This window comes from Anguilla rostrata, chromosome 3 (assembly GCF_018555375.3).
Source record: "Anguilla rostrata isolate EN2019 chromosome 3, ASM1855537v3, whole genome shotgun sequence".
Taxonomy (NCBI): domain Eukaryota; kingdom Metazoa; phylum Chordata; class Actinopteri; order Anguilliformes; family Anguillidae; genus Anguilla; species Anguilla rostrata.
Window position 1 is genome coordinate 31,773,951 of NC_057935.1, and position 144,179 is coordinate 31,918,129.

General features: G+C 40.3%; 1 protein-coding gene and 1 long non-coding RNA gene across 6 annotated transcripts; one reads left to right on the forward strand and one right to left on the reverse strand.

Moving 5' to 3' along the window:
• Nucleotides 1-10,045: 10,045 nt before the first annotated feature.
• Nucleotides 10,046-19,175, reverse strand: LOC135250636 (uncharacterized). The gene is made up of 3 exons (XR_010328968.1): nt 18,956-19,175; nt 18,733-18,808; nt 10,046-11,706 (listed from the first exon to the last, which is right to left on the reverse strand). It is a non-coding gene; the product is annotated as an uncharacterized LOC135250636 (long non-coding RNA).
• A 15,736-nt stretch (nt 19,176-34,911) lies between these two features.
• Nucleotides 34,912-80,898, forward strand: gorasp2 (golgi reassembly stacking protein 2). Of its 5 annotated transcripts, none has more exons than XM_064327156.1 (10): nt 34,913-35,247; nt 36,329-36,409; nt 41,145-41,348; nt 57,847-57,933; nt 77,621-77,751; nt 77,839-77,971; nt 78,469-78,592; nt 78,741-78,827; nt 78,951-79,073; nt 79,518-80,898. In XM_064327156.1, exons 1-10 carry the CDS (start codon nt 35,185-35,187, stop codon nt 79,820-79,822), a joined length of 1,338 nt encoding a protein of 445 aa, XP_064183226.1. In that variant the 5' UTR covers nt 34,913-35,184; the 3' UTR covers nt 79,823-80,898. The 5 variants fall into 5 exon arrangements, with proteins under 5 accessions (XP_064183228.1, XP_064183226.1, XP_064183229.1 ...); XM_064327153.1 differs by having other exon boundaries at nt 34,915-35,247; nt 79,512-80,898; XM_064327157.1 differs by lacking the exon at nt 34,913-35,247 and adding an exon at nt 36,003-36,021 and having other exon boundaries at nt 79,512-80,898.
• Nucleotides 80,899-144,179: the final 63,281 nt, after the last annotated feature.

Sequence of the window (144,179 nt, forward strand, 5' to 3'; positions counted from 1 at the left end):
AGATAATTTATGCTGGATTTTTATTACCATTACTGTAAATTACTGTAGCCTAGATCAAAACCTCCATGTAGTCTACTGTTGTAAGACAATCTACAATTTAGAAAGTATCTGGTAGCACTGCTTTGGAATACAGCTTCTTTAATTTTGGTGAGGCAAGATAGCCTATATTGTTTGTAGTACAGCAACTTGGCATCATTTTGATATCAACACTTTTAATGGCAGGCATAGATTTTGCCCGTTTCAATGAATGAGTTAGACAGTGCTTTGTATGTGTGAGTAACTTGACATTTTTGTATGTTGAAATGAAGATAATTTCTTTTTGCAAAGTATTTGAGAAAGTGAGAACAGTAATGCATATAAATGTCAAATATGCACACAGCATAGGCAGAGGCAGAGCGAGATTTTGGGGCGGACAAGTTGAGGACATGATTTGTGAACAGTGGAGCGGACCTGGGTGTAAAAACGCAAAGTAACCCTTTAAGAAATGGTTGCGGATTATGGGTATCTGTGTGAATTTGTACATTCTGACGAACGTGTACCGTTTAGCACTTTTGCTTTGCTATACATGTAAAACAATGGTTGTGTTGTGACAAAGTGGTGTAAGTAAAAAAGAGGCTTGCACCATCTCGAAAAGCAAAAGCAACAGAAATGACCCGTGTATGGGCATGTAGGTGACATGATCACAGACTATAATGCAAAGACAAGATGAGTTTCTTTATTGAACTGTATAAAATAGACAGTAATGACTCATTTAAATAATTGTTGAAGTAACATGTGAAATTGCATTGGAAAACTGTTGTATAAATGTACTTCTCTCACATTCAGTACTAGTAGTTATAATTATGAATGAGTCATGTTTTTAAATGTAATGTTTTAATGGGGTGTTAGACAATTAATACGTAGAAATTGTTTGTATGTGGGTAGATAGAGAACACGGTGAGGTAACAAATGTAGGAATGGGGCGTTTGCTGATAAGAAGGTTTTCTACAGTCGCCTTGAAGAAATATAGTTAGTAGAAACGCCAGAGTGGTCAGCCGGTGTAATTTTTAAAAAAAAATCAATACATTTACTGTCATGAAATGCATATGGCTGGCCATGAGTGACTTTTGGAAACATATGCATTGAAGATTCTGATATTTTGGTAAGTGCAAAATCAATAGTTCAAAAGCAAGACAATTACTTGTTAGCAAATAAGTGTAAGAAAATGTTAGTTTAAGATGAACAGATCTGCCTGAGGGCAAGGCGGGATTCGATCGTCCAACCTTGCACTTCCCAGTCAATAACATTGACAGTATGCCACCGTGCATGCAAAGGGGTGAATTTCTTGGTCAAATGTGTCCATGGTTTTAAAGAAGACAGGTCAGTAAGCACAGCTGAGCTCCAGTTATATCCATATGGCCTGGCGATATTGTAGACTGTTAACTGAACATGTAGATGGTATGTCATAATGCAGTCTATATGTTCGGTGAACGGCGGGCGGGTGGTGCAAAAGCAATGGTTGTGAAGTAACAGACAATTACTAGTGAGCAAATAAGCACGTGTAAGAAATTTGCTTCAGGTGGGATTTGGCCCTTTGACTCAACGATCCATAAACCGCAACATTACCACTGAGCCAAACTGACTAGCTGAAGAGATTGGCAATTTTCTTGGGGAAAAAGATGTCAATTTTGCATGTGTATGTGACATTTTGATTGGCTGCTGTAGGTGAAGGATTGGCTGGTGTACATAAAATTCTTTACGTATTCTTTGGGCAAGGAGCATTTCTGGCAGGAAAAAGGAGAAAAATGCAAAATTTATTGTGGGGACATGTGAAGTTGTTGAAATGGGGTCAGAATATACCGAAATTAATGTTTTTAAGGGCTGATAGTCTGTGGCTGTTGTGGTTATTTCGGTGGGGATCCCTGAAAAGTGCCAAACTCTCTGTGCAGTATAGGTATTGGGCATGCTCCCCAAAGGTGTAACTTAGCTGGATGGCATACCTGCCATCCCAATCTGTCCTCGTTTTAACATTCACTACAGAGTTCCAAACTACCTCCAAACAACATCAGAGCGGTTCATCAAATTTCATGAAATGGGTTTCTATGGCCGAGAAACCATACACAAGCCTAAGATCACCATGTGCAATGGCCAAGCGTTGGCTGGAGGGGTGTTAAGCACACCACCATTGAACTCTGGAGCAGTGGAAATGTGTTCTCTGGAGTGATGCATAACACTTCACTATCTGGCCCAGGTATGTATTTTTGTTACATGCACTGTCCCATACTGAGAACACATTCTCTTTTATGAGCTTTGACTATTGCAGGTGAGATCTCTAATTCATTCATTGCCTGTGGATTTTTGGAAAACAATAAATGTTCCCAGGTTGTATGCCACTAAATGCTTTACGAGATATCACCATGTGTACTTAATCGAAAATAAATTGCATGCATGGATTACTGCATGTTCAGAAACTTTGCAGCTATTACTGGCAAAATTACAACTTCCCTTGCAACCTTCCCATTTCTGTTCCACCAGACACCCTTTAATATTTAAGATCAAAGCTACAGATGACATTGGGGGGTTTAACAACCTATTTCCATATAGTGGAGGCATGGAACGTGCATTGTAAACCATGCATGAGGTGTTGACCTCCCACTGTGTTATAGCGTCAAACTGCGCCAGCTTGGAGCCCGGATAATTGCTCTACATTCCTAAAGACAGCTAGCGAGCACTCTCATTTTTAGCTGCAACCACAGCTCTATAGCTCTGTCTGTCGGTTAGTCGGTCGGTCCACAAAAAGTGTCCCACCCCGTAGTGGTCACAGTTTTCGCCCCAGGAGTCTGAAATTTGGCATGGACGTTGGTCATGACTGAAGATAGAGCTGAGTAACTTTCAAGGCCGATTGACCAAGAGGGGATGTGGCGATGGGTGTGGCCTATCACAAAAAAGCACATAAATCCTGAATGGATTCACAGATCTGCACAAGATTTTCTGGAAAGGTTGGTCATGAGCCAGAGAAGAGGTCATGTGTTTGTGTGAGGGTGTATGAGGGGGCGTGGCGATGGGCATGGCCTATCACAAAAAGGCGCATAACTCCTGAATGGATATACAGATTTGCACAAGAGTTTGTGGAAAGGTTAGTCATGAACCAAAGAAGAGGTCACGTGTTCATGTGAGGGTGTGTGTGTGGATGCATGCATACTAGGGGTGTGCAGAGACGTCATTATCTGTATCTGTTCAACCAACAAAACTCTGTATCTGTATTCGGATACAAGACAGGAAGTTGGCGGGGTTTATACAGGAAGTCAAGTTAAATCCCTCCCCCCTTTAACTGGGGGGGGGACATTGAACAATCAGAAACTGAATATATAAATGGAAAGATTCTGTTTTGCATTGGAAATAGAAACTATTTACAGTAAAGATATATAGAAAAATGAATATCATTGGAATATAAGAAGGGAATAATCTTAAATTCCAATGATGCTGCGTTTGCATTTCTTAATGTGGTAGGGAAACGTGAATGCCCACTTTACAACAGTAATTACATAACAGTACATGAACTTTTTCGCCTGTTTTATTTTATTCTCCTACTGAACTAAGTTTGGATAGACTGCAAACCATCTGATGTCAACTGTTAGCCTACCATGAAATCTGGACTGGATTTCGTGTTCATTTGATAGCCAAGACCTAAGGCTGATACATACAGCATGTTACATCTTAAACGGATGAATATTAACTGAAATACAAAGCGTTTCGTAAAATATTTTGACTGGATTTTTTTTTAATGGAGGAAATTAACACATACAGCTGAAACCTACAGGTTCTAAGCTTCATTTTGATGTATAGGTTGCGGGGGTTTGAAAGAAATCCAGCTGCCACACCAGGCTTTTGTCTCGCTAGCTCCCGCAGTGGCTCAAAGTTTGTTGGTGTGTGTGCCGGAGTTCCAGATACAGCTAGCAGCCGTGCGTAACATCCCTCTGTCCGTCTCTCTCTCGTTAGAGAGAGAGAGAAAGACCAACAAACTTTGAGCCACTGCGCTGCAAAACGTTTAAATCTTTCCATTTATATATTTCTTCAGTTTCTGATTGTTCAATGTACCCCCAGTTAAGGGGTGGGGGAATTTAACTTGACTTCCGGTGTAAACCACACCCACTTCCCGTCTTCTATCCAAATACAGATAGAGATAATGACGTCTCTGCACACCCCTAGTGCTGGTGCACCTAAATGAAAGTTAGGTGCACCAGTGCAACCAATGTAAAAAGTTAGTCTGGAGCCCTGCCATGGCAGGGCAGCATGCCCCATACTTATACAACACCAAGAATTTGGCACTTGTCAGGGCCCTTGGCCATTAAAAGCATTCATTTCTGTACGTTGAAACCGCATCATAACTAGAGCCCGACCGGTATCTGTTTGGCCGATATATCGGCCATTATTCGACTTTTTTGACGCCATTGGGATCAGCAGTTATGCAGCCGATGTCCCCCGAATTTTTAAATAAGTATAATAAACAAAACATTGATTATTTATCTGCACTTGTCTGTTCAAACGGTATAATTGCTATTTACTAGAATTATCCAGTAGAGGGAGCTCTAATACAAGTGTGAACTGCAGCAGCTGACGCGCTACTTCTGTAATAAGATGTGTTACCCGTGCCTCATCCAATATTCTCCACTGCAAGACTTGTCTGCACAGATTTGACTGCCGCAATAAAGGTATGTATATTTAGTAAAAGTTTAAAATTAAATGCGTTCATACAACCACTATGTTTATCAATCCTCATTATCAAGCGAGCGAGCTAGCTAACATTGGTTCACTTTAGCAAGCTAGCTGGCTAGCAAGCCTTTATGAAGTGGCAGTGAGCGCACAAGCAGCATAGGATCTACATTTCCAGAGGACATCCCTGTATTCTCAAATAAATAACCAGCCAAAATAAAATGGTGATTGAATGAATCACACATTTGTTTTTTTATCTGAGATAATGATATTAGCTACTATATGATGCTGTGTCAATAGCCAACGTGTTATTGCAAGCGAGTGTGTCATCTAGTCACGCTTCATCGTAGCAAGCTAACCAGACAGTAAAAACGCCGATAAAACACTTCTAACATGGATCATTTTAAGCCATGTTTATCTAGCTTTGTCGTGATAACGAGAGAAGGATTGCTGTTGGAGAAGTGAATCAACCAACACTTAGCGCGGGTAACCTGCACGAAAGCGCATTGTAGTTTTCTTCACCACCAAATTCTTATGGACAAGCCTCACGTTATGTATTTCATCCAGTCAATTTAGTTTCATCTAACGTTAAAGTTGATTCACTCATTAGCCTCGCTAGATAAAGTCTTACTCTTTGAGATCATGTAGTAGGAATAAAATAAGAAAATAATTCATTTACTGAGAATAGATACTAAGAAATAATAAATTAATAATAATAATATTCATAAAAATACATGTTTGAAACTGGAAAATGTATTTTTTATAGATGGCTGGAAAAGAAATTTTTAAGTCACACCACTTGAATATGGTGTTTATATATATATTTAATTAACTTTAATATCATCATTTACATTTTTTTATCTATCAAAAAGTTCTTTGTGTGTTTATTTTTATTTGTTTGCTTATAAGTTAAATGTTCTAAAACATAGAAACTTTGATAAAATATAAGTTTTTCAAATTGATTTGAAAATGTTGCACTTTGACAAAATATTGGTCAAAACATCGGTAATCGGTGAGCTAGGACTCCCCAAAATCTGGATCGGCATCAGACCCAAAAATCTGGCATCGGTCGGACTCTAATCATAACAGACAGAATTCACAAGAAACTTCACGCGTCCACACAATAATGCCCCAAACTTAGGGGATTTCGCGTTTTTTCCATCTTCTTCCTGCTGATTACATCATCAGAAATGCTCAGGCCCAGGAAGACTACATCTCCTCATTGGACATTCAGGTACATCAGCCAATAAAAATACTGGATACACACTCAAAATGGACATGTATAGAAGCGCAAATGCAAAAAAAAAATTAAAAAAAAACCTTAGCCTTCTTCACTAGTAGCTCACTGGGTAGTGTATTTGCCTATGGGACATATGCAGGAGTGACAGGCTCGGGTTCAAATCAGATAGGAGTGTGTGCATGCCCAAAGTCAGTCCCTGGACAATTGTTTGAGCTGAGGAACAGACTCATTTGTAAATTGTATATATACTTCCATATCCTTTCACTGAGCTCACCAATATTGATAGTGAGCACCATAATTCATTGGACAGTGACACTTATTTTGGTTCTGTACTCTAGCACTAAGTTTGAAAGGATACAATGACAATGAGGTTGAAGTGCAGACTGTCAGCTTTAATTTGAGGGTATTTTCATACATATCGGATGAACTGTTTAGAAATTATAGAACCTTTTGTACATAGTCCCCCCAAACCCCATTTCCGGGCATCAAAAAATATTGGACAGTTTAACAATGTAGAATGAAGTAATCATTTTTAATATTTGGTCGCATATCCTTTGCATGCAATGAAGTCTGCGACGCATAGACATCACCAGACGCTGGGTATTTTCCCTGGTGATGCTCTGCCAGGCCTGTACTGCAGCCATCTTCGGTTCCTGCTTGTTTCAGGGACTTTTTGCCTAGTCTCCTCTTCAGCATGTAAAATGCATGTTCAATTGGATTCAGATCCAGTGCCGTCAAAAACCACTTCGTTGCTCTAGCAGTATGTTTTGAGTCATTGTCTTGTTGCATGATGAAGTGCCGTCCAGTGAGTTTGGAGGCATTTGGTTTCATCTGAGCACATAAAATATTTCTGTAGACTTCAGAATTCATTGGTCTACTTCTGTTTGCAGTCACAACATCGATGAAGTTCCACTGGCAGCCATACAGGCCCAAGCCATAACACCCCCTCCACCATGTTTCACGGATGAGGTGGTACGCTTTGGATCATGGGCATTTCCATTTTCTCTCCACACTTTCCTCTTGCCATCACTCAGGTACAAGTTAATGTTCGTCTCATCTGTCCACAAGACTTTGTTCCAGAACTCTTGGAGCTCTTTTAGGTGCTTTTTAGCAAACAGTAATCTCACCTAGGGTTGCAAAATTCCAGGAATATTCAAGGATGGAAACTTTCCATGGGAATTAATGGGAACTAACGGGAATAAAATGGAAATATAGCCCTATTTGCTCAGGCTGCATTTACCGTGTCATATGCAGATAGAAACCAACCTTTTACCATATCAAAAGCAGACATAATTGCAAACATTCCCTATGGCCCCCATCCAAAAAAAAAAAAAAAAAAAAAAAAACTTAGACTTAACACAAAAAAAAAACCCCTCCAAAAACAGTCTTCCGAGTGTTGTTTTAGAATTCTATTTACATATAGTTGAAGCACAAGTTTTTAGAAAAAGTCAAGGAATGACAGACATGTGGAATAAACATTAACAAAATACATCCCATTTTACTGCGCATGGGGTAAGTTGACCCCAGTTGTTCTAGTGATAAGCAGTTTTCCGTGAGTAATGCCAGGTGACGTTGGCAGCACACTACATGACCAAAGACGGGAAGTATTGAAGAGAGAGGCTAACTGCTTGTCCAAAATTACCAATACTTACATGGACATAGCTAAGCCATATGTTTGCTGATAGACCTAGCTGACATCATTTTCTGGAGTAAAACAGAAGCGAATAGAACAGTATCACTGATACTGTCTGTCTCCATCTACTGAACATAGATGAGATTTCATCATTGCTATGTAAGTATTACTGCTCAAAATAGTTCGATTATATACGTTATTTTTGAAACTGAGTATCCTTAAATAGGTTAGTGGTGTTATATAATGTGGATATTTCACACTATAATGTAAGCGTTAGATGGTAGTGTAATAGATTTTGTGAACATGTAACAGTGATGACGTGAGAGTTGGAACATTGCCAAAACATGGTGGACAGTTAAATTGTTTTCATGTCATCCCATCCCCATACGAGAGTACAGAGTATAGAAATACACACAAGTTAATTACACATTTAGGGAGTGTACCGCATTGTGACAATTTTTTTGCATTATTTTTTAAATCTGATAGCAATGTTTCATCTTAAACCTTCATAAGGGGCTCATGTATATGCTTAATAATGGACAAAAAGCATTTAATTCAATTTTTGAGAGATTTTGGATATGTTTCTGGACCCCTAGATATTTTAGACCACTGTACTGACTGAAAGCTTGTAATTCCCACTTGAAAATGATGCAACAGTGATTTTCTAGAGTCAAAACAGTTGATTTGTACTGAAATATGTGATTATGTTGTGATTTACAGCATTGCATAATTTAGACATTTTGGATAGATCTGGAGACGCTGGGAACACTGCTTAGTTTTTGCTTCATACATCTATAGTAGTTCTACATATCCACCCTTAGATTTTATGAACTTGTGATCAAGACGTTTTCGATCTAGTTTAACCTGCTGTATATATGCAATCTCTCAGTATTTCATTGCAAACTTGCAAATTCAGTGCAAATTCATTTTTGATTTTTTGTCAAAACAATTGCATGTGGCACTTTATTTCTTCCAACATTATGAATATAAACTAATCTGCGTTAGTATTGTAAATTGTACAAATGTCTTGCTTCATTTAAGCCATTTTTCAAGTCTCTGTGGTGTTGACATCTGGAGTTATAAAGCTTTAAATAGGGTACCCACTAAATGGGCAAGGATTGGCAAGATTTGGCTTGTGCGCTAAGGGGTTAAACTGTATAAAAAAATAAAAATATAAATAAACAATTTATGAATTAATGGACAGCTTCCTTTCTTGAATGAAATCACTCAGTGTATAACCAACCAATCACTTAACCTCTTAAGGCACAAGCCAAATTTTGCCAATCCTTGCCCATTTAGGGGGTACCCTATTTAAAGCTTTATAACTCCAGACGTGAACACCACAGAGATCAGAACAGAACAGAGAGTTCTATTCGCTTCTGTTTTGCTCCAGAAAACGATGTCAGCTAGGTCTATCAGCAAACATATGGCTTAGCTATGTTCAGAAGTCCTCAATAATAATAGTATTTTCCAAGAAATTACGAAATATCCTTGAACACGTTTCGTTAGGTGCATCGTATTTGTCTGCTAACAGGGTGAATGCGTAAGTGAATTTGATGCTAAGAATATTTTCTGTTACGCTGACCTATAAAACGCTATTCGAAAAGCAGAATTAGACATGTTATACATCGTTAGAAAGCTTATACTCTCGCCTACTGAATAAATGAATTGTCAATCAAGTCAGACTGTGCTAAAAAGGACGACGACGCCGTAAACAGCAGGTGTGGTGTTACGCACAGCTATTTTGGAAGATACCCAGGCGTCACAGATGCGCCTATATTTCCCAAACGGATTGTCCAAGACCACGCAGTCTCAAAAGGGACATCTCTACACGTAAAACCAACAGTAAGCTTTTATATTTATTCAATATTTAGTCCCAGATATTGACTGTAGAATGACATGGTATCATTTTTAAAAACTTTTTCTCGTTATTCAGTCGGGTTTATCTTGTTGCTATGACGGAATACGATTTTTTAGTGGTGAAAGAATATTTTTATTAATGCCAGGATAGACAATATTGTCCATTATGTCAAGGGTGGGGGGTGTTTTTTAGATGAGACTGCAGGGAGGGGGTGCGTGTTAAATGAACGACCGGAGCGACAATGGTGGGGCTGCGAAACTCCGTTTTCGGCATAGTTGTAATGTATCGTCTACTAATGAAACTGAAACAACGCGTTTGTTTTCATCTCACACGTTGGTTGCAGTAGCACCGAATGTTTGACTTTAGTAATCTAGGCACGCGGGCGTGCCCACCACTAGGGGCTGTGCGCTAAGAGGTTAAGTAGACCGTAGTTAGTGGTTGCTTAGTTTTAAATGTATCTAGATCTAAATTATCCTATATTGACGGTTGGCCTAGAGTTAACCTACCCAACTAGTTTAACTCACACGCTGTTTTTTTTTCATGAGTTAAACCCTTTTTTGTGTATTAGCAAAACACATTTTAACCTCAATGTATATACATCAAAAGATCTTCATTGGTGTATGTATCAAAATACCTTTTAAAAGAAATAGTATCAATTCCCCAAATATCAATATCAATCAACAGAGCAATAAAAGTAACTTCAACCAATGAAACAGTGATTCCCTTTTTTTCAGTCCAATGAAGGGAATGAAAATATACAGTCTATTACATGTGTCCTTCAGTGTTCTGGCAATGATCAGTCCTACCAGGATTTCAGATGAAAGCAACAGTTCAGATCTTTCAGAATCGTCCCATCAATTAGCTTGGCTCGCCACAACTGCTAAACTCTACCACCACTGTAGTAGCGCAGAGAAGCAGCAGAAGAAATCCACTTTCCTCCAAAGATGTCGAATCTAACACAAACAGGGAGAAAGGAAATAGGCCTGAATAGGCCAAAAAGAGGATTACATATTCACTCTCTATGCATTTACATATAGTTGTGATCATAAACTGCTCCAATTACACATTTGTGATTCATTTCTTTGTGTCTCATTACTCTTCATTAAATCAACCATACACATGGCTAAATACTTTTTTATAAACATCACCGTATTAATTAGTTGCTCTGACCCATAATTTACTTTCCCATTTATTTTTATTGCTAGCGCACTTGCCAAATACACACAGGCGGAGCGCCAAATTACAACGCACTGGTTCAACACGTCATGTTCAGAAATGTCCAAGAACCCTTAAACGCGAATTGGCGTTTTCTTTGAAGTTACAATCTCAAAGATTTCCGTTTCGTTCTCTTTGGCGGTACCAAAGGCGAAAAGCAGTAATTGTAAGTGTGTTTTTGGACCTCACTTCCCAGAGATCCAACCGGATCCAACCAGTTTCGCCTGTGTGACGTCAGTCAGTTGGCACCTGGGCCACGCCAACTATCCCTACTAACAAAATGTGGTTGTGGCGACGTACTATGAACATCATCTATTGGTCTCATAATGTCCGCGTTACGTCTCAATTTACGTAGTATTACCGTAAAAACGTAAGACCAGCACGACGTCGCAAAACAACGTTGTGGATACGTAACAGTTACGTCCTTACAACTTTACGTTTGACAATGTAATAGAATTACCTTACCCCGAAGTTGTGATTACGTCGCCAGGCAGTCATCCGTCATAACGTTAATAGATTTACGTTGCTGACACGTTGTTTAAACTTCTTTATTACGTTATTTACCTTTCCACAACGTTGCGGATTGGTCACTTACTAAACCCTGACCATACATTTTGATCTCCATTCTATCCTACCAATGAAATGCCATTGCTTCTGTAATTCATATCTTCAAAATTTAAGTGCAGCAATAAAAAATGTACACAAAGCCCAAATAGAATAAAGCCTTTATTGTCATTGTATAGAATACCATTGAGATCAGGTTCAAGTTACATTTCTAGGTAGGCAATATGTGCAAGCATAATTATGGTACAGAAGATGAGACAAACTAGATACAAAAACAAAAAGGGTGAAGGGTTTCAGGACAGTAATAACCATAGACCAATGATTTCAACATTAATAGTGTTGAGTATTTTTGTCTTTTTCAAGCGGTGAACTACATTTAAGTTAGGATCACCTTGGATCAACTTGGAATACAGTCACTCTTGTCTCAGGCATGTCTTGAGTGGGGAAGGCTGGACCTTGGGTTCTTCACTGGGGCAACAGTCAACAGGCCATGTGTGGGAGCTGAAAGGACCAAGTAAGAAAAATACATTGAGTAACACACGCAGCAGGCTAAAATCGTAATTGTGTTTTGACAATGACAAACAGTCAATGAGCAAAGAGCTGTTTCCATATAGGGTAAATGTCCCTACTAAGCCCACCAAGTCCGCTTTTCAGACATTTTTAATGTATACTGCCCCAATTTAAGTGAGAACATTTTAGTTAAAATGAAAGTCTAATCTCTCATTTGAAGTGCCAATAATTCATTTATACCAATTTCTAATGTTTTTGTTTGTCAAAATATGTCAAGTCTGGCATGGGCTTAATGGGAACCTAACGTACCCTTTAAGCCCATGGGTGTTCCAAATAAGCCCACTTCATGATTTGTTGATAAATAAATATACATTTAAAAAATCTTAATACAAACTTCTATTCAAATCTGTAATCTCTTAGCTCTCAATAGCTATTTTCATTTTGTCTCCACTCCTATCCTATGGCCTGCAAATGGCATTTGAAATAGGCATGACCAGCCTTTTTGCTGTATTGTCAACACAGAAAAAGCTAAACTTACACTTCTTTGGAATGTAGCCAAAAAAACTATTTACGAACAAAATCAAAACTATAGTGGAAATTGCTCTTCAATACTTCATCTTTCAATACGTGTTGTCATTTTGTCTGTTTATCTATCCTATCATGTGCTGTTGGCATTTGAAATTGGCCAAAATTTCTGGTCCAGCCAGCTGGTTGAAAGTGCAGGTGTTATGAAAATTTCTGAAGACCGACTGACTGAACGAAAAACAATTTCAGGTTCAATACTAATGTTCTAAGGATAGTAAATGAGTCAATTTCAGGATTTACAATTGAACAATAACTTTTCAAATGTTAATCACATTTAGGATAGTTTGAAAACATAGTAAAAACACATTTTAGAACCATTCAGTTCAGTAACATTAAAACACAGTTCGTTATGAGACAGTCATAACATCTTGAAGCTCATGTATCATTAGCCTATAACTTAAACAAAATAAACAAGAAAGATGTCAACATTTCTGCAATTTCTACTTTCTCCTAGACTAAATGTAGGCCTATGCTCTTTGAGGTGATTGTATCGTTTTAGTAAGGCTATCATTTGCTCCATGCGCCATCTTAGTAGTGTAACATAACATAGGTTATAGGGTGGTCTAAGCTTTCTTTTATTTGTTTGTTTCAATCTGTTGCCCACGTTGTGGTTGTCTTTGTCTTACGCTAACAAGTCATTCGTGGCTTTCATCTTGTTTTTGTAGATTTTCAATGACCTCATGATTGCGCAAATAGAATGGTCCAGGTCCCTACAGCCCTGCTTTGCAGAGGATGAACTTGCGTTTCTATCATGCATGGGCATGAACTGTATTTCTTTCGTGCTTTAGTCATCTTAAACTAAAACTCATCTGAAAAGTAAAGATTAAAAAATTATTGCTAATGTTAAGATAGAACACAGGCCTATCCAGAATGAATTGACCTATGCAATATCACTGATATTTAAATGTGGGTATTAATTATCTGAATTATGGAGCTGATTCATCAGGTGAGGTCAAAATTAGGGAGGAAAATGGTTCAAAGGTGAAAAGGGAGAAAATCTCCACAGTAAAGTGGGCTTAATGGGAACAGATGGGCTTAAAGGGAACATCAGTGAATTTATGGTTAAAAGACTATTTTATTCTACTCGCATGACATTAAAAAAACAACTATATGAAATAAATCTATATATGGTGCACTAACATAATATGAAAAGTATAAATTGATCATGCAGAGAAGTAATTAGCTATACTCATTTACATCCACCTCAGTCAGTGTGATTCTTTTGCTAGAGTCCCCTTTAAGCCCACCAGGTAAAAATGTTAATTAAAAAAATAAATAAAGATAAACATACACATTTATTGTCTATTTAACAATATAATAATATAAACTGCATACAAAAATATAAACTATACACAGGGTTCATACACTTTTTCACCAATGATTTTCAATGACTTTTCCATGACTTCTCCACAACCTTTAACTGAATTTCCATGACCAAAACAAATGACTTTATCTCAGCGGGACGATTTAAAATTATTTATTGTAACACTAAGTAAAATTAGGTCTGCATCTGAAACATATGGTGCCTCTCTAAAACAAATAAACACCAGACAGACACACTTAGATACATTCTTTCATTTTTTAATTCGAATAGTTTAACATTTTCGTCAATGTCTCAAACAGGGCTCGAAATTGCGACCATTTTGGTCGCATATGCTCCCAAAATTTAATCTGTGCGACTTCGAAATATAATTGGGAGCATTTGTGCGAGTGCAAATAATTGTTCTGGTGCAAACTTTTTTTTTTCTTTTTTCAGTCGAACGTCTCTTTCTCTGTACATTCGCTAGTTAGTACACTCAGTATGTGCCTTGTGAGCTGACGGTGACCCTTCTAATCAATCGTGAGCTTGACATTCTTACCTTTAATGCTGATTTTAAATTGGTTAATATTAGCCTTCAATCACTCCCTTTTGCAGCACTCCACTGTCACGCGACACAGAGAGCTAATGCGTTTACTTGTTACCTGAAGACAAAAGTTTATGTTCAATTTATTAGCGTTATCGAAAGCTGAAAAGTTGAAGCGAACGATTACGGCATTTTTATTTTTTTTGAAACATTAACGTAGCGTTTTGTGTAGCGACCCGGTTGAAACAGCTAATTTCTCTGATGCAGTTTACTGGCGGTTGATTTAATTAGCGGTATTAATGTGACGAGAAGCGCTTTGTCGTTTGAATGCATAACACGCAATTCCTTGAAGAGTCGACACATTTTAGGCGTGACCGTTTAACTGTTACTTGTAAACCGTACTGTTATTGTCGTTTTTTATCAATAAAAAATCTATTGCATATATTGTTGGTGCTCCTTACATTTTGGTGGGTGCTCCTAACTTTTAGTAAAAAAAGTTAATTTCGAGCCCTGATATATAATTGAAGCTGCACTTCCCTGGCATATTGTTGGCACAGTAGGGCCTACGTTTACTAACTGCTACATTAGCAGAAGCGTGCCTGTTGGGCGTGCCTGTAAACAGACTGAGCCAGACCGAATTAACTTCTCACACCACCAAAATACCGCGAAGGTTACGTGCCAATTTACGTTTTATTACTATACATACTATTTTTATGATTGGATTAATTAGTAATTATATTTTATGCAACTTTAGCTATATTTCCATTACTTTTCCAAAACTTTTTAAAAAATATTATTTTCCATAACTTTTCCAGGGCCTGGAAATTGCATTTTAAATTTCAATAACTTTTCCAGGTTTTTCATGACCGTACGAACCCTGTATACATGCTTATCATGCTTTATTGTCATTGCAATGAACCGTACTATGTAGCTACTGTATTAGTGCAGCATGTGGTCTGTTTGCTAGCGTGCTAAAAGTCATATTTTGATTTCAAAAGAAACAATATTTCTTATTCAGGTAATATTCTAACATATGCCTCATTCAAACCACTAATCACTTAAATTTCAATAACAAATGAGTACTTATCAAAAACAGGAGTCTGTTTATTTAATTTTTTAATGCCACGATTACACCAGGTATAGAGAAATAATGCTAGAGGATTTTGACGAAAAAAAGTTGAGTTTTTGTATTTCTAATGGAAATAATGTTTAGCTAAATGCTTTCAAAAGAGCGCAAAAATAGCTTTCAAAAGAGGCGCCAACAATGCTAGCTTGAAAAGGCTTGCTAGCTCCAGTTTGTCAAACACCAAAAACCAAATGAAGACCACAACTATTTTATATCATATTTATGATGCATATTTTAACCAACATGTTAATATCTCATTAGGACGTGGACAATGTGAATTACAGCTTTCAAAAGAGCGCCACATACGTTAGCTTTCAAAAGAGGCGCTGGCAACAACGCTACCTTAAAAGGACAAACAAAGGTGCTTTACGGACAGCCGTTTATACATGTCGAATTAGCTCAATTGTTAGCTAACTAAACAGGCCATCGCCGAGATAAGCTAGGTAATGTTAGCTGGTCTTACATTACATTTGCACTGGGCTATTAGCGTTAAATACTCAAAGTAGCAAACATGTTATCTAACAGAACACTAACTCAAATTAGCCCCAAACAGACGCCATTCCACCTACTAACTTAAAGCATTAGCAACATTAAGCTAGAACTGCAAACATGCATGTTGAAAGTAGGACTCCATCATTACATTGCAAATACTACTAACTGAAAATGTCTCCAATGCATTCAGTTCTTTTTGTTAGTTTTTACGGCAGTTGGCATCCAGTATTGTTGCATTAATACATTCAGTTAAAAATATAAAAGCGTAATGAAACGCTTACCTGCTCTTGAACCCCGCCAGATTTTCCCACGGAGAATTTGAAATCACAACGACCTTCTTCTAAGACCACGTCACAGCAACATGCGCGTGTGATTGGATATACCGTCTTCTTGTTTTACAGCGGGTGGTACACAGCTTATTGGTGAATTACCGCCACCTTCTGCTCCGGAGTGTGTATCAGACAATAGATTTACACTCAAAAATCCCTTCACCCCAAGCTATATTTTATCCTCCATGCTTTACACCGAGTCCTACTATATAAAATCCCTATCCATGTCAGCCACCCTAGAACCCTATACCTGCTTATCCATCATATCCTATATTTAAAAATAAATAAAAATTTAGTTTTCTCCGGCTTGACATCTTTACACAGAAATCAGACTCGGCTCTGCTCCACCTATACCCCAGGTTAATGCTCTGTGTAAAGACGGCTTTATTCCGATCATTATAATATATTGATGAACTTGATGGCAATGTAAATAACGGTAACGCCAATTCAGATCAATGATTCGCAACGAGACGAAACTGTTTTAGAATGTTGCAGAGAAAATTGCAGCGGTGTGAACTGGTTAGTTGCAGAGCGTCTGAAACCGTTGCCTGGTCTCAAAAGACCCACCTTGTCAAATCGGCAAGTGCAGTTAGAACGTTTACATTCAGACGTCTTGGAATTTTGCAAGTTGCATACAGTCTCGTTACGAATCATTGATCTGAACTGACCTTTAGTTAGCTACATTGCAACGTTGCAACAAGCATTCGAGAGACGTTTTGCGAGGTCAGTACCAGTCGGTAGCGTTAGCTAGCGTTTTTTCTAATTGTTAGCTGACATTAGATTGTGTTAATTAGTGTGGTTGCCTTAGGGCAACTACACTATTATTATTGCACATATTATTATTCTTTTTATTATTCTATCTTTCCACCCATTTTTTGGACCGCTACTCCTCCCAGAGTTTTCACACCACATACACGTGCCATATGTCAAAATGACCGGCTTCTTTGGGAATCGTGTGCTATTACTTTGTGGAAAGTTTAGCTGCACGGTTTTTGAGAAATATTAATTTTTATGCCCAATTTTTCCCCATAGAGATGAATGGAGAAGGTGACGTCATTCATATGCGAACGGTGAAGTTACAGCATTGGTCGGCTTTGCACACGTGATGCGTTCAGCTCTACGGTCTCAGCAGCCAGGATAGGATATAGCTGATTGCGGAAGTGAAAGAACGATATTCAAAATGAAAAATTACAAATGAAAACGCTGTCAGCTAGGTATATCAACAAACATAGGGCTTAGGCATACCCAGAAGTCCTCAATAATAATAGTATTTCACGAGATATTACGCAAATTCGTTGACGACGTTTCGTCACATGCAGCGTCTTAGAATGCTAGTGCTAACAAACAGTCATGGCTTTAATGCGATAATGAGAGCACTTTCGGTTGACCTAAAAAAACGATATTAAAAAAACAAAAATAGACGTGCTGTTATACCTGGTTAGAAAGCTTATGCTCTCAGCTACTGAATAAACGAATTTCGAACAAGCCAGACTTTACTAAAAAGTACAACAACGCCGTCAACAGCACGTGTGCAGCAGCTTCAGGTCCGGTCTAACTCCAGAAATTTGGGTCGGCTAACACGTAGTAGGCTATCCTGTGTCTATGAGTTCGTATCTAAGGTAACAGATTAAACTCTGAATTGCAGCACAGTTAAATGTTTTTATTTGAATGGTAAAAATGAGCTGAACTTAACGTAAAACCATAAATCAATCACATTAATCTCCCTAGCCCTGTCTTGCTTTTTAAAATGGAGCGGTTGTGCAGTGCAGATATAACGTTTTTCCAAGACCCTCTGAAGTGGCCAGCTAGCTTTATGATTCGCCGTCACTCGTCACAGCATACCGTGAGTAAATCGCTTATCTCAAGTATTGATGAAGGGTTAATTTAGCTCTGAATGTGTGTGTTGCAAATGAACTCGTTGCCGTGATGTTATAGCATGTATAGCATACTCTGTATCTGCTTATACTACAGAAACTGTTCACTCCGTTGAGCACAAAGTTGACTGCGTTGGCGGCAACCACACATCACAATTTCTGCAGGAATTGTCTAGTTACATTAGCTATCTAGCTAACGCAACGTTACCTGAAATGAGAGATGGCTACTGTGCGCAACTTTGTCTAAACTAATGTTGCCTTTTTTGACATGGTCCGGTAGCTAGCGTTAGCTGTGCAAATAGCTAGGCTATGTAATTTAGTAACGTTACATTGTCATCAAATGTAATACGAAATATACATCAACAAATAATATGACCTCATGTTACACAAAAACGTTTTAGGGTTCCATAACCCCCCCCCCCCCCTTTTTTCTCTGTTATTGTAACGCTAGCAGACACCGGGGAAAAATCAGTACGCCGCTCACACACAAGTGAGTTGAAGAGCGAGCCTGTTGCGTTAGCTCCGTCTACCCTCTCTGGCGGACCAACCACTGATGGGTGATGGAAAACACGTCCCTAACTATGCGCCGCTTGTGATTTTTTTGTTTATGTCGCCACAGACTCCCAGATTTCCACAGACACGGAAATCTCTAAAAACGCTCAACCGCAACTAAATCGCTGAAACGATTGCTTTTAACTATTCAACAGTTCGCAAAGGTCGGATTCAACTAATTCACTCACAAGGATTTAGCAATAAAATTCACTCACCAGAAAAGTTCGCTCATAGGCAATACCATCCTAGCTTAAGGAAGAACACGGCTCACACACTCCAGATCTCCGTCCACTTTGTAGAGTCAGGTGACATAGAATAGAGTAGACAGCATTTTAAATATCTAAACTCACACAACAACCAAATCTTGTCGGGTTTCATGCGGCCAATAGGCTACTGTTAGCAACCATGGCGATCTAAAAGTAGAGTAAGTTGACTCACGTTTTTCCTCCGAATTCCACTGTGTAGAATAGCCGGGTTTAGATCGATATATCGCAAAACAGGAATTTCTCCACTTATACAACTTGTATTTTCGAAAACAAAGTAAAATAATAACTAAAATACTATGATTCATCGCATAATCTTCAGAGCAATCGCACACGCGACCGCCATCAACTTCGTTCGCAGCAGAAAAGAAAGCTCTAAACAAAAGAATGCTGGATATGCTGGATCACGCAGCAAATCAATACTCTGATTGGATGTTGAGGTATATGACCCCAATATCGCGAGAATATTACATGAGACTCACTGATTTCAGATCTATTCAGGTGACTCCAATGTCACCTGAAACTTCACACATATTTCAAAATGAGCACATTCACTTCCTTAAAATGTCGGAGACATTTCTATATTAAAATCTACGTTCTTTTTTTCCATTTATACCCTAGTTTTGTTCATGCTACAGTACACTATTTTGTTTGTAATCCACTCCTAAGTTATTTTCTTTATGGAAAATATTAATGCTGCAATAATTATTTATTGCTAATTCTTACTTTTCTACCGTCTCCTAGTTAAGGCCTAGTAACATGGGTTACAGTAGACTTTGACACATCTACACCTGCATCCAGGAGAGTGTTTTTGATCTGTTGGGCTGTTGTCAGGGTTTTCTTCACCATAGAGAGTATTCTCTGGTCATCCACTACAGTGGTCTTCCTGGGTCTACCGGTTCTTTTGACATAATTGAGTTCACCAGTTGTTTTTTTCTTGTTAATGATAAACCAAACTGTTGACTTGGGCATGCCCAGGGTTTTTTGCAATGTTCCTGATTGATTGATTTTCATTTCTGAGGCTTATGACAGCTAGCTTAATTTGCATTGACACTGCTGTCTTCCTCATGTTGTCACAGCCTAACAACAATCTCCAAAGGCAATTGCAAAGTCTAGAATCAAGATTAGACTTCAACAGCTCTCTTCTACATTCACTAACGACACAAATGAATACACCTGCCTAACGAAACGCATCTGTGAAGGCAATTCAACAAATACTTGTAGTACCTTAAAATGGGGGGACCATGTACAAAAGGTGCTGTCATTTTTAAATGGTTCATCCAATATGGATGAAAATACCCTCAAAAAGTGGAAAATCCTTGACTGGCTGAGTCAATCACCGGATCTGAATCCAATTGAACATGCATTTTACATGCTGAACAGGAGACTGTAGGAAAAACTCCCTGAAACAAGCAGGAACCGGAATTCTTGTCCGTCAGTGTTCTTGCGGACACCCTGTGGTGATCACACCTTTAGTGACAGTTAGGGATCCAAGGGAGCAAGTGCCTTCTGGATTGCAGAAATTATCCAGGTATCCTACCCTTCCGTACACTTCATATTTTATATTTATAAAAACAAAGTAAAATACACCCACACTTTAGACAGATGCTGTTGCAGCATTTTGACCTTGCTAACGAGACAAACTGAATCTATACTAAGAAGACCATACTAAGAAGACCACACTAACTTTTCAAGGACAGATAAACTTGGTGAAGTGGTGACTGCTGACAGGAAAGACACTGAGAGGTCAAAGATTGCCTGTTTCAACACAAAACTTTATCGACCTATGCATCTGAACGTGCTCTACAACTTTGCCACTGGGACCACCTATGTCCGTCATATTGTTTGCCCGCCATTTTGACTTTTTCGTTGGGGCGTGGAAATTTTCTCCGCTAAAATGTCTGAGGCTCAGCAACCATAAGTTGTAGACCAACCAAATTTGGTAGGTGGGTTCCTATGGCCCCCCACTACTCAGGCACTACAAATCACCTATGTCGACCAGATGGTGGCGCTACAACAAAGGGTCATGTTTAAAAGGTCATAACTCCCACACCGTAGGTCAGATCAACACAAAACTTCATCGACTGATGCATATGAATGTGCTCTACAACTTTACCATTGGGAGCACCTATGTCCGCCATATTGTTTGCCTGCCATTTGGACTTTTTTATTAGTTGGGGTGCAGAAGAGCTGGAGCTCCAAATCTAAGTGTTACGGCATCTAGTAAACTTCTTTACGGCAAGCGACATCCATGGCGACGCAAATAATCCGACACCGTAGGGTCTAGTTTTTATCAGTGAGGGGAGGGTCTGAATGTCGGGGAAGCAATGGAAGACAGTGCCAGCTAGAGTGCATGCTAGGCTACCAAAAGTTTGTTAGCAAAAGCTTTTTGAGAGGATGAATAATTACTTTTCTTGAGCCTGGATCCATTTGAAGACAGTATCGGGTGAGTTTGTTTAGTCTTTGAATCTGTCATTATGCTGAGAAATAGCTAAACCATTTTATTGGTAGGTTTTGAGTTTCTCTGCAAACGCGCGAAAACACGCTGGTATAATAAAACAATGACGGTAATACATATATATAGTCCGCTTCGTTCCGTTGCTACCCTAACATAACAGACTATCTTGTGTGTACAGCTGCAGTTTCTTGCTGCAATTACTAATATTGAATATAAACAAAAGACGCAATTTATGCTGTACTCTGCCAATGTCTAAATAAATAATACGGTACTCTGAGCGTAGGAAGCAGCTAACATGGATGGCGAGTTGATATTTCGTTTTTTGCTACTAAAAGTTTGTTAGTAAAAGCTTTGAGAGGATGAATCATTAGTTTTCTTTGGCATGGATCCATTTGAAGACAATATCGGGTGAGTTCGTTTAGTCTTTAAATCCATCATTATGCTGAGAGAAATCGTATTCTCAATTTAATCTCTAAATTGACTAAGCTTACGGTTGTAACCAGTTAGCTGTTTCGTAGGTGACTTAGTTAATGCACTCGTCTTAACTATTGCTTGTATTTTTGCATAGACTGCGTTGTTGCTGTTCTTGTTTGTGTTAGTGTTAATCAGTTTAACCTACAGGGTCCAAGTTGAACTATGCGGTTGTTCCCTGCACTTGGAACGGTACTTCTCTGTAGGGTTTTCGACACACTTGTTCCTGATTATGATGATATCATGGATAAGAGTGTCTGCCAAATGCCTGTAATGTAATGTAATATTCCGTAGCAACAAGATAAACCCGACATTACCCAATACAGCAGTGAAAACGCTGCTCACTGAAATGTTAATTCTCTGCTAAGCTGAGCAATGGATTGGAATATGTGTCTGACGCCTATTTTAGTTGCGACGTTTAAGTGCTGCAGCTCTACATACACGCCGAACCATCTAAATGCTGTTTTATAATTTTGCGTAGTCTGCATAGTTTCCGTTGTGTGTGGCACTCGCGAAGGGCCAAATCATTTGTGCGGCATATTGCACAGGTTGCGCAGGCCACGTGATTAGATTTTGTTACTGACCATTATAGTTCAAAAGACAACACCTTCATTCATATTTCCAAACCTACTAAATACTGCACCAATGACCACAAAAATGCTCAGCTAGATGTAACTTGTTGCAACGAAGACATTCACCTGACAAAAGTGCTTTTAGTCGCATATTTAATGTTTCCTATCGGTTTTGTGAATCAACTTTTATAACCTGTTAGTCAGAGCCGTATGCCAGTGACCTTATGTCAGCAACATTGCGCACAACCCCTACACAGACCCATTTTTACCTGTACTATGCAGAAGTATAAAACAGGCTTTAGTGTTATGATATAGTAAAGGCCTTTACGCCTAGCGGCTATGAGACATCCAGGGCGATGCAGTAGATATGTTGGGTGAAGGTATATGATCATGAGGACAAAACCATTTAAAAATCGCTCCATAGGGGGCGCACTTGTGCCAATGCTTGGACCCCTCCCAACGCCGCTTGCGGCTTTAATTATATATTAATATTACGATACTAGTAGTAATGTTACCTGCCATCATTTTCTTGTGTCCATTGGCTCTTAAATTAAGATTCTATTTTGCTGATTCCACAATATAATTTTGATTACATTCTCATTTTGATATTGCTACTAATAGCCGAATATCATTAAAATGTTATTCGCTGTAGTATTTCTGTCTTTGTATGATGATGGTGCTGATGATGACAATGTAATCACATATAAAAAATAAATATGCCAACATAAATTGAAAAATGAGAATAGCTATATTTAATTTGCTCTTACAATGTTTAGATACATTAAGATCAAGTGGCGATGAAGATGATAACATGTCATTTACAAAGGTGCAGATTGTAGGAATATAATACATATGCCTTATTTATCAAGATTTTATGTAAATGTTTGCATTTTGCCCATTTATTTATTATTTCTCAACTAACTCATAGTCCATTGCATTCAGTAAAAATTTGGCTGTGTGCTGTGATAAACCGACCATCACATCAGTGGCTACAGCTTTTTAGAATTAATTTAGTTCTCTTTTAATTGTAGGCTACTGCTCATCGCTTTTCTAGGGATACGAACTTTCACTTTTCAGTGGATTTGTCATATCTTAGCATGTATTTCATGATTTATAAAAAACAGTACCCGAGTTCAGGAGAGCATGACGAACAACATTACAGTACAGCAAATCGTATCAAAAGGTTGTCATTGCCCATATTGTACTTTTTCCTGTAAACAATGAAAACGACCCAATATTGCAGTAGGTGACAAGCTCTTATTTTAGTACTGCACATTGTTCATATACATATACATTTAAAGCACATCGCATGTTTCCATTTGAATAAAAAATAAAACTTACTCTTGATGAATTTTTTTACTTTCTCTCAGTAAGAGGCATTCAAGTCAAAGCAAACAGATAAATCAAGTGAATTATATTAGCTAGCTGTTCCAGTCTGCAATCGCTTTTCACAATGGTACATTTTGCTTGAGATCAGGGTCACGCTGGCTAAGAATAGCTATAAACCGTAGGGAGATCATTTACGGATTTAGAAAGCTTAGACTACAATTGAATCATCGATTTTCTTTAATTTAAACAACAGTAGCTAGAAAGTAGCTAGCTCCCATGACACAGAATGGCTGAATGCACACTTCTTGACTGTAGGATTTAAACCAATCAGAAGTTGTGACTAGCCTGTTAGCTAGATATAATTACTTGTAACAGTCGACTGCCACTGAATGTTTGTATCTTTCGGAAAAGTTAGCCATCTACAACTGTTCTACTGTCTAGCTAACTGGCTGTGGCTAGTAAGTAAGACAGCTCGATAGCTAGCTTGTGAAACCTAGTAGTTATTTAGTTAGCTAGCTAACCACAACTTCTCACTGCATTTCAGTACTGCTAGCTTTTTCATAAGTAGACAACATATCTAGCTAGCTAATGTAATGTACAGTCTTGCCGAATGCCTCTATAAAAGTATCAACTCACTTATTTATTACTTTTACTTGGTTAGAAACCATATCAGAAATGACCACAATGAGTCCTGTGGCTAGCCAGCAAAGCCACAGTCACAGTTCAGTGGCCACAGTTCGTCAGATGATTTGAAAGCTTTTTCGGAACACACCCCTGCTGGTTAATGTCATCTCATAAAAAACACGTTTTCAACGTACAAAAATGCCAAGTTACTAAAAAGTATTGATATCAAAATGACGCCAAGTTACGATACTACAAACAATATAGGCTATCTTGCCTCACCGAAATGACATAAGATGTATCTCAAAGCAATGCTACCCAATATTTCCTCAGTTCTTTCAAGTCACTTGGCCCTGTGTATAAGCATGCACTACATGAACAGGCCAAATATATGTGTGGATGGCTCTCTCACAGTCAAGATTGATTGAATAGGTGTGTGTATGTCCAATTTGTATTGGTATGTAGGCCTATGTATTTCGCTGCCCAGGCTTTCTGTTGCGTGAATGATAGTATGTTTCTTGGTACAAGTGTTCGTGAATGTGAATGTAAGATGCTGCCAGGGAAATGTCCCCATGCGGATAAAGAAGTTCTCTATGTATGTATGTACAATATGTGTTTTACATGCAGTATTTATTGTACGTAGCAAATATACAATAACTTGCACATGTACTCAAATTCAGTTCAGAAGCAAGTATAAACATGTTTTCTGGAGAAATGTGCTTCCTGTCGTTGCTCAGCAGCAGTTCTGTACATTAATGAATTTATACATTAATTTCAATGTACAATGTTCAATGTGTTCCATGAGGCAATTCGAAATATTTGTCTCTTTGATCTGACAGAAAGTTTGCATGACATTGTGAAATGGTACGATTAGAAAACACAGGGCCAAGTGACTTGAAAGAACTGAGGAAATATTGGGTAGCATTGCTTTGAGATACATCTTATGTCATTTCGGTGAGGCAAGATAGCCTATATTGTTTGTAGTATCGTAACTTGGCGTCATTTTGATATCAATACTTTTTAGTAACTTGGCATTTTTGTACGTTGAAAACGTGTTTTTTATGAGATATCAGTTCTTTTTGCAAAGCGTTTTATTATGAGAGTGAGAAATGCGACCCTGCAAGAAACGGTTGTGGATTATGGCTATCGTTGTGTGAATCTGTACAGTCTGATGAGCGTGTACCGTTCAGCAGTTTCAGTTTGCTATATATGTAAAACAGTGGCTGCGAGAGAGGATGCAGTGGCGTAAGCGTAAACGCATCAGAAACGCAGATGGAATATGGTATGTACTCACGGATTTGACGTCCATCCAACGAGCCTTGACTGACAAAGTAATCAACACGCCCGTAGAATTATAACTCCCTAGGTCGCAACTTGTGTAGCCTTCTGTCCTGCTCCGTTGTCTGTTATTTCGTGGAGATGCACTATTAGTGTTTGTAAGGTTTATCCTTCTGTACTGCTCCATTGTCTGTTATTTCGTGGAGATGCACTTTTAGTGTTTGTAAGGTTTATAAGGCATTTTGATAGGCTAATCTGCAGGTAGGAATCCTCTTCGCAGTTTTGCTAAACTAGAACCGGAAAACATGATAGTGGAGAATAGGAGCAGACGCATATGTCCCAGCAGGCTTTGCATATGAGAGAATAACAACATTGTGAGAGAAATTAAAATGAAATTACGAAATTCCGTAGTTGAAACAATATGTTTTTAGCAGAATGGGCATGTAGGTGAAGGTTGCCATGATCACGGAGTATAGTGCGAAGTAAATGGAGTGACCATGAGCGAGCTTATATTCCTTATCAAATGGTATATATAACAGTCGGTATTAAACGTTAGTTGTTCAGGTGGAGGGTAACATTGCGCACATTATTTGCCTGTAATGTAATGTAATCTATTGCACGAATGTGTTTTTCTCATGTTCAGTGCTAGTAGTTATACTTACGAGTGAATCATGATTTTAAATGTAATGTTTTAATGCGGAGTTGCAGAACGTACATACGTAGTAATTGTGTGTAGCCTATGTGGCTAGATAGAGAACAGGGCGAGGTAACATGAATGTAGAAACGTGGCGTTTGCTGATATTAAGGTTTTGTACGGTAGCCAAGTGAAGAAATATAGTTAGTAGAAATGGCACAGTGGTGAACCGGTGTAACTTTTAAATAAAAGGAATACATTTGCGTCATGAAATGCATATGGGTGGCCGTGAGTGAGTGAGGTTTACCAGTGTGTGACTTCGTTAGCTAATGCCATAGCTATGCAATGCGTGAAATATCATTAGCGAACCTGCCGGTGGTTTTAAAGAAGAACACAAGCCAGTAAGCACAGAAGAGCTTCCGTTGAATCCATATGGCTTAGCAATATTGTAGCCGGTCAAGAACTGAACGTACAGACGGTAAGTCATAATGCATATATCTTAGCAATATTGTAGCCGGTTAATAACTGAACGGTGAACGGCGGGTAGAAATGGTGCAAAAGCAATAATTAAGAAGTAGTAGACAATTATTAGTGAGGGTTGAAGTTAAAGAAACGGGTTCCAAACTGGGCTTGAACATAGGACCCAGTGTTCCCAAGTCTGTAACCTTACCCACTAGGCCACGGATGGATTAGCTGTTCAAACTGCGGAGTTGCAGAATGTACATAAGTAGTAATTGTTTGTAGCGTATGTGGCTAGATAGAGAACAGAGCGAGGTAACATGAATGTAGAAATAGAAACGTGGCGTTTGCTGATATGAAAGTTTTGTACGGTAGCCAAGTAAAGAAATATAGTTAATAGAAATGGCACAGTGGTGAACTGGTGTAACTTTTTAATGAAAGGAATACATTTGCCGTGACTTCGTTAGCTAATGCCATAGCTATGCAATGCGTGAAATATCATTAGCAAACCTGCCGGTGGTTTTAAAAAGAGACACGGCCATGTGGGCACAATAGAGCCCCGTTAATCCAGTAGGCTAGCAATATTTAGCCTTGTCAATAACTGAACGTGAGACGGCGGTAAAGGTGCATAAGCAATAATTGAAGTTGTAGGATTATTGTGAGGGGAACCCGTTTGAAAAGTGTTCAAAGCTCGGGCTGATAGTATGTAGTGGCATGCCCACTGCCAAGGCGATAGCTGTTTGAACGGGAAATGTTTCAGAATAAAAATGTATGGGTATTTTGCGTGTGTATGCGCGTTTTTGATTGGGTCGTGTAGGTGCAGATTTGGCTGGTGTCAGTGAAATGTCCAATGGGGAGACATGTTGTTAGTGGGATAGGCGGCAGGAAAAATAAGAATGAGAAGAAGAAGAAAGAGAAGAAGAAGAAGAAGAAGGAGAAAACGCAAAATCCCCTTAGTTTGGGGCTTTATTGTGTGGACATGTGAAGTTGTTTATGAAATTCTGTCTGTTGAAATGGGGTCAGAATGTACAGAATTTAATGTTTTTAAGGGCTGAGTGTCTGTGGCTGTTGTGGTTATTTCTGTGGGGAACCCTGAAAAGTGCCAAACTCTCGGTGCTGTATAGGTATGGGGGCATGCCCCCGCCAAGGCGTAACTTGGCGGGATGGCATACCTGCCATCCCAATCTAGCGGGGCTAATGAGTGAATCAACTTTAACGTTAGATGAAACTAAATTGACTGGATGAAATACGTAACGTGAGGCTTGTCCATAAGAATTCGGTGGTGAAGAAAACTACAATGCGCTTTCGTGCAGATTACCCGCGCTAAGTGTTGGTTGATTCACTTCTCCAACAGCAATCCTTCTCTCATGTTATCACGACAAAGCTAGATAACATGGCTTAAAGTGATCCACGTTTGAAGTGTTTTATCAGCGTTTTTACTGTCTGGTTAGCTTGCTACGATGACGCGTGGCTAGATGACACACTCGCTTGCAATAACGCGTTGGATATTGACACAGCATCATATAGTAGCTAATATCATTATCTCAGATAAAAAAAACAAATGTGTGATGCATTCAATCACCATTTTATTTTGGCTGCTTATTTATTTGAGAATACAGCGATGTCCTCTAGAAATGTAGATCCTACGCTGCTTATGTGCTCACTGCCACTTCATAAAGGCTTGCTAGCCAGCTAGCTTGCTAAAGTGAACCAAATATGTTAGCTAGCTCGCTGGCTTGAGAATGATGATGGATAAACATAGTGGTCGGATAAACGCATTTAATTAAAAACTTTCACTAAATATACATACCTTTATTGGGGCAATCGAATCTGTGCAGACAAGTCTTGCAGTGGAGAATATTGGATGAGGCACGAGTGACAAACGTCTTATCACAGAAGTAGCGCGTCAACTGCTGCAGTTCACACTTGTATTAGAGCTCCCTCTACTGGATAATTCTAGTAAATAGCAATTACAACGTTCCAACAGACAAGTACAGATAAATAATCAATGTTTTTTTGTTTGTTTATTATACTTATTTAAAAATTGGGACACATCGGCTGCATAACTGCTGATTCCGATGTTGTCAAAAAAAGTCAAATAATATATATCGGTCGGGCTCTAGGTTTGACATTATTTTGATGACTTACGGAAATAAGAATGATTTATTTTATATTTATTTAGATAGGGATTGATACATAAACATAGAGTAGCCTTGTTTAACAAATAGTCTGATGTCTGTAGGCAGTCATAACCTTTATAGCACAAGCTAATTTGTAATGTTTATTAGATCTACTGATCAATGAGCTTGTTAGTTTTTAAAATAGGGTGGATTCAGCAAATGTGGGTCATCAGCAGAAGTGGGACACTTAAGCTTTGCATTACTCTGTTATGTACAAATCAACAGCCAATAAAAAAAAAACATTCTTGAATTGTTGCTACAATAGTTACTGACATTCAACAATTGCAGAAAATTGGACTGACGTCTTTACAGTGGTCAGCTGTCAAACTAAGACTGATCATTGCGAGTGAACGGTAAATGGACTGGCACATGAAATGAATGATAGGTTAATAAAAACAAGTCAAAAACGTCCTCTTTTGATCTTCAATATGGTGGCTAAGACACTGGTCAAAATACAATTTTTTTTTTGTCGTATTGTCTTTAGTTTTTATGATTAAGGGGGGTTTTGCACTGTCCCACTTCTGATGAATCTGTTAGATAAAGTGAGACAATGTTTTTCAGGTAATGTGGGACATCGTTTTAATCAGTCCTGGCGTAATAAACCTACAATTTACCAGTTTTATACACTTGCAGACTAGTTTAAACCATACTGATGATTATTTGGTGTCTGTCAGTACTTCACATCTTACTGTTTGTCGACAGACTCTATAATATATAATAATCAGAATGAATGAATATCATCATGATGCGGATAGCGTAATGAGTAGAGACGCTTAGTATGTAATGACTAGTTCATGGGTTCAAGCCCTGCTCAGAGCATAATTTTTTTCAAAATAAGATAAGATACAATAAACCTTTATTGATCCCCGGAAGGAAATTCAGGTGTCATAGCAGCAACAGCAGTGAGAATGAAACACAGGAGAGGTACAGGTAAGAGTCAAGAACCAAACCAAGATAAAATAATAAAAATAAAGATAAAATAAAATACTGAGCTGCTGGCCCTAGATATCTGCACTGGATCTCTGAATGAGTGAACAACACTCTAAAAACTTGTATTAGCTAGAGACTGTATACTGTATAAATGTGATGACCACTAAATGTATGGTCACATTTTTGTGATATAGTAAATTAATTTACTTTTATTTCCTTGAATATTGTTGTGTTTGTGTAATACTTTCAAATGCATGCTATTCTAGTTTTCACCACAGGGAAGCTGTAGGTCTGAATGAGTGTCCCACATTACCTGAATACTTTGACTGAGTGAAAGAGGTGGACATTCCAGGGGTCAGAAAGTAAAAGTCCTGCCACATATTTCATCCACCCCTGAACTCAGCCATCTGATGTAGCCCTACCTCCTGGCTGAAAAATTGTGCTCATTAGCAAATCCAGGTGACTGGAACAAAATCCTGGGATGAACTTTTACTTTCTGAACCTGGATTGTCCACCTCTTGTGCCATGCTATATTTAAGGGTGTTAATTTTCTATACAAAAACACATTTCAATAAAATTTCCACACATAGATGTTAAGAAGACTTATTCATAGAAACATCACTGGTGCAAGTAAAAAAGTTTTTGATAGTCTCCTACTGAATCTACCAAAAAGTGTCCCACATTTGCTGAATCCACCCAATAGCCTATTGCTGGTTCTGCTATAGCATAGCTTAGTTGTGTTTTTAAAACAAAACCCATGGCCAAAAGTGTTTTTTACTGCTGTAGTCTACCTATTAGACAAAAGCTTACCAACATAAACGTTGGCGTAAAACATTCGTTTTAAAACTTGGCGCATATAATTCATCCTACATTACTTTAAAAAGGGAGGTGGGCTATACGTAAAAATAAGAATTACTAACAAATGGGTGGAGCTATGTTCATTAGTTATATTGCAGCTCTATTCTGTAGGCCTAGGCCTAATTTATATAAATATATGTTAGGCTCTTTGCGTTATTTAAAACAAAAGTTTGTGTCTTATAGCCTATTTTTTTGTTAACACCTGGAGACATAAACATAAAAGGGTTGCCAAAAATGCAGAATCCACTTTTCTTGAAACCGTTGTTCTTGTTCGTAGGCTATGGCGTTTTTTTGAGATAAGATTTCATTGTAGGCCTTATCTAAGTAGGGTAACATCTTGTTAAACAGTTTGTGACAGTATCGTAGCATATTTTGCAAAATTCCTCAAAGTGCTGAAATTAAAAAACACATTTTTGAAAAACCCGCCCTCAAAGCATCCCTCCCTTCATTGTCTCCCGTCATGTGGTCACATGACAAACCACAGCCTACACCACACCCCCCACCGAGCCTCCACGGGGACTGGATGATCTGACAGCTGCCAGTCGGCTCACAGACTCAGGACACAGAGCAGCTCCAGCTCGCACTTTTTGCTCTCTCGACAAACTACGGTCTTCTATCCGAAGAAGGCTTTCCACAGAGAAAATAACCTAAGTATTGCTTGTTTCTGTCTCTAAATGTCTTCTGTCATAGTTTTTAAAAAGAAAACTCTTTTCACACATAGCCTGATAACTTACAACTGTCACGCTTTGCATTTGCTTTACAGACAATATTAAGATGTAACTATTTTCTAATTTCACTTGTTTTACAATTTTACAATTTTAACATGCTAAATGCTAAAACTAATGCTCATACACACAATGCTGCCTCCTCATCTAACTAACAAACTAATCTACTTTACGAACTAACTACCAAACTTTTCTAACAATTTCCACTTGTTTTAAACATTTTTAACGCATGTAACCCTATTAATGCTTTTATTTGCCTGCTTGTGTATTTGGTGGCGGATAGTGTTTCAAAAGAATAAAAAGAATAAAATGTTTTAAGTTGCTTAAGCACTTTTACACAAAACTCCCCTTTTCAAACGTTTAAAAGGCACAAAGTTCTTCAACACTTTCCCTCACGGATTCTTTTACTTTCAAAAACAAACATTTCCATTAAAATAAAATATAAGCCAAATCAACGCATGTGCTATGCTAAAAACCAACAACCCTAAATAAAAACGAGTCCCCTGAAAATAAAAATAATATTAAACAATGACTGTAAAAAAAAATGTTGTGCCGTATCACCTGCGCAGGCGTCCTACTAAACGAAGCACCACCTGCGCATGTGTCCCACCAAACCTCCCTCAAAGGTTGTCCGTGAGTGAGTGAGTGCGTGAGTGACCACAATTTACATTACATTACATTACAGGCATTTGGCAGACGCTCTTATCCAGAGCGATGTACAACAAAGTGTATAACCATAACCAGGAACAAGTGTGTTGAAAACCCTAGAGGGAAGTACAGTTCCAAGGGCAGGGAGCGACCGCGTGGTTTAACTTGGACCCTGTAGGTTCATCCGATCAACACAAACAAAAGCAGCAACAAAGCAGTCTATGCAAATAATACAAGCAATAATTAAGTAGGCACGAGTGCAATAACTAAAATAAACTAAGATAAAAAGCTTACCTAGCTACAAACCTAAGCTTACATAGTGAATTAGAGACTACAGGGAGGTAGGGAGGGATGTGGAGAGGTGCAGCCTGAAGAGGTGAGTCTTTAGTCACCATGCATAGCCCATGGTGCCAGTTCCTGTGCACCGTGGGAAAAAAAGAAATATTAAATTACAAAATGAACAACTCTGCAAAAGGAACAGGTGCCGGGGGGTGGGTGCCGCCCCTGTTGGGCGGGCTTTGACTCAAGTAAATTCGTCAAAAAACCACAGGGGGCGGGAAAAGGGGCAGGGTTTCAATCCATCAAACTTTTTGACAGAATGTGAATGCCATATATATAGCCTACACTTTTAAGGGTTATAATGGTCTTCCTTTGTTAATTGTCTTTTTCTCACCATTATGATATGATATGATACTACTTCCTCAATATTGTCCAAATAATGCTTCAGAGGGTGTAGTACTACAGTCTGTTCCAACACTGATTTTATACAGACAGAGGGTTTGTAAGTAATCAGTAAAAGTTGTGACACCTGTATTTGCATCAACTTTCAAAGCTTAATTTACTTCCATTGCTGCAGAAAAGCTATAAGTTGTTAACCCATTACATGTTCCCTGAAAAAGGCCTTTTTTATAACTCTGAAATTTACATTATTTTTGTAATTTTTGGTAACCTAAACTTTTTTTTAACCTCTGGCAGCTTACCACTTACCTTTGTACCATTTCTGGTCATTCACTGGAATTGAACTGCTTAAATTTCAATAAAATTGGAAAAATGGGGATGTTCTAAAACTTTTGACCGATAGTGTATATATACTGCACATGATTGAACATAATTATATACAGATCCACGTGCCTGTGTGTAAGGGGGGCTTTGTATACTATATTGTGGTTACTGTCCCATCAGTCGCACACACAGACACAGAAACATACATGTACACAGACACACAGGCTTACACCCACACACAGAAGCAGAGAGAGGAGAGAGAAATGGACAAAGATAAAATATAAAGTAACCTAGTGAGAATTGTAGGCCTATAGGTATGTGGCATTTCAAATAATGAACCGGTTAAAAAATATTGTTTGGTTTCAACTCTATTTTATATAATATTTATTATACATTTTATATTTTATATATTATATTTATTCCGTTGAATATTCATGTTTTCTGGTTGAAAATTGTTACTATTGGTTGCTTCATTCTTTGTAACTATAACATTTTTACATTGTGCCAACCAATCCCAAAATCAGTGTGCCAGCCAACCCCACTCACATTGGAACTCTGTGATAATATGATGTTACCCAGCTAACATTACTCATCACAGGCTTTCAAATCATATATCATAATGTGTGAACAACATGACAGAATTGATTAGTCACTTAATTTTAGAAAACATTTGTGGACATTAAAATATATTTATGTATAGTTGAGACCTTAACCTTTTGTTTGCTACTAGTTAGAATATACTAACATAAATTATGCTAGAGAAATACTGCAATGAGTGAAAAGTGTGCCAACCAATCCCGGTGTCCCCTATTTCCTCAATAAATGATTGCCATTTGACACTGATGTGACACATAAAGTTTGAATGACCACAACCTCTTCAGATGGTAAGATTAAAAAACTCAGGGCGAAGTTAAATCATTTAGGAAACATTGGGTAGTAGCATGGTTCGAATACAGCTTGTTTAATTTGTGTGGGCTAAGGTAGCCAATATTGTTTGTTGTAACTTGGCCTAATTTTGATAGCAGGCCTAAATTTTTCAAGTTTGAATGAATGGCTGCGTCCGAATAGTCAAAAAAATTACGTCCTATGTCTTTTCCTAACCACGTTTCCTTGACCTCGATGGAAAATTTCATGAGGCTAAGGAAACATGTGAAGGAGAATTCAAAAGGACTTAGGAAAAGACAACCGCGGTGCAAAAAAAATCCGACTGCATTTATACTAGGCTACGTAATTATGTGACGGCGGATGTTATTGACGTGGGTCTGTCGTGGTAAAACTACAATGTTCCGAAGATGGTCTACTAAAAGCGCAGCTCATATACTTCGCCCCGTGCGTTCTTGCCTTGTTGTTTCATGCAGGCTATATAAACGTGGACAACCCGGTGAAAAATATTACTTCATTACCAAGGTTGGAATTGAAATTTTAAAAAAGGACTATGGGATACCAGTCACAAAAGTGAAACGAAATGGTTGTCACATTGACAATGGTTGCTCACGCTCACCCTCCTGTCCACTCATATTTCTCGACATGAATCCCAATTATGATTGTATGAAAATAATTGTTAAATGTATGCAAGTGTCAAACATGTTGAATTAAAAACATCATCTGGCTAAAAACGTCACATATCCCTTTTTCTTGAAAGACAGACTTCTCTGTTATGGCTAATATGCTGATTATGGTCTGATCGTTTGTTTTCATGAACGGCCGAATGGTGCTTCGCTTTAGATTTTGCTGCCGTAAGGAATTGTGGGACGGCATTATCTCCTTTCCTTTCGTAAAGGACGGTCCAGTGTGCCTACAGGAAGCATTGAAGCACATTTCCTTACGTTTACACTTACAAGCTCTATTTAGAGAATTCGAACAGCTCTTATCATGGCTGCCATTTAGATACTTCCGGGTCATTTCACTCAGTTAGGAACCTTCCTAAGCAAAGACTATTCGGACGCAGCTAGTGCTTTGTACGTGTGAATAACCTGCCATTTTTGTACGTTGAAAACGTGTTTTTCTTAATATTAAAATTAACCCATTCCAAAACTGGTCCACACGAATGTGCAGACCAGCGCACCCCACAGTCAAATGCGAAAATAGCAAAATCCCAGCATCCCTTTTCCTGGATCGGAGTGCCACGTAATAAGTCTGTTGCTCGCGGGCTAGTTTGTTGTGCTGCAGCTGTATCTTGCCGAGTTTCCGGAACTGGAGGATTCCACCCAAAGCACAAACATTCAAGAATCTGGGAGATATGGGGGGATCGCAGAGTGTAGAGATTCCTGGAGGAGGGTCCGAGGGTTACCACGTCCTCAGAGTATGCAGTTTTATTCGTGATACCATTGTCCAAAAAAAACTGCTATCAGCGCGACAAATGCTAGTGCTAAGTTTTCACGAGCCGCACTCTATAGCTTTAACTCTCCGAGCAAAGGACTTGGCAAGCCGAGGCCAGGGATCTCAGTGCGGCCTAGCTCATGTACAGAAGATGCTAATTATAGTCGTGGATAATCTTTTGTTTGCTTAACTGTATCAAAATACGTTGCTTTTCAGAAAATGTACATGTGCATTATCAAGAAAAAGTAGTGCGCTAACTAGCAAGCTGGTCGGCTAACGTGAAACGTGTTTTGGTAGCTAATTATTAACGTAGCATTAGCCTACATAGCAACTACACATGACAGGCTATTATTGCGTCTAATGTGAGGTTGGGATATTTTGCTAGCTGAAGCTTTTATGATGAACCTTCGTCAGATGTTAACGTTATCCTCGTGCTTAGCGAGTCAACGTTAAGGATTAAGTAAGAACAACTAACTTTAGTAGCGTATTTGCGAGCTGGCCAACAATTAATATGATTGATTTCATTGGCTTACTGTACCGATAACTGCGCTGTGGACACCCAGCTACTAGCTTGGGTGTCTGTTTTTAATTCGGTTAAATTACTCCTGCAGTTAAAATGAAATTGCTGACTACCTATTCATGACAGCATATAGTCAAGCTAGCTACATGATAGCTGATATGTATCAGCTGAGCTAGTTACTGTCTATGCACCCAGTGAATGAGGGTACCTGTGCAGATGGTCTCCTCTAACATTAAGGTAATGGGCTTCTCAGTGGGTGCGGTGATCAGTCTGAACTGTCGTCGATAATGGTCTATTTGTTTGTCTTAGAATATGAAGGGCACATTTTGTTAGCTAGCCGATACGAGCAGATTCCTAGACAGGCCACGTATAACTAACGGTGATAAATCTATTTGCTTTTTTATACAGTTGCTTGACTTAAACTTTAGGTGCCCTGCATACAGGTACCCTTAATGAAACCCATTAGGTGATGTAAGAATGAATGAGCATAGCTATCTGACAAAACCTGTTTTGCTGCTTCTGAAACGTGGTCACTGTATTGCAGGTGCAAGAGAATTCTCCAGGCCACCGTGCAGGATTGGAACCGTTCTTTGACTTTATTGTGTCCATAAATAATACTAGATTGGTAAGTGTTTGAATGTTGTGTATTCAACCTTTTTTGTCCTGTCGAGGAGGCTTGATAAAGGTAGTTGCCTTTCTGTGCTCTAAAACCACCTTTAGCAAATGCTGAGAAGATCACTACTGTGTTGGAAGCACATTGTAGTTTGGGCCATTGTAAGACCCATTCGGAGGGGTGGAAGTAACAAAAAATTATTAAAGAGCTGGATCAGTAAAATTGCAATTAAATAAAATGTTGAATCAAATAAAATGCAATGTAATTAAATATTGCATCAAATAAAATGCAATTAAATGAAAGGCATACTATGCAGGAGTTTTTATTAGAAAATATTATAAAATAACTATAACTAAGGCATATCTATGATGCACTGGCAATCTCAGTGTTTTCACACTTAAGCCAAATTCGTGCACCTTTCACCTGAATTTGTTATTCTAAAATGTGTTTGGGATGTTTCTGGGTGTGGCACTCTTTTCGGTGTGGGAGGGGTGGGCATGGCTACAGAGCCTGTGGTCTGGGATCAGATTCCAGCAAAGTGTTTGTTGCTAGTCAGCTGCTGCAGTGGCCGATGCTAAGAAGCCTAGATACAGAAAAGCGAAAATACAAGCCAAAAGGGCTAATTCAAAAACTGGAGTCAACCTTGGAGTTACTTTTCTTTGGTAAGCTGAAGGGGATGAAAAGCGATGTTGAGTTAGCCTGATTTCTGATGGATCTGTAAGTAACGTTACCTTTAGCTACTTGCCTTATGCAGCTAGATGCCCAAGGTTGAGTAGCTTTTGCATCATATCAAGATATCTTCCCCCCCCATGCGAAGTGCTGTTACTGTTTATAGTTTCAACTTAGCTGGCTCTGTAATTCACCTGCATTTATTTCAATAAGGAATTGATACAGCATGCATGCAATCTAGCTAACGTTGCGTGTAGCCAACTTCACTAACAAAGCTGATACAACTTTGAAACTTGAACTTTTTTTGTTCACTAGCAGTTTAATCAAATTGATGCACTGCAATTCCAATTGCCACCGCTTTTATGAGTTCACTGCTGCTTTCACTTCTGCGTTTATCAATTTAATGCTGCTTTTGACACCACTTTAATCAATTCAATGGCAGTTTCGCATTTTCACCAACTGTAAATTGAATTACCCCACCCACCTACGTAGCCCATGTCTGTGCACTCAACAATCAGTAGCTCTTGCTGGAATATCCAGCTGTGGGATCTTGTGGTCATCTGTTTCTAAGTGTCCGACTTTATTATGGAAAAGATGTCTGGTGTGTGATTTCAATGTGCCTGCCATTGAGCTCAAAGAGGCTTTACATTTTATCATCATCATATTGTTATTCTTATTAATAAAAAAGCAGCTAGTACATTTGCTGCATCGACAATGGCTACAGACTGATTGTTGTGCTGGCTGGCTGGCTAAGCACACAGCAGTTAGGTCGGATTCACACTAGATCAGCTCGCCGCAGGGTTGTGCAGCAAAAACGGCTGTCTTCCCATTCATTTGAATGGGGGTAGTGCGTTTAGGCTGCGGCAGTGGTTGACCGCATAGGGTGCCGAAAAAAAACACAGCAGCCTGCGGCAAGAAAGTTGAGTCAACTTTTGCCGGAACGCAACCCGACGTCACGCTGCAGTGGCCAATCACATAAGTTGTTTAAATTACCATGTAGCAGTCCACTGTTTACCGAGCAACTGTCAGATGAATTAATGACGCGACTCATTTCCTAAGATTTTATTTTATTATCGTCATCGTGATTTGCCAGTACCGGGTAATGGGACGAGTACCGAAACAATAATTAGGCTACTAGCTAAATATCAATTCCGAACGTCGGAATTAAGCTGTATAAAAGATTCGCTATTTAGCAGTTCTTGCATGTTAGTGTATTGTACCTAACACTATGGAGTTCATGGACCAAACGATGATACTCTCCCAGTTGTGTCCTCGCTTGGCTTCGACGTCTGTGTCTGGCTGGCAGTCTACACTGCAAAATAACGATAGCAAAAAAAAAATGGGACAAAAACGCAAGCCGAAGGAAGGTTCTTCCTTCGGTTTGCGTTTTTGTCCCATTTTTTTTGAGCTACCGGACAGGAAATGGAGGGGGGGGGAGTTAAAGTTCACAACACGTCGTCACACAAATGGGCCAGGTAGTGACACGCCCACACCACCACACAGCCCTGCGGCAATGTGCCGCATTGCCTGATTTGGTGTGAATCCGGCTTAAGCAGTCCTATTACGTGACCGCATTGCTACTGCAATTGACAGAGTTGCTATAGCCTATATCAGTTGCTGTCCCTTAATGGGGCTAAGCAGTTAAGGTACCCCGTTAGCTAACATTAGCGCTCAAGTGCAGAAGTAGCTGGAATCAGGGACTGTGTTTGGGGCAAAATCATCTGACAGCACAGCCCATATTTGGGCTATAGGTGGGCCAGCCCAGAAGTTTCCAGCATGGTTTAAGAGATGGGAGATTGTGATTGCGGGCTTCGGGGTAGTTGCTCTCCCATATTTCGAACGGAGTAAATTGATTGCCAAAAAGATTTGTCAAAAAGATTCACAAAAGGGTGTCGTGGTACAGCTGGCCCAGTATACTAATAAATGCAACAGTGACCAACTAGGAACTAAAATCACAAGCTAGCTGACATTTACAGCTACAAAAAATAGTTTACTGCTGTAGGCTTAGGCTACACACATGGTGCTATCGTGGTACCTTAACTGCTTACCTATGTGACATAAATTAACATACACCAACTCTGTCAATTGCTGTCACATGGGCATACGGAGCTACCTAACTGTTGTGTGCGCTTACCTAGATAATTTGACAATAATAATATTAACTAGAAGAGTGCACTCAGTAGAGTGCAGATCTCTGCCAGGCATGTTAGCTTTGCTGATGCAACAATAGAGGCTACACAATCAATACAAGCAGACAAATACAATATTACAAGTTTTTACCACATACCAGTGAAAATCCCAAAATTGCTGATTCAGTGAAATAATGGTAAAAGTGGTGACATGTTAGCTAATTTCATTGATATCAGCCACGATGTGTTAGACAGAGCTAACTTTGACGTTATAGTCTGGCACTTTCGTTTCAAATCTGGACAGGAACAATATGGACAGGAACAATTCTAAAAGACCAGCGATGTAAAATGTCAATTGCAACGTGAAAATGCCAAGAAAACAATTGCCACAGATTCAAATATTAACGTACCCCGTTAGTTGGCAGATTGTTTTGTTGGTATTTTCATGTTGAAATTGACATTATACATTGCTGGTCTTTCATTCCAAACGGAAGCAGTTGCTGATCACTTGCGGCCCCTACCGGCTGGTTGGAGAAGTGAGGAGTTAGCACTCAATGTATTTCAATAGACAATGATGGAAATTAATTCAAATAAAATACTTGTTGCCCGATTTGCAAAATATTCGAGAATTCAGGTCCTTGGCCTGCTGTTAGCATGCACAACAAGAATTAGGCTGATCGGCCCAGTAGTATGTGACATTAGCTGCGGACAGATGCACACGCACACACACACACACACGACCGCATAATCCCCTCCAGGCTCATGCCTGGCGGAGATAATAATGATAAGTAAATGTAAAGCCCGTTTGAGCTAAATGTCAGACACTGAAATCGCACACCAAATATCTTTTCCATAACGGACACTTAGCCATGTGCAAAAACAGGTCAGCACATGATCTTACTGCTGGATAGCAGTGTTGCCAACTCTCAAGAGACTATAAGCAACTTTGCCATCGAAAACAAACAACAAGCCCAAAAAAGCTTGGAGTAGAGCCATTGTAGATTGAAGTAGGGGGATTGTCGATTTTTCGATTGTGCACAGGGAAGGGGGGAGGTGGAATAGAAAAATTAATAAGCTAGCTAGTGTCCTTGAAAAAGCAAACTAAATCTGAAAAAACAGGTTACTCATTTGGTGAATACTTGGTGAAAATGTGGAACTGCCATCGATTTGATAGAAGCGGTGTCGAAAGCTATCAAACCGATGAATGTGGTAGTGAAAGCAGCAGTGAACTTGATAAAAGGAGTGGTGATTGGAATTGCAGTGCATCAAATTGATGAAACGGTTAGTGAATATATAAATGTAAGGCAATCAAATACAATGCAATTAAATTATTATATTTGATGCAATATTTAATTGAATTGTAATTTATTTGATGCAATATTTATTATGTGATTGCAATTTAATTAATTCAGCGTTTAATTAATTATTTTTCTTAATTATTAATCCCCCATAATCCTGGCCCTTGGAAGAGGTCCTGCATTCTCTGTTGCCTGATAAAATAGCCTCTGAAGCTATGTGCCTTACCTGTGTGAATTTCCTATGTCTGTTACAGACATTTTTCAGAATCTCTCTGTTACCAACAGCTAAAGAGGGCATGAGTCATTGTAGCTGAAATAGTTCAAATAAGTCATTATAATGCTGCCACATCTTGGAACTTCCCAGTTTGAGCCAAGATTTGTGTTAGATGAGAAATGTGAGGGCTGACTTGCTGGTTTGTCTGTTTTTTCAAATTTTATGAGTATTCACACATTCATCTGGAAACCAATCTCTCTGGCCCCGATGCATGTAAAATACATTGTAATTACCAGGAGGAGGAGTCTGGTCAAATTGTGTTTTTCCATTATTTCACAGTGATGGATGCCCATATCAGCTTCCCCCTTCCCTCTGTATGTTCCATTGCTGTAGGATACTTGCATTTCTAGTGGATAATATCTTCTTGTCTCCCTCAGAATAAAGATAATGATACTCTAAAAGACTTGTTGAAGGCTAATGTGGAGAAACCAGTGAAGATGCTGGTCTACAGCAGCAAGACCCTGGAGCTAAGAGAGACCACAGTCACACCCAGCAACCTATGGGGTGGGCAGGGCCTCCTGGGGGTCAGCATCCGCTTCTGCAGCTTTGAGGGAGCCAATGAGAATGTGTGGCATGTGCTGGTGAGTACAATGGCAACCTCACACAAGAGGGGAGCAATGCAGAGAGATATGTCAGCAGGTTACAAAGATGAGGATGCAGCTATGGTCTTTTTAGTTTTAGCTCTTTGGTCCGTTTACGTGCCTTTTTCAATGTCCCCTATGGGGCAAAATTAGCTGTAGCTTTAAAGATGTAAACTGTAATTGTGGAAAGTCTTGGTAAGTTTGAAATTCATAGAAATGTTGTGGGAGGGGGTTATGAATCACTTGCCTACCTCAGGACTTATAATAGCGAATAAGCATTCATGCATACACAAGTGTATAGTGCTGTGGAAAAAGTATTTTTCCACTTATTAAATTTTTTCAGATGTTTATACAAAATGTAATATTAGGCAATGGGGTACCTGAATAACACAAAACAAAAAAGTTATCAAACATCATCACCCATGTGAAAAAGTCATTGCGCCATTAAGCTTAACAAGTGGTTGTACCAGCTTCAGCAGCAATAACTGAAGCGAAACACTTCCTATAATTTGATATCAGTCTTTTGCATCGCTGTAGTTTAATCTTAGCCCACTCTTCTTTGCAGATCAGTAGGTTTGGTAGGTTTTTGAGCATTAACTACACATTTCAGGTCCTGTCACAGCATCTCTGTTGGGTTCAGTCAGGACTTTAGCTAGGCCACGCCAAAACTATTCAGCCATTTGTTTCTATTAAGCCATTCAGACGTGGTCTTTCTTTTGTGTTTTGGATCATTGTCTTCCTGCATAACCCAATTATGCTTCAGCTTCAGCTCATGGACAGATGACCAGACATTCTCCTTAAAGGGCAACTGTGGAGAAATTATGTAGCAATGGGTTTTTAACCTCTTAGCGCAAAGCCCGTAGTGGTCGGCATGCCGGCGTGCCGAGATTACTGAACTCAGACATTCAGTGCTACTGCAACCAAAGTACGAGTTAAAAACATAAACGCGTTGTTTCATTAGTAGACGATACACGACAACAATGCCGAATACGGAGTTTCGCAGTGCCACCATTGTTGCTCTGGTCGTTCATTTAACACGCACCCCCTCCCTGCAGTCTCATCAAGAAAACACCCCCCACCCTTGACATAATGGACAATATTGTCTATCTTGGCATTCATAAAAATATTCTTTCACCACTAAAAAATCATATTCCCTCATAGCAACAGGATAAACCCAACAATAGCCCTAAGATATGCCTATACAGCAGTGAAAACGCTGCTCACTGAATAACGAAATAAACGAGAAAGTTTTTAAAAATGATACCATGACATTCTACAGTCAATATCTGGGACTAAATATTGAATAAATATACAACCTTACAATTGGTTTTACGCATAGAGATGTCCCTTTTGAGACTGAGTGGTCATATATTGTCTTGGACAATCCGTTTGGTAAATATGCGCGCATGTGTGATTCGTGGGTACCTTCCAAATTAGCTGTGCTTAATACCACACCTGTTGTTTACGGCGTCGTCGCCCTTTTTAGTACAGTCTGGCTTGATTGACAATTCATTTATTCAGTAGGTGAGTATAAGCTTTCTAACGATGTATAACGTGTCTAATTCTGCTTTTGGAATAGCGTTTTATAGGTCAGCGTTCTTAGCATCGCATTCACTTACGCATTATCTCTGTGGTAGCTGCACCTAACGAAACGTGGTCAAGGATTTTTTTTCTAATTTCTTGGAAAATACTATTATTATTGAGGACTTCTGGACAAGTCATATGTTTTCTGATAGACCTAGCTGACATCGTTTCCTGGAGCAAAACAGAAAGGAATAGAACAGTATCATTGGTACTGTCTCTGTCCCCATCTAATGAACATAGATGAGATTTCATCATTGCTATGTAAGTATTAGCTACTGCTCAAAATACTTCTGTTATATACGTTATTTTTGAAATTGAGTGTCTTTAAATAGGTTAGTGGTGTTATATAATGTGGATATTTCACACTGTAATGTAAGCGTTGGATGGTAGTGTAATAGTTTTTGTGAAGCAAAATGACGTGAGAGTTGGAACATTGCCAAAACGTGGTGAACGGTTGAAAATCCCATCCCCATACAAGAAAACATACGAGAGTACAGAGTATAGAAATACATACAAGAGTTAATTATTACACATTTAGGTACTGTGCCGCATTGTGTGACAATATTTTTGCATTATTTTTAAATTCTGATAGCAATGTTAAATATAGTGATAGAATCTTAAACCTTCATAAGGGGCTCATTTATATGCTTTATAATGGACAAAAAACATTTTATTTAATTTTGGAGAGATTTTGGGTATGTTTCTGGACACCTCAATATTTTAGACCACTGTACGGACTGAACTTGTAATTCCGACTTGAAAATGATGCAACAGTGATTTTATTGAGTCAAAACAGTTGATTTGTCGTGAAATACGTGAATATGTTGTGATTCACAGCAATGCATAATTTAGACATTTTGGGTAGATTTGGAGACGCTGGGTACACTGCTTAGTTTTTGCTTCATACATCCATAGTAGTTCTACATATCCACCCTTAGATTTTATGAACTTGTGGTCGAGAAGTTTTTGATCCAGCACATATAGTTTAACCTGCTGTATATATGCAATCTGTCAGTATTTAATTACAAACTAAAAATTCTTTTTTGATTTTTTGTCTAGACAATTGCATTTGTGGCACTTTATTTCTTCCAAAATTTTGAATATAAACTAATCTGCGTTAGTATTGTAAATTGTACAAATGTCTTACGTCATTTAAGCCATTTTTCAAGTCTCTGTGATGTTCACATCTGGAGTTATTACATTACATTACATTACAGGCATTTGGCAGACGCTCTTATCCAGAGCGACGTACAACAAAGTGTATAACCATAACCAGGAACAAGTATGACGAAACCCCTAGAGAGAAGTACCGGTCCAAGTACAGGGAACAACCGCATAGTTCAACTTGGACCCTGGTGGTTAAACTGATTAACACTAACAACGAGAACGGCAACAACGCAATCTATGGAAAAATAAAAATAAATAAAAATACAAGTAGTCGTTAAGACTGGCGCATCAACTAAGTCACCTATTAAACAGCTGCCTAGTTACACCCCTAAGTTTAGTCATTTACAGGGGGGGGAAGGGAGGGATGGGGAGAGGTGCAGCCTGAAGAGGTGGGTCTTCAGTCGTCGTTTGAAATGGGTCACAGTCTCAGCTGTTCTGACCTCCACAGGGAGGTCATTCCACCATCGTGGGGCCAGAACAGACAGGAGACGTGTTCTGGAAGTGCAGGTGCGAAGAGGGGGAGGTGCTAGGCGTCCTGAGGTAGCAGAACGGAGGGATCTGGTTGGCATGTAGGGTTTGAAAATCTTGTGAAGGTATGCTGGGGCTGATCCCTTGACTGCCTGGTTATAAGTTATAAAGCTTTAAATAGGGTACCCCCTAAATGGGCAAGGATTGGCAAGATTTGGTTAAGGGGTTAAAGTAAAAAAACAAAATACATTTAGAATTACATCTGTGCTTACTTTTGTAACGTGATCGGCCACGCCCACCTAAAATCTGGGGAAATCGAACGGGATGTAACATAGGGGAGTCGTAACAGAGCAAGCAATATTAACAGGAAGATGAATCCCAATCTCGACATCGCGGAGACTTGATGAGATATAAAATCCTCTTGCCAATACTTGTGATGAGCCACAGTCGTTTAATTTTGAGCCTGCAAGGTGCCCAAGGGACCAGGAATAGGCAAGAAACAAAAAAAAAAAAACAATGGGGCACGCCAATAGATGAAGTCGTGGTATGAGGAGAACCTGTTGCAAACTGCACACTCGTGAGAGCTACTGTATTATGACAAAGTTTTTGCTGCTTAACATTGCTTGCTAAGTTAGCCAGTAGCTAAAACGAGCAGTTATCAGGTAGAGGCTGTGTCTGAAAGCAACATCCCAGTTAAGTAATTGTACTGGAGCTCTAATACAATAATACAAAATAAAGCATGTTTATTTAAATAAATTACAGAAACTGTGCAGACTAGCAGAAGTATAAAACAGCCTCAACGGTCTTATATTAGTTGCTCTATAGCAGACTGTCCTGATGATAGCTAACGAGCATGCCCACACATTTACCAGTTGATTGGTTGTAGCCAGCTAGCTAAATAATATCACAAACTGGAGGGCAACTGACAGGTGAATTCAATAAAAATGAACAGGACTTTATTTTTTTTACTCCGATCGGACATTATTGTCTGGTGGGGACAACATCTGTGCAAATAGTCTAATTGGAAAACCAGGGTTAGTTGGCCTAGTGTCATGTCTATGGTACCTTAGCGAACTTTAGCTATCTCTCCTACTAGTTAACTTGGGATGTTGCTTGCTGAACATAAGCTTTTTGACACTGACTCTGGTTAGCTCTGTCTTGAATTATTCTGGCTTACTGGATATGTTGGCACAAGCTAATCGCTTTCTCAAGAACTATGAAGGTCAGGAACAAAATCTAATTACACTGCATGCACAACTTGTGCAGCACAAGCATATACATCAGACCGGCAATACGTCATCCAGAGTAGACTCTCATCACCACCCCCCTTTTGGGGAAAAACAACACCGCATCCTGCGTAGACGGCACCAGCGTAAACAGGAAGTTGAAACATGTCTCCAATCTTCTACTTTAAACGAACCGGTTTAAATTAACGCTATGCCGAAGAGTTGATTTGTAACCAACAATAAATCCAAAACTGCTGATCTCCGATTTGTTCCCCTGCCATGTCCTAAAAAAAGATCCTGATAGAAGGGCTTTATGGCTCCAAGCTATACGAAGGGAAGACAATGGGAAGCTTGTCCTAGCTAACTTAGCTAACTCTGTGTCTGATTAACAATTATGTGCTATGGCCAGATAAATACTATCCCTGTGTTTAGATTACTGAAAGCCCATTGCTATGTTAGGCTAACACATTAATGCTAACTTTGATGTATCGTGATTTCAGGATTCCAAAGTAAAAGAAATGACATCATTTCATCCTGATTACTTGCCCTCCGTTTCCCCCCACTGAAGACAGACCCTTTCTGTTTCAAGAAAACTCAGCCGTTTTCACAGTGCCAGAAAGCGAGCATCGCATGTAGTGCCAACAACCAAAAAGAGTACGAAACTCCGCAAGAAATCCAATGGGGATGGAGGAATCTCCGTTTGTGAGCCACAGAATATATTGCAAGGGCAGGACAGTGGCAGTGAGCCTGTGTACGCTGAGCGCTCATCCGCTTTGCAGAATCAAGGTAGCTAATTGTATAAAAATTCATAGCCTCCTGTAACCTACATTATATAAAGAATGGGTTATAGTGGGGCCTGGGTTCTTTGTAGGCTACTAACAGTTACTAGTTGGGTGCTCAGGCTAGACCGACCAGGCTAACATACAGGCTATAGCTAGGCCCAGTTGTCAGAGTGCAGTGCTATGTCTAGCTAGCATACTATTTGTAGAACAGGACTGAAAAGTAAAATATTTCACTGGTAATTTGCTCACGTGGAGACTCAATAAGGTAAAAATAGATGTCCGGGTAGGACACCTCTGGCTATTGAGTGGGGTTATTGCACCAGCTTGATGCTGGGAGACTGAAGGGACATGACTGAAGATGGATCGAATTAATCTTTTCGATGTATCTTGCGGGTTCTATGGCAGGCAGAGTGGACATATATTTACTTGACATAGTGTCTTTGGGTCATTTATAAACTAATTTAATTCTGGTGGTTTTCTATTGGTTTTGTTTTGTACTGCTATTTTACATTAAAGTCTATGGCGAGTGTCATTTGTTTTCCCCCAAACGGGGCTGGGACGTGTTTACAAGGCAAAGTTCCCAGATGTGCCGGTCTGATGTATGATCAGCCTGTTCGCGAGTGCTGCACACAACGCAAATAGAGACTCATGCAACAGTCAAAGTTTATGAAAGAGAGATGGTGCCCTCAGTATGAGACAGTTAATGTAACAAAAATATATATCCCTCCAGGACTGTTTTTAAACCACAGACTGGCAGATGTTCTGTGTTGCAGCTGATGGGGACATTGATGAATACACGGACTCTGTCCCAGCCTACATCTCCAAGGGCATTGATGATGTCATCCCGAAAGTCAATGTTAGGACCTTCCCCAATCAGAAGCCCTGGGTTAAAGGTGATGTCCGTGCTAAGCTCAGAGCACGGTCCTCTGCCCATAGCTCTGGGGACCTGGAGGCCTTGAGGAAGTCCAGATATGACCTACGGAAAGCCATCAGAGATGCCAAAAGAGCCTACAGGGATAAGTTGTCTAATGACCACAGTTCCGACCCTAGACGCATGTGGTGTGGATTGCGTTCCATCACAGACTACAAAGGGAGAAATAGCATGTGATGCCCAGCCCGCCACCTCTCTTCCGGACGAGCTCAACACCTTCTACGCACGGTTTGAGGCGAGCAACACCATCCCTACTGTAAGGCTATATGAGGACCAGGACGACTGCACTCTGTCCCTATCTAAGGCTGACGTGAGGAGAGCTTTTAAATGAGTAAACCCTCGGAAGTCACCAGGGCCAGATGGCATTCCAGGCCGTGTCCTCAGAGCGTGCGCCGACCAGCTAGCGGAGGTATTCATCTCTATATTCAACCTCTCCCTGAATCAGTCTGCAGTCCCCACCTGCTTCAAACTGACCATCGTTGTTCCTGTACCAAAAAAACCTGCCATCTCCTGCTGGAATGACTACCGCCCTGTAGCACTGACCTCCATCATCATGAAGTGCTTTGAGCGGCTAGTCAGAACCCACATCTGCTTCTTTCTTCCTGACACCTTGGACCCCCTTCAACCTTCAATTCTCATACCGCCCCAACAGATCTACGGAGGACGCCATCGCCCTGACAGTGCACACCGCCCTCTCCCACCTGGATAAGGGAGACACATACGTGAGGATGCTGTTTATAGACTACAGCTCAGCATTCAACACAATTGTGCCTGCTAAGCTCGTTCCCAAGCTCAGGAACCTGGGTCTTAACACCTCCCTCTGCAACTGGATCCTGGACTTCCTAACGGGCAGACCCCAGGTGGTGAGAATGGGTAACCTCACCTCTTCTGCACTGACCCTGAGCACCGGAGCCCCTCAGGGCTGCGTACTCAGTCCCCTCCTGTACGCCCTGTTCACGCATGACTGTGTGGCCACACGCAGCTCCAACGCCATCTTTAAGTCTGCAGATGACACCACCATCCTGGGTCTCATCTCCAACAATGATGAGACCGCCTACAGAGAGGAGGTCAGCGTCTTGGCAACATGGTGCCAGGACAATAACCTCTCTCTCAACGTCTGCAAGACTAAGGAGATTATCGTGGACTTCAGGAAGCGACGGGGGGGGGGGGGGGTCACGCCCCCATTCACATCGACGGAGCTGAAATGGAGAGAGTCTCCTGATTCAAGTTCCTCGGTGTGGTCATAAATGATGACCTCACCTGGTCCAGGCAATCAGACGCAGCAGTGAAAACTGCCCAAAATCTGGGCACGGACGACCAGACTCACAAACAGTTTTTTTCCCCCAAGCCATCAGGCTTTTCAGCCAGCAACATTAATCTCAGGGATCACATTGATCACACAACCTCCTATGTATGCTCCTTCACTTCCTATGTACGTTCAGTGTACATTATCACAAACTTATGCACACATTCAACAGCACTCCTGCACTTTACATGTTTAATATTTAAATATTTAATACTCCTATTCTCAATGTCCATATCCCCCATCTGTACAGGCTGGTACTGCTGCTAATGTTTAATATTATGTATATTTTTGATATTTTTTGTGATATCTTTTGCTGTCTTGCTTCTACGTAGTTGCTGCCTGCCATGTCATAAGAATTTCTTTGCTCAGAATGACCTTGTGTTATACTGTGCACTTGACCAATAAAGCACTTTGACTTTTGACTTTGAGCTAGCTTACCACACAGATGAGTTACCTCACTTACAAGGTCTTGACTTCTGGCTGGCTAACGGTAGTTATGATGCCTGATTGATCAATCGGTTTAGCTAGCTACCCAAGTTAACAGCAAACTAAACATTATTCACGAAACATTACTCCTTTATTGAGTAGATATTTAGCTAGTTGCAATAACTAGCCGTATACATTTCACGTTTCCTTCGAGCTGAATTTGTGTTGGCTCTGTCAGTAATTTTCCCACCGGCGCTTGTGACAGAGGCTGCTGATGTCCATAGAACTGAGCGAACAGATGGGACCGCACAAGGTATCAGTCTTTCTTCGAAATATCATCCTGAACTCCATCATATCCCCAGAAATATAATCCTCCTTCCTAAAATGCCCACCACAGACTACCACATTTTTTGTGACAGATGCTGCTGTGAAAATTCCCGCACAAAATGCATGCACTCACAGAAATAGGTACTTTTTTCCAGCGAAGGGGGGAGGGGGGATGGTGAACTCCATGCCCTGACAACAGGCTAGAGTTTGCACTACCTGCACTTACACTGTCGTTCACTATTCTAGCTAGCTGTGAAACAAATCTATTTACTAACAAGTGGCCTACCTGCGCTCTGGTGGGTTCAGGCAAGGAATGGACTCCCCTTTGTTACGTCACTGGCCGATTTTCACATTTTATAATGGCGTAGCTTAGAATGGCTACTTTTTACTGCATTTCGGCCCATGTGGCCTGTAGTTTATTTATTTAAAAAAAACTTTTTTTTTCAAACCATCCCCTCCATGAGCCCAGAATTGTAAATCCTTTAAAAGATTTAACCTGCATCTTGCCCTTTAAGTATTTTCTGGTACAGAGCAGACTTCATGCTTCCTTCAGTAGTGGCAAGTCATCCAGGTCCCTAGGTAGCCAAGCATCCCCATGCCATTACCCTGCCACCACTATGTTTGCCTGTTGGTATGCTGTTCCCTGAAATGCTGTATTTGCTATACCCCGGACATAGTGGGACCTGTGTTGTCCAAGAAATTCCACTTTTTACCTCATCTGTCCATAGAACATTATCCCAAAAGGCTTGAGGATCATCCAGGTGAGAAAGGGCATTGATGTTTCTCTTGGTTAGCAGTGTTTTCTGCCTTGCTCTGCTCCCAAGAATCCCATTTTTGCCCAGGCTTTTCTTATTGTGGAGACATGAACATTGACCTTAGCTAAGGCTAGAGAGGCCTACAGTTTTTTGGATGTTCTCCTGGGATCATTTGTGACTTTCTGGATGAGTTGTCACTGCACCCTTAGAGAACTTTTGGCAGGACAGCCACTCCTGGGGAAAATACACCATTTGAGATAATTGCGCTCTCTGGTTTTGTGGAGTCCCAGAGCTTTAGAAATGGCTTTGTAACCCTTTTCAGACCAAAATATTCCAACTTTTTTTTTGGATTGTGGTATTGTGTGCTTGTAGACATTTTGTGATGACACAAGGTTCAGTATGAGTGAACCATTTGGTGTGACAAATATGCAATAATAGAGGAAATCAGGAAGGAAATCATGGCACTCTACTCTTTAGGTCACCACATTTTATGATTTAACAGAAAAATAATAAGGGGTCTCAAATGTCTTGGAAAACCTGCAATTTTTATGCTGTTTTCCAGTCATGGAAAATTAGAAAACTGTCAAAATGTCCTGGAAAATAATTAGGCTAGTTGTCCTGGAAAGTATTTTGAGTGTCCAAAAATTGCTTAAGTTTTTCTCCCCAAGGGAGGTAACACATCCAACCTACGGACGGGTGACAAATTTAGGGAAAAACCTAAATAAAATGTCTTTGTAAGGTGTTGGGCCACCACGAGCTGCCAGAACAGCTTCAGTGTGCATTGGCATAGATTCTACAATGGAACTCTGGAACTCTGCTGGAGGAATGGAACACCATTCTTCCTAAAGATATTCCCATATTTTATTTTTTGATGATGGTGGTGGAGAGCGCTGTCTAACATGTCAGTCCAACATTTCCCATAGATGTTCCATTGAGTAGAGGTCTGGTGACTGCGAAGGCCATAGCATATGATTCACATCATTTTCTTGTTTTTACCTAGTTGGACGTATGACATCTTCAAGTACTGTTACAGATTAAGTTACTAAGATTATTAAGAGTTTTCCATTATGTGCATACCTTATGTACATACTGTATATTTACTCCTTAGCAGAAACTTTAATCCAGAGCGATGTACAGTATATGAATGGAGATATTTTTCAGTATCTGTAGTGCTCTACCTAATATCTATGCTCTACCAACAGAGCTGGTGGACTAGAACAATGATGATTTTGATGTAATGATGTAGTAACCATGTGACCTGGAGTTATGAGTTGAAAATTAGATTCATATCCTTAGGAGATCATTGCAGTACACACACTACACTCTATAATATACACTCATAATATACAATTCAGGATTGTATGCTAATACCGGCATAGTTTGTGGACAAGCTCTGCTGAAAGTGTTATACAAGATATGTGGTCCCAAAGAGGACACATGGCAGGGCTCCAGACTAACTTTTTATGCTGGTTGCAGTGGTGCGCCTAACTTTTTCATTTAGGTGCACCAGCACATAATTTAGGTGCACCCGAAATTTTTCACCGCGCCTTTTGGCGCCGCAATAATACATTTTAAGCGTTACCTTTTTTGTCTGTTCCCATACACATTGGTAATTTCTTAACACATTACGTAAAAGATTGTAAACAGGAATAAAGGTGCAGATAAATGTTTTTTCTTTATTTGAATCACAGCACAAACAAGAAATCGCAATAACCTCAATTGTTTAAAAAAACAAAAAAAAACTTAAAAATTGCTGATGTTTGAAGTGCTTCACAAACTCAAATAAATAAATCAAACTCAAATAACTCAAACAAAAGTGTGCGCTGCTCCCGGAGGAGTACAGGGCGCGGTTTCACACATGCACACTAGTGATGCGCGGATCGGCTCTGACGTCATCCGAATCGCATCATCCACCCGCCACCCACCGGAACTAATTATTTTCTCCAATTTAGAGACCCGCACCCCTGCGACAGAGTATTAGGGCTACATTGAGGGGCCATTTCGAGAATAAGGTCGTAATATTACGAGAATAAAGTCGTAATTGATAAAAAAAAGTCATAATAGTACGAGAATAAAGTCGTAATTTTACGAGAGGAAATCATAATATTACGTGAATAAAATCGTAAAATTTTGAGGAAAAAAACAATTTTTAGGAAAATATATTACCCGCAACCAACAAAACGGGCGAGAGGACAGTCTAATGGCAGCCTGATCCTGCAATTTCCTCCAAGTCCGTGTGGTTCTTTTTTCGGAATAAAAAAAGTTTCTTGCACAATCTTTTAAAAGTCCTGTTACTTATGATAATGTGGTGCTGATGTGCTAAAAGATTAAGTATCTCGTTATTTGTGAAACCTATACTAAAGTATAACTTCACAAGATGCTCCACGTTCCTCGTTTTAACACAGGCGGCAGGCTGCTCTTCTGATATTTCCCCACGTAGCCTAAAATTATGACTTTATTCTCGTAATATTATTCCTTTTATTCTCGTAATATTACAACCTTATTCTCGAAATCTTAGATTTTTTTTCCCCTCAATGTGGCCCTAATACCTGATCACACTTTACCATTATTTCTCATTATTTCGCAGCTGTTGCATATGACATACCCAGCACTTGACTCGTCATGGTTAAGTATTTCACTAAATCGCTCCCACACAGAACTTTTCTGCCCTTCCTTTTTTTAAATTTTTTTTTTAAATTCTCCTTTTTTAATTTTCTCTCAGATCTTTTTTGCCTTCATTGCCGCTTAAGACAAATGGACGCCGCTATTGGTGCAATGAGAGTCTAGTCTGCTAATTCGTGCCTGATGAAAAATGGACCTTAAAATATGTTCACATTTTAGAGAATGTAATTAATATTTTCCTCATTCATTATGTATTATTTCACCCACCCACAACCCATCCGCTTTTAATCAAAATGTAAATTTTTATGACTCGGCCTGCCCGATCAGCGGATTAACCGCGGTGCCCGCTGATATAACTGCGATCTGCGCATCACTAATACACACATTCCTTATTTTTTTCCCCCACCCGCATTCATCGAAGAAGAATATCACAGTCAGAGCCAATCAGAGGCAGAGTAGGGGCGGGTCTTCGCAGAATGCGGGTGGGAAAAAAATAACGCTACACACATACACACAGAGACAGACCTGCTAAATGTCAGGCGCACCGGTGTGACCAATGAAAATGTTTAGTCGCACTTCACAGATTTTTGGTTGCATGTGTGACCAAAATGGTCGCACTCTGGAGCCTTGCATGGGCATATTGGAAATGAAGCATGCATTATAAAACTGCGGTAACTGTAAGTGTATTGCCTGTTGCTTTAATATCCAAAATTGCTAATACGCTGTACAAGGCATTACTCTTAAGAGTTTGAATCTTAAGCGATCTGCCCAACGGTGAGTACATGTTGTTTGAAGTACATTAGACATATACAAGGCTGTAGCAGTTGTCAAAGATGTGTGCTGATACACCTTCATGGAGAGCAGGCTGATGTTAGTGTTAGGGCCGATCAATTTCATTTCCTGTCTTTTGAGACTTTCTGCAAATGCTAACAGTTCTCCTAAGATGTGGTTTTTTGTGATTAATACATTATAAACATACATGCATATGATTAAAGGCATACTATGCAGGGTTTTTACCATGAGAACATTATAAAATAACCATGGTAAAGCATGGTATGATGCACTGGCAATCTCGGTCTATTCGCACTTTAGCGGAATCCGTACACCTTTATCTCTGTGTTTATTATGATATTCTAAAATGGGGTTGGGATCTTTCTGGTCATGACACTTATGTGTGGGGAGGGGTGGGTGTAGCTACAGAGCCTTTGGTTTGGGATCAATTTTTAGTGGAAGCAACAATGATAAAGCAAGGCTCATTGAAGAACTAGAATTAACCTTGCAATTGCTTTTCCTTGGTGGCGTCAGCTGGAGTGTGAAGCTAGCGACGACAATGACTTTTGCAAGGGTCTGACATTTTCAAAATAAAAGTCCCAATGATTCAACCCCCATTATGTTCAACATAATGGAATTAATTGAGTTATATGTTCAACATAATTGAATGAAGCTATAGTCGAATCTGTCTTCTTGCTGTCTGTCATAACCCCTGTTGTTAGTTTGTGTTTACATTTGTCTGTGTGTGTGTGTTTCGTCTATCCGGTTTGCCATCTAATTGGCCGTTTCCATCTCTGGTTACTTGGCTTGATAAAGCCGCCATTTTCCACTTACCAGTGCAGACTGGCTCTTCAAATTCATGCTTGGTGTTTTGTGAATAGCGATTGCTTTGTTTGACTGTATTTGACCCTATTTTTTAAAAATTCTGATTCCCCTTTTCTGGTTTGTTTGCTGATGACCACTGACTCGTTCCCTTTGACTCCAATTCCTGCCTTAACCCTTCTAGTTTGTTTTCCCTGTGATTTTGTGTTTCTGACCTTTCACTCTCATATTTGTTTCCGATTCTTGCCTAAACCTCTGCCTAAATCTGCTTTGTTTGCTGATTGGATTTCGTGTTTGACCTTTCGCTCTTTCTCGACCTCGACTCTCGTTTTTCCCTCTGCTTGCCGTATAGTGCTCCGGTTAGTGTGTTCCCAGCTAACTACAAATCCTTCCATTGGGACAGAACTTTATTTTGCATTGTTATTTTTGAAGGTACTCTGGGTGGAGTTTTAACTCTGCGTTGGGGGTTGCTATTCAGACATTTGGTTTCAGACTAGCTGTCTGTAAGTTCAGCATTCAAAGCCACCCTGTGCCCAGTACCCTTCGTAGACTAGCCAGTTTTCAGTTAGATTTGGATAGGCAGATAGAGACCAGAGTTAATCATCGGTTTGCTGTACTTTTCCCTTACCCATTCCCCACTCATTTCCCTTATCATTCATCCTGTCATCCTGACACTGCAAGGCTAAAAAAATCCTGCATAATATGCCTTCAAGGAGTTTCATAAAAAAAGCGTTGACAAATTTCACTGAAACAAAAAGGAAAATATCATTGCATTAGTAGTTCAAATGAATTTGGTTGCTGTTTCTGAACTCATCATTCTATTCAGATTGTTGATTAATTCAATTTGAGAATATTTGTAGTATAAACATTACAAATTAGACCTTGCTTTAAAGTTGAATACCTCCTTTTGAAACTTTGCCTTGTGATAAACCCTGGGATAATTTTCTTTGTTCTCTTAATTACTCTGCAGCTTGCCTCTTAAAAGTAGATGATGAAAGGGATGGATCTCTGGCTGAACAGTGGATTTCGGATGTTAGCTATTGAGCAGATAGTGCCAACTGTTTTTGCACTCATTATACCACTTAGAGTTTTGCCCAGAGCAAATTCAAATCAGGAAATAAGTACAGCAATAGCCTTGAGTAGTGTGCTAGTTATTAACCTCTTAAGGCACAAGCCAAATTTTGCCAATCCTTGCCCATTTAGGGGGTACCCTATTTAAAGCTTTATAACTCCAGACGTGAACACCACAGAGACTTGAAAAATGGCTTAAATGAAGCAAGACATTTGTACAATTTACAATACTAACACAGATTAGTTTATATTCATAATTTTGGAAGAAATAAAGTGCCACAAATGCAATTGTTTTGACAAAAAATCCAAAATAAATTTGCACTTTTTAAGTTCGCAATGAAATACTGCGAGATTGAATATATGCAGGAGGTTAAACTATACATGTGCTAGGTCAAAAACTTCTTGACCACAAGTTCATAAAATCTAAGGGTGGATATGTAGAACTACTATAGATGTACGAAGCAAAAACTAAGCAGTGTACCCAGCATCTCCAAATCTATCCAAAATGTCTAAATTATGCATTGCTGTAAATCATAACATATCCATGTATTTCACTACAAATCAACTGTTTTGACTCAAGAAAATCACTGTTGCATAATTTTCAAATGGGAATTACAAGCTTTCAGTCAGTACAGTGGTCTAAAATAGCTAGGTGTCCAGAAACATATCCAAAATCTCTCCAAAATTGAAAAAAATGTTTTTTGTCCATTATAAAGCATATAAATGAGCCCCTTATGAGGGTTTAAGATGAAAGATTGCTATCAGATTAAAAAAATAATGCAAAAACATTGTCACACAATGCGGTACAGTACCTAAATGTGTAATAATTAACTCGTGTCTATTTCTATACTCTGTACTCTCGTATGTTTTATTGTATGGGGATGAGACAACATGAAAACAATTTTCACCCGTCCACCATGGTTTGGCAATGTTCCAGCTATGACGTCATCACTGTTGCATGCTTCACAAAAACTATTACACTTCCGTCTAACGCTTACATTACAGTGTGAAATATTTACATTATATAACACCACTAACCTATTTAAAAATACTCAATTTCAAAAAGAACGTATATAACCGAAATATTTTGAACGATAATACTTACATAGCAATGGTGAAATCTCCTCTATGTTCAGTAGATAGAGACAGAGAGACAGTATCAATTATATTGTTCTATTCGCTTCTGTTTTGCTCCAGAAAACGATGTCAGCTAGGTCTATCAGCAAACATATGGCTTAGCTATGTTCAGAAGTCCTCAATAATAATAGTATTTTCCAAGAAATTACGAAATATCCTTGAACATGTTTCGTTAGGTGCATCGTATTTGTCTGCTAACAGAGTGTGATTGCGTAAGTGAATGCTATGCTAAGAATATTTTCTGTTACGCTGACCTATAAAACGCTATTCCGAAAGCAGAATTAGACATGTTATACATCGTTAGAAAGCTTATACTCTCGCCTACCGAATAAATGAATTGTAAATCTAGTCAGACTGTACTAAAAAGGGCGACGACGCCGTAAACAACAGGTGTGGTGTTACGCACAGCTATTTTGGAAGATACCCAGGCGTCACAGATGCGCCTATATTTCCCAAACGGATTGTCCAAGGCAATATATGACCACGCAGTCTCAAAAGGGACATCTCTACACGTAAAACCAACAGTAAGGTTTGATATTTATTCAATATTTAGTCCCAGATATTGACTGTAGAATGACATGGTATCATTTTTAAAAACTTTTTCTCGTTTATTTCGTTATTCAGTGAGCAGCGTTTTCACTGCTGTATAGGCATATCTTAGGGCTATTGTCGGGTTTATCTTGTTGCTATGACGGAATACGATTTTTTAGTGGTGAAAGAATATTTTTATGAATGCCAAGATAGACAATATTGTCCATTATGTCAAGGGTGGGGGGTGTTTTTTAGATGAGACTGCAGGGAGGGGGTGTGTGTTAAATGAATGACGGGAGCGACAATGGTGGGGCTGCGAAACTCCGTTTTCGGCATAGTTGTCATGTATCGTCTACTAATGAAACGGAAACAACGCGTTTCTGTTTTCATCTCACACTTTGGTTGCAGTAGCACCGAATGTTTGAGTTTAGTAATTTAGGCACGCGGGCGTGCCCACCACTAGGGGCTGTGCGCTAAGAGGTTAAAGCCCACAGCCTTTTGTCATAAACACATCTGTAAATAAATATGAGCACTGTACATAAGTGTAAATATGATCTGTCTTTTCACCCTAGGAAGTGGAGCCTAATTCTCCTGCTGCACTGGCTGGAATGAGACCACACACAGACTACATCATTGGAGCAGATACAGTCATGAATGAGGTGAAATAATACATTTGTGCTTTCATACAGAAGTTATGTTCAAGTGTTATCCACTTGACATTTCTAAAATTGGGTTATAAATGAAATGGCCTCTGGTAAAGAATAGCGAGAAATATTGCCAAATTAATGAAGAATTACCATTGCCATATTATAAACTCTTTCGATAGAAATTTTATTAAGTGACTTAAATTGCTAAATATTAAAGCAAAAAATATTCAGAATTGCTGTACTCATTTACTCCTATAAGATCTGTAACACCTTTAAAACTAACCATCCTTTGTCAACTTTTGAAGCATTAATCATTTTAAAATTATACATTGTCTAAATACCGGAGACATACATGATGACTGGAAGCAAGTGTATAATAATTGTAATAAATCTTTATTTATATAGCACTTATCCAATCAGAAGTTAAAGTGCTCCACAACCTTAGTTGCTACTGCCATCTAGCGAAGATTACACTTTTCATCCTCTAAATCAGTAATGTGGGAGACACATTTCCCTGGCTTTTACATTTGACACAAAACTACCGAACGTCGGAAAATTCTAATACTCTTTTTTTAAAGTACCGATAAAGTGCTAAAGTTTCGGAATACCGTGCAACACTACATCAGACACATATTCCAATCCATTGCTCAGCTTAGCAGAGAGTGCACATTTCAGAGTGCCCAGAGACAGATAGAATAATAACACATAAATATACATTTCAAATAATAAATACGACATTCAGAAAAAACGAAACAAAAGACAAAATCTCAACGCACGACCTGCGTGCTGCGCGCAGAGTAGCCTACCGTATTATTTATTTAGACATTGGAAAATAAGAAAATTTTTGGTTACGATGACCTATGAAACGCTATTCCAAAAGCAAAATCAGACATGTTATAGCTACATCGTTAGAAAGCTTTTACTCTCACCTGCTGTATAAATTAATTGTCAATCAAGCTAAATTTTACTAAAAAGGGCGACAATGCCGTAAGCAACAGGTGTGGTATTATGCACAGCTATTTTTGAAGGTAGCCTACCCAGGTATCACATATGCGCGTATATTTCACAAACGGATTGTCCAAGACAATATATGACCATTCAGGCTCAAAAGGGACATCTCTACATGTAAAACCAGTGGTAAGATTGTATATTTATTCAATGTTTAGTCCCAGATATTGACTGTAGAATGACATGGTATAATTTTTTTTAAACTTTGTCTCATTTATTTCGTTATTCAGGTCGGTTTTTACAAAACTTTGCAAAATGGTAGAGGGTTCTGCCGTTCACCCTGCGATGGACTGGTGTCTTGTTCAGGGGTCGTTCTGGTTGCTCGTCGGCCTGGTGCCCCATTCGTGCTTGGCCCCTTCATTGCTGCTCGCAGCTATATTTATTATTATTATTCCACTCATTTTTTGGACCGCTACTCCTCCCAGAGTTTTCGCATCACATACATGTGCAATATGTCAAATCGAGCGGCTTGATCGGGAATGGTTTGCTATTACTTTGTGGAAAGTTTGGGTGGACGGTTTTTGAGAAATATGACGTTTTTTGGGAAATTTTTCCCATAGAGAATGAATGGCGGAATGTTCAGCCTTGTGATGTCACAATGCTGTCTTCTCACCCTTCTGATGTCACAATGGTCTGTCTTCTAGCAGCAGTGATCAGGTCTCTCTCTGGCTTTGGACTTTCGGCATTCATCTCTATGGGGCATAATTGCCCACAAATTGTGGGATACCTCATTGGACTTGGTAGAGAGTCCTTTGTCCATTGGTGTAGAATAACCTCGCCCCTTTTCCTGATTGGCTGATGTTTGATATTTCATAACTTTTGAACCGTTTGTCATAGAGAATTAGGGGTAACTTCATTGGACTCAGTAAAGACCTAGCAACCGTCTAGAACTCCATCGCAACACCCTAGCAACCACCTGGAACACCATAGCAAATGCCTAGTACCCCGTAGCAACAACCTAGCTACACCCTAGCAACTGCCTAGACCTCCTTAGCAATTACCTAGCAACACCCTAGACACCACCCAAAACACCCTAGCAACTGCCTAGAATAATATACCTACTACTTAGCACGGTTCACTCTGTTCAACACAGTCAACTTTGCAACTACCAAGAGCACCCTAGCAACCGACTAGAATGCCATAACAACCACCTAGTAACACCCTAGCAACTGCCTAGAACTCTATAGCAACCACCTAGAACTCCATAGCAACCATCTAGCAACACCCTAGCAACCACCTAAAACTCCATAACAACCACCTAGAACATGCTAGCAACTGCCTAGAATTCCATACCAACCACTTAGCAAAGCCCTAGCAACCGCGTAGAACTCCATAGCAACCACCTAGCAACACCCTAGCAACCGCCTAAAACTCCATAGAAATCATCTAGCAACACCCTAGCAACTGCCTAGAACTCCATAGCAACCATCTAGCAACGACCTTGAACACCCTACCAACTGCCTAGACCTCCATAGCAATTACCTAGCAATACCCTAGACACCACCCAAAACACCCTAGCAACTGCCTAGAATAATATACCTACTACTTAGCACGGTTCACTCTGTTCAACACAAAGTCAACTTTGCAACCGCCTATAACTCCATAGCAACCACCTAGTAACACCCTAGCAACGCCTATAACTCCATAGCAACCACCTAGCAACACCCTAGCTACCACCTAGAACACCATAGCAACCACCTAGCAACACCCTAGCAACCACCTGGAACACCATAGCAACTGCCTAGTACCCCGTAGCAACAACCTAGCTACACCCTGGCAACCAACCACAACTCTATAGCAACCACCTAGCAATGCCCTAGCAACCACCTGGAACTCCATAGCAACCACCTAAAACTCCATAACAACCACCTAGAACATGCTAGCAACTGCCTAGTATTCCATACCAACCACTTCATCTATTTCCTTCTTAATTTGGTTCATTTCTTGTTTAATTTTAGAATCCATTTTGTTCTTATGAAGATCTTGTAATTCTTTCAGTTTTGACTGTAGCTTATTCAATTTTTCTAGCCTTAGCCTTTTAATAAGTGTGGTCTTTGCTATAATATTCCCCCTCCTCCTCACTGCCTTGAGTGCATCCCAAAGTATTGATGGATTCACCTCTCCCGTATCATTCAGCTCCAGATATGTTTTAATTTCCTCTTTTAAAGTTTCTTTTAATTTGGTGTTATTCAGTATGCTTAAATTTTACATTACATTACATTACATTCATTTGGCAGATGCTTTTATCCAAAGCGACGTACAGAAGTGCATTTTCATGATCGTAGACAACTGCTGAACACGGGTTCAGTAAGGTACAATTACTTATTTTGTACAGCTATTTCTAGCCGAGAACAACGAACACTATCCTGGTCTAACATCTGCAAAGCCAACTAGGCAGAAGAATAAGCTACAGTATTAGGACAAATACAATTTACCAAGAAGTGCAGGGATGGGGCAACATGTAACAAGTGACAGGAAAAAAGGTTTTTTTTTATTTTTTATTTTTTTATATTTATACAGCGTGTTGGTGGTTAGTCTAGGTATAGTCTGAAGAGATGAGTCTTCAGGCCACGGCGGAAGATGGATAGTGAGGGGGAGGTTCGGAGAGGGACGGGGAGTTTGTTCCACCACTGGGGAGCTAGGGTGGAGAAGCTCTGTGATCCCTTTGGGCGGGTGGGAGGGGTTACAAGACGCCCTGCTGCCGCAGAGCGGAGTGGTCGAGCAGGCACATAGAATTGAGTCATGTCCTGCAAGTAGATGGGGGCTGTCCTGTTGGCGGCAGTGTAGGCAAGGGTCAGGGCTTTGAATCGGATCCTGGCAGCGACCGGTAGCCAGTGAAGTGAACGCAGCAGAGGAGTGACGTGGGAGAATTTGGGGAGGTTGTAGATGAGTCCGGCAGCGGCATTCTGAATCATCAGTAGTGGCTGTATGGCACAAGCTGGCAGGTTTGCAAGGAGAGAGTTGCAGTAATCAAGGCGAGAGGTCACCGTAACCTGGACGAGCAGCTGGGTGGAGTGCGTCGTCAGGTATGGTCGAATCCTCCTGATGTTGTATAGGAGGAATCTGCAGGACCGTGATGTTGCCTTGATGTGCTCCTTGAGGTCCAGTTAGTCATCCAGGACCACCCCCAAGCTCTTGGCAGAGTGAGAGGCAGTCACTGTGGTGCCATCAACCGTGATTGAGAGTTCACGAAGCAAGGAGGTCTTGTACGGGAAGAAGAGCAGCTCAGTTTTGTTGAGGTTGAGCTTCAGATGGTGGCTAGCCATCCAGGTGGAGATGTCAGCCAGGCAGGAAGAGATCTTATCATTGACCTGTGTGGCCGAGGGGGGGAAAGAAAAGAAGAGTTGTGTGTCATCTGCATAACAATGATAGGAAAAGCCATGTGAATTAATGACTGAACCAAGAGATCTGGTGTATAAGGAGAACAGCAGAGGACCCAGTACAGATCCCTGCGGCACTCCCGTAACAAGTAGATGAGAAGCAGAGGCAGACCCCTTCCAGGTGACCTGGTAGGTCCTATCTGCAAGATAGGAAGCGAACCAAGACAGGGCAGTCCCAGCAATTCCCATCCCAGCCAAGGTGGAGAGGAGTATTTTGTGGTTGACCGTGTCAAAAGCTGCAGACAGGTCAAGAAGGATCAGGACAGAGGAAAGGCGTGAGGCTCTTGCAGTGGCAAGTGCCTCCGTCACAGCTAGGAGTGCAGTCTCTGTTGAGTGCCCGGATCGGAAGCCAGACTGGTGAGGGTCTAGCAGGTTGTTTTGATGGAGAAAAGAGGTTAATTGTTTAAGAACTGCTCGTTCAAGGGTTTTGGACAGAAAGGGTAGAAGGGATACGGGTCGATAATTTGTTACATCGGAGGGGTCTAAGGTGGGTTTTTTGAGTAATGGGGTAACACGAGCCATCTTAAAGACAGAGGGAACATGACCAGAGGAGAGAGAGGAATTAACAAGGAAGACAGATAGGGAAGGAGCTCGCTGGAGATGGATTGGAGAACTTTAGATGGGATGGGGTCAAGTGGACAGGTGGTTGCGCGATGAGAGGTGATGAGTTGTAATACATCGGAGTCCTCCAGCATTTCAAAGGAGGTCAGTGTGGCTGTGGGTTTGTCCTGGGGGGTTGGGGGGCTCACTGGATGGGCGAAGGAGTTCCGGATTGTAGCCACCTTTCCTTCAAAGGCAAAGGAGGTTGAAGTCTCCCAGTAGAATAGCAGGAGTGCCATCCTCAGGGAGGGAGCTCAGGAGAGTGTCCAGCTCATCCAGAAATGAGCCGAGTGGACCTGGAGGGCGGTACAGAACAATAATGTGAAATTTTGAGGGATGAGTTATAGTAATCGCATAAAATTCAAAGGAGGAGGAAGTAGGGTTAGGACTGGGGAGGACACAGAACTTCCAGGACAAGGAAATGAGTAAACCGGTACCCCCGCCTCGGCCAGAGGCCCTGGGGGTGTGCGAGAAGGAGTATCCCGCAGACAGTGCAGCTGGGGTGGCGGTGTTATCGGGAGTGATCCAGGTTTCCGTGAGAGCCAGGAAGTCAAGAGACTTCGTCTTGGCAAAGGCAGAATGAAGCTTTCTGGACAGCTGACTGGCAGTTCCATAATCCACCTGTGACAGTGAATTCCTGAGGTGTGGATAAGGGTGGGTAGATCAAGTTAGTTAAATTACGCCTGCGGTGAACAGACCATTTGGGGCGAGGCAGCGCGCACAAGGGAATGGGGTTTAAAAACATGATAAACTGACGACGAGGCTGCCTATGGCAGCCTCCGCTGGAGCTATAAATACCGGGTGACAATTACGTGCTTGCATTAGCTTCATTAGGGCAGATAAGCACCAGGTGAAGCTACTCGAAATTAGCTCAACAATACGGGGCAATTAAACACCAACCCCCACACACAGTTTCACTAACGCCTTTAACTAACTAACAACAGCAAGTCAACTACAGATATTCTCAGCTAACGCACAACTAAGCTTGCTGACTAGCAACAGTTAAGACAAGTTTTTAAAAAAGATTACCTAAATTACACACAACTATGTTCTCTAACTAGCAACAGCAGAAACAAATCAAGTTAAGATACGCTTATCTGAATCGCGGGGGACGGCAGAAGCGACGACACAATCAGATGCACAAATTTAACCTCCACACTGTTAATTTTGATTTTCTATTCAAGTTGAGGGTGAGAGATGGGGCTATGATCTGACATATCTATAGTTCCTATTCCACAATCTATAATTCTGTATCTCTCCTTTTTAAATATTAAAAAGTAGTCTATTCTAGAACATACTGCATGTGGTGCTGAGAAGTGCGTATAATCTCTATTGGATGGATATAAATCTCTCCACAGATCTATCACTCCCATTTCTTGCATGGCCATGTTAATTTTCTTAGCTCTTGAATTTGTCTTGGTGTTACCTGGCCTTGATGAGTCCAGGTTTGGATTTAGCCAAACATTCATATCACCTCCACAAATTAGTATTCCCTGTGTTTCAGTAGCCACTATATCAAAGATGTGTTTATAAACATTCCAGTCACTTCCTGGTGGAACATACAAATTCAGTAAGCTAACTAATGTGCCTTCTATATTACCTCATCATTATGTACCTCCCCTCCTTGTCTTTTATTTCTGATAGGTGTTCATATGCCAGATTATTTGAGATTAAAATTGCAACTCCTCTCCTATGACCAGATCGATAAGATGATGAGTAGACATATTTAAACCCATTTATTTTCAATTTAGCATGTTCTGATTCCTGCGTCCCTGCAGAAAGGCTAAGCTTTGATAGTATCTTGATTCTCTTGATTGGATTAAGTATCCCATTGACATTAAAGGAAATTATTTTAACCTGGTGATTGTTTTTCCCACCCATTTAATTTGTATGTCAGATTCTAACCTGAAAAGCACCCCCTCAGTTATTGCAATTAGGAACATGAACATGTTAAGTGTACGTTGGTAACAATAAAAAAAAAGTAAAAATGGCTTCCAAAAACAAAGTCTGTGAGGGAGTCCGGCAGTGGTTGGAGCAGCAAAAGAGTGGCAGGAGACCAAAACTTCTGTTCACCCAGGTTTATTTACAGGAGACGTGCTTCAAACCCAGAACCGGTGCAAAATATGTACAGGTGACGACACAACAAAATATATATACAACTAATACCACGAACAAAACAAAATGAGTAAACAAAACACAGTAGGCTATGCCTAGTAGGCCCTACTTGTTGAAATAAGCTGCGTGTCTAGCATGACCATTCAGCACACACCGAAAATAAAAATTCCACCTCAGGAGGACTTTTCCTCTGGCTTATATAGCCCAAGCCCCTCCCCCGGCAATCCTATTACAAAAAAAGTTTCTTCCCTTTATCATTATGTCTTATTTTACATTTACATTTCAAAAACCAACAATAAATAATTACTATGCATGAACAAATTAATGTGAATAATGAATTGCCCATTACGGAAAACAAAAGCAAATGCATACATCCTCCCCCCTTGGGATTTTAAGTATTTTAAATTCGCGGTAAAACGAACATGGTTTCTTTTCCGTTTTTGCCATATTTTCTTGTTCTCATTCATTTACAGTTCACCTTCTGAACACACACAAACAATGATAAGTACATTTTCCCCTCCTTCCTGCACGTTCCTTCACGGTGAAGCCACACTATACGCGGCGACTGCCGCCTGTCGCCGCGTCCCCACAATCGGCTGTTTGTGGGCGTGTCACCAATATTTGACAGACAGTTGTGTTCGTTAAATGTTGACCGGGTTTAATATCGTGTTTCATATTCATTGTCATGTCTGAATAAAAATAATTTTTGCAGTAACCTAGATCTGAAAGATGTTAGTCAGCTGCCTAGCTAGGCTGTTTAATGTCTACAACCAACAACAAAAACACTGTCTGGCTAATTAACCAGATAATGCCTTCAAAGTTATATCTGGTTAGCTAGCTAGGTGGCTGGTAGAAATGAACAACTTGCAACTAATACATTATGAAGATTTTTTTTGTTTGTTACTGTTTGTTGTTACTCACTATAGCTAGACATTAGACAGCCTAGCTAGGCAGCTTATTAACATTTTTCAGAGCTAGGTTACTGCAAAAATGAATTTTATTCAGACTGGACAGTGATAGTAGCTAACGGCGATAACTAAATTGCAGAGCCACCGACAATTTCAGAGACTTTTCTCCACGCTACTTCCTCTTATCAATGTCTCTGTAGGAGATTTTATTAAGTTGGGAAGCCCGATACGGATATTACGAGGTCCTCCATTGTGGAACAATAGCATGTGGAACTAAAATGAGAAAATAATAGGGACAATTTACTTGACGGATCATTAGATCAAATCAGATTGGTTACCGCGACGCGGCGAGGGGGTCAAAGTTGAATTTTTGCCATCTCCCCCGCGGCTCGCCGCCTCTCGCCGCGCCGCCGGCAATCCCAACATGCCTTGCGGGGTCTGGCCGCCTCCCCTCATTCAAAATGAATGGAGGCGGCGCTGCCGCGCGGCGGGGCCGCATATAGTGTGGCTTCAGCCTTATATGGTTGTTAAGTTGCGCGCAATTAAAAAGAACATGAACAGGGGTTTAAATCCATTCGACCATGTGCGCTTGCTTGAAACTGTAAATGTCCACAGGTCATGGTTTCACTCCATGACAAAGTCTCTCCTGGAACAATGTTAGAGTCTCTTAACAGGCTCAGAGGGTAAGCCTTTCTCCTGTATAAAAGGGCCCTCTCTGTGATTGACTTTTATCTCTGCCTCAGTCCAAAAGTATAACCCGACAAAATAAAGTACTTAAAGTAGCTACGTTAAGATTTATTTAAACGAAAATTAGTTTAAATTTGCTAACATTAAATGGGTACAAAACAAAGTCATTTCCAACTTACCCAATTGGGTGACTTCAGTTAAACCTGAAGTTAGCGTTTTCAGTCCGTTAATCATAACTCACTGCATAGTCTTTAACTCTCCGTTGTGGCAGGTAGGTTTGTAGCTTTTCTTTTTAAGTTGGTTTTGCTGATGGTCCACCTTGTTTTCCTCTTCTATCCTCTCTGCCAGATGTGTTCCAAGTCAGTCTTTTGGTGGCTGGCAGATGAGAAAATTTACAGGCCAGACAGATTTTTTAACCAGCCAAAAACAATAAATTGCTTTTTACTATTGCAATTTTCCATTATTACTATTTAGCATGTCATCTTGGTCTCATATGCGATTCTCAATCAATATTATAGTAGTGTGCGGTAATAATAGTAGTAACATTAACTGTATGCAGAAATATTAATTTAACTGTTTCAACACTACAGTGTAACATTTGAATTAATAAATTCAGTGGTAAGAGGGATCATTCATTAAGGAGTTTGAGAATATAACAGTCATATCACATTAGCCAAATCAGAGGCAACAGCCAGCAGTACTCATAAATATTACCAACCAAAGAGCACGCTCTTCACCATTAAATTTCGTTTCATTGTATATGTTTTACTGATATCATTTAACGTTATAATCGAGGACATCGTTTTTGTCAATATGGTTAGTTTTAAATGTAGTGCCAGAAGACAACCATAACAATCTTTTTTTCTTATTCACCTTTATTTCGAAATTTGATGTTGAAAACATAGTTGAAAACTGTCTAATGACGTGGTTATGATATCCTGAACGCGTTTCCCTTAGCTACCACAAGTAGCTAACGTTAATGATAGCTACGTTAAGCTATAAAAGAATACTTCTGTAGTGTACTTTGCTTCCCAGCCATAAGTTCTCCTTTTAGTTTAGGCTATCAGTGTTGGCCAGAAGGTGGTGACATGCAATCGAATCTGAAGCTTTGAACTGGCGGTGCGGTGTTCCTTGTGCATAACTTTTGAAGAGTGGGAGTAAACTACATGCAAACCGTTGATAACTTGCTCATTAAAAATATTATTGAGTATATTGAGTTTTAACCTTCCTGGTTTTATGTAAGGTATCTAAGGGATGATTCAGAACTTTTTAAAAATCTATATTGCTATATATCAACAGTGTAAAATCCTGATGTGAATTTTCAGCCTTTTCACCCACCTCAAGCTCAGTCTTTTTTTTAAAGTTACAGTGGTTGGTTTTAATAAAAAGTTCAGAACAGTGGTTGACCTTTTATAGTGTTTAGAGTTGACAAAATTGCCATTGTGTAGTCATGTTTTTACCAGGTCAGGTATAGCTATAATGTGAATACCACAGCTCATCACTTCATGCCACTGCAGCTTACCCTCTGATGCACTTCCCCCCTTCACTGACTGACTTTTATGCACCGATGCTACAATCATCATTATTTCTTCCAAGAATCTTATTTCTCTTGTTATTACACAGTATCTAAAACAATTGGATCATGAACTATTTGCAGACATGTTGCTTTTGGAATATGAAAGGGATATGACCAATTCTGAAACTCTTCAGGTGGTATTTATTCAATTTTAAGTCATAGACCACACCTTGCTCTAGGCAGAAGTGATTTTGGAGGCAAAGAAGGCAATCTTAGGGGAGAAAGCGACTTCAATTAATTTTATTTAAAATTGGTTAAGTACAGGCCCAGTGGGAGAATTAAAATGAAAAAGTATTTACCATTGTACTACGAATGAGTTTAGCTTGTTATATTCATCACATTATAGTGGGTAAATAATATAAAATAATATAAAGAATAGAAAGAGAAAATGGAAAGATTTTTACTGAAAATATTCATATAAATCTCCAATGTCTTAAATTTGCAAATGCAGAACTCAGATTTGCTTTGACGGCGAGCATAACGTAAGTCCAGTGTTTTTGTCTCAATAAGACTGTTTCTGCAATACGCATTAATTAATTATTACATTAGTAGGAAGTACAGTACATTACTAAGTACACATGGCTTACATTGCATTTTGTTTTCCTTAGAGTCTGTATAAAGTTGTCCATGCTACTTTCTCCCGTAAACCAGCTGGGGCAAGGGTGGTTATACGTATTTAATATTTAGCTGCCTGATCACCATGTTTTGTGTTTTTCCCCGTTAGAACATTATCTGGTCACGTGTATGTACCCACCTTTCATCATCGCCTGCCTGCTAATGATTGGATTAAAGATACTGAGAAGCTTTGATTAGATCATCTGTCATTTGTTTATAATACACAGTACAGAATTTGGAAAGTGTTATGTGCAGCATTTCACACCACTTAATTGTCCAATTGACTGTTAATGACATTTTTAATATGACCATGCTTCTTGTCTTAGTTTTTTAGTTATCTTGTTTACGTCATTGAAAAAACTATTCTTTGGGGGAAAACACCTTGTTAATGAGAGGCCAGAGGAGAATGGGCAGACTCTTTCAGGCTAACAGAAAGTCCTCAAATGCTCAAAAAGCTGCTGTTCAGTTTGTTACAGCCGTGGTGTGCAGAAGGGCATCTCTGAACGCACCGCACGTTGAATCTTGACGTAGATGCGCTACAGCAGGAGTCCACAATGCCACTCCTGTCAGCTAAGAACCAAAAGATGAGGCTGCAGTTGGCAGGTGATTGGCTCATCCACTTCAAGGTTCAGAGATGCCTTTTGTGCATCATTGTTGTAAATAGCTGTTATTTGAGCATGTGGCTTTTTTTTTAGCTTGAATAAGTCTGTCCATCCTCCCCTGACCTCTCTCATAATTAAGGTGTTCTTGGCCGCAGAACTGCTTGATCAATGGATGGTGTTTTCACCCCATTGTCTGTAGACTCTGTAACCAAGGAGAGAGACTTGTTTCTGTGATGCTGGAACTACAGCATCTAGCACCAACAATGACAATATGGTCAATGTTGCTTAGATAACACTTAGATCACCCTTTCTAATGTTAAATAAACCAGTTTTTAAAAATACAGTAATTAATCGACACAAAATGCAGAAAAATTGTCATGCTGAATGGTTGTATTTTATGTTCACTAAAATTCTCTGTCTAAAATTACATTTTGTCTACTAAAGATCTGAAACCATTCAGTGTGACAAATATGCAGTAATAGAGGAAATAAGGGGACAAATACTTTTTCATGGCACTGTACATAAATCAGTTAAACCCAAAACCAATATGTGGTTGTGTAAACTTAAATTAATAGCAAAAAATTACGTATTTTCAAATGTAAAAAATAACGAAAAATTCTGAGTGTTCGATTTTTTTTAAAGCGCCCATGTTTTTTAAGCAGTCAAGTTTTGACTTGCTGCAAGTCAACCATGTACATCTAACAACACCATGCATTTTTATGGATTTATTCTTTAAAGCCCAGAAAGCCGTAAAACTGGATTAGATGGATATTAAAACCCTGCTGTCAGCCATGTTGTTCATGCTATTCAGATCATTCAATTATTGCCTTGTTCAGAAAAATGAGTGAACTACATGCAAACCATCGATTCAAAAAGGCTGAAAATCAAGCCTGGAATTAATCAGACCACGTTTAAATGTTGAAACTTCTTGTTTGCAATTTAGTTAGACAGTTGAACAAAGCATTCATGTTCCAAATTTACGGTTGATTACACTTTTGCTTCATGAGAATAAGATTTTTTCAGTATTTTCTCAGATGGGACAATGGCTGACAGTGCTAAGTATTCAGTTTTTTATAGCCATGTTTCTCAAGCTAAGAATGCTGTTCAAGTTTTATTTTATTTGGACTGACGTGCCATTCAATGCAAAACATGTTCTTTTATGACCAAAGACCAAGTCTGGAATTAATCATATTAAGAAGTGATGCTTTCACTTAGCATCGCATGCTAGTTTTTATGTACCAAAATATGATTGGCACTCCTTCCACCATCTTTGAAAATGGAAATATTTCCTTTATAATTTAGTTAGACAGTTGAACAGTGGTCTTGTTCCAAATGGCATCTTGATCAGATCTACACTACAAGAAGACATTTAAGTATTTTCAGGGCTCCAGACTAACTTTTTACATTGGTTGCACTGGTGCACCTAACCTTTTCATTTAGGTGCACCAGCACATAATTTAGGTGCACCCAAAATGTTTCCAAAATTTTTAATTTTGGTGCACCCAAAAAAGTCTTAAACTTTTTTGCCTTCGCTACACCATGCCTCCCCCACCGTCGGACACCCACCACCACACCAATTCCACAGGAAACACTGGTGGAGAAGTTGTGGTGACACGCTAAATCTGGTCCATTTTTGGTTTTGCTTTCAATATCCGATGGACAATGGATATTGTCTGGGATTTTCTTTGTCCACTATGATGCTGGTCTAACAATTTTACTGTTGTGCCAGTACAGCTAGCCTACAGTTGTAGCTACTTGATTTTAGAAATTTTTAGAAACTACACACATGGTACTGGAAAACGTAGGCTCGTTAAGCTAGTAGCTCAGCCCAATACTAGATATAGAACTCTACTACACACACACACATACACACTAAAGTGTCATTACATAGACTCAAAAAGTAAATAGTTGGATTTACTAAATAAATGAAATTGGTGGATTTCCTTTATAAAATTATAGACATGTTGCATGCAATTAAGTGTATGTATGTCTTCAACTTAATTAGTTTGTCCTACAATTGTTAATAACATTGCGTGCAGCCACTGTCCAACTATTTATTTATTTATTTTGGTTACACTAGAAAGTAATAAGCTTTTAAAGATCAAATTGGTTACTCTTTTTGCTCTCCTTTTTCAGCAATCTTCGGAATGATCATATTCATATTATGTGATGCTTTAGAGAGAGGAAGTCAAGTACAGCATGATGCACAAGGTTATTGCAACGCTGATGGAAAACAAGTTAAATTGACATGATGCTAGACTAATTCACTCACTAGAGGTAGATTAGAGTCTATTCTATTTTGTGTAATGGAAAATGCTGTAGCGACATAAGTGCGAATGTTGTAGCTCGTAGTTGTTTCTGAGTCTGTTTGACAATGACAAATAGTCTCCTAAACAGCTAGTTAACTGGATAGGTAAGGTAGTGAATTCACTTATTAACCACTTAAACCCCACATAAAATCCAGGGCTTTTTGTAAGAATCCCCCTGTCTTAAATAAACCCCATTATCTACAAAATTATTTACAGTACAGACATGATTCCAAGCTTGAAATAAAGAGCACATACCAAAATGACCAAATCCCCTTATCCTATGGGAGTCTCACTTCGTAAACATGCAGGACATATTTATTCTGGAACAAAGAAATCCAAAAATAATTTTTTATTTTCTTTATTCTTTTTTTTGTGACAAGTCAAGTGCTGAGTATGTCATATGCAACAGCTGTGAAATAATGGGAAATAACCTTAATGTGTGATCGGTGTGGGTCTCTAAATCGGAGAAAATTATTTGTTCAGGTGGGTGGGAGCAGCGCACACTTTTGTTTGAGTTATTTGAGTTTGATTTATTTATTTGAGTTTGTCAAACACTTTAAACATCAGCACTTTTTAAGTTTATAATTTTTTAAACAATTGAGGTTATTGCGATTTCTTGTTTGTGCTGTGATTTAAATAAAGAAAAAACATTTATCTGCACTAGTGTTGCACGGTATAGCCTACCAAAACTTCGGTACTTAAAAAAAAACAAACAAAAAAAAAAACGGTTTGGTATTAGAATTTTCCGACGTTCGGTAGCCTACTTTTAGGTCAAATGTAAAAGCCAGGGAAATGTGTCTCCCGCATTACTGATTGAGAGGATGAAAGGTGTAATTTGTCTGAATCTTCGCTAGCTGGTAGTAGCAACTAAGGTAGCCAAGTCAGGTGACGTGCGCTTGTGCATTCATGTCGTTGATACAGCGCAAGCTTCGACTCAGTTCACTTCAGTAGCGACTAGCAAGAGAGAGAGAGAAAAATAATGCCTCAGGCTCAACATGTTCTGATTTGGAAAGATTTTATTTCTGTTATGTAAGAATTTATTTCTGTTATTTAATATGGTGTTGTTCTAACACTATACTATAGGTGTTCCAATTTGGAAATATTTTATTATAGGTGGATGCTGTATTGTTATTAGAATTAGCTGTTTTTAGATCTATTTTAAAGTGAAAGACCTGTTTAAAGATTCTTTAGTGTACAATTGTTTCATTATTTAAATATATTTAACATAATGTATATATATGTATATATATATATTTGCATTGTTTAGTGTTCTAACACTATATGCCTATGCTTATTACTATGTTGAACAGGCTTCAACTTAAAGGTTCTTAATAAACAAGGTTGTTAATAAACCGTGAATTTGAAAATGAGGTCAACCCTTGTGGACATTACATTTCTGATCTATGAAGGTAATTTCAGTATCGTTAGGTACCGAGTATCGAATCAGTATCGTTTAAGTTTCAAGTATCGTTTCAATATCGAGTATCGTGATACTAAACCTGGTATCGGTATCGAAGTCAAAATTTTGGTATCGTGACAACACTAATCTGCACCTTTATTCCTGTTTACACTCATTTACATAATGTGTTAAGAAATTACCGATGTGTATGGGAAAACAAAGTAATGCTTAAAATGTATTATTGCGGCAGTGAAAAAGTTTGGGTGCACCTATACTATGTGCTGGTGCACCTAAATGAAAAATGTAGGTGCACCAGTCCAACCAATGTAAAAAGTTAGTTGGAGCCCTGGCCCTTTTCACTACTGCAGTTTATTTTGCCGATAAACAAACCAAGCTCCAGTAAAGTGTGCGCTAAGCTTCCACTCATGCGCTATGCAAAAACGCAGAGTGAAAGTAAGTTGGTACGCAGTAGAATAGATAAGATGTAGTTTCAGCTTTCAGAAGGAAGCCACAAGCTACATTCGAAAACTATGTAATTGAGTTTTAAGAACACAACACTGTATGAGTATGTAACTTGCCCGACCGATGCCAGATTTTTGGGTCCGATGCCGATCCCGATTTTGGAGAGTCCTAGCCCACCGATTACCAATGTTTTGACCGATATTTTGTCAAAAAGTGCAACATTTTCAAATCAGTTTGAAAAACTTATATTTTATTAAAGTTTCTATATTTAAGAACATTTAACTTATAAGCAAACAAATAAAAATAAACACACAAAAAACTTTTTAGATAAAAAAAGTAAAAGATGATATTAAATTAAATATATATATTAACACCATCTAAGTGTGTGAAATCACAATAACTCCACACCTTGCTTTTACTCCTTTCTTTTCCAGACATCTATAAAAAAATTAATTTAAAAAAATCAGTTTTCCAGTTTCAAACATGTATTTTTATGAATATTATTATTGTTGTTGTTATTAATTTGTTATTATTATTTCTTAGTATCTATTCTCAGTACATTAATTATATTTTCTTATTTTATTCCTACTACATGATCTCAAAGAGTAAGACTATCTAGCGAGCTTCCCTGTCCATAAGAATTAGGCGGTGAAAATAACTACAATGCGCTCTGACGCGTGACTAGATTACACACCCGCTCGCAATAACGCATTAGCTATTGACACAGCCTCATTATTTCTTATTATATATTCTCAGTAAGTTAAATGAATCATTTTCTTATTTTATTTCTACTACATGATCTCAAAGAGTAAGACATTATGTAGCGGAGCTAAAGAGTGAATTAAGTGTAACGTTAGAATAAATTAAATTGACTGGATGAAATACGTGAAAAAAAACTACAATGCGCTTTCGTGCAGGTTACCCGCGCTAACTGTTGGTTGATTCATTTCTCCAACAGCAATCCTTCTCTCATGTTATCACAACAAAGCGAGATAACATGGCTTAAAATGATCCATGTTAGAAGTGTTTTATCTGCGTTTTTACTGTCTGGTTAGCTTGCTACGATGACGCGTGACTAGATGACACACTCGCTTGCAATCACGCGTTGGCTATTTACACAGCATCATATAGTAGCTAATATCATTATTTCAGATAAAAAAACAAATGTGTGATGCATTCAATCACCATTTTATTTTGGCTGGTTATTTATTTGAGAATACAGCGTCCTCTGGAAATGTAGATCCTACGCTGCTTATGTGCTCACTGCCACTTCATAAAGGCTTGCTTGCTAAAGTGAACCAAATATGTTAGCTAGCTCGCTCGCTTGATAATGAGGATTGATAAACATAGTGGTCGTATAAACGCATTTAGTTAAAAAACTAAGTTAAAAACACTAAATATACATACCTTTATTGGGGCAATCGAATCTGTGCAGACAAGTCTTGCAGTGGAGAATATTGGATGAGGCACGAGTGACAAACGTCTTCGAAAAGTAGCGCGTCAGCTGCTGCAGTTAACACTTGTATTAGAGCTCTCTCTACTGGATAATTCTAGTAAATAGCAATTACAATGTTCGAGTACAGATAAATAATTTTTTTGTTTATTATACTTATTAAAAAATCGGGGCACAACATAACTGCCGATCCCGATGTCGTCAAAAAAGTCAAATAATGGCCGATATATCGGTCGGGCTCTAGTAACTTACACAGGATTTCTTAGATGAGGCAAAAGTCACAATGGGTAAATCTTAGAGAGGGTAGTAGTAGCTTGCTTTTTAGGTAATTTACTTGGCACTGGAATGTCTAATTGACATCATTTTTGTAAGGTAAGGAGTTGCTTTTTTAGAAAAACCTCAGTTTTTGTGTATGGTATTTACATACATTGAAATGCCTGTTTTCAAATGCTTGTGAAAAGGCTTTCAATTAAATGGAAATAGATTTTTGCTGGCCTGTATTTAAAGAACAGATTGATTGCTTTGGGATCAGAGGGGGATTTTAGCAATATCAAGACCATCACTATAGTACTAGCAGTTGTTTGATTTGTTGCAGAGTTATTGGATTATAAAATACCATAATCATCAGCCTGTGATGTTAATTTCTGCCCTCCTGTTGGGAAGGGGACTGTCTTATTGTTTATGCATCAAACTGTGAAGAGTCTACACTTACAGCAGTGCAGCTTGAATCAGTGACTGAAGAAAGCAATAATTTCAGAGAATGCTATTTTTAGACACAGGCATGTAATTGGGGCTGTAAGAAATTAATATACAGTTGAGGCCAAAAGTTTACATACACCTAGGCTAAAGATATTCAACTCAATTTCACAACTCTGCAATTTTCATGTTGCCTTACATTTCGTTTGGCAAGTCAATTAGGGCATCTACTTTGTTCACATCCGAGGTAATTTTTAAAACAATTGATTACAATTTATTCCAGCTTTAATTCACTATATCATATATCATTATGCCAGTAGCCATACCACTACGCACTCTGCTCCTACCGACTGGCTGAAGCTAAGCAGGTGTGGGCTTGGTTAGTACTTGGATGGGAGACCACCAGGGAATACTGAGTTGCTGCTGGAAGTGGTGTTGGTGGGCCAGAAGGGGGCAATCTTCCCTCTGGTCAAATAAACCCCAATGCCCCAGTGCAGTGACTGTCTTTCAGATGAGACGTTAAACCAAGGGCCTTACTCACTGTGGTCATTAAAGATTCCATGACACTATTCGCAAGGAGTAGGGGGTTCCCCGGTGTCCTGGCTAAAATCCCAGATCTGGCTCTCACAAAAACTTGCCACCTAATCATCCCCTGATTTAACTGGCTAAAGAATGTTCTCTCCCTTCAGTGGAGCTACTCAGTGGCCAACAATAGAGGATTGTGGTTGTACTGGGCAGCTCCCAGGTGTGAATGTGTATGAGTGTGAAGCAGGGCGTTCCTGCAAAAGAGCATCTGTGCTCAGTGAACCTACCCTAGGTAAATAAGGGTTAAATAAAATAAAATATCATTCCAGTGGGTCAAAAGTTTACATACACGTTGGTAGTATTTGGTGGCATTGCCTTTTAATTGCTTAACTTGAATCGCTTGGGGTAGCCTTGCACAAGCTTCTCACAATACTTTGCCGGAATTTTTGCCCATTCCTCCTGACAGAACTGGTGTAACTCGATCAGGTTTGTGGGCCTCCTTGCTCGAACATGTTTTTTCAGTTCAGCCCACTATTTTTCTATATGATTCTGATCAGGGCTTTGTGATGGCCACTTCAATACTTTCACTTTGTTGCCTTTAAGCCATTTTATTACAACTTTGGAGGTATGTTTAGCATCATTGTCCTGCTGGAAGACCCAGTTGCAACTAAGTTTTAACTTTCTAACTGATTCATGATTCAAAACCGTTGATTTGTAGTGATATATGATTTTGTTATGATTTACAAAATTTTGGATAGATTTGGGGAGACTAAGGGACACCAGGGTACACTGCTTATTTTTTTGCTTCATAGATCTTTTCTGCATATCACCTGCTGATTTTGTACACTTATGGTCAAGGAGTGTATGATCCATGACATGTATAGCTTTACATTATGTGGCCCTCAGTATACATTTTTTTTTTTTTTTTTTTAAAGAACAATGTTTTTGCAGTTTCGCCAAGATTATTACATTTGTGGCTTATTAATTCTAACTGAATTATGAAAATAAACAAATTGTAATTGGTACATGTGTGTTGCTGCATTTAAGCCATTTTCCAAGTCTTTGTGATGCTCACATCTTCAGTTATAAAGCCTTAAATACAGTGCTGTTAAAAAGTATTTGCCCCCTTTCTGATTTCCTCTATTATTATATATTTGTCACACTGATTTCCGATCTTTAGCCAAAATGTTTTGTTGTACAAAGGGACACTAAGTAAACACAAAACACGTTTTTTTAAATTCATTTCATTTTTGTCATTTATTTATTCTCCCGACCTGTTGATCCCATATGAGGGATGAGGGCTTTGTGTTAGTGTTTGCTTGTTGCTTTATTAACCACTTTATTAATATTTTGTCTCTCCATAGTCTGAGGATCTGTTCTCACTCATTGAAACACACGAAGGGAAGGGCCTAAAGCTGTATGTGTACAACACAGATACAGACAACTGTCGAGAGGTGGTCATCACACCCAACAGTGCATGGGGTGGAGAAGGCAGGTGAGGCATGCTCTCTGGTCCCCCTTATCAGCAGATGTGGATGGAAGAGCTTTGGCTGAAATTTCATGTGTTCTCTCTTTTCTACAGTCTGGGTTGTGGGATTGGCTATGGGTACCTCCACAGGATACCAACCCGACCATTTGAGGAAGGGAAAAAGATTTATTTCCCTGGACAAATTTCCAGTGAGCCCTCTAGTCCACTAAAGGATGGCTTCACGGAGGTGAGCTTCATTCAGAATTGCTTTTTAATCCCGATTTTTCATTACTCCAACATCTGGAATGTCCAGCTCCAGCTGTAGTCTCCTTTGTCAATTAGCATGCCAGTCAGCAACTACTCATCCTGCACTTGAGTGCACAGCTTGGCAATACCTCCATTGACCAGACGAGAGGCTATTGACCAAACTGGTCAATATTTTTTATGTTTTCATATGTTTTTGGAGATGTGAGATATTTAGGCACTGTTATCTTGCTGAATTTTTAGAATTAAAGCACAGTTTAAATTGTTTTGCAATTGTGGGTGGAATGAAAACCAACATACACAGGGTGCCCCAAGACCGAGTTTGGGAACCACTGGCATAGAGGACAGTTGCGCAACCCTACAGAGTACTGGTGCAGGACTCCATGACTCCTAACGAAGCAAGGTGTACATTATAATTATTAATTTCTTGGTTAAATGCAACTGACCTTTACTATTCAGCAATATGTGCTTATGTCTCAGGTGCAGCTCTCGGCTGTCAATCCCCCATCTGCTGTGCCTTCTGCTCCCACTGAGCTTGAGGAGGGGCTGTCTGGTCTGTCAATCAGCTCAACCTCACCCACCATTCCCAGTGTTCTACACACAGGTAATGCCTGACCTTCCTGCTTCTTAAATGGGTTGTTCCAGATTGTCCCCTCGCTTTTGGAACAGTAGATGCGAAGTGCATGTTGACGTGATGTCGGTGAAGGACTTCGGGAATTCTGAAGGATGTCTTTGTGTGTCCCCTGTACAAGGTGTCCCCACTGTTCCTCTGCTGCCAAAATCAATGAGCCCCTCTATGAGTGCTGTGCCCCCTATCAACCCTGCTGCCACGTTGCCAGGTCAAGTCAGAGCAATCCTTTCCATCTTTCATGCTAGGGAATAGCACATTAATTATTTCAGTAGCTTATTAAAGTCATTGACTATTGATTGATTAACATTTCTTACGTTATTTTTTAATACAGGTCTGATGCCCTTACCAGGAAGTCTGCCCCCCCTTCCCAACTTGCCAAATTTGAACATCCCCTTACCAGACTTAAGTGCGGTGTCATTAGCAGGCATTGGAGGTCTGCCACCACCTACATCAGGTACAGCAACAGTTAAAGCAATGTCAAAATTGACGCTGGAGTAGGTAGGCACTTAAACAGAAGGTCATTGATAACTCATGGATTTTCAACACAAACCTTTCAGTTTTAATGTAGTTGTTTAAGACGTCCCTACAGAAGAGTCAAAGTAGTTTTTCTCAAAGCAAATGTTGAATTTATTTTAGTTGCAAACCCAAAACATTATCAGGTGATTAGGGGTAGTTGGACTTACTCCAAAATCCATAAAAATGTATATGTAGTCTTTTATACTGTACGTTTATATCAGTAGTTTATATCATGCCATTTCAAGGGCTGTTGAATGGCGTCAAATTCAATACTCACAAATCAAAGTGGAAATTGACTTCCAAAAGGATCTGAATATTATGCAAGGATATGGAATGGTTTTGAGTGTATATTTAGGCTGTTTGCTCTGCTCTTCACCTACAGGTTTCCCTCCGTTTGCTCCTCTACCTCCTCTGAACCTTCCTGGTATATCTCCACTGCCCCTGTCTGCCGTGCTCCCCTCCCAGCTTTCAATGGCACCTGGAGTGACCTGCCCCCCATCCGTCATCCCTGCCTCTGTCCCAGTCGTTGCTGAGCAAACTCCCGCGCTCATCCTGGATGCCTCAGCCTCTCCCAACACCCCTGTTGCCAGCCATGTGCTCACAGAGGCTCTCACTGAGGCGGCGGTTGCCATTGAAACTCCTTGCCCGGAGTCAACAGACACACAGGTGTCCTCCGCGGCCTCATAACAGTGAGTGGCTCCTTCTGCGGGCCCGGCTCCCTCCGCTGTATTTATTTAACCACAGGAAAATGTTTCCACAATCCTTCGCACAGAATACAGCACATCAAACCTGGGGGGTGGGGATGAGGAGAGGGTCAAACCAATGTGCTGATCCCCTGGGGATTAAAGCAGTTGAGAACTGAAAAATAACAAAGCGGGAGTGCAAAGATTATGTGCTGAAGTATGTCAAGGGATCACTTGTAGTCTATTCCTGTTAAGCCTCAGTAGCTTTTTGTAAATCATCTTTTATTTTATTTTGATCTGACTCTGTCTTTGACCCCAAATCTAGTCTCATTCCACAATATGAAATTGGTTTAAATTATGCCATGGTAAGTTCTTTTAATGCTTGATTTTTGCTCCAGTTGTCTCTCTTCTGTATTTCAGCACAGATCTCTATTGAACAAGGTGCGATTATATTCGTGTGTCTACATGTATTGTGTGTTCAAGTAAGCTCTTACCCTTTGCTTACTGTTGCTGTGTTGTACAAAGCCATTTGCTGTGCAAAGATGTGGAGTTTGGAATATGCGGTTGGAAACCAGACGGTGGTGCTCCAGCCCACCCAGTAAAAAATTATCCTGTTGTCTTATTAAAGCAATAAAACAGATGGCATTTTACTTTTCTGGTGCAATGTTTGCATTTCAAGTCTTTTGTTTCTTCTCCAAGGAACTTTGTGTATAACCACGAAAAACTGAAATGTCATTGTGATCATGCAATGTCTTTAGGTCCAGCAGGGGGAGCCAAAGTTATAATTTAAAGAGATTGTTCACATTTTATTGGTTATGCTGTTATGTTTAACTGTCAGGAATGGCAAAAATGTTCTGGGTCAAGATAACATGGCGCATGTTAAATTTTGTATTAGTACTCAAAAACAACATTTTCTCCCTAAACATTATCTTTACCTCAGTTACTAACAGTATAATGGTGTATTTCATCCCACACAGATCATGGTCCCCTTATGATTATTCACGTTTTTCATTTGAAAAATTCTGTAAATTGGCAAAAAACCAAGAAATAAAATAAAACAAATGTATTTGATTTTTAAAATATTGTTTACAGATCTTTTTGTTTTTTGTTATGAGGTGTGTTGATGAATACAGACGAAAAACCTTTTTACGCATTCTATTAAAATCTTTGTCTACTAAACATTTTTACTGAAAACAAATTGAATCTGTATAAGAAACCTTAACAAGAATGTGTGTGTGGGTGTGTGTCTGTGTGTCTCTTTACAGCATGAGATAAAGGATGTCACTGCAAATTAATGTTTCGCTGCTTTCTGAATTGAATCAGGAAAAACCGACTCAGAAGCAGACTTTATATGTGCTGCTGCCACCCTAGTGGGCAGTGACAACATATTTGCAGCTGATAGTGTTGTTGTCTGATGTATATTTTGGGATGAGGACCATTTTATGACATCTGACAACTCGTCATGAGCACAATTGATTGTTCTCATTTTCAGACACTGTCCCGATCAAATATTTGTTCCAGAGCCTCCTCTGCTATCATCCTTCTGCTTACACATTTTCTCAACCTCTGATAGTGGGCATATGTTGTTACATATTGTAATAATTGGTAAGACCCCAATGCAGAGACCCAATTATATTGCTTTCCCCCGCGGGTGGGATGAAGTTCCTGCTGGAAATAAGCTTCCCCATCATAGGCATAATATTTGCATTTTCTCACACTCTCACTGACGTAAAATTTACCCAAACAGTGTCAATGTAACAAATGTGAGAGGAGGAGGTTGCAAACCCATATTAGTCATTTTGCCTTTCTTGTTCTTAAGGATAGCATAAAATGTTTCATTCTGAAAAAATGCTTTGCATGTGTGTGTTTGTTTTATTTATTTTTAGGTGAAATAACACCAAGTAACTCAAAGAAACTTTTATTGCCACATTATACCTTCATAGATTGTATGTGTGTTTATAACCTAGTTATTTTTTCAAAAATGCATTTCCGTTGGTTGAATTTGGATAATGGGCAAGGGTAGCCTACGCTGGAAATTTTAAACAACCCATGCGCTGCCTCTATCAGACAAGCCTAAATGCGCATACATGTCTTTGCATGGGGGGATGTAAAACTCCTTAATAAGCTACTTCCCAGTTTATTTGTACCCATGCTATCTTTTTAAAGTTAGTGGCATTTTACTGTATTTCCTTTTTTTCTATTGTCAGAGTGTTCAAAAGCCGTATGTATAGTTCCATCTTTTACGTTTTGTAAGGTTAGACACTGATAAAATAGAATTCAGCTATGCATATTCACATTCACAAATCGGTACAATTGGACTGGGGCCATCAGCAGTGACTTGATGCGTTCTCATCAAAATACATTCCTCTAATTAGAAAAAAGAGGTTCTCGCATATCCAGTGCTATTCAATGATTTCTGCTATTCACCCAGGAGACCATGACAAAGAGTGTGGTAGTTTCTACCTCTGTGCAAGCATCAAGCTGCTGTAAGGTTAGCCAGCCATGGCATTTTGAGGTAGTGGTAAATCAAACTCAGAATAGTCATTCAAAATCAGTACTCCAGGATAAGCATTCTATTTCGCACCACTATGCAGTTGCTCATGAGCCTCTGTTCATGACTGATGCCAGCAATGCTGTCCAGCCCTGGCTGTGCTCTATACTCTTTCTCTGCTATCGGCTTAGGTCCTCTTGATCATTCTGGCGCTCTGCTGTACACAGATTTAGTATTTGAGAGATGAATAGTACTTTGTTAGGCATGGTAGTGCATGCATTCACCGCCAAACCGAAAATATATATTTACAAATCCATTTTTTTAATAGATCTTCTGTAGTTCTACATATCCATCCTTACATTTTATGAACTTCTGGTAAAGAAGTTTTTGATCCAGGACATGTAGTGTATATGTGCAATCTCTCAGTGTTTCATTACAAACGAAAAGTGCAAATTCATTTTTTATTTTTTGCCTAGACAATTGCATTTGTGGCACTTTATTTCTTTCAAAATTATTAATATAAATGAATAATTTTGAAAGAAATAATCTAAGTTAGTATTGTAAATGGTACAAATGTACAAAAGTCTCTGTGGTTCACATATGGAGTTATAAAGCTTTAAATAGGGTACCCCTAAATGGAAAAAGATTTGGCATGTGCTCTAAGTGGTTAAGATAGAAATTTTCTGTTTTGGAGAATTAAGTGACGGCTGTTTGTATCTATATTTATTAATACATAGTTACAGTAATATGCAGAGTTAAATAGGCAGGTGTAATATTACCAACTCAATAACCATTTGAACAAAGTCATGTTGAAATACACATGGCATACAATCAATCAGTATCTCACTCCTGGAGGCTGTTCATTTTGTTGTATTTTATATACATGCTTCATACACAAGACAATAGATTAAATATGTCTAAAAAAAAGACAATCTAAAGATGTACACACGACCCCAACGGACACCGACATTAACTTGGAGACGTAAAATATAAAAATTAAATAAGTAAATAAAAAAATGAATGTAAAAAAGATTCACTGAAGTTGATCTCAAGCAGTGTATCCCAACAGTTTCTTCCCTAACCCATCTAAAAATGTTGAATACCAGTTATGCAAAAACAGTTGTTTTGCTAATGTTTGGAGAGAACACCAGCCCTACCTGAAAGATTGAAATCAATTATAAACTGAAAACATTCTCCCTTCTTTGTTGTATATTTTCCTGTATATTTGATTTGCATAAGCTTGGATAAATTAAATAGAGCATCAAAAAGATTCCCTGGGTGGAATACATCTTCAGCAGTTGCTCTTATTCAAATTTCCCCATGTTGTATTTTTTGAAAGACTCCTGCTCCTGCTGGATACCAGCATTACAGCATTAATTTATGCATCAGTAATAACTTAATTTGATAAAGATTCTGAAAACATATATTGCAAAACTATTTTCTTGAAATAAAGGAAACAACTCAAGGAACTTGAGTTGCAAAACTTGCTATGGACCTCTTTTTAGATGAGTCAAATAAAAAGCTGAAAAAATGTCAACGTTTGTATTTATAAATTATAGTGTTGTTTTATACACTAAGTGAAAATTTATTGAGACATATGGCAGAAACAATGAGAAAAATGTGCATGACAAAACACAAAATGGAAATGGAATAAAACGTAGTTGAAGAAATACAAAGTGCAATATATTTTCTAAATAATTTTTTTCTCCTTTTACACAGACCCCACTGTCATTCTCCTCTTATCAATTCCACAAACAACACAAAGCTTTTGTGGTTTGCTTGGACCACACACACAGTTGTCATATACTTGCTCTGATCCGTGTATTCAAAGTCTCACTTTCAGCGAAAACTTGAAAATATGTCAGCGGCATTATCTCTGCAGAGTTTAAGCCTATTTTTTCTTTAACTACAGTGTCCACAATGATTCATCCTCACACTTGAAGGCTCTATCAGGTTCATCAAATGAAGTGCAAAAAGTATTGATAGAGCTTGATTAGGAAGCTTGTCAAAAGTACTCAGTATTCAGTTGACGAGTCGACGGCGACACATTTGTACCTGGGTAAAAGCAATTGTTGTTTATTGTCTCAGGGTTGACAAGAAATATAGGCACGAACTGGCTGTATTTCTTGGATTTTTAAATTTTATTTTAAGAACTCTATTAGTTTAAGCCAAAATATCCACTTTCAGTGCATTCGCATTGCATAGTAGGTTTATTTTGTGTATGCAAAAAGTTCCCGAATGCATATTACGTTGGTTAGAAAACTGGCAAGTAAAATAAGTATATAGTGTGTTCCAACTGCATAGTATGTTCAGTTGAAGTACACTAAAAGCACCCAGATGTTTACTAGCTGAGCAAAAAATTCCGATTATGCAATCAAGCTTACTCAATGGCCAGCAGACTCCCCAAAATAAATTGCGACTGCTCATCTGTCTCTGCAGCCAATCATATGGTATGATTGCAAGGGATTATTTCTGATGAGTTTTCAAAGGGATATTTAATAATTTCTTATTTACAGCAAGATTTCCGTCGTATAACTAATTTAAAGTTAGGTAGATAGCACGAAAGCCATGGATTTGCAAACGGTTTGCTCTGAGGTCAGACTGATAGATTTACCCATTGGGGTTGCTCCGTCAACGTGGTTGGAAGACAATTAGTTATTCCAAGTTAGAGGTGGGAATTGGACAAATTATTATTATTTAAAGAAACTTGCAAGCTACCGCTTGAATTCTGGCCAAATAAAAACTCCAGCAAATGGTGTTGTTGTCTTTTAGGGCTTTCCCAGCTAGCTCACGACTGCATATGCCTGCATAGCGAAAGCTGTTTACCTAGTTTAAAACATTTTTCATGTCTAGCAGGGTTACACGCTGTACAGTATTTGTGACAGAGTATTAAAATCATTTTAAAAATTTTAAATCCTGTTTAATATTGTAGCTATCCTCCTTTTTCTTGGGTCGGTTTTAACATCTATGGCTGGGAGGGATGCTGTAAATATATTCCTTTAGATATTTAGATCCAGAACTACGGTAGTTGGCTATAAGTTATGCATGCGTATGCCTACTCTTGCTGTACACCCCATACTCATAAAGTAGGCTATTCGAGATACTTGTTCTGAGTTAAATATTGACTGGAAAGTTCAAATTAGCCTTTTATATATTGGAAATATCTAACACAACAGAATCTCTGTTGTGAATCTTGTAAATCTTATGAGGCGAATTCTAGTTGCGTTTAAATGTGTTTTAAAAAGGCTACTGATGACCCCAGGACCGTGGCAAGGTTAAGTAACCAAAACATGTACATACTAGCTGTTTTCGTATGATGTACGTAGTACATACTAAAGTAAGATGTATTATATAGTAACTTAGGTTGCGGTTTTGGACATTTATACTCATCAGCCAATAATTACATTGGATACACAAAATGCACACATTTAGAACAGCAAAACTTTGCAACCCTGATAGCAACACAGCTCACTTAGAAGCCGTTCCAACTTTTTTGAATGTCTCAAAACCCCTCCTCTAGGATACAAAAGAATCTCTTGGAGGTGAGAGCTGAAATCATTCTGGACAGATTCTCTTTCAGGCAATCTCAGCAAATCCTCACTACGCAACATTATGGGCACTGTTGGCACGGAGGGCTTCTGATGCAGCAGACAGGAAAAAAAAGGTTGTATCTGGTGCAGTTGTAGAAGCAAAATGGGAGGAGTTTGGAGAGGCCTTAAAGAATGATTTTCAGTTGGCCCCCAAGCAGTTTTCGAAAACAATTCAGTACCTCTGGAAGAAACGGGACATCACCCAGGCATTTCGTAACAAAGACGATGAAACTCTGACATCGACTGGACTGCAGGAAGGTAGAAAGACCAATTTGAGGAACTCCTAAATCTGACAGTCATGCCCTCCTTTCAGGAGGCAGAGCTGATTCAGTCTGGGGGATCAGATGTCATCTCTGAGGCAGATGTTACTGGGGTTACCTAAAATAGTCTTTGTATTCAACCGAGTTAGACTTTAATCTCGAATTTAAAGCCATGGAGGAAAAACCAGGAGGTGATTCAGGAATCAAAGGCCCGACAGAACCAAATTATACTGTATTATATTATACAATGTATGTACGATGTATGTGGTTTTCATTCCAACCTCAATACAATCCCAGAATTTTAACAAGCTGTTAATTTTTTAAAATTACGTGCTCGTCATGTTTTAAAGCCCCTGTCTTATTCAAAAAAGGGTCCATTGTGGGTGCACACACCTGATTCTAATAATGAATCACTAGGGTCTTTGGGTGTTTATCAATACCAAGTACTTCGGACTTGTGTTCTTGTGATGTCCGATCAGGTAGACCGCACTCGAAAGTTCACAAGTACAAAGAGAATTCTGTTATGTATTTAAGATAACATGCGTGCTTGTGATGTGTGGTGACGCTCCTTGACAGTCACCGTCCTCAGTGTATCCTAGTTTCTTTCAAAGGATGCTTTATATTGGTTAGAGGGTATAGTTCTATTTCAAGTGTAGCGTTAATTGTAGGCTACTTTAAACGTGAAAGTCTTAAGACGTAAAGTGAACGTCTCTTTCATCTGCCGTTATCTTGTCGGTTCCTTAATTCACAATTGCATTCTAAACCGACAAAAATCTACCTAGCGCTAACAGCAACAAGGGGAGAGTTGATTAACTCGATGCAGCTAAGCTAGCTCCAACAAGTTAGCCGGGCAATTATGAAAATTTAAAATTGCTCTCTGTACCAGCGAACAACATCAAGTCAGCGTTTGCTAAAGCACACAACTCCATTTACGCACCCCACACTACAACAGATGCTAGTACTGGCTACGAGCCGATTACTTATTCACAGAAGCTATATTTAAAATGAGATAAAATACAGTTATATGAACACATTATTCGCCCCATTTTCATTCTTAGAAGAATTTAGTCGCATTTATTGGTTAAATGAAATCTTAAGTTTAATTTGGCTCGGCTAACACAATACTATACTCTGGCTACGAGTTGGTCTCTAACATAACGGATTAAACTCAACGAGTTGCCTGAGCCAAATTCAATGTTTTTAGTTATATGTTGAATGGTTTAAATGTGCTGAAAATCCAGCTAATATAACATATTTCTCAGCACATTTCATTCTTAGAAGGCTTTTTGTAACATTTATTAGTAAAATGAGAAAAAAAAGAATGCGATAAAAACTCAAATGCGGTAATGTTACACTACCAGACATTCCTTGCATAATCCATAACTGTTCTGGATTACATTGAATTACATGAATAAAAATGAATTGTTAAAAAAAAACTTTTAAAGGCACAATTAAATCCACATAAAATAAATTAAGGAATTTACATTTAATTGGTAAATAAGTTTGCTGCAATGGCACTACTGACCATAAAGCCATTGCCATCGTGTTCTGGGAGGTTTTGACACTCATTTGCCTCATATTCAAGGCTCTCTTGCTGGCCCTCGAGGTCTGGGAGACCACTGCTCTTTGCTACAGAGAGCACCATAATTCATTGGACAGTGACACATTTTTTGTTATTTTGGTTCTGTTCTCTAGCGAGTTTGAAAGGATGCAATGACAATGAGGTTGAAGTGCCGACTGTCAGCTTTGATTTGATTTGATTTGACTGTATTTTCATCCATATCGGATAAACCGTTTAGAAATGACAGCACCTTTTGTACATGGTCCCCCCATTTTAAGGTACTGCAAAGATTTGTTGAATTGGCTTCTCAGATGTGTTTCATTAGGCAGGTATATTCATTTGTGTCGTTAGTGAATGCAGGAGAGCTGTTGATGTCTAGTCTTGATTCTAGGCAATTGCCTTTGGAGATTGTTGTTGGAGTGTGACAACATGAGGAAGACAGCAGTGTCAATGAAAATTAGGTCTACCATACATCGAAGACTACACTAGCAGCACTACATAGGGTACACTACAAGATGCAAAGCACTGATAAGCCTGAAGAACAGAAAGGCGAGATTACAGTTTGCTAAAAGCACAGTTATATACAGTACAGATGATAGGCAATTATACATTTGTTAAAAACCACGACTACCACAACAGAACTTCATCTTTCTTTCATCATTACTCTGGTGAAAGAAGACCATCTTCTTTCACCAGAGTAACATTATGTAAATTGAATTTAGTATTTCACTACAAGATTGTACTGGTATAATAAGTATATGGATTGAAATATTTTGTATCCAGAATATCTATGGAGTTACTAATCCTTGTTCCCTCCTCTAAGACTGCTTTATTCACAAGGGGTTCGCTATGTGAAAATTCCAAGTATGACTATTGGATGGATATTAGTTGCAACTCCTGTCTTTGCATGCTTGGGCATGTCTGGGGAATATGTCTGGGGAATCAGGAGCTCTTATTTGAGCTGAGCTGACAGTGCTGAAGTCCTCTCACAACATTTGAACTCTCATGTTTGCTGTTCTGCAATGTGTTGGGATATGGTCAGTCCACAATCACGGATGTGCACCCCACCTTCCTTAACATCCTTTATGCTGCTATAGCATAACACACTGATAATTTTGTTTTGATGTGCATTCTGCACACTGTTGTAAAAAAAAAAGTATTATATTATATGAACATTTGTAGCTTTTCTGTTAGCTTCTTCTGTTCTGTCTGTCGTCTTCATAGAACTGCTGCGCTTTAGCTTGCACCGTTCCAGAGTGCGTAAAAACCACCACATCTGGCACCAACCCATACCGAAGACAGAGCCGCTCAATCAAAAAGTTCACGCATCTTGCCCATTGTAATGTGTGGTCGAACAGTTGTCTTCCCCACGTCAAATGGCTTCCCCACGTCAGCATGCTATATACACTGAGTTGTAGCCGTTAGCGAGCAGGTGTACCTGAAGTAGCTAGTCAGTATATAGTGCCTAACCTTTTTCCTCTCAGTTTTCTTTAGAGGGGCTTCCACCATCTCCCTGCTCTGAGTTCACAGATCCACTAGCCCCACCTCCCATTCTAACTTGGTCCTCTAAACTGCATATCAATAATATGCAGTTCTTCATTTGGTCTGTATCTTATCAGCTTGTTTCATGCCTCAGATTGTAACTTGTCCAACCAATTTGATTATTTACTCAAGAGATCCTCTGCTCCCCTTTATAGCCAGGTTTTAAAAATTATCCCTTTTCTATTTTCTCAGTAAAACATTTGCGACATTGTCTCTGTAAAAAGTGCTGTGCAAATAAAATTTAACTGAATTATATTCTGAATGATCACCTTCATTCCAAATTGCAGTATTGCCTTCTGCTCAGTGATGTCTTCTAGGATGACAATGCAGAGAGTACGATGAAGCAGAGTGGTTTCACTTGCTCAGTCACCGGATCTGGACCCAATCGAGCATTACAACTCCAAGTTCAGGTCAATAACAATTTATTAACAAAGCAAAAACGGTCGTTAATACAGTATGCAGCATACCGGGTGGAAGCAAGGCAGTTCAATCACACCATAGTGATGTGTGGGTACAGCTTATATGCCCCACACCTGAAATAGAATACTGAAATAAAATGCAGGTTCCTGTCCTTGATTGGGCAAAAACAGGCAAACAAATGGACACTGTTACATATATATGTGGTGCGGAAGGAAACCAAATGGTCATTGTCATCTAATTGTGAATTAGGTGACCAGCCAAAAACACTGAAGCAGGAAATATATTTTTCCCGACATAGTCCCCCCTTGACCTACATGCAAACAAGAGAGAAAGGAACAACATATTCTTATTGAAGTGGCCACAGGCTCACAACATAGTGAACTTAAGGAGATAGAACTTAAGGAACAACCACAATGGAGCTGTATCAAGGGAAGGGAGTCCCAGTAGCACTATGCGACTCCACACACAAGCTGCTTCTGGCTTCCACTACTGCCTCCCTTTTCCCTGTACTCAGCATCCATTTTATGTTGTTTTATTAAAACCTGAAGGTAACAAATCAGAGCCGATACAACCAGTAACGCCAGTTCTGATGCAGCTGTAACTCCCTTGAAAATCAGGTCCTAGTATGTGTCTTGGTAGTTCCCCTTCATTCCTGAAAGCGCATTAATATAGTTGTGAATTCGCTGAATCAAACCCCGCTCACCTGCATTTATCTTAATAATTAGGGATTTTATTCTAAATTTTGTTCTATTTTGTTTTTTATATAGTATAATTTCCTGCCCCCAATGGCTATTTGATGGTTGACCTGAACACGGAATGAATTACTGGTATGCAAACAAGATCTTTTGAAGTTAAATTTAAATTTTGTATTCATACAACATGTGTTATTTCCAGTGAGTCTATCTTTGTAACCCGGTTTTACGATCTATGTTGAGATAAAACAGTCTTAATTGGTTGAATTGACCCAGCCACATGCTAAATTTGGTTTAAGTCCCCTAGATTCATAACAATTGTTAAAAAATTCCCATTGTACATTATTAACATACATATGTGGGTTACGAACAGTAATAATCCCATTAGCTGGCACAGGCCACATCCAAGAGCATTTTTATCTCGCATACTTAACCACTGTTCATTGTCCATCCAGGAGTGCAGTCGCACCTGTGGCTTCCCAGTGTGTTGATGCAATCCTGATCATTGCACAAGATTGTCCATGTCTGCATTTACTGACATCCACACAGGTTGATAGTCCATCACCTGTAAATCCTTTATGACATTCTTCTTCGTTTCCATCAGTTCGTCTATGGTATGTGGCTGAAGCATTGCAGATTACATTGTAGTTTTTGTGGCTGAGAAATGCAGTGCTATTGCTGTGCATCATGCAGCCATTGGTTGTATTATGGCATGTGAAAACTGGAATAAAAGAAAAATAAATATAATTAAAGCCGCAAGCGGCGTTGGGAAAGGTCCAAGCATTGGCACCATCGCGCCCCCTATGGAGCGATTTTAATATGGCTTTGTCCTCATGATCATATACCTTCACCCAACAAATCTACTGAATATCATGATGAACAATGGATTGGAATATGTGTCTGACTGTCAGGAATCCAGCCTGATTCTCTTTGTGTTCCTGTTTCTTTTTGTTTATTTCTTTCTAGTTTTTATTTTTTTTTATTTTTCGGTTTACTTTGTTTCGCTTGCGGTTGTGTTTTCTGTGTTCGTGTGCTTGGGTATGCGTTTGTTATTTTTTCCCCCTTAGGTTCCTGGTTCCTGCCCACGCCCCGCCCCAGTCCCGCCTGTTACCTCTTCTTCAATCAAGCCTCCACCAACCATCTTCAACTGCGTCCCATCATCCACTCATTACTGTTGCTATTTAGTTTCTGTGTGCAGTTTAGTCTTTGCCAGATCGTGCCTCTGTTTTTTCTGAGTAGCCTTTCAAGCCTTTCTAGTGTGTTGTCTTTCCCTGTTTTCGACTTTTTGCCTGTCCCGTTTTCGATTACGAGTTTAAGCCTGCCTGTTCTGCCTCTAGTTTTGGATTTTCGACTCTCGCCTGTTTTCTGACCTGTTCCCGGCTCCCGTTTTTGTACCTCTGCCTGATCGTGTTGATTCCCTGGACTTTGACCATTGCCTGTACCCTGACTTCGAGACTGCCTCTGATTTTGTACTGTGAAAATAAATCACCAGTTCTTCTTAACTCTGGTCCGCTTCTAAGTCCTACCCCAGACCCTGACAGTACGATCTGGCCACCATGGACTCAGCGGACCTGGGTCAGCTACAGACGGCGCTGGGACGACAGGGAGCCATGTTAGGCGAACATCAGCACCAGCTGGAGACGGTTAAGCAGGCACTGGATTCCTTCGCTCATACCATGACGGAGGTTACTGCTCAGCTACAGCGACTCCAGCAGACGCCAGCCAGCGTCTCGTCCTCCCCAGTGAATCCGTTCGACCGGGTCCCCCTTGCTCTCCCAGCCAGGGAACCTCGCCTGTCACCACCGGAGCGCTATGCTGGGGATCCAGGTACCTGTCGGTCGTTTTTAACACAGTGCACACTAATATTCGCCCAACAACCTTCCACCTTCCCTACTGAACGCGCTAAGGTAGCGTACGTTATCACCCTGCTATCAGGACGGGCCAGGGAGTGGGGAACTGCTGTTTGGGAGGCTGGTGCTAACTTCTGCAACAATTTCAGTACCTTCGCGGAGGAGATGCGCAAGGTGTTCGACCGCTCCGTGCATGGGAGAGAGGCTGGCAGTCTGATGCTCCGGATACGCCAGGGAGGACGGTCGGTCTCGGACTATGCCATTGAGTTCCGCACCCTCGCCACCACGAGCGAGTGGGACGGGGTCGCTCGGTTTGATGCCTTCCTTCACGGGCTTGCCGATCACATAAAGGACGAGATTGTTACTCGTGAGCTCCCCTTCGGTTTTGATGACTTGGTTGATTTGGCGATCCGAATAGACAACCGGCTAACTCAACGCCGCCGGGAGAGAACCGTGAGTGCCCCCTTGTGGCCGTCTACAGAGATTCGCTCACATGTCTCTTCAGTTTCCAGGTCTCCTCCTCGGCAGGAGTCGGAGTCTATGCAGGTGGACCGCACTCATCTGACCCCGGCAGAGAGGCAGAGGAGGATGAACAACAAGCTGTGTCTCTACTGTGGTCAGGCTGGGCACTTCCTCTCCACCTGTGAGTTAAAAGGCAACGCTCACCAGTAGAACGGGGAGTACTGGTGAGCGTCACCTCTGTTCCAAGCTCCCCAGCCCAACGCACCCTGTTGTCTGCTACCCTCTCCTGGGAGGGGCAGCGGCGGCCCGTTACCATTCTGATTGACTCTGGCGCGGACGAAAGCTTCATCGACGCCTCCCTGACCGCCCAGTGGCGACTGCCCATTGTCGCCCTGCGTACTCCATTAACGGCCAACGCCCTGAACGGAGAGAAGTTAGCCACCGTTACCCACGTCACAGTCCCGGTGAGTCTTCTCATTTCTGGCAACCATGGCGAGGATTTTGTCCTGTACCTGTTCGACTCACCCCAGGTTCCGGTGGTGCTGGGCCACCCCTGGCTAGTAAAGCACAACCCACACATTAACTGGTCAGAAAATTCTGTTATGGGTTGGAGCACCTACTGTCACACCCATTGTCTTCGGTCTGCTCAGTGTCTTCTGCCCTCTGCTCCTGTGCCCCAGGAGGATTACTCTGACCTGTCTTCTGTTCCCCCCCCGAATGTCAGGACCTTCGGGCAGTGTTCAGCAAGGCCCGAGCTACAGCGCTGCCCCCGCATCGCCCGTATGATTGCCTCATCGAGTTGCTACCTGGCACTTCTCCTCCTCGGGGCCGTCTCTACTCGCTGTCTCCCCCTGAGGTCGAAGCGATGAACAAATACATCGGTGAGTCTCTGGCCGCTGGTATTATTCGCCCCTCCTCCTCCCCGGCGGGCGCAGGGTTCTTTTTTGTGGGCAAGAAGGACGGCTCTCTTCGACCCTGCATTGATTACCGGGGGCTCAATGAAATCACAGTAAAGAACCGTTACCCGCTTCCTCTTATGTCCTCCGCCTTTGAGCTCCTGCAGGGGGCCACCGTCTTTACTAAGTTGGATCTCCGCAGCGCCTACCACCTGGTCCGCATTCGGGAGGGAGACGAGTGGAAGACCGCGTTTAACACACCCACCGGGCACTACGAGTATCTGGTCATGCCGTTTGGCCTCACCAACGCTCCTGCCGTTTTTCAGGCCCTGGTCAATGATATTCTGTGAGACATGGTCAATCGCTTTTTGTTCGTGTACATTGATGACATTTTGATTTTTTCCAAGTCCAGCCAGGAGCACGTGCAGCATGTCCGGCGGGTGCTACAACGGCTGCTAGAAAACCAACTGTACGTCAAGGCAGAGAAGTGTGTCTTCCACCAGGAGTCAGTGTCCTTCCTGGGGTTCATCGTTTCCTCCCGGGGCGTCCAGATGGACGAGGTCAAGGTCCGGGCTGTGGCGGAGTGGCCCATTCCTAAGACGCGTAAGGATCTTCAGAGGTTTCTGGGTTTCGCTAACTTTTATCGCAGATTCGTGCGTGATTACAGCAAGGTTGCTGCCCCCCTCACTGCCCTCACTTCTCCGGCGGTGAGGTTCCTTTGGTCAGACATCGCAGACCAGGCCTTCAACGAGCTCAAGAGACGTTTTACGAAAGCACCCATTCTGATTTCCGCAGACCGCACCCGCCAGTTCATTGTCGAGGTGGACGCCTCCGATGTGGGAGTGGGGGCGGTTTTGTCACAACGTTCTAGTCAAGATAACAAGCTTCACCCCTGTGCTTTTTTTTCCCACCGTCTCAACACCACAGAACAGAAGTACAGCATTGGAGACCGTGAGCTGCTGGCCGTGAAACTGGCCTTAGAGGAGTGGCGCCACTGGCTGGAGGGCACCCAGATTCCCTTTTTGGTGTGGACAGATCACAAGAACCTGGAATATATCAGGAGGGCCAAGCGCCTCAACTCTCGCCAGGCTCGCTGGGCCTTATTCTTTGCCCGTTTCAATTTTACCCTCTCGTACAGGCCAGGCTCCAAGAATACCAAGCCTGACGCCCTCTCCCGCCAGTTCAGCATCACTGAGGAGGCCCCTGAGCAGGAGACCATCTTGCCGGCTAACTGCCTAGTGGCGGCAGTGGGTTGGAGGTGGAGAGCGCTGTGCGCCGCGCCCTGCAGAGGGAGCCCCCCCCGAGTAACGTACCCCCTAACTTGCTGTTTGTCCCTAAGTCTGTCCGTTCCCAGGTTCTCCAGTGGGGCCACTCCTCTCAGCTGACCTGTCACCCAGGGGTTAGGAGAACTCGGGCCTTCATCCTACAGCGTTTCTGGTGGCCAGCTATGGAGGAGGAGATTAAGCGATTCGTCGCAGCCTGTCAGGTCTGTGCTCGCAATAAGTCCGCCAACACCTCCCCCGCTGGATTGCTTCGCCCCCTGCCGGTGCCGAGACGTCCATGGTCTCACCTAGCCCTGGATTTTGTGACGGGGCTTCCCCCCTCCCAGGGCTACACCACAATTCTCACAGTGGTAGACCGTTTTTCTAAGGCTGTTCATTTTATTCCATTGGTCAAACTCCCGTCTGCTAAGGAAACTGCTGAACTGATGACTAATCATGTTTTTAAGATTCACGGCTTACCCACAGACATCGTCTCCGACAGAGGGCCCCAGTTTATTTCCAGCTTCTGGAGGGAGTTTTGCCGTCTCATCGGGGCATCCACCAGCCTTTCTTCCGGCTACCATCCCCAAACCAATGGCCAGACAGAGCGGGCCAATCAGGACCTGGAGCGCATGTTGCACTGCCTCGCCTCCCACAACCCGTCCTCCTGGAGTGAGAGGCTGGCTTGGGCAGAATATGCCCACAACTCCCTTCCGGTGGCCTCCTCCGGTTTGTCCCCTTTTCAATGTTGTCTCGGTTACCAACCCCCTCTGTTCCCCTCTCAGGAGGAGGAGGCCAGTGTCCCATCTGTCCAGGCTTTCATACAACGGTGTCGGCGTACCTGGAGGCAGGCTCGGGCGGCCTTGCTCCGGTCCGGGGAACAGGTGAGGAGAGCAGCAGGACCACGGCTCCCCGTTACCGGCGTGGACAGAGGGTATAGCTGTCTACCAGGGACATTCCGCTGAGGGAGAGCTCCCGGAAGCTAGCACCTCGGTTTATCGGGCCTTACCTGATCTCCCGGGTCATCAATCCGTCGGTGGTCCGCCTCAAGCTGCCTGGTTCACTGCGCTGTCTTCATCCCTCCTTCCACGTCTCCCGGATCAAGCCAGTTCACCAGGACCCTCGCGTGCCCCCCGCCCCAGCCCCAGCCCCAGCCCCCCCACGGCTCATCGATGGCACGACCACCTACACAGTCAAACGTCTGCTCGAGGTTCGTCGCCGAGGGCGTGGCTTCCAGTACCTGGTAGACTGGGAGGGGTACGGTCCGGAGGAGAGGAGCTGGGTCCCCACTCGCGAGATTCTGGACCCGTCCCTCATCCACGACTTCCAGCGCCGGCATCCCCTTGTGGAGACACCAGGAGGTGTCCGTCGGGGGGGGGGGGGGGGGGTACTGTCAGGAATCCAGCCTGATTCTCTTTGTGTTCCTGTTTCTTTTTGTTTATTTCTTATTTTCTAGTTTTTATTTTTTTTAATTTTTCGGTTTACTTTGTTTCGCTTGCGGTTGTGTTTTCTGTGTTCGTGTGCTTGGGTGTGCGTTTGTTATTTTTTCCCCCTTAGGTTCCTGGTTCCTGCCCACGCCCCGCCCCAGTCCCGCCTGTTACCTCTTCTTCAATCAAGCCTCCACCAACCATCTTCACCTGCGTCCCATCATCCACTCATTACTGTTGCTATTTAGTTTCTGTGTGCAGTTTAGTCTTTGCCAGATCGTGCCTCTGTTTTTTCTGAGTAGCCTTTCAAGCCTTTCTAGTGTGTTGTCTTTCCTGGTTTTCGACTTTTTGCCTGTCCTGTTTTCGATTACGAGTTTAAGCCTGCCTGTTCTGCCTCTAGTTTTGGATTTTCGACTCTCGCCTGTTTTCTGACCTGTTCCCGGCTCCCGTTTTTGTACCTCTGCCTGATCATGTTGATTCCCTGGACTTTGACCATTGCCTGTACCCTGACTTCGAGACTGCCTCTGATTTTGTACTGTGAAAATAAATCACCAGTTCTTCTTAACTCTGGTCCACTTCTGAGTCCTACCCCAGACCCTGACACTGACGTAATGAAATATTGATGACTTATATCCAAATTTGTGCTGTTTGACATGCTGTCTGATGACTTGGTTGTGTCACCATGGACGTGTCCTGGCCGCTTCCCGTAAAGGCCTTTACTATGACTAGTGTTGTCACGATACCAAAATTTTGACTTTGATACTAATACCAGGTTTAGTATCACGATACTCAATACTGAAATAATACTAGAAACTTAAACCATGCTGATTCGATACTCTGTACCTAACGATACTGAAATGACCTTAATAGATCAGAAACGTAATGTCCACAAATTACACTTTTCATCCTCTCAATCAGTAATTCGGGAGACAATTTTCCCTGGCTTTTACATTTGACTCAAAACTACCGAACGTCGGAATATTCTAACACTGAACCGTTTCTTTTTTTTTTATCGAGAAAGTGCTGAAGTTTTGGTATACCGTCAGACACATATTCCAATCCATTGCTCAGCTTAGCAGAGAATGCACATTTCAGAGCGCCACAGAGACAGATAGAATAATAACACATAAATACACATTTCAAATAATAAATACGACATTGAGAAAAACCGAAAAAAAAGACAAATATCAACTCGCGATCTGCGTACTGGGCGCAAAGTAGCCTACCGTTTTATTTATTCAGACATTGGCAGATAAGAAAAATTTACTGACCTATAAAACGCTATTCCAAAAGCAAAATCAGACATGTTATACATCGTTAGAAAGCTTATACTCTCACCTACTGAATAAAAGAATTGTCAATCAAGCCAAATTGCACTGAAAAGGGCGACAATGCCGTAAGCAACAGGTGTGGTATTACGCACAGCTATTATTGAAGATAGCCGACCCAGGCGTCACATATGCGCGTATTTTTCACAAACGGATTGTGCAAGACAATATATGACCACTCATTCGCAAAAGGGACATCTACGCGTAAAACCAACGGTAAGATTGTATATTTATTCAATGTTTAGTCCTAGATATTGACTGTAGAATTACATGGTTTAATTTAACAAGGACATTTGTCTCGTTTTTTTCGTTATTCAGTGAGCAGCGTTTTCACTGCTATTGGCATATTTTAGGGCTAATGTCGGGTTTATCTTGTTGCTACGGAATATTACATTACATTACATTACAGGCATTTGGCAGACGCTCTTATCCAGAGCGATGTGCAACAAATTGTATAATCATAATCAGGAACAAGTGTGTCGAAAACCCTAGAGAGAAGTACCGTTCCAAGTGCAGGGAACAACCGCATAGTTCAACTTGGACCCTGTAAGTTAAACTGATTAACACCAACACAAACAAAAACAGTCAATGCAAAAATACAAGCAATAGTTAAGACGAGTGCATTAACTAAGTCACCTACGAAACAGCTAACTAGTTACAACCCAAAGCTTACAGTCAATGTAGAGATTAAATTGAGAAGACGATTTCTCTCAGCATAATGACGGATTTAAAGAGAAAACGAACTCACCTGATATTGTCTTCAAATGGATCCATGCCAAAGAAAAGAAATGATTCATCCTCTCAAAGCTTTTACTAACAAACTTGTAGTAGCAAAAAATATCAACTCGCCATCCACGCTAACTGCTTCCTACGCTCAGAGTACCGTATTATTTATTTAGACATTGGTAGAGAACAGCATACATTGCGTCTTTTGGTTATATTCAATATTAGTAATTGCAGCGAGGAACTGCAGCTGTAGACACAAGATAGTCTGTTATGTTATGGTAGCAACGGAACGAAGCGGACTATATATGTATTACCGTCATTGTTTCATTATACCAGCGTGTTTTAGCGCGTTTGCACAGAAACTCAGAACCTATCAATAAAATGGTTTAGCTATTTCTCAGCATAATGACAGATTCATAAGCATAAGACTAAACGAACTCACCCGATAATGTCTTTAAATGGATCCATGCTCAAGAAAAGTAATTATACATCCTCTCAAAAAGCTTTTACTAACACACTTTTGGTATCCTAGCATGCACTCTGGGTGGCACTGTCTTCCATTCCTTCCCCGACGGTTAGACCGTCCCCTCACTGATAAAAACTAGACCCTACGGTGTCGGATTACTTGCGTCGCCATGGATATCGCCTGCCGTAAAGAAGTGTACTAGATGTCGTAACACTTAGATTTGGAGCTCCAGCTCTTCCGCACCCTAACTAATAAAAAAGTCCAAATGGCGGGCAAACAATATGGCGGACATAGGTGCTCCCAAAAGAAAAGTTGTAGCGCACATTCAGATGCATCGGTCGATGAAGTTTTGTGTTGATCTGACTTATGGTGTAGGAGTTATGACCTTTTAAACATGAGCCTTTGTTATAGCGCCACCATCTGGCCGACATATGTGATTTGTAGTGCCTGAGTAGTGGGGGCCATAGGAACCCACCTACCAAATTTGGTTGGTCTACAACTTATGGTTGCTGAGCCTCAGACATTTTAGCGGAGAAAACTTCCACGCCCCAAATAAAAAGTCTAAATGGCGAGCAAACAATTTGGCGGACATAGGTGGTGCCAATGGCAAAGTTGTAGATCACGTTCAGATGCATAGGTCGATGAAATGTTGTGTTGATCTAACTTATGGTGTGGGAGTTATGGCCTTTTACGCATTACCCTTTTTTATAGCGCCACCATCTGGTCGACATATGTGATTTTTAGTGCCTGAGTAGTGGGGGGCCATAGGAACCCACCTGCCAAATTTGGTTGCTCCAGGACTCATGGTTGCTGAGCCTCAGACACTTTTAGCGGAGAAAAATAATAATAAGAATAATAATAATCCTAACAGATACAATAGGGTTCCACCAGCTTCGCTGCTTGGACCCCTAATAAAAGGAAAAAACAAAAAAAATACCCAAACAAAAAAATACTCATCTTGGTGTTCTATAATCCCCTCTTGATGCTTTTTAGTATATCTCATGTCTTAATACCTGAAAAATATCAAATGCAGTAATTACTCTTATGGCAATTTAACAATTGGATACAATTTGCATTGGTCTGCATGATACCATTTATACCCCATTCAGGGTTTCCAGAAAAGTTGTTAGGCCCGGTGCCAAGTATCGATTGAAGGGGGCTGGCGGCCTGGCGCGGGCTGACGCCAAGTGTCGTTGTTGACGGGGGCCTGGCGCGGGCCAGTGACAGACTGATGGCAGCATTAAGGTAGGGTCCTATAGTTTCTCTGAAAACAGAATCACGGACGGAATCGCGGAATTGAAAATTTAAAAAAGCAATAACAGATTCCATAGGGCCCCACATTAAGTCAGTGCTAAAGCTGACTGGAGATTTGTAAATATGACTACGTAATGTGAATGTTGTTATATAGTCATTTATTCAGCACATATTTTAAAGAATCAACAACAATTTACAGCATAGCAGAGTCTTACAAAGAATCTGACAACAATGTACAGTCTTGGAGTGCTGTGTTTTCAAAAACAACAAAAGAAATTAAATTCAATTAAAATGAATAATATCAAAGTTTTTGCACTCTACAAAAACATTAACGCAGTAATCAACGGGTTATCTATTCATGTTGCATTGACCGCTCCAATAGCACAAGCCAATCAAATGTTTATGTGGCCAAAATAATGAGCCAATGACATTAGAGATCATACGTTGGGCATATGTATGAAAGTAATCAAGAAACCTAACAACTATGCTCTGAGGTAAGGCATTGCCTAACAAACCAGACGCGCATCTCCTTAAGGACATCACTGGACTTTGCTGCGCTTCCCAACTTGCACTTCACTGGAGACTTGCCTGAGTTGGTTTGTCACCGTCCGTGAAATAAACCAAGCCGGTTTATTTCCACCTACAACTGTTTGAGGAACACGTATCTGCATACCTTTCCTCCGTATCTCCCTTGCGGCCGGGACCCAAGTGGAAGGTTTGTGCACATCCGACGTCTTAACTGGAACCTGTCGCGACCCCGACTTCACAGAAGTTTCCCACGTCACTGCGCACTTGCCACGGACCCCTGGGACCAGTTGACCAGCTGAACGAGCATCACATAACGGAATTAAGGCCTCCCTTACAATCACCGTTATATATTGAAACGCACATTTGACACTGACATCAAAGTATAGCATATAGTAAAGTTTGAAATCCCTGTTTAGGTTATTTTACTGCTGTTTGTTGTGTTATGTTTGTTTTGCGTATGTTGGTCAGGAATAGCAAATTCCCTGACTTTGTAGTTTACGTGGTTAAACTGTTTATTTATGAGACTGATATAATGAATTAACCAAGTAACAGAGTAGCGTGTCACTAACCAATAACACGAACTAACCTTAGTTAAATGGCAGTACTGCCAGCCTCTTATTAACCTGTTACCATCACATTATGATAATCAATAAATGTATATTCTTTAAATTGTTGTCGTGTTCCTGTTATTGCAATATGTTGGGTTCTACTGATGTCTCGAATTTTGATTGGTTGTTGAAACCATTCATCTGAGTAAACTTCCCTACAGCGCTACATAAATGCAGTCCATTTACCATTTACCATCAGTGTCATCAAGCTAATGTTATTAATAAACAAGTGAAGTCGTTAATTCGATGGTGATTAATAAATCATGTAATGTTACAATGTGCAGTGGTGGACTCAGGCTGTTTGAAGGGCAGGGGTGAAAAAATAAAAAGGGAACCTACTGCACGACATGGGGTCCCACCGGCATGCAAAAAGCAATGATGGATCTTGGTTTCTCACTTGGAAGGGCATTTAAGCGGGCACTTCATGAGTTTTTTTTCATCAGAAATGCACCTGTAGGGTACGTCAAGTTTATCCCATTGTAAGGGCACCACATCACATTTTCTACACAGGAGGGGCATCCATTAGAAAACTTCCCCACATTCTCAGGCATGTAGGGACACCGTTTACAGCACTGCTCATATTTTATCCACTGGAGGGGCACTTCTCCATTAGAGGAGCACCTAATTGGGCACTTCATGATTTTTTCTCACCTGTAGGAGTACCCTATACAAGCACTGCATCCCATTTTCTCTACTGGACAGGGCACCCTTTGGGACATTGTCATCTAGGGGCGGGGTAGAGGGCACTTCATAATGGCACCCTTTGGAAGGGCACCCATAGGGAACGTTAAGTTTAGACCATTGTAAGGGCACCTTATAGGGCACTGCATCACGTTTTCTCCACTAGAAGGGCACTCCTTAAGACACGTTATCAAATTTTCTTGCTCTAGGGCACATCATAATTTATTGCATGAAGAGGCACCCTAGAGGGCACTCATTCATTTTTTTCCCATGTGAAGGGCAGCCGATAGGGCACTTCCACTCGTTTTCGGCTCTCTAGAGGGCACTTTAGCAACGCTTTTTCAACGATGGGGGCACCGCCCCTCCCTGCCCCCCCCAGTCTGCCAGTGTTACAATGTATCGAACGTTACATTCATGCTACTGCTTTAATGTCACCTACACACTGCTTAAGTTAATATAACTACTTACCTACGAGGTTAATTAGAAATGGTGTCTTGCTAGGTGACGTTTGCTTGTGATAGTTGGAAGCGTCAAGTGTTGTATGCACAATGAGGGTAAAGAACACTAATCTCAGACCTGTTTTCATATAACAAACATCTTAAAAATCCATTAAAAAATAAATTAAAAATTCCCAGATGCTTAGGCCCGGCGGGGGGTCAACTCCGGCCCGCGGGCCGCCGGGCTTGCAATGCACTGTTGGAAACCGTGACAACTGATTGTTCTAACCTGGACACACTTGATCGAAAACTGCTTTGGGTGTATCATGTAGTCCCCAAAAGACAGACTTGTTGGAGATGAACTATTTTGTCTAATCTGTCAGAGAAAAGGAGTAAATTCTGTTAGTAGTTAGGTCTGTGAAACACTCTGAATGTCGCTATAATCATATTGCATATTTACGACAGAATAAGATCTTCCCTGTAGTAACATGTTCATCTAGAGCGCTCATAAATGTTAGTGTGCTCCCCAGAGAACCCAAACCCAAGCATGACAGTACCAGCTGTGGGTGGGAACATAACTGACAGATTATTGCCGCTCTGAGCAGAAAACCTCTAGCCCTCAGGAACGGCCAATGAGAAGTGAGGGATGCACATGCATCTGTATGTATCTGAAAACGGTGTTCAGCACATTTTGTTTTTAATTTCACAGAGTCCAAAATTCAGTGTCCAAAATGAACTTTTTGGCTTACCTGCCAAGGTGGCTGGTAGATGAGAAATGACAGATTTTTTACCAGCTAAATGTAATAAATTGCTTTTTACTATTGCAATTTCATATTATTACTATTTAGCATGTCATCTCGGTCTCATACGTGATACTCAATCAATATAGTATGGTTCAGTAATACTAGTAACATTAACTGTATGCAGAAATATGAATTCAACTGTTTTAACAATAAAGTGTAACACATGAATTAATAAATTCAGTGGTATTCGCCTTTAATTGCAAAAAGGATAATTTATTAAGGAGTTTGAGAATATAACAATCATATCAAATTTGCCAAATGAAGACTTAAGTTTATTGTTGCTAGAGGCTACAGCCAGCAGTACTCATAAATGTTACCAACCAAAGAGCACGTTCTTCACCACGTAAATTTTGTTTCATTATCTCTGCCAGGCGAGAGCCTGGAGGGGATTATGTGTTTGGTCGCGTGTGTGTTTGTTTGTGTATCTGTCTGCAGCTTCTCTCGCACACTACTGGGTCGATCAGCCTAATAATTGTTGGTAAATGTTGTGCATGCTGGCAGCAGGCCAAGGACCTGAACTCCCGAATATTTTGCAAATCGGTCAACGACAAGTATTTTATTTGAATTAATTTCCATCATTGTGCATTGAAATACATTGAGTTCTAACTCCCCACTCCTCCTAACCTGCCGGTAGGGGTGATCAACAACTGCTTTCGTTTGGAATGAAAGACCAGCGATGTAAAATGTCAATTTCTAGAGCTGCGTTTCCACTGCAGGAACTTTCCCCAGGAACTAGGAACGTTTTGAGGAACTCAGTGCGTTTCCACTGCAGGGACAAGGGTCTAAATTAAGTTCCGGGGACTGTATTTTACCCCAGAAACAGTCCCTGCTTGGGGAGTAGTACTTTCCAAAAGTTCCGGAACTTTTGGGGTGGGGCGCAAGCTCTGAATATTTCTGATTGGTCGACGACTCACAGTATTTTATTTCAACCGACATTTTAAAAAGTCTGCAGCAGCAAAGCGATTTATTTTCATAATAATAACTTGAATTCAATCTTGTAGCCTATGTTATTCAGCGCAGTAGCCTACCTTTGGTAATAGCCAGCCAACATCTTGGAACAGATGAGAAATTAAAAGATTGAGGATTATAACGTGTGCTCTTCGGAACTTTTCTTGTTTCAGTATTCGTTTTATAAAATGTTAAGCATTCGTGCTGGGACAGCGTACCAAAACATTCAAACAGGTTAATTCGGTTGCTGAATATATTCTTCCGGATTATCTTTGTTAGCCCGTTATAATTGACTCAAAACGTTTGATACAGTTATGTGAGGTATGCAGTAGTTCTGCATAATTTACGTTGGGGATACAGTAAAAGCAAACTGGAAATCACCTTCCGCACTTTTTGTCAGGGTGAAATAACAGGTTAATTCTAGTAATCGTCCCCATTACTTTTTCAGACTGCCATAATTTTACTCTGCGATTCTTCAATTCCACAAAATGACCAGGAAGACTATGGACTAATGGATGTTCATGTGTCCTCATACTTTTGGAAATGTAGTGTATGTATAGCTTATTGAATGAGAATATACAGAATAAGAATAGCAGTATATAATAGCAGAGTACCGCAATAGATTTAATTGAAAGGTGACTATGAATAAAACTTCTTGTGTTTGTGTGTCACTGTAAATGAACTCCCGTTAAAAATAAAAACATGAGTTAATATTTGTTAAGCCCTCTCCATCATGACAAACCCATTACTTCGCACTCAAAAGATGCCCCCTCTGAGAAAGCAATTTGGCCACTTTTATTCTGTCTCCTAGAGTTCTCCACTGTCCTTAAGGGAAAGCTAGCTCAACAGAGTGAGGTCTTCTACACACCTGCACACCTGTCGAAGTGGAGATCAGAACTAGTTCAGGTCCTCTTTGATACAATGTGCTCATACACCTTGTAAGAATCGTTCGTCTTATGTAACACGCAGTTCAGACCGCTCACCTCTCAATCCCACAGTCTTGAGTTCTTCATTTCTGTATCTCAATCGAACACCCATGTTATCTTTTCAATTTGTTTTATTTGTATAGCGCTTTTAACAAAGGATCTTTGTCGCAAAGCAGCTTTACAGAGACAAAAAACTAACCTGCTGCCTTGTTCTAAACGTATCCAACACTGACTTTGTGTACCAAGTACCCATTTCTGAGAGTCTGTACCAGAGTGGGACATGCGAGTGAACCTATTGTATACTGCACATTACAGAAAATGGATATAGGATCACATGGATTTATCACTATCCATACTATTCACATTCTCCATTTACTATCTGTAAGGAATCTTGGCTTGGCATGGTCTGGAATAAGTTTAAGAAACAACAACATTCTCTTGTAGCCATCTCATTCTCTTGTTGCCAGATGGCCGCCATCTGGACCGAAGGCGGCCAATCAGAAGGAAGAGTGATGGGAAGACTGCAGGTCCCAAACCAGAAAGAGAAAAGATTCAAATAAATCATGGCCAACATAGGTATAAAACAATCCATTCTGAAACTGTTGCACTGCAGCCAAATTTTCTGGTAAAACTTAATATTTGTTCCGTCTTTTATGATTTGTCCACAGATGAGGTTGGCATGAATGGTGGAGACTCTCTCTGTCACATACCCTCTGAGTAATGTAACCATCAACAGTGACAAAGATATTTTGTTCAAGAACTAAAAACATGCTCTCATTTTCATGTACTGTTGAAACGAACCAAGTTCTAATTCAAGGATGTTTAAGGAATACAGCAAAATTAGATCAAACATTCTCTTATTGGATAAGATGAAAAGGACATGTACAATAGGCCCAATACATAGACACACATTCAGTAAGAGCCGCTGGAAGAATACCTAGCCCTCTGTCTCTTAAGTACTCTTTTTTTTTTTTTTGCAATTACTTGGTTGTATATACACATGACATTAAACCTATAAAAGACATTTCACAATTTCATTTTAGACCTTTTCAGAGATGCAGCAAGTACACAATACTGATGTTGAAAAGATTATCCCGGAGAGGTTAGGGACCATAGCGGACTATATTATTGGAGAGACAGAGTGGAGCTGATGTCATGTCCAGCTTCAAAGAATCCCTTGGGCAGTACAGAGGAGGCACACAAAGGTATTGAACATAACTGTTATTTGTCTGCTTGCTATTTACTATTCACATGAATGATCTATGCATTATTTTATTTTAATTTAGCCTAATTCTACATTAATCAAAATTAATTTTGTCTTATATGGACTAAAAGCTACTGCAGCCATCTTACTCCATCCAAAGGCCCTCTATGCCATCAACAGGGTGTGTCATGCTTGGAGGTATAGAATGAGACTGCAGGCAGGGGGTGATTGTGAAATGAACAACCTGTGAACAACCTGTAGAAACTCTCTTTTGCATAGTTGTCATGTATCGTCTACTAATAAAGCTAGAACTCAGAGTTGTTTGGTTTGGTTGAAGGAGCTGAGTTGAGTTGAGCGATCGCAGGATGAAGGAGTCCTGGCCACTAGGGAGCATGTGCAAAGGCATTAATCCCATCAGGGTTTCCGCCAGTGTATTGCAAGCCCTGCGGCCTGCCGGGCCTAAGTTGACCCCCCGCCGGGCCTGAGCACCGGGAAATTTTAAAATTTAGGTAGTGAACAAAGAAACAAAGTACCTGACACAAACTTGGGGTAACAGTTTTAATAATCATTTTCTGGAAGTTTAAATTGCTGGAATCAAATTGACCCCAAGATGTTAGTAAATTTGAAGATAACAGGATGGTTAAATGTTTTTTTAAGATGTTTTTTTAAACTACAGTTACAGTGTGGCGGCTCGGTTGAAAAGCTCACCATCGACAGCTGTTGGTTAAAACGTGAACGAATAGGAAAATCGCAGGTCTGAGATCAGTGTTCTTTATCCTCATTGTGCGTAGAGTGACGTTCAACACTTGACGCTTCCAACTATCACAAGGTTACGTTGTCATAAAATTTTTCAGACCGTGATAACTGCCTGACTTGTTTACATTTTGGACAAATGTGGCTACAGAATAAATCAATCGTTGTTTCCGTCGCAGCACTTTCGACACAAGTAATATCGGAAAAATCCTAATATTTCTTCTTACGGTGAAGAGTGCCTAACCGGCAACCATAGAAATGTGTAAACACAGCAGCAAAATTAGGCTATATCTAGAAATACCATCTTTGGGGAAAAAATGCTACGGTTGAGGGTCAGGCACTGTTCACGATAAGAAGAAATTTCAGGATTTTTTCGATATTGCTTGTGTCTAAAGTGCTGCGATGGAAACAACTATACCCAGGAGCCACATCTGTTCAAAATGTAAACAAGGCAGGCTGTTTTCGCGGTCGGGAAACATTTTAGGACAACGTGATCATGTAGCTAACATAGCCATCTAGCCAAACTGTCAGTAACACAGAAATTTCCTTTGTGCCATTTAGGGATAATGAGAAAAGGTAGCCTACTGTAAAGGCCAAAAAACCTTAGACAGTATTTTAAATGTTTAAATGTGCCCAGCATTCGAAGGCTTGTTGTATGATTCAGCAGCCAATCAGGACTTGAATACAAGTTTTTTGTAGGGTGCAAAAACCTTGATATTATTTATTTTAATTTAATTTAATTTCTTTTGTTGTTGTTGAAACCACAGCATTCCAAGACTGTACATTGTTGTCAGATTCTTTGTAAGACTCTGCTATGCTGTAAATAGTTGTTGATTTTTTTAAATGTCTGTTGAACAGGACTTATTTATAACAACATTCACATTACGTAGTCATATTTACAAACCTCCGGTCAGCTTTTAGCACGGACTTAATGTAGGGATTCCCTATGGAATCTGTGTTATAGCTTTTTTAAATTCTCAATTCCGCGATTCTGTCCGTGATTCTGTTATCACAGAAATTATAGGGCCCTACCTTAATGCTGCCATCAGTCTGTTGCTGGCCCTCACCGGGCCCCCATCAAAAAAGACACTTGGCTGCCGGCCCGTGCCTGGCCGCCGGCCCCCATCAAAATATACTTGCCACCGGGCCTAACAACTTTCTGGGGGAAACCCTGCCCATACCATCAAAATGCACTCCCAACACTAATATGGATGTCATATTAATTGTGTTGTTCGGATCAAAAACTACAACTAGTTATTAATGCCTATGTCCCAGGTCTCTCTCTCTCTCTCAGACCAGTGCAGCCCGTGTACAGGAAAGAGGTTGGGACGATATGCATTGTCATGTTTTCTCTCTCTCTCTCTCTCTCTCTCTCTCTGCTGCATGCTGGGAGTTTGTGGTGGTGGTGGTGAGGGTGTGGTTGCTGAGAGTGTAATTACTGTATGGTTTAGTGTTATTTAGTGTTATTTATTTTGCAATTGTGTTTGATTTCGGTTTAGTGTTGTAAGTGGTGGGTTTTCGTTTGTTTGCCTGGTTGGTTGAGCCAGTGATTGCTGGGGATGGCGTCCCGGGTTTCGCCGCCCCTGTCTATCCGACATGGAGTGAGGGTGGTGCCGCCGGAGGCGAGTATTGCTGTGGAAGCGGTGCTCTTGGCGGCTGGTGAACAAATTGGTCATGAAAATTTATTGTATGCTTCTCGCATGAACAAAGCGGTGGCGTGTTTCTGAAGGAAGAATGTTATGTCAATCGACTGATTGAAAGTGGCGTTTTTCTTAATGATGTTTATGTGCAAGTCTCACCGTTGTCTGTTCCCTCTACGAGGGTTACTGTTTCGGGAGTGCCACCGTTTATTCCAAATGAAGAGCTGGAACGAGAATTACGGCGCTTCGGGAAATTTGCGAGTTCGTTTAAAACTGTTAATTTAGGATGTAAGGATCCGAAACTAAAACATGTACAGTCTCTTCGTAGACAGGTTTTTATGTTTCTTGATGCGCCAAACCAAACTCTGGATGTGTCTTTCCGGGTAAAGTATGAGACGGGGTACTATATGGTGTACGCAAGTTCGGGGAGCATGAAATGCTTTGAGTGTGGGGATGTGGGACATAAGCGTTTCGCTTGCCCGCATTACAAAAGTAAAAAAAGGGGAATGCTGCAGAAAGTACCTCAGGTCCTAGCGTTGCAGCTGGGGAGGGAAGTGATGGACTGTCTATGCAGGCGGGGGTACAGGCTTCCTTGGTTCACAAGGATCAGTAAGCGAGTTCACAACAACAACAGCCGGGAAATGAACAAAATGAGGCTGCGGTTAATTCGGCCACGGGGTTGGACACAACTGCAGGGCCAAGTGGTGAAATAGAGGAATCGGATGCAGCGGCGGCGGAGGTTTCTGTGGAAACGGGAGGCAGAAAACACGTCACGTCACTGAGGAAAAAAGTGACTGGTGCAAGGAAAAGGCAGGCCAAATCAAAATAAAGTTTAAATAATGATTTTTAATCACAGGGTGTTTTCTTTCTCTGGATGCCTATTACTGTCCATTTTTCTGGCTTCATTATGTTTTATCCTTATGAAAAATCTACGGGTTGGGTCTTTAAATATTAATGATGGAAGGGAAAGACAGAAAAGGGCTTTAGTTTATGAAACAGTGTCGCAAAAGAAATTAGACGTAGTCTTCCTCCAAGAGACCCATAGTGATATTGGGAATGAGGTAGACTGGGGTCTATGATTGGGAGGGCAGAATGTTTTAAGTCATGGCACTAATTTCAGTGCAGGAGTAGCTGTTTGCTTTTCTCCTGGACTAGGGACAGTTATTAAATCCACCACTGAATTATTTAGGGGCCGGGTTATTTTAGTTATGGCTGAAATAGAGGGCAGTTTTTTCTGCTTTGTTAACATTTATGCTCCCAATCAGGGCTCAGAGAGATTAGCTGTTTTTAAGAAGCTGAGGGAAATTTTAGCACAGTGCAGTCAGAATGAGTGCATTATCATAGGAGGGGACTGGAACTGCACTATAGATTTTACTGTGGACAGGACCAGCGAGGAGCCTCATTTACAGTCGTCCTCCTGCCTCTCTAGCCTGGTCACACGTTTTGATCTAGCTGACGCATGGAGACTTAAGCACCCTACCACAAGGCAATATACCTGGGTGAGGATAGCTGATGGTAGAGTTAGTGCAGCCAGGCTTGATAGGATCTATATCTCTCAATTTTATTTCAAGACTATTTAAGAGTTTTATCTACCCTGTTACTTTTACTGACAATCATCTTGTAACAGTGGATATCTGTCTGTCCCAGACTGTGAAGGCTACATCATATTGGCATTTTAACAACAAGCTAATACAAGATAGGGCTTTTTGTGAAAATTTCTTTGGGAGTGCTGGAGAAGAAGAAAAGGGGAATTTGTTTCACTAGGTCAGGTGGGGAAAGATCAAATTTGAATTTTTTGTCAACAGTACACATCACATTCTACAGCAATTATTAAAGGAGCGGTGCAGGACCTTGAACAGGACATTAAGAATATGGAGAGTTGCTTGATTGAGGAAGATAATTCTGGTACGAGGGACCTTTTACAACAGAAACGACAGGAGTTGAGTACCTTGTTGCAAGAAAGAGTAAAGGGAGCATTAGTGAGAGCCCGGGTCACAAACATAAAAGACATGGACGCCCCTAGTTCTTTCTTTTTTAACTTAGAGAAATCAGGGGCACAGAGGAAGCGGATGATCTGTCTTCGCCTTCCTGATGGGAGGGTGACCACAGACCCAGGCCAAATGAGGCAGCATTCTGTAGATTTTTACACTGCCCTCTATGGGGAGGAGGACTGTAACCAGCAATGTACTAAAGAGCTTCTCCAGGGGCTTCCTCAGCTGGGTACTGAGGAGCAGGCTGCGCTGGACTCTGAGCTCAGCCTGGAAGAGTTTACCAAAGCAGTTGGGCAGCTGGCTTCTGGTCGGTCACCAGGCATCGATGGGCTGTCCATGGATTTCTACAAGCGCTTCTGGGATATACTAGGAGCGGATCTACGAGAAGTGATGCTGGATTGTCTGCAGGAAGGGGCACTACCAGTGTCTTTTCAACGAGCAGCTCAAACTCTTTTGCCAAAAAAAGGGGACTTAGCCTTAATTAAAAACTGGAGGCCTGTCGCACTCCTGTCAAGCGACTACAAGGTGCTCTCCAAGGTTTTGGCAAATAGACTCAAGGAATCATTAGCAAAACTGATCCATCAGGATCAGTCTTATTGCATTCCTGGACGATCCATTATGGACAACCTGTTTAAGATGCGTGATGCAATGGATGTGTGTAAACTGTATGATCTTGATATTGGCATAATTTCCTTGGACCAGGAAAAAGCTTTTGATCGTGTCAATCACCAGTATTTGTTTTCCACACTCAAGGCGTTTGGTTTTGGGGAGCTTTTTATTTCTTGGGTAAAGCTGCTATATAGTGGAGCTTCGTGTATGGTTAAAGTGGGGGGTGGTTTAAGTAGGCCTGTAATAATGAGGAGGGGAATCAGACAGGGCTGCCCAATTTCTGGACAACTTTACAGTTTAGCCATTGAACCTTTGTTATGTAGGCTTAGGGGTAGACTAACAGGACTGTCTTTACCAGAGCTACCAGGGGACGTTCCAGTGAGTGTTTCCGCATATGCTGATGACATAAATGTCCTTATTAAGACACAGAGCAATGTGGAGATTTTGGTGGACAGCCTAAAGCTGTAGGAGAACGCCTCATCGGCAAAAGTTAACTGGGAAAAGAGTGAGGCCTTACAGCTGGTGGGATGGAGGACAGGGTCATTACCCAGTCTGCCAGGGATGCTTAGATGGGACAAAGAAGGGCTAAAGTGTCTAGGAGTTTTTCTAGGGACTACAGACTTTCAGAAGAAGAACTGGGAAGGGATGTTGGACAAGGTTGTTGCTAAGTTGTCTAAATGGCGGTGGTTGTTGCCACTAATGTCCTTTCGGGGGAGAGTCCTGGTTATCAATAACCTGGCTGCCTCAACACTATGGCACAGGCTTCACGTGTTGGAGCCACCAAGAGGTCTACTGGAGGAGACACAAAAACAGCTGGTGAATTTTTTCTGGTCGGGCCAACATTGGGTGAAGGCTGCACTGCTGTACCTCCCTGTACAGGAGGGGGGCCAAGCCATGGTTGACCTGCGGAATAGGGTTGCAGCTTTTCGTTTGCAGGCTGCCCAGAGACTATTTTATCACCCAGAGCTCAGCTGGAGAGGCTTAGCGAGGACTTTGTTGAGGAGGGCTGGAGGTCTCGGTTATGACCGTCAGCTTTTTTTGTTAAATCCAGAAAGAATGGATTTTGCTGCACTTACCCCTTTTTACAGATCTCTGGTGAAATCATGGTACGCAACGTTCACTATTAGGAGAGACATTACCTGTCCTGGGCGGTGGGTTTTGCAAGAGCCGCTTATTCATAACCCTCTCCTGGAGATCAGATTGCTGCAGTCCACCAGTTTTCAGGCTGCCCTGATAAGCGGTGGGGTCACCAAGTTAGGTGATCTCATGGACAGAGGAGACTGGAGGACGGTACATGAGCTTGCCAGAAGGATTGGTACCCGGTCAGTACGCTTGGTAGAGCAAGTTGTAGAGAGGGTCCGTGCTTCACTTCCTGGCCCGTTTCGGATGGAAATTCGGAGACTCAAGCAAGATGGCTGGCCAGACTTGGAAGAGGAGATGGGGTTTCCAGCTTTAGCTGTAACTGCAGCTATTGATGGTCAGCAGGATGCAGATAACTCCATACTATGTCTTAGCACACCTCAGCTGGGGAACTTTCAGTAAAAAAGCTCTGTATCTGGCAGCAGTAAAGGTCCATCACCAAGCCACTCTGAGGAAGGTGAAGCCATCGGGGTGGCCAGGGGATTTGGGACCAGGTTCTTACCTGAGAGGGTGTTGGCGCTCCCTGTATAAGCCTCCCATAGAAAAGCGTACTGCGGATCTGCAGTGGAGGCTTGTCCATGGGGCCATCGCTACGAACAGACACATTGCACATCTTGATCCAACAGTGGAGGAGACTTGTTTATTCTGTGGGGAGGTAGAAAGTGTGGAGCACCTCTTCTTTGAGTGCGATAGGCTAGCTGGCATGCTAGGGATAGTGAGGCAGTGGTGCACAGGGTTAGGCATGGTTTTTTCTAGGGAGTTGTACATAGGAGGGCCAAGGTACATAGTTTTAGAGAAGAGGAGGGTGTGTCTGCTAAATTATATTTTTGGGCAGGCTAAGTTGGATGAGTAGGAAAAACAAAAGAATTGGGGAAGGATCAATAGACGCAGCGAAAATCATGTGTGGACTAATAGCAGCAAGGCTTCGCATAGAGTTCTCCTACTATACACTTGTGGGAAACAAACAGCTTTTTGAGCACTTGTGGGGAGTAAATAGGGTGCTATGTCATGTGGATGAGGAAGGGGGGCTTAATCTTGGTTTTTGATCCTTTGAATTTTTATTATTTTCTTTTAATTTTTTTTGTTGATGGAGTTTGGATGCTAAACACTAATATAAATTTCCGAATCAGACAGCTGGGATTGTTGTTTTTCTGCTAGCGATTAACACATAAATACTGCGAGCTGTTTTGTTTTTGGCCTCTTGACAATTTTTTTTTCATATCACGTACGTTAGACTGATTGACTATTGACCGGCTGTACTGTAGTACAGTAACCTAACCCACGGCCTCCGCGTAACTCGACTGGGACTTTAATTCCCCAGCAGCTAGTTGCACGTTCAACAAAACATCTTGAAATTTCTGGAGGTCCTAATTATGTGGTAAAAAAAATATTGTATTACTTTCCTTGGCTTAATATGTAATATGTAATATGTAATATGTATGCTGATGAATCAAGCCCGGTGTTGGGGGGGATGTTGTGATATGGGACCAAGATGGCGTCCCCTCCAAACTTCCACCACTTCCAGTGTTACTTTGGACACTCACTTAGCTAGTTTTTATAACGAGAAAGCAAACAAAAACGAGACAGTGGCAATGAGATCGTGTCTTCTGAATCCTGCACACCTCTGGCATATCTCCCCACACCTCTGCAGTGCGTCTTGAAGTAGCCCGTTAGCGTAACCTTTGCATTAAGCGTCACACATCGCTTCTGCAAGCACAGTCGCGAGGCTTGTGCACCTCAGATAGAAGTGCTACTAAGGAAAATTGTATAAAAAGAGCATCAACAAATATACAAGTGCCATTTTATTTGAAAATCGCCTATGAACGGTTCAAACATGACTAAGAGCCTACGTAACTACATTTGCTATTATGTGTTATATTATCTATAGGGATCCATTTAAGTTTGTTAAAGGAATATTCAGCCAAGGAAAGGGTGGGCAACTCAAATCTTCAAAGCAAGAGGTAGTAGAATATTTAAAAGACATACTCAGATGCAGGAAAGAATAGAGAAATGGGCCTTCCTCCTGATATACCACTGTTAGAAGAGATAGAGTTATACGATGGATATTATGCAACCAAGGTGGAAGGAAATGGAAGCTGTAGTAAGGCGTGCAAAGGCTTCTTCAGCCCCAGGGCCGAATGGAGTCCCCTACCAGGTTTATAAAAGTGTGCCTGATGCAATTTGATTCTTGTGGAGGTTATTGAGGTTATGGGATAAACAGGTTATACCAAGAGCTTGGTGTAGAGCAGGGGGAATCGTAATTCCCAGGGAGAAAGAGTCCTCAGTTTTAAGCCAATTTCTGACCACATCCCTCTTGAATGTAGAAGGTAAGATTTTCTTTAGTATAGTGGCACAGACGCTAGCAAACTATTTAGAAAGGAATAGTTTAATAGATACCACAATGCAGAAAGCAGGAATCCCAGGTTTTGCAGGGTGCATAGAACACACTAGCATGATTTGACACCAAATTCAGACAGCCAAGATAGAGAAAAGAGATTTACATGTGGTATTTTTAAACCTGGCAAATGCGTTTGGTTCAGTAGCCTTATTTGGAGTGCTTTTGATTTCATTAGAGTGTCGGGATGATTGTAAACTTGGTGAAAGCATACTTTCAAGATATTAGAATGTGTTTAGTACTACAGATTTTACAACAGCATGGCAGAGACTAGAGATAGGCATTATGGAAGGGTGTACTATTTCCCCACTAGCATTCACAATGGGGATGGAAGTAATTATTAGAGTATCAAAGTGGGTGGTAGGCGGGGGGAGACGGCAGGGCATGCTGTGCCTCCCACCAATTAGGGCTTACATGGATGACATGACACTTGTGACCATTACAGTGCCTTGTACTAAAAGGTTACTAGAGGAGTTAAATGAGAATCTCAAATGGGCTAGGATGAAGATTAAACCTAGTAAGTCGAAAAGCATTTCATTGACCAGAGTGAAGGTAATAAGAGAGAAAGTTTTACGTAGATGAGGAAGAAATTCCATCTATAAGGGACAAGCCAGTGAAAAGTTTGGGTAGGTGGTATAATGAGGAGTTGAATGACAGTGAACAGTTAGAACAACTTAGGAAAGACATTGTAGAGGGGATAGGAAGGATAGAGAAGTCAGGGCTTCCAGGCAAGTTGAAGTTATGGTGTTTGCAGTTTGGTTTATTCCCTAAGCTGATGTGGCCATTGTCAGTATATGAAGTGCCAATATCAAAGGTGGAAAGGCTTGATAGGTTGGTTAATTTGTATATTAGGAAATGGCTAGGAGTTCCTCAGTGTATTAGTAGTGTGGCATTGTATGGGAAAGGCATTCCCCAGCTACAAGTAACTAGTCTAACAGAGGAGTTTAAGTGTACGAAGGTAAGAACAGAGTTATTGCTATCAGGGAGCAAAGTTACAGTAGTTAGTAACTTGCTCCCAAATCCAACTAGAGGGAGGAAATGGAGCCCAAAACAGGCAGTGCAGGAAGCAAAGGCAGCTCTTGGGCATACAGACATTGTAGGTAAGGTGCAACAAGGGTGGGGGGGCTTAGGGCTCAGCTCAGGAAAACCAGTATGGAGCAAAGCAGGTCCCACAGAAAGGAGGAAGCTGGTAGTGGAGTAGGTATGTTGACAAGAGGAAGTAGTGAGGTGTACAAAGGCTGTGGCCCAGGCTAAGCAAGGACAGTGGATGAACTGGGAAAGTGTAGAGAAGTGGAAGCTTAGCTGGAGGGACCTGTGGAGTACGGAGGAATATCGTATAAAATTCCTCATAGGGGCTACTTATGATGTGCTGCCATCACCACAGAACCTAAAACAGTGGGTAGATGGGGTCTAGGTCTAGGAGGTAGATTTTTAGGCAGGCATGAGTCAGGCCACCTAAAGGAAGCTAATGATCAGGAGATGCCGGTAGATTTGGGAGGAAAACTTGTTGTTCCACAAGAGAGAGTTAGCACTAATTTAGGTGTCCTGACCTAGTGTTATGGTCTGCGAGTCAGCGGATGGTTTATTTTATACAGAGCTCGACCGATGCCAGATTTTTGGGTCCGATGCCGATCCCGATTTTGGAGAGTCCTAGCCCACCCATTGCCGATGTTTTGACCAATATTTAGTCAAAAAGTGCAAAATTTTCAAATCAATTTGAAAAATTTATATTTTGTTAAAGTTTATGTATGAGAACATTTAACCTGTAAGCAAACAAATAAATAAATAAAAATAAACACACAAATAACTTTTTAATAGATAAAAAATGTAAAAGATGATATTAAATTAAATATATATTAAACTTCAATGTATGAAAAGAACATTTAACTTTAATTATACAATGAACAAGCAAACAAGTAAATAGAATTTTTATGAATACTAATATTATTCATATTGTTGTTATTAATTTGTTATTATTATTTCTTATTGATTCTCAGTAAATGAATTATATTTTCTTATTTTATTCCTACTACATGATCTCAAAGAGTAAGACTTTATCTAGCGAGCATACCCTGTCCGTGAGAAATCGGTGGTGAAAAACTATAATGCGCTCTGACGCGTGACTAGATGACACACACTCGCTCGCAATAGCTATCGACACAGCCTCATTATTTCTTATTGTCTATTCTCAGTAAGTTAAGTGAATTATTAGGGGTCCAAGCAGCGAAGCTGGTGGAATCCTGTTGTATCTGTTAGGATTATTATTAGGGGTCCAAGCAGCGAAGCTGTGGAACCCTATTGTATCTGTTAGGATTATTATTATTAGGGGTCCAAGCAGCGAAGCTGGTGGACCCCTACTGTATCTGTTAGGATTATTATTAGGCGTCCAAGCAGTGAAGCTGTGGAACCCTATTTAATCTGTTAGGATTATTATTATTATTATTTTTCTCCGCTAAAAGTGTCTGAGGCTCAGCATCCATAAGTCTTAGAGCAACCAAATTTGGCAGGTGGGTTCCTATGGCCCCCCACTACTCAGGCACTACAAATCACCTATGTCGACCAGATGGTGGCGTTATAACAAAGGGTCATACTTTAAAAGGCCATAACTGCCACACCATAAGTCCGACCAACACAAAACTTCATCAACCAATACAACTGAATGTGCTCTACAACTTTGCTATTGGGACCATCTATGTCCGCCATGTTATTTGCCTGCCATATGGACATTTTTTATTAGTTGCGGCGCGGTAGCGCTGTAGCTCCAAATCTAAGGTGTTACGACATCTAGTAAACTTCTTTACGGCAAGCGGCTAGAAGACATCCATGGCAACGCAACTGAGTAATCTGAGACCGTAGGGTCTCGTTTTTATCAGTGAGGGGAGGGTCTGAATGTCGGGGAAGCAACGGAAGACAGTGCCAGCCAGAGTGCATGCTAGGCTACTAAGTGTGTTAGTAAAAGCTTTTTGAGAGGATGAATCATTACTTTTCTTTGGCATGGATCCATTTGAAGACAATATCGGGTGAGTTCGTTTAGTCTTTGAATCCGTCATTATGCTGAGAGAAATCGTATTCTCAATTTAATCTCTAAATTGACTGTAAGGTTAGGGTTGTAACTAGGTAGCTGTTTCGTAGGTGACTTAGTTAATGCACTTGTCTTAACTACTGCTTGTATTTTTGCATAGACTGCGTTGTTGCTGTTCTTGTTTGTGTTAGTGTTAATCAGTTTAACCTACAGGGTCCAAGTTGAACTAGCGGTTCCCTGCACTTAGAACGGTATTTCTCTCTAGGGTTTTCGACACATTTGTTCCTGGTTATGGTTATACACTTTGTTGTACGTCACTCTGGATAGGAGCGTCTGCCAAATGCCTGTAATGTAATGTAATATTCCGTAGCAACAAGATAAACCCGACATTAGCCCTAAAATATGCCAATACAGCAGTGAAAACGCTGCTCACTGAATAACGAAATAAATGAGACAAATTTTTAAAAAATTATACCATGTCATTCTACAGTCAATATCTAGGACTAAACATTGAATAAATATACAATCTTATCACTGGTTTTACGTGTAGAGATGTCCCTTTTGAGCCCGAGTGGTCATATATTGTCTTGGACAATCCGTTTGTGAAATATACATGCATTTGTGATACCTGGGTAGGCTACCTTCAAAAATAGCTGTGCGCAATACCACACCTGTTGCTTAAGGTGTTGTCGCCCTTTTTAGTACAATTTAGCTTGATTGACAATTCTTTTATTCAGTAGGTGAGTAAAAGCTTTCTAACAATGTAGCTATAACATGTCTGATTTTACTTTTGGAATAGCGTTTTATAGGTCAGCGTAACCGAAAATTCTTATTTGCCAATGTCTAAATAAATAATACGGTAGGCTACTCTGCACGCAACACGCAGGTCGCGAGTTGATATTGTTTTTTCTCAATGTCGTATTTATTATTTGAAATGTGTATTTATGTGTTATTATTCTATCTGAGACAGATAGGGGCACTCTGAAATGTGCATTCTCTGCTAAGCTGAGCAATGGATTGGAATATGTGTCTGACGTAGTGTTGCACGGTATTCCGAAACTTCACTTTTTCGCTACTTAAAAAAAGAGATACGGTTCGGTATTAGAATTTTCTGACATTCGGTAGTTTTGCATCAAATGTAAAAGCCAGGGAAATGTGTCTCCTGCATTACTGATTTAGAGAATGAAAAGTGTAATTTGTCAGAATCATCGCTAGATGGCAGTAGCAACTAAGGTTGCCAAGTGAGGTGATTTGCGCTTGTGCACTCAGCTCGTTGATACAGCGCAAGCTTCGACTCAGTTCACTTCAGTAGCAATAGGTGTTCCAATTTGGAAATATTTTATTATAGATAGATGCTGTATTGTTATTAAAATATGCTGTTTTTAAATCTATTTAAAGGTGAAATACCTGTTGTAAAGATTTAGTTTACAACTGTTTAATTTTTGAAATATATTTAACATATTTTTCTATTGTTCAGTGTTGTAGCACTATAGGCCTATGCCTATTAATATGTTGAACAAGCTTCAACTTAAAGGTTGTTCATGAACCAGGTTGTTAATAAACCATGAATTTGAAAATGAAGTCAACCCTTCTGGACATTACGTTTCTCATCTATTAAGGTAATTTCAGTATCGTTAGGTACCGAGTATTGAATCAGTATCGTTTCAGTATTGAGTATCGTGATACTAAACCTGGTATCAGTATCAAAGTCAAAATTTTGGTATCGTGACAACACTAGTGTGACGCCTTTTTTAGTTGCGGCACAGAAACACTGCAGCTGTACATACATGCCGGGCCATCTAAGTGTTACGACATGCCATCTAAGTGTTACGACATAGCAAAGGCCTTTATGGGAAGCGGCCAGGACACATCCATGGTGACGGAACTAATTCATCAGACTCCATCATATTCCAATCCATTGCTCATCATGATATTCAGTAGATATGTTGGGTGAAGGTATATGATCATGAGGACAAAGCCATTTTAAAATCGCTCCATAGGGGGCGTGATAGTGCCAATGCTTGGACCCCTCCCAACGCCGCTTGCAGCTTTAATATTTTCTTTTTTTATTCCTATTACATGATCTCAAATATAAGACTTTATCTAGCGGAACTAATGAGTGAATCAAGTGTAATGTTAGATGAAATTAAATTGACTGGATGAAATAATACGTAATTCTGTGGTGAAAAAAAGTACAATGCGCTTTCGTGCAGGTTACCCACGCGAACTGTTGGTTCATTCACTTCTCCAATAGCAATCCTTCTCTCATGTTATCACGACAAAGCTAGATAACATGGCTTAAAATGATCTAGAAGTGTTTTGTCAGGTTTTTTTTACTGTCTGATTAGCTTGCTACGATGACGCGTGACTAGATGACACACTCGCTTGCAATAACGCATTGGCTATTGACACAGCATCATATAGTAGCTAATATCATTATCCCAGATAAAAAACACACGTGTGATGCATTCAATCACCATTTTATTTTGGCTGGTTATTTATTTGAGAATACAGCGATGTCCTCTGGAAATGTAGATCCTACGCTGCTTATGTGTTCACTGCCACTTCATAAAGGCTTGCTAGCCAGCTAGCTTGCTAAAGTTAACCAAATATGTTAGCTAGCTAGCTCGCTTGATAATGGGGATTGATAAACATAGTGGTCGTATAAATGCATTTAATGAAAAACTCTCACATGTTCATTGTTGAGTATTGTTGAGAAAAACGTGCAATCTGTGTGGAAGTGCACATAAATGAATAAATATACCTTTATTGCAGCAATCAAATCTATGCAGACAAGTCTTGCTGTGGAGAATATTGGATGATGCACCAGTGACAAACGTCATTACAGAAGTAGCGCGTCAGCTGCTGCAGTTCACACTTAAATTAGAGCTCCCTCTACTGGATAATTCTAGTAAATAGCTATTACAATGTTCAAACAGACAAGTACAGAATAAATTAAAGCCGCAAGCGGCGTTGGGAGGGGTCCAAGCATTGGCACAAGTGCGCCCCCTATGGAGTGATTTTTAATTAAAAAAAAAAAATGGTTTCGCTATTTCTCACCATAATGACAGATTCAAAGACTAAACAAACTCACCCGATATTGTCTTCAAATGGATCCATGCCAAAGAAAAGTAATGATTCATCCTCTCAAAAAGCTTTTACTAACAAACTTTTAGTAGCCTAGCATGCACTCTGGCTGGCACTGTCTAGACCCTACGATGTCGGATTACTTGTGTCGCCATAGATGTCGCTTGCCGTAAAGAAGTTTACTAGATGTCGTAGCACTTAGATTTGGAGCTCCAGCTCTTCCGCACCCAAACTAATAAAAACGTCCAAACGGCGGGCAAACAATTTGGCGAAGTTGTAGAGCACATTCAGATGCATCGGTCGATGAAGTTGTGTGTTGATATGACTTACGGTGTGGGAGTTATGACCTTTTAAACATGACCCTTTGTAAAAGCGCCACCATCTAGCTGACATAGGTGATTTGTAGTGCCTGAGTAGTGGGGGGCCATAGGAACCAAATTTGTTTGCTCTAGGACTTATGGTTGCTGAGCCTCAGACACTTTTAGCAGAGAAAAATAAGAATAATAATAATCCTAACAGATACAATAGCGTTCCACCAGCTTCGCTGCTTGGACCCCTAATAATAATCATAATCCTAACAAATACAATAGGGTTCCACCAGCTTCGCTGCTTGGACCCCTAATAATCATAATCCTAACAGATACAATAGGGTTCCACCAGCTTTGCTGCCAATTAAAGCCGCAAGCGGCGTTGGGAGGGGTCCAAGCATTGGCACAATTGCGCCCCCCTATGATTTATGCACCCCCGATTTTTATGATCATACCTTCACCCAACAGATCTACTGCATCGCCATGGATGTCTCCTAGCCGCTTGGCGTAAAGGCCTTTACTATGTCGTAACACTAAAGGCTGTTTTATACTTCTGCGTAGTACACGTAAAAATGGGTCTGTGTAGGGGTTGTGCGCAATGTGAGGCATGTGCGACGGTTGCAGACCACGGCCACGTTGAAGACGCAGACCTCCACAAGAAATTAAAAGCGCATAGTTAGTAAGCAGTGCCCGCATACGCTGTAACGAAGATGATTGGTTGACTGCTGACATGAGGTCACTGGCATACGGCTTTGACTAACAGGTTATAACAGTTGATTCACAAAACCGATAGGCAATGTTAAATATGCGACTAAAAGCGCTTTTGTCAGGTGAATGTCTTCGTTGCAACAAATTACATCAAGCTGAGCATTTTTGTGGTCATTGGTGCAGTATTTAGTAGGTTTGGAAATATGAATGAAGGTGTTGTCTTTTGAACTATAAGGGTCAGTAACAAAATCTAATTACATGGTCTGCGCAGCCTGTGCAATATGCCGCACAAATTATTTGGCCTTTCGCGAGTGCCACACACAACGGAAACTATGCAGACTACGCAAAAGTATAACAGCAGTTAGATGGTCCGGCGTGTATGTAGAGCTGCAGCACTTCCACGCCGCAACTTAAATAGGCGTCACACACATATTCCAATCCATTGCTCAGCTTAGCAGAGAATGCACATTCAGAGCGCCTCAGAGACAGAGAATAACACAAATACACATTTCAAATAATAAATACGACATTGAGAAAAACGAAACAAGAGGAAATATCAACTTGCGACCTGCGTGCTGCACGCAGAGTAGACTACCGTATTATTTTAGACATTGGCAAATAAGAATTTTCGGCATAAGAAAGTTTTCGGTTACGCTGACCTATAAAACAATACTGACCAGAATTATGTCACAATGTGCAGATTGTAACTTTTTTCATATCTGCACATTGTGACACATAAGGGAATGATAGATAGCTCAATGATAGGTGAATACTTCCAAATCTGTGCTTATCTCCTTTTGACCAATATCATCAGATGTGATTCTTTTGATTCCTTAGTACAAAATATGGTCTGACACATTTACCGTTAGTTTCATTTTATAGATGCAAATTTGCCCAGATATCTAAAAGCCGTATGCCAATGAGACTACCCGTCCCATTCAAGATTAGCTTTTGTCAAGTTTTTAAATAACTTGGCAACAGTGAAAAATCTTTTTCTTTGAATCATCATAATCGCCATAATCATTTTAGAGACTGTATCTAAAGTGTTTTCAAATGACTGGAGTGGTCACTGGACTATTAAACTTGAGTTTACAAAGAGCCTACAAAGAGAAAATGTATGCTGCAAGAGAGGCTATTGATGATTTGTAAGCAAACGTATCAAATTCTGGCATCTGAGACATTTTTGTAAACCACTTTCATGACTTTAAGCCTACCTGTTCAATAGCTGAGAATAAACAGCGGCGTGTTCATGCAAGGCCGATTTAGCCTCATACAAAACTCAAACATCAGATTCAAGGTCTTCTAAATGAATACTCATTACAGCATTACAGGCCAAAAGTTTACATACACCTGGGCTTAAGATATTCAAAGTCAGTTTTCACAATACTGAAAAAGCGTCTCCGAGCAAGGACGCCCACAAACCTGACTGAGTTACACCAGTTCTGTCAGGAGTAATGGGCAAAAATTCTGGCAAAATATTAGGAAAATCTTGTGGAAGGCTACCCCAAGCATTTGATTCAAGTTAAGCGATTAAAAGAAAATGCCACCAAATACTAACTGTCACGGTTGCGGAAGGTGGGACGCAATTGCGGACCGAGGGGATCTAAAAAAGTTAACCCCGAGGGGTAACCACAAAACCGCCGAGCGATAGAAAGGGACAGGGGAAATACCAAATAATAAAGAGCTAAATAATCACTCCCTCCACTCACTGAAACTTCTGCCAGTGGACTCAGAAAACTAAAAGAAACTAAACACCACCGCAACGTAGCTACCCAGAAAGTAAAACCCTACTATAAAAACAGAGTGGAGTAACTTACAAAAGAAAAAGGACACTCGCAGCCTGGCGGGTAGAAAACAAAAGGAAAACTAAAGAGACGAGGGCAAAATGTCCTCCACAGCGCTAAGAGATAATCAGCTAGAGAAGAAACTAAATGGTGATCAAATCTGGCAGATAGGATCAATGCGGTAACTTCTGCCGATTCTTACACCCCTACACACCAAGAGCATGACAAACAATGAGTCTACGCTGAACCCCAGAAATCAGGGGCTAGATATAGGCCTCCCACACCTGACCTTCATCAGGGACAATTAACTCAGAGCAAATGCCTGTGAGGTGCCATCACCTCGCCATAGCACTCACACACCTGCCCCTCATCAGGGACAATTAACCCACAGAAATCAGAGTGAGAGGTGCCACCACCTCACAACTAACAAAGTGTATGTAAACTTTTGACCCACTGACAATGTGATATAGTACATAAAAGCTGAAATAAATCTGTCTTATAGCTATTATTTTGAAATGACCTCTAATGGAAATAATGTAGATACCCTAATTGACTTAACATAGGAAATGTATGGTAACTTGAAATGTGTGGAGTTGTGAAAAATAGAGTTTGAATGTCTTTAGCCTATGTGTATGTAAACTTTTGGTCTCAACTGTAAATGTCTAAACAGCACTATTTCATTTTAGGCCAAGAAGATAAATAACAAAACCATGTGTACACAGTTGATTGCATGTGTTTTCTTGTGAGTACTTTTCCATTTTATTTAATGTGTTGTTGAGTGAACAGACTCAATCTGTCACTAATTAGTTAGTTTTAAATGAGCAATACTGAAACAAATACAAAATATAAAGCTGTCGTTCATCTACACATTCAAATACACACTCAGTGGCCACTTTAATCAGTATCTCTGCTTGTTAACTTGTTGGTGCAATCCCCCTAGTGGCCATGATGTCGGTGTCCTGACATTGACAACTATGCTGAAGACGGAGTTTCCATTTACCAAGCACCCCATTCCCTGAAGTCTCATCTGCAACTACACCGTCCACGCATGACACACTGAACAATAATGTCAATTATCTGGGCATTCATGAAAATATTCTTTCACCACTAAAAATTCATATTCCGTCATAGCAACAAGATAAACCCAACAATAGTCCTAAAATATGCCAATACAGTGGCGAAAACGCTGCTCACTGAGTAACAAAAAAACAAACAAAACAAGACTTTTTTTTTTTTGCAAGAATTGTTTAAAAATATTTCCGGGCCATTTATGAATGCAAAAAGTATTAAAGCAACACATCAGCAAAGCATTCACAGATTTCTGTTTCCTGGGCCTGTACTGTGGAAAGAGTCGCTTGCTATCTGGTTAAGGTATTCATAAACATTTCATTGTTTATGAACCTTTTCACAATTTCATGAATAAAAGTTTTATCTTTTGTGTAACTGTTGTCATTGTTTGTTGTACTGTTTTGTCTTATTTGCAACATTTTTGTGCTGCTGCCTGTCTTGACCAGGGCTCCCTTGAAAAATATATTTTTAATCTCAATGGGACCTTCCCTGGTTAAATAAAGGTTTAATAATAATAATTTAAAAAATGGCCCTTTGACTTGCTGCATTATGCCCTCCCACCTAAAACTCGCCTGCATTTTGCACCTAAGGCCCTGTTCAGACCTGGCATTAAAATGTGTCTCGGGTGATCTGATCACAAGTGGACAGCTCTAACCACAGGTGTGAATGCACCCAAGATGCATTGAGGACGCATTGAGATCCAATCACTCAGACCACATTCGAAGGTGGTCTGGGTCGCATATGACCACATTCATTTAGCAGTGTGTACACGAATGCGTCCTCGGCCACAGTGAAGGATCGCCTAGTCAACTGACGTCCTAGGTGTAAGCAGAAGTACGTACTCATTTGCGCACCAACGGCGTCATATTAAAGTGCGAAACAACAAGAAGAAAACACACTGAATAACGAAAATAAACGAGACAAATTTTTAAAAAATGATACCATGTCATTCTACAGTCTATATCTGGGACTAAATATTGAATAAATATACAACCTTACCATTGGTTTTAAGCATAGAGGTGTCCCTTCGAGACTGAGTGGTGATATAATGTCTTGGACAATCGGTTTGTGAAATATATGCTCATTTGTGATGCCTGGGTATCCTCGAAAATAACTGTGTGTAAAACCACAAGTTTATTACAGCATTGTAGTCCTTTTTAGTACAGTCTGGCTTGATTGACAATTATTTCATCCAGTAGGTGAGAGTATAAGCTTTCTTTTTTTTTTTTTTTTAAGAATATATTTATTACATTTTTCATATACAACACAGGACAAAACAGCTCAGACATGACATGACAAATAAAATGAATAGGTAAGAATAAAAAATAAAAATAGAAATAAAAGATAGTGGGCATTATATCCATCCACAACCCTCACCACGCCCTACAATATAAAAAGGTAACATCAAATAGATAAATATGTAAACAAATAGCAAGGTTACAGGAAAACTGGTTTAGGAAACCCTTGTAGTATGGAGGATGACAGCGTAGGTCCAATATATTCTAAGTAAGGGTCCCAGACATTATAGAAAGCGTCCACTGAGGAGTGAAGCATACATGAGATGTATTCATTAGGAATACACTCCATTATAAGATTGTGCCACGACATTTTTGTTGGAACAGTATCCTTGATCCAAAAGAGCAAAATATTCTTCCTAGCAGCAAAAGTCAATAAATTGAATAGCCTCTTGTGTTTGACATTTATAATATGACCATCTGGGAGACCAAGTAGGAGGCATATAGGGTCTAACTCTTTTGGAACACCAAAAATAACACACAGTTCATCTACAATACCAGACCAATAGCTTTGTAGCTTAACACATGACCAGAAACAGTGAACGTAGTTGCCCGTCTCGGAGTCATACTTACAGCAGAGTGGAGACGCATTAGCATCCATTTTGTTCTTGAGAGCAGGTGTTATATGTGTGCGATGTACAGTTCTAAACTGAGTAGATTTGATGCCCAAGTCTCTCTCCCAGGCTTGCCTAGTAGCTTGGGAAGTTACAGATTAATTGGAATTTAGGGCTCTATAAAATACATTAATGCGTTTCTTGGATACCTGTAAAGACAAGGCCCTTTCTACATGTGAGGTGGCACTATTGGTTGTTAATGTGGTATCTTTAGTGATGAAGTGTCTGATTTGTAAATACCTAAAAAAACTCACATTTCTGTAAGCCACAACGCTGCTGTAGCTGCTGAAAGGATAGTAAAGTCTGGCCATCAAATAGATCTCCTAGCTTTGTTAGCCCCTGGCTGTACCATGCTTCAAAACCCTGGTCTTGACAGCCTTTATTATACATTGTAAGAAAGCTTATTCTGTCGCCTATTGGATAGATTAATTGTCGATCAAGCCAGATTGTACTACAAAGGGCGACAACACGGTAAACATGTGTGGTATTACGCACAGCTATTTTGGAAGGTACCCAGGCGTCAAAAATGAGCACATATTTGAAAAACGGATCATCCAAGACAATATATGACCACTCCGTCTCGAAAGGGACGTCTCTACACGTAAAACCAATGGTAAAGTTGTATATTTATTCCATATTTAGTCACAGATATTGACAGTAAAATGAGACAATGGTGCACACCAGTGAATCAATATAAAGGGAAGCCAATGCCAACATTGAATTTCAAACATACAATCATAGAAAATATTTTTAATTTCATAATAGCATTTTAATGCAATATGACTGATCATTCTCTAGCTTTTTAATCTTTTATTTATCTGTCCCAACTGTCTTGCACTGACAAACTACCAAGCTGTGTCTCGCATAGCTGGCTACATACAGTGCCATGAAAAAATATATTCCCCCTTCCTGATTTCCTTAACTATTGCATATTTGTCACACTGAATGGTCAGATATTTATGCAAAATGTAATATTAGATAAAGGGAACCTGTGTAAACACAAAACACGTTTTTAAAAATTATTTCATTTAATGAAAAAAGTTACTAAACACCCGTATCACCCATGTGAGAAAGAAATTCCCCTTAATGCCACCTTTAGCAGCAATAACTGAAATGAAACGCTTGCTATAATTTTATATCAGGCTTACACATCGCTTAAAAGGAATTTTAGTCCACTCTTCTTTGCAGAACTGTTTTAATTCAGACAAATTGTTAGGTATTCAAGTATGAGCCGCTCATTTCAGGTCCTGCCACGGCATCTCTAATGGGTTCAATTCAGGACTTTGACAAGGCCACACCAAAACTTTAATTTTGTTTCTTTTAAGTCATTCAGATGTGGACATTTTTTTGTGTGTAATCATTGTCTTGCTGCATATCCCAATTATGCTTCAGCTTCAGCTCCAGCTCATGGACAGATGACCGAGCATTCTCCTTAAGAATTTTCTGGTACAGAGCAGAGTTCATGGTTCATGGTTCCTTCAATAATGGTAAGTTGTTCAGGGCCCAAAGCAGTGAAACATTCCCACATCATCACACTACCGCCACCACGTTTCACTGTTGGTATGATGTTGTTACTGTAAAATTACGGCAAACATAATGGGACCCATGCCATAAAGAAATTCCACTTTTGACTCATCTGTCTATAGAACATTATTCCAAAAGGCTCCAGGTGTGTTTTTGCAAATATGAGAAGAGCATTAATGTTTCTGTTGGTTAACAGTGGTTTCCTTGCAACTCTCCCATGAATCTTATTTTTGCTCAGTCTCTTTCTTATTGTGGAGTCATAAACACTGACCGTAAGCTAAAGAGGGCTGCAGTTCTTCGGATATTCTTCTGGAATCTTTTGTGACTTCCTGGATGAGTTGTCACTGTGCCCTTGTAGATATTGTGGTAAGCAGGCCACTACTGAGAAGGTTCACCTCTGTTCTAAATATTCTCCATTTGTAGATAATGGCTCTCACTGTGGTTTGGTGGAGTCCCAGAGCCTTCAAATGGCTTTGTAAACTTTTCCAAACATATTTCAACAACTTTTTTCTCATCTCTTCTGTAATTTCCTTTGATCATAGCATAGTGTGCTTGTAGAAACTTAGTGATGACTACTTAACTCTAATCATAAGGATCAATATGAGTGTTCTTTATATTCAACAGGGCTGGCTGCTCACCCAAAGCATGCTGGGAAAGGCTCCAGCACCCCCTACAACTCTGCTCAGGATAAGCGGGTATACATAATGGGTGGATGGATGGATGAATTGGTTGATTGAGTAACTAATTGAGTAATTACCTTTTCACATTGGTGGTATGGGTGTTACTTCATGAAAAAAGTTATTAAACTTTTTTCATGAAATAAATGAAATGATAATAAAAAAAATGTGTTTTGTGTTTACTCAAGTTCCCTGTGTCTAATATTACATTCTGTCTAAAGATCTGAAACCATTCAGTGTAACTAATATGCAATTATAGAGGAAATCAGGAAGTGGGCAAATACTTTTTCACGGCACTGTGCTAGCCAGCTAAAGGTCCATTTTAGGGAGGTTAACAGTCAGCAACACTTAACGAGTGACAATTAAATAGCTTTCAAGCTTAGACATGTGGAATCAAAAACTTTCTTTATTCTGGTGTAATGTCTGGAGTTTGAAACTGCTATAGAATCTATTAGTATACAGTAACTCAGTAATACAACATTATTACACATTGAATGCAGGTAAAGTCTTCAAGCGACAACTGAAGACTCACCTCTTCAGGCTGCACCGCTCCCCACCCCTCCCTACCTCCCTATAATCTCTAAACTGACTGTAAGCTTAGGGTTGCAACTAGGTAGCTGTTTCGTAGTTGACTTAGTTAATGCACTCGTGTCTTAACTACTGCTTGTATTTTTGCATAGACTGCGTTGTTGCTGTTCTTGTTTGTGTTAGTGTTAATCAGTTTAATCTACAGGGTCCAAGTTCAATTATGCTGTTGTTCCCTGCACTTGGAACGGTACTTCTCTCTAGGGTTTTCGACACACTTGTTCCTGATTATGGTTATACACTTTGTTGTACGTCGCTCTGGATAAGAGCATCTGCCAAATGCCTGTAATGTAATGTAAAGTCTAGTTTATGTTGTTTTCTAACATTTTGTCTGGTAGTGTAAGGTTACTGCTCTAACAGGATCTAACCTAGCTAGCAAGGAGGAATGGTTTACATATGATGTGGCTTATAAGTAATTTTATAGTGTTTATTACAATTTAATGGTTATAATTAGGTTCAAAACTTGACAATTGACAATTATTATTAATTATTAATTATTATTATTCTAGGGAATATTACCACAATTTGAATTCAATTTCCTGGACTTATGCTTATGTTACAGCCTTCAGGATTAGAGCTGCAGTCCTTTGTTGGTGGCATCACAGCATTGCATTCTATTTTATGCCTTCATTTACCTTTTTTTGTTTGCTGCACATCATGAGGCCTACTTTACAAAGTTGAGAACTTGGTACTATTTTGTTAAATGAACAGCCACTTGCACTATAGAATACAATTTATATTTTTGAATAGATCGATGTGCTCTTTTTACTATAATAGCAGGTACAAGAGAGAAAAAAAAATGAAGTGGTTAATTTGATTATTACAAAATTTGTCACGATCGCAGTAGCAGTTCAGCCATCCTATAATATCAGTGTCACATTTCTTGCAAATCAATTCAATCATTTTTTTTTTTTACTGAGAATGGGGGCAACATTGTTAAATATGATGCACATTGACACACTGTTTTAACACAAAACCTAAAGACAGTGCTATGAATTGGCAAAAATAAATGTCTAATTAGGCTATAATCAGTGCAAATGTTATAAAATGTTACAAATGACAACGATACTTAGACTGACATTCTACATCTACTGTGTGCTATGCTTAAGCGATTGTTTTGTTTTAAACTAATAACTAAACATTTATTTCACCTTGGGTTTTGTATGAGCAATTCTCTATTTCTAAATCAGAGGTTTCAAAACAGTTCATTCAAAGAACCAAACGTGTTCAACTTCAGACAGCACATTGAATCATGGGAATTGCAGTTCAAATACGTTAATGGGGACATAGTATTCTCTTTAAATTTGACAGATCTGCTCAGATCCCTGGTGTTATGTGTTTCAAAAGAACCGAAAATTGCACAGTCTGATGGCAGGCTTACAAGCTAAATCCATTATTAATGATAATACTGCAGCCTCACTTATCTAAGTGAACATATAGCTGGCTAGCTACATAGCCAACTATGCGGGAAACAGCTGGGTAGTTCACTATGTAATAAAGGACAATTGGGACATATAAAGAAGAGATGAAAAAGCTAGAGAATGGTGTGAGTCAGAAAGTGTTGCTCCTCTTCTATCATGCTGTAGTTGGGAGAATTCTGCGGTATGGCATCTCAGCTTGGTTTGGTAACTTCTCTGTCCAGCTGAAGGGCCAGATCAACCGACTCACCCAGACTCGCCTTGAAAATCATCGGAGTCAGGCAACACCCTGCACTCCAGACTGTCTTTGAGAAGACACTTATCAGACAGGCAGAGAAGATCATTTCAGATCCCACCCATGTGCTGAACCCTGAATACCAGCTCCTCCCCTCAGGCAGACGCCTCAGGATCCCCCAATGCAAATTGAATAGGTATAAGCACTCCTTTGTTCCCCTGTCTATTAAAGCTCTGAATAGCAGCGTAGGAGGTAAGGTTAGGAGCTAGGAGGTCCGCTGCATTGTGCAATTTGTGTATTATGTATATAATGTATGTATGTGCTATATGTATAATGGGCAATGTGAAATTGTGCTGTCCTATTGTGTGTTATTATTTATACTGTTTTTGTACAGCAAGCACTAGATGTGTCTAAAACAAATTTCTCTTTGGGATAATAAAGTCTATCTTATCTTATTCATCATATTGCATTAAATTATAATTATGAATAAAGTTTTCTTAAAATGCATGTTTGAAATTCAATATCAACGATGGCTTACCCTTTCATTAATTCACTGGTGAAATAAAAATAGACAATTTTCATTCTGGTCCATGTTGATTCGGAGAAACTCTTATGACAGGTGACGTCGGGAGTCCATTATTCGTAGTATTACTATGAATTGTTTTAGGGGGGGAAACAGATACAAATTAGTCATGAGACCAGTCTTCTTCCACCACGAGATTGGCGCCATATACTGTATTGAGCATGCGCAGTTGGGCACATTGTTGAACGCACTTAATTGGTCAGCGTTCAATTAAGTTAATTTACTTAGTAATGACTTCGTAATTAGTTAATTTGTAAAAAACACATGTATCGGCAAAAAAGCCCTTGCTATGTGCTGGACAGTGGATGCATGCAGTATTAAGTAATCTGTGACAAACTGATGTTGAATAGCCATGATAGAAAAATAGACCAGATTTATCATGTCATTACCATGACTGCCCCGGACCATATAAATCTATTAGCAAAGTTTGCTGTCACGTAAAAAGTTAAATTATTAGGTTTGTATCCTATCTGGACAAAATCCCAACTTTATTTATACCATTATCCATCAGATATTGAAAGCGAAATTCCCTGCCCAAAATTGACCTGATTTGTTGCATCACTACCACGACTGCTCTGCCCCATGTAAAATAATTTGGCAAAGTTTTTGTGTTGCTATCACGTAATATTACATACTTATGTGACCATACCACAGAATTTTGAGTGGACAACCGTGTCTATATCATGAATGAGCATGTTTAATGCAACAAACACCAGCAGATTGGCCGTATTTCATGTCAACCAAGTGTACATGTCTGTCAGGCAGAAGCAGAAGTAGTGAAGAGGGATGAAATCGGGGAGAATTCAAATTTTAACAGATACATTTTTTAAAATTGGGCACCCCTGATGTAGAGTATGCACTAGATTTTGTGTAATGGGTGAATTAGAGTATACAGTGTATGGCACAAACCTGAAAAAAACCTGAACATAGCATGATTTTCAGGTGGGTTATTTTATATAATTTTTCTGCCATATGGGATGTTATTTTAATGGAGCTGTCAGAGATGGTCCATTTGATTCAGTTTCTCTCAATATTTTAAATTAAGTAAACAACTGCTTGATAATTTGTTAATTCACAACTGTAAGCAATAAAATATATTTCACATTCCCTTTCCCTCAAGCATATTTTGAGTGTAACAATAGAGGCTACTGGGTGAAGTAAAATATTTTTTTAGTACTGAAAACTTTTTTTCTTCCAAGGCTGTTCGCTGGGCTGAACGAGATTCCCAGCATTTCCATAAGTGTTGCTGGGTTACTGACAGTCAGCTGTGCAAAGATTTCCAGGCTTCTGCTTTGTTGGCTCAGCTAGCCAGCACAAAAGTACTACTGTTGGTGCATTTGGAGGAGTTCCTGCAGCACATGTCCTCTCCTGCTCCCAGTGACTTAGCGGTGAAGATGTTGCAGGAGGTCAACAACTTGATGCGTGGGGCTAGTGCTCATGCCCAAGGTTGTTCAGGCACATGGCAAGCATGGCTACCCCAGTCCAGTCCAGCAGATGCATGATGGTCCTTGCGGCCCCTGTGATTTCCAGGGAAGTGTCTGGACCACCTCCAGGGGCTGCTCCAGATCAGTGTTGAAAGGCGAGGTGATGTATTCTGTGAGGCATGCTCCAACCCCAGCACGCAGTACATGGAATACACACTGGCCCCACCCACTCTGGCAGAAGCCAGGACTTTATAGTGCCTTTAGCCGGCTTTGAAGGCCCTGGGCCTGGCCGTTCCTTTTGCGGGCAGGGCCAATCCCCGGAACGTATCGGCAAGCCAGCACCCGATGGCCAATCCCGTCATAGACTCTTGCCAGCCACCTCGCTTCTCCGCTCTCCGTCTTTCCCAAGGATGCCTGTGTACCCAGTGCCCTTGGGTGCTCAGCACCTCAGAACTGGGGTGCAGGTTCCAGTTAAAAACCTTACAGCACCCGACGAGGATTTACGGCAACCAGCATGCCACCATGGCTAGTGAAACCGGCTCTAATTTTAGCAACGCAGCTACAAGTACTGCTGAAGCCAGTTCATATGACTATTTGAAAAACTTTTATGAACAAATGTATATATGTCTATGGTAAGCAGTGCATGAGCGTCGTTAACTCTTGCTAGAGTTAACAACGCTCATGTTCACGTTCATTAGTTGCAAAAGGATACATTCAGTTCACCGTTCACCAGAAATATGAGCACGTTCAATGAACGCCGCTTTAGCACGTTCATGCACAACACTGGGAACTCTTGAATTTGGAGTATGAAAATAAACTGTTGTTACTACCAGTGACAACAGATGTTGCTCAATCCATCCAAAAGTGAAAGATTATGAATAAACACTCAAATGTTAGCCGATGAAATGTCTGCACGTATACAAGATGCAATCTGCACACCCACAAACAATTAAAAATGCATTTGCACACTTGCACTGTTAATGCTAATTTCTCGTTATCTGAGTAAAAGATGTGTAAAATTGATAATTACTCTAAACTTTGCATTCGTGCTGTTTCTCCGTTTGTTAACCAGCTTCCCAAATCTGAACGTCATTAGATACCTATTTAGCCCAGATGTAACTTAATTATTGCACTTTTAGTTGCAAGAATACTGAGTGCATATAGGTTAAACTATACATATGCTGGATCAAAAACTTCTTGACCACAAGTTCATAAAATCTAAATGTGAATATGTAGAACTACTATAGATTTATGAAGGAAAAACTAAGCAGTGTACCCAGCGTCTCCAAATCTATCCAAAATGTCTAAATTATGCATTGCTGTAAATCACAACATACTCACGTATTTCACTGCAAATCAACTGTTTTGTCTCAAGAAACTCACTGTTGAATCATTTTCAAGTGGGAATTACAAGCTTTTCATCAGTACAGTAGTCTAAAATATCTAAAAATCTCTCCAAAAATGAATAAAATGCTTCTTGTCCATTATAAAGCATATAAATGAGCCCCTTATGAAGTTTTAAGATGAAACATTGCCATCAGGTAAAAAAATAATTAAAAAATATTGTCACACAATGCGGTACAGTACCTAAATGTGTAATAATTAACTCTTGTACGTATTTCTATACTCTGTACTCTCGTATGTTCTCTTGTATGGGGATGGGATAACATGAAAACAATTTTCAACCGTCCACCACGTTTTGGCAATGCTCCAACGCTCACGTCATCACTGTTGCATGCTTCACAAAAACTATTACACTACTAACTAACGCTTACATTACAGTGTGAAATTTCCACATTATATAATACCACTAACCTATTTAAAGACACTCAATTTAAAAAATAACGCATATAACCAAAGTATTTTGAGCAGTAATACTTACATAGAAACGATGTAATCTTATCTGCTTTCAGTAGATAGAGACAGAGACAGGAAATCAATGATATAGTTCTATCCGCTCCTGTCTTACACCAGAAAACAATGTCAGATAGGTCTATCAGCAAACATATAGCTTAGCTATGCTCAGAAGTCCTGAATAATAATAGTATTTTCCAAGAAATTCCAAAAAATCGGTGACAACATTTTGTTAGCAGCATCTTTGTTTTACTGCTACCACAGAGTGAATGCGTAATTGAATGCGATGAAGAAAATTTCTGGTTACGCTGACCTATAAAACGCTATTCCAAAAGCAAAATTAGACATGCTATACATTGTTAGGAAGCTTATACTCTCACCTACTAAATAAATGAATTGTTATTCAAGCCAGACTGTACTAAAAAGGGCGACAACACTGTGAACAACACGTGTGGTATTACGCACAGCTATTTTGGAAGATACCCAGGCATCACAAATCCACGTATATTTCACAAAGGGATTGTCCAAGACAATGTATGACCACTCAGTCTCAAAAGGGACATCTCTACGCGTAAAACCAATGGTAAGGTTGTATATTTATTGAATATTTAGTCCCAGATATTGACTGTAGAATGAAATGGTATCATTTTTTAAAACCTTTTTCTCGTTTATTTTGTTATTCAGTGAGCAGCGTTTTCACTAAGGTATTGGCATATCTTAGTGTTATTGTCGGGTTTATCTTGTTGCTATGACGGAATACGATTTTTTAGAGGTGAAAGAATATTTTTATGAATGCCAAGATAGACAATATTGTCCATTATGTCATGGGTGGGGGGTTTAGTTGTAGATGAGACAGCAGGGAGGGGGGCGTGTTAAACGAATGACCAGATCGACGATGGTGGCGCTGTGAAACTCCGTATTCGGCACAGTTGTCGTGTATCGTCTACTAATGAAACTAAAACAACGCGTTTCTGTTTTTAACTCATACTTTGGTTGCAGCAGCACTGAATGTCTGAGTTCAGAAATCTGGGCACGCTGGTGTGCCGACCACTAGGGGGCTTTCGCGAAGGGGTTAAAGAACATTAAAACAACAGAATGAGCTCCTTCTGGCTGATAAAGACATCTGGTCTCAGCTACGGAAAAAAAATATTAAAGATACCCTGATGATTTATTCTGTAATTGCACACAAGGTCTGTATTTTAAAAAAGATAAAGACAAACAGTTAGGTGGGAGAGACACCTTCCAGAAGGGATATTTCTCCAACTTATTGGAGGAAGTAAAGAAATAGCAAACGAGATGGACATATGGACAAAAGTGATAAGATATCTGTGTGTGTGTGTGTGTGTGCGTGTGTGTGTATGTCAGTGTGTCTGTGTCTATGCATGAGTTATGTGAGAGTGGTGTGTGTGTGTGTGTGTGTGTGCGTGCGTGTGTGAGAGAGAGAGCATGGCTACCGAAAGGGCAGAGCTCTGCAAAAAAAGTCAAGACCACAGTCAATATCAAGGGAGTTAATACAAACCCCTTGACAGCGGTGATGCCTAATACCTCTTTTAAATCGAAGTTGTGATAAGTCGTGTCTACCATAATCCCGAAACAGGAACATCCCTCCAGGCTTGAGGTACGTGGTCAGTCGAGCTACAACTCCTTGCATTCTGCCAAGGAAAGAGGAAAAAATAAATTCATTTATTTAATCAGTTTCACAATATAATGAAAATGATTTAATATTTAACCACCAGCAACAAGGATGACTGGGAGCTGGTAAATATGGCTCAGTCCATTCTTTATGCCACACATCTTGAAACAGTTGCCTCATTTAAGTGCAAACACATTATTAGGTCATTTAAGGAGGGGCAAACACGCTCTGTCTGTTTATGCAGAAACATCATTAACCATCTTTACCTGCTCAAAAGTACAGCCCATTAGAGAAAGTACAGCCCATTAGAGAAAGCTCAAATGAAAAGACTGACACAGAGGAGCCAAGGCAATCAAAGATCACAGATTCCAGAATTAATAGCCAATTACAAAACAGATATGATTTATGTACCTAACAATTCCAGGTACTTTCAATAAATCTGCAGTGCATAAAAGCAGAGCCTGACCGATGCCAGATTTTTGGGTCCGATGCTGATCCCGATTTTGGAGAGGCCTAGCCCACCGATTACCAATGTTTTGACCGATATTTTGTCAAAAAGTGCAAAATTTTCAAATCAATTTGAAAAACCTATATTTTATTAAAGTTTCTATATTTGAGAACATTTAACTTATAAGCAAACAAATAAATAAAAATAAACACACAAATAACTTTTTGTTAAATAAAAAATGTAGAAGATGATATTAAATTAAATATATATATTAACACCATCTTCAAGTGGTGTGAAATCAAAATAACTCCACATCTTGCTTTTACTCCTTTCTTTTCCAGCCATCTATAAAACATTAATTTCCAGTGTCAAATATGTATTTTTATGAATATTATTATTGTTGTTGTTTTTAATTTGTTATTTCTTATTATCTATTCTCAGTAAATGAATTATATTTTCTTATTTCATTCCTACTGCATGATCTCAAAGAGTAAGACTTTATCTAGCGAGCTTCCCTGTCCATAAGAATTTGGTGGTGAAAAAACGACTATGTGCTCTGACGCGTGACTAGATGACACACACTCGCTCGCAATAACGCATTACCTATTGACACAGCTTCATTATTTCTTATTATCTATTCTCAGTAAGTTAAACGAATTATATTTTCTTATTTTATTCCTACTACATGATCTCAAAGAGTAAGACTTTATCTAGCGGAGCTAATGAGTGAATCAAGTGTAACGTTAGCCTAGATGAAATTAAATTGACTGGATGAAATACGTACCGTGAGGCTTCCCTGTCCATAAGAATTTGGTGGTGAAAAAAATTACAGTGCGCTTTCGTGCAGGTTACTCGCGCTAACTGTTGGTTGATTCACTTCTCCAACAGCAATCCTTCTCTCATGTTATCACGACAAAGCTAGATAACATGGCTCAAAATGATCTACGTTAGAAGTGTTTTATTGAATTTTTTACTCTGGTTAGCGTGCTACGATGACGCGTGACTAGATGACACACTCGCTTGCAATAACAAGTTGGCTATTGACACAGCTTCACATCATTATCTCAGATAAAAAACAAATGTTTTGTGTGTGTCACGGGTTGAACTACCTTTGACCACCAGAGAATAACCTGCTCAAGAATAACCTCTTTGTCTAACCAGAGGTGTGAATTTCATGTCACGGAGGTCTCCTTCCTTGGATTTGTCATTAGGGAGGGTAGAATTCAAATGGACCCAAAGAAGACCCAAGCAGTGTGTGACTGTCCTACTCCAAGGTCCATCAAGGAGGTCCAAAGATTTCTTGGATTTGCAAATTTTTAACCGCAAGTTTATTAGAGACTTCAGTTCGGTGGCTGCTCCCATTTCTTCCCTAACTAAGAAGAGTGGTGCTCCCTATGCTTGGACTCAAGAGGCTGACCAGGCATTCTGGGAGCTTAAGCCCTTCGCGCAAGCCCCCTAGTGGTCGGCATGCTGGCATGCCGAGATTACTGAACTCAGACATTAAGTGCTACTGCAACCAAAGTACGAGTTAAAAACAGGAATGCGTTGTTTTAGTTTCATAAGTAGACGATACACGACAACTATGCCAAATATGGAGTTTCACAGCACCACCATTGTCACTCTGGTCTTTTGTTTAACACGCCCTGCTCCCTGCAGTCTCATCTACAACTAAACCCCCCACCCATTACATAATGGACAATATTGTTTATCTTGGCATTCATAAAAATATTAATTCACCACTAAAAAATCGTATTCCATCATAGCAACAAGATCAACCCGACAATAGCCCTAAGATATGCCAATACAGCAGTGAAAATGCTGCTCATTGAATAACAAAATAAACGAGAAAAAGTTTGTGAAATATACGCGCATTTGTGATGCCTGGGTACCTTCCAAAATAGCTGTGCCTAATACCACTCATGTTATTTACGGCATTGTCCCCCTTTTTAGTACAGTCTGGCTTGATTGACAATTAATTTATTCAGTAGGTGAGAGTATAAGCTTTCTAACGATGTATAACATGTCTAATTTTGCTTTTGGAATGGCATTTTATATGTGGCAATGGGTAAGGGCAAGTAGCCAGACTACGCCACCTTGGGAATTTCACCCAAGGAGAGAGACGTGGTTAAAAAAAAATGATTTTAACCTTTATTGAGATTTAAGAGGGCTGGAAGTACCTGTATGGAAGAATCAAGCTCAAATAGCCAAAACGATTAGAAGCTACAAGAAAATAGCAGAAGAATTTAAGCAATGATACCAAACCTTTATTAATTTAACATCAAAATACATACACAGACTTCCGGACTACTTTGTTAAGAATTACTAAAAATGACCACTAGATGGCGCTAATGAATGAGCCGAGAATCCATTCGGTGGGAGGTATACTAACAATAAGGGCTGTACAAGTGAATTCTACTTACCACCACGCATGCCACTTCATCTGAAACACAATCAAATTTGTGTTAAATAAGTGATTCAGTGCAATTACCATTAACAGGAATGCAAACAGTGAGGGACCTAACCACCGACTAACCTCCCCACCAGAGCAGCGCTGGGCTCACCGCCAACCTTAATTTAAACGATGTAATAGATCTAGCTAAAAACAATGAATCAAATATAAAGAACCGGTTGGTTAGTTTTGATCATTTCGAAATAAAAATGGCAATTCGGGTAGGCCAGTCCTTCCCGTATCTCCGCCAACAAACGCAGTTTAGCCCATTTAAGGTAAAAGGACGGAGATTTAACAGCTAAACAATGGCAGTAAAACACGACCAGCACGAATAAACTTCAGGAGCGTTCAGGGTAGCAAGTGTAGTACAACTACGAAACACCCTTCTGACAAAGCTAGATTAGCCTACCAAATCCTAAGCACAGCGGAAACCTACAAATGGTTAATAAGTTGTAGGCAAGTAATGTTGCGCTAATAAAAAGAGGCAAAACAGCAGCACATTGAGGCAACCTAAAAAGGGAAAAAAAACAAACAAGGTAACCGGACAATCGCTATGAAAAATTACCTCGGATGCCATAAGGCAATCCTATTTACCATACCTCTAGTCTACCTTAAGCCTCAAAAATGCACGCACCTTGATTGGTGAAGACACACCCTCACTTTACTATTAGGCTACCTCAGCCAGGCGAATCACTCGCTCTGGCTTATGGATACCAGCGAATGAATGGTAGGGTTTGTTTGCCAGTGGAAGCACAGGCTTTCAGTTAAATATACACGTCTTCTGAACCTACCCATATGCAGCAACAACTGGTTCCCAGTAGGATCCAGCGATTTACTAGAAGCCAGGAAACTACAAATGCAAAGGGTTATGAATTCACTGCTGTGGATATTGAACCTTAAAACAGAGGAACAAGACTGCACAGTTACACGTACCTCTCACCAAAACAGGAAGACGCTCAGAAACAGAGGCGAGCACAAGAGCAGGAAACAAGGTAAAGCGACAGGTACATTTCACTTACAAACTAAAAAAAAGTGCTAATTCATTTTTTATTTTTTGTCTAGACAATTGCATTTCTGGCACTTTATTTCTTCCAAAATTATGAATATAAACTAATCTGCTTTAGTATTGTAAATTGTACAAATGTCTTGCTTCATTTAAGCCATTTTTCAAGTCTCTGTGGTGTTCACATCTGGAGTTATAAAGCTTTAAATAGGGTACCCCCTAAATGGGCAAGGATTGGTAAGATTTAGCATGTGCACTAAGGGGTTAAGCAATGTTTTTCCTCAGCGCCCATCTTGGCGCTTCCTGATACAGCATTGCCATTCGTTGTTGAGGTAGATGCCTCGGATGTGGGAATAGGTGCCATTCTTTCTCAATGCTCATCTGATGGGAAACTGCACCCTTGTGCCTCCCTGTCTCACCGCTTGACTCCTACTGAGTCTAGGTATGATGTTGGAGACCGGGAGTTGCCGGCTGTTAAACTATCTCTGGAAGAATGGAGACACTGGCTGGAGGGGGCCCAACATCCATTCCTGGTGTGGACTGACTATAAAAATCTGGAATACCTCCAACAAGCCAAGCATCTGCCCGGTGGGCACTTTTTTTTAGTCGTTTTGACTTCACACTCTCAACCGCCCCGGAACCAAGAACAGAAGCCAGACGCTCTATCAAGGCAACTTCTTCCCACCAGTCGAGATGATGATGCGAGGCCGGTTATCTCAACATCACGAATAGTGTCTCCAGTGGGACATTCGTCTCACCTCACTGCCCACCCTGGATTCTAAAGAACATACGTGTTTCTTTGTAGATGTTTCTGGTGGCCTGATATGATGAAGGACATTAAAGTGTTTGTGGTCGGCTGCTCTGTGTGTGTCCAGAGTAAGAACCAGCAACAACGCCCACAAGGTCTGCTGCATCCCCTCCCCATCCCAAGTCGTCCCTGGTCCCACCTCTCAGGTAACAGTGTTATTTTAGTTATAGTAGACAAGTTCTCCAAAGCCTGCCATTTTACACCTTTACCTAAGTTACCTACAGCATTTGAGACAGCTAAACTTGTTCTTGACCATGTTTTTCGAGTTTTTGGTCTCCCCCAGGACATTGTCTCCTCCCGTGTGTGGCGAGCATTCTGCAAGCTGATTGGGGCCACAGTCAGCCTTTCCTCCGGGTTCCACCTCCAGTCTAACGGGCAGATCGAGAGGGTTAATCAGGAGCTGGAGGCCACACTGAGAAGTCTGGGGGCTAACAACCTCTCGTCCTGGAGCTCTCAGCTGCTGTGGGCAGAGTACGCCCACAACACCCTCCAGTCCTCAGCTACAGGGATGTCGCTATTCCAGTGTCAGCTTGGGTTCCAGCCACCGCTGTTTCCTGAACAAGAGGAGGATGTCGGTGTGCCTTCAGTCCTCCACTTCATCAGGTGTTGCAGGAGAACCTGGCGAAGGGTCCGCCAGGCACTGCTGCGGACTTCCAAAAGGAACCAAATCCAAGCCAACTACAACTCTGCTTAGAGCAGCATGCAGATGCATTACGTTACATTACAGGCATTTAGCAGATGCTCTTATCCACAGCGACTTACACAACTTTTTACACACTTTTTAAACATTGTTTCCCCTGGCTGGTTTAAAGCTCAACTAGGAGAGAGAGAAATAAAGGATGTCCACTGTAGGGGTAAGGGAAGGGGGTGAATTGTGGCTTATTCTTCTGCCTAGTTGGCTTTGCAGATGTTAGACCAGAATAGTGTTCATTGTTCTCGGCTAGAAATAGCTGTGCAAAATAAGTAATTGTACCTTACTGAACCCGTGTTCAGCAGTTGTCTACGATCATGAAAATGCACTTTTGTACGTCGCTTTGGATAAAAGCATCTGCCAAATCAATGTAATGTAATGTAATGTAATGGTAGGTGACAAATCGAAAGCCCCTCTTTGTCACCTGACCATTGCCTACCGAGCTGGGTGGATGGCTGAGAGGACGAAGACCAGCAGAATGACATTCAGGCTCAGAGGTGGAAAAGGGAGGCAGCCATCTCATCGCAGACATCCTGAACAAAGGCGTGACACAGAGACGGGTTGTAGTTGGGGTGGTCCTGCGAAAGAAGCAAGGAGGTAGTGGATTTAAAACACAAATAAACACAAAGAGAAATGAGAATACAAATATTCATATCAGTAAATAATCTTGCAGAAGGCCAATTTGACCGATTAAAATACAGGGCTGTTTGATTACGATTGTGCAATGCAAATTAAGCTTTAACTCAGAAGCCCCTTTAAGACTAACTCTTAATTGGGCCAGAGCTCAAGACATTGAATAACCTACTTTCATTACAACAGAACTGCCTAATTCAGACAAACCCACAAAAACACAAATACTTAATTTACCATATGAATTCAAGCGTCATTTGGATTATGCAACTGAAAAAACTTCTCAGGCAGCTTTCAGTTTTTCTAGTGTCAAAATGTAAGAATAAATAACTTCAGAAGTCCTGCGGAAAAAAACATATTTTATGTTGTGCACTCTGAATGACTGCCCAACAGCGTGATGTTGGCATTGTGGTTTCTAGGTTATAGTTTCTGTATTCTGCCTCTCATTTTATCTCAGCTGAATTGAGATTACATCAGAAGTCAAATTCCATTTGAGTGTAAAAAAAGAAAATAAGATACAAACAACCTTATGCACCTAAACACAGATAACCTCACCTGTCATGAGATGGGTTTCTATGGAAACTATGCACTATACCTACAGATGTCATTATAGTTGGAACTTAAATCAGTAAATCACTATTTGAAAATGCCTAAAACCCAATTTATTCAGCAAAAGACACTGAAAGCACACAAAAACAAACAAACACACACACAAATCTTATCAACAATCTTTCTGTGTCCAGAAGTGAATGATCCATACATGGAGCAAAGCCATTTTTATATTTCTGTATTAAATTTATGGTGTTAAACCAAAATACACTTTATTGGTTATTTGTGGATTATACAAAGACATGACCTAATATATATTTCGGGTTTACAACCCCGAATTCCAAGAAAGTTGGGACAGTATGGAAAATGCTAATAAAACAAAAAGGAGTGATAATGTAAATTCTATTCACCCTGTACTATATTAAAAACACTACAACAGAACATTATTTGATGTTTTACCTTTAATTTAATTGTTTTTTGAAAATATACACTCATTTCAACATGCTCCAAGAAAGTTGGGACAGTCCAGTGTTTACCACTGTAACATCACGATTTCTTTTAATCCACTTATTAAGCATTTGGGCACTGAGGACACCAGTTGGTTAAGATTAGAAAGCAGAATTTCCCCCCATTCTTCCATTATGCAGGTCTTCAGCTGCAAAATTGTACAGGGCGTTGTTGCCGTATTTTGTGCTTCATAATGTGCCACAGATTCTCAATCTGAGACAGGTCATGACTGCAGGCAGGCCAATCTAGCACCCGCACTCTCTGCTTACGCAGCCATGCACTTGTAATCCAGGCAGAATGTGGTTTGGCATTGTCCTGCTGGAAAATGCAGGGACATCCCGGGAGAAGACGGCGTCTGGATGGCAGCATATGTTGCTCCAAAATTTGTACATATATTTCTGCGTTAATGGTGCCCTCACAGATGTGCAAGTTACCCATGCCATGGGTGTACCGAAGTATTCTCGAGCCAATGTCATGATATCCATTACAGACGCATGACGACTTTTAAGACAGTGTTTTCTGAGGGATCAGAGATCACGTGTATTCAGAAGTGGTTTTTTCCCTTTA

Bases quoted from the DNA above. Each gene is read 5' to 3' on its own strand.
- gorasp2 (XM_064327153.1), top strand. From the start codon at position 35,185: ATGGGGGGATCGCAGAGTGTAGAGATTCCTGGAGGAGGGTCCGAGGGT. The intron at 41,349-57,846 runs GTGAGTACAATG...TTTTCACCCTAG, and splicing joins AGAATGTGTGGCATGTGCTG to GAAGTGGAGCCTAATTCTCC. The intron at 79,074-79,511 runs GTACAGCAACAG...TCTGCTCTTCAC, and splicing joins TCTGCCACCACCTACATCAG to CTACAGGTTTCCCTCCGTTT.